General features: G+C 41.0%; 7 protein-coding genes across 19 annotated transcripts in view; 5 read left to right on the forward strand and 2 right to left on the reverse strand.

The window, feature by feature from the left end:
* Window positions 1-15525: 15525 nt before the first annotated feature.
* scn3b (sodium channel, voltage-gated, type III, beta) lies at window positions 15526-27576 on the reverse strand. Of its 3 annotated transcripts, none has more exons than XM_079677109.1 (6): window positions 26893-27574; window positions 25022-25203; window positions 24676-24904; window positions 21698-21836; window positions 16830-16913; window positions 15526-16290 (listed from the first exon to the last, which is right to left on the reverse strand). In XM_079677109.1, exons 2-5 carry the CDS (start codon window positions 25136-25138, stop codon window positions 16850-16852), a joined length of 549 nt encoding a protein of 182 aa, XP_079533235.1. In that variant the 5' UTR covers window positions 25139-25203; window positions 26893-27574; the 3' UTR covers window positions 15526-16290; window positions 16830-16849. The 3 variants fall into 3 exon arrangements, with proteins under 3 accessions (XP_079533235.1, XP_079533233.1, XP_079533234.1); XM_079677107.1 differs by having other exon boundaries at window positions 26841-27574; XM_079677108.1 differs by lacking the exon at window positions 16830-16913 and having other exon boundaries at window positions 26841-27576.
* A 3688-nt stretch (window positions 27577-31264) lies between these two features.
* On the reverse strand, window positions 31265-88387 carry LOC307035873 (uncharacterized protein). Of its 5 annotated transcripts, none has more exons than XM_079675707.1 (105): window positions 88309-88383; window positions 87668-87784; window positions 84090-84134; window positions 83872-83986; window positions 83550-83637; window positions 82971-83159; window positions 82702-82807; window positions 82372-82605; window positions 82181-82282; window positions 81811-82002; window positions 81609-81719; window positions 80911-81103; window positions 80573-80709; window positions 77275-77499; window positions 76948-77089; window positions 76697-76820; window positions 76107-76298; window positions 75866-76003; window positions 75477-75659; window positions 75163-75357; window positions 74762-74910; window positions 74467-74635; window positions 74214-74348; window positions 73978-74130; window positions 73049-73253; window positions 72581-72721; window positions 72284-72469; window positions 71919-71990; window positions 71641-71767; window positions 71094-71227; window positions 70472-70669; window positions 70156-70305; window positions 69386-69565; window positions 68743-68859; window positions 67761-67910; window positions 67442-67594; window positions 66848-67057; window positions 64717-64821; window positions 64008-64152; window positions 63705-63916; window positions 63367-63585; window positions 63103-63209; window positions 62316-62469; window positions 61812-61911; window positions 61410-61579; window positions 60878-61114; window positions 60535-60722; window positions 59969-60089; window positions 59486-59636; window positions 59149-59288; window positions 58811-58945; window positions 58342-58470; window positions 57748-57903; window positions 56360-56476; window positions 56110-56271; window positions 55735-55953; window positions 55305-55475; window positions 54828-54962; window positions 54019-54234; window positions 53185-53363; window positions 52786-52888; window positions 52512-52670; window positions 52181-52343; window positions 51785-51888; window positions 51510-51689; window positions 51185-51397; window positions 50577-50756; window positions 50298-50489; window positions 49620-49769; window positions 49356-49459; window positions 48469-48671; window positions 46978-47198; window positions 46687-46833; window positions 46431-46595; window positions 46089-46240; window positions 45623-45791; window positions 45346-45454; window positions 43920-44056; window positions 43326-43451; window positions 42578-42757; window positions 41769-41993; window positions 41508-41634; window positions 40673-40872; window positions 40337-40549; window positions 39993-40138; window positions 39571-39698; window positions 39236-39380; window positions 38263-38395; window positions 37996-38145; window positions 37764-37890; window positions 37456-37667; window positions 37196-37358; window positions 36935-37023; window positions 35959-36119; window positions 35724-35838; window positions 35034-35230; window positions 34921-34954; window positions 34701-34829; window positions 34266-34598; window positions 34012-34109; window positions 33823-33926; window positions 33654-33733; window positions 32793-32821; window positions 32563-32694; window positions 31265-32136 (listed from the first exon to the last, which is right to left on the reverse strand). In XM_079675707.1, exons 4-105 carry the CDS (start codon window positions 83937-83939, stop codon window positions 31597-31599), a joined length of 16083 nt encoding a protein of 5360 aa, XP_079531833.1. In that variant the 5' UTR covers window positions 83940-83986; window positions 84090-84134; window positions 87668-87784; window positions 88309-88383; the 3' UTR covers window positions 31265-31596. The 5 variants fall into 5 exon arrangements, 4 of the variants coding, with proteins under 4 accessions (XP_079531833.1, XP_079531832.1, XP_079531834.1 ...); XM_079675706.1 differs by having other exon boundaries at window positions 58799-58945; XR_013807230.1 differs by having other exon boundaries at window positions 31997-32136; window positions 32793-32849; window positions 58799-58945; window positions 88309-88387.
* LOC307035876 (uncharacterized protein) lies at window positions 84916-87932 on the forward strand. Of its 2 annotated transcripts, none has more exons than XM_079675715.1 (10): window positions 84916-85111; window positions 85221-85541; window positions 85656-85709; window positions 85812-85847; window positions 85974-86099; window positions 86206-86230; window positions 86356-86396; window positions 86481-86531; window positions 86633-86745; window positions 87641-87932. In XM_079675715.1, exons 1-10 carry the CDS (start codon window positions 85021-85023, stop codon window positions 87770-87772), a joined length of 990 nt encoding a protein of 329 aa, XP_079531841.1. In that variant the 5' UTR covers window positions 84916-85020; the 3' UTR covers window positions 87773-87932. The 2 variants fall into 2 exon arrangements, with proteins under 2 accessions (XP_079531841.1, XP_079531842.1); XM_079675716.1 differs by having other exon boundaries at window positions 84916-85069.
* nrgnb (neurogranin (protein kinase C substrate, RC3) b) lies at window positions 87975-98008 on the forward strand. Of its 3 annotated transcripts, none has more exons than XM_079675710.1 (7): window positions 87975-88108; window positions 88320-88522; window positions 88927-89006; window positions 89107-89150; window positions 89748-91470; window positions 95500-95701; window positions 97075-98008. In XM_079675710.1, exons 2-7 carry the CDS (start codon window positions 88369-88371, stop codon window positions 97128-97130), a joined length of 2259 nt encoding a protein of 752 aa, XP_079531836.1. In that variant the 5' UTR covers window positions 87975-88108; window positions 88320-88368; the 3' UTR covers window positions 97131-98008. The 3 variants fall into 3 exon arrangements, with proteins under 3 accessions (XP_079531836.1, XP_079531838.1, XP_079531837.1); XM_079675712.1 differs by having other exon boundaries at window positions 95500-95655; XM_079675711.1 differs by lacking the exon at window positions 87975-88108 and having other exon boundaries at window positions 88120-88522.
* A 3314-nt stretch (window positions 98009-101322) lies between these two features.
* Window positions 101323-108352, forward strand: hepacama (hepatic and glial cell adhesion molecule a). Of its 2 annotated transcripts, none has more exons than XM_079676873.1 (7): window positions 101323-101566; window positions 103916-104332; window positions 104513-104794; window positions 106147-106237; window positions 106750-106817; window positions 107198-107268; window positions 107534-108352. In XM_079676873.1, exons 1-7 carry the CDS (start codon window positions 101470-101472, stop codon window positions 107894-107896), a joined length of 1389 nt encoding a protein of 462 aa, XP_079532999.1. In that variant the 5' UTR covers window positions 101323-101469; the 3' UTR covers window positions 107897-108352. The 2 variants fall into 2 exon arrangements, with proteins under 2 accessions (XP_079532999.1, XP_079533000.1); XM_079676874.1 differs by having other exon boundaries at window positions 103916-104263.
* Window positions 108353-111239: 2887 nt separating this feature from the next.
* On the forward strand, window positions 111240-128273 carry pde9ac (phosphodiesterase 9ac). 3 transcript variants are annotated; one of them, XM_079679436.1, is made up of 20 exons: window positions 111240-111374; window positions 111768-111897; window positions 113726-113796; window positions 114300-114377; window positions 122304-122347; window positions 122505-122559; window positions 122822-122892; window positions 123022-123109; window positions 123205-123283; window positions 123392-123466; window positions 123569-123655; window positions 123749-123853; window positions 123995-124077; window positions 124315-124471; window positions 124618-124731; window positions 124963-125067; window positions 125315-125443; window positions 125533-125628; window positions 126866-126948; window positions 127750-128273. In XM_079679436.1, exons 2-19 carry the CDS (start codon window positions 111829-111831, stop codon window positions 126914-126916), a joined length of 1557 nt encoding a protein of 518 aa, XP_079535562.1. In that variant the 5' UTR covers window positions 111240-111374; window positions 111768-111828; the 3' UTR covers window positions 126917-126948; window positions 127750-128273. The 3 variants fall into 3 exon arrangements, with proteins under 3 accessions (XP_079535562.1, XP_079535563.1, XP_079535564.1); XM_079679437.1 differs by having other exon boundaries at window positions 126872-126948; XM_079679438.1 differs by lacking the exon at window positions 126866-126948.
* An 11270-nt stretch (window positions 128274-139543) lies between these two features.
* Window positions 139544-142740, forward strand: part of oafa (OAF homolog a) — a 13973-nt gene continuing 10776 nt past the window's right edge. The window contains exon 1 of the mRNA XM_079674346.1: window positions 139544-140299. Within this exon, the coding sequence (XP_079530472.1) occupies window positions 140000-140299 (300 nt within the window). The 5' untranslated portion in view covers window positions 139544-139999. The remainder of the gene's footprint in view (window positions 140300-142740) is intronic.

Consider the following 142740-nt stretch of genomic DNA (forward strand, 5'->3'; position numbering starts at 1 on the left):
ATTATGTTTCTTTCCCAACATGTCGAACTATTCATTTAACAGGTAAACATGCTAATGTAGTCAAATTGTGATGTAAAGATAATACACTCAAAGTATGCTCCTAGTTGCAACAAATAGTACATGCATGGACTGTTATGAGGTTAAAATAGGGTTTAAAAGATCATACTTTACATACATACTATTGACTAAACTAAACAATGTAGGTAATGTCGTTACAATCTGTAACGTGTTAGAGAATTGCCTGTTCTTACTTGTTCAGTTAGTATATAAAACAATGTGAATTTATGTGACTTTCTTTTCCTTTTAGTGCAAAGCAATTCATCTTGAACATCTGCGCTGGATTTACAGGATTTGCTGGATTTAACGCTCTCAGGGTTCTAGAGAAAAGGAATCTAACTTCGATACAACCAACGTTAATATCTAGGCCGTCTCCGATACCGAACTCCGGTGCTGATAAGGCTGCGGTGAACGGACGTCCAATCTTTTTTCTCCATTCTCCGTGTCTGGATGCGCCGATCCATGCGGGACGTCAGCTCAATCAGCCCATCCAGTGAGTTGGGCAGATCAAAAGACACCAGCTCGTCTTTAATTGTAAGCCGCCAAGCCACGCAGATAGGGCAAACTGGGCTGCAGAATTCCAGTTGCTGAGGCGGCCCCTGGTGCGAAACCCAATAGCATAATCCACCACAGATCCATTACCCTGGCTCAGGCTCAGTAGTCCTCCTGCAGCGTCTGGACCCACAGACACAGGTCCAAACACCTTGCGCAGCTCCGCTGAAAAAGCGGAGAAAGAAGAGTGATCAAAAACGTGGGTGTGGTTAACAGGTGAGACCGGTGAATGGAAAACTACTAGTGAATGATGGAGCAGACTGTGACAGGTAAGCTTCCACTGTACATATGGGCCAGATTTGCTCCAGTTTGTGACTCTTACAACCTCAGATCCAATGCCTGGATACGGTTCCAGGTACCTGCTGTGCGGACTGAGGCTGGAAAAAGGAGTCTTTTTCATTATGGTCCTTGGTCTTGGAATGACCTTGAATCAAGCCTCAAACTGAGGGCACCTGTCTCAATAGCATGTTTTAAATTGAAGTTGCCTGAAGTCCCACTATCAGCTGCTCTTGCATTAATAAGTAGTGCACCTTTCTTACTGTCCTAATGTGCACAATGTAGTGACTGCTTTTTTGTCTTTTGTTTTCATAGTTATGTTCTCTGTATTTTATATGTTTGTGTAATGTGTTATGTGTAACGTTGCTGCCTTCTTGGCCGGGTCAGCATTGTAAATGAGATTTTATCTCAATGCTTTTTTATCTGGTTAAATACAATTAAAAAAATGAGCAATTACTGACATGTTGCTGATTATTTGAATACATTCAAGTGAGTTGGTTCCTGTGCATGGCATCACTTAATGAAGATGCCAAGGTTTGGACTCTTCGACTTTTGGGAAAACTTTGGTCCATAAAAGAAAAGGAGAAACAAACAAAAAACAATAAAGGAAAGAAAGGAAAAGGCGAGCGGATGGATGAGAGCCTGATAGGGCGGAAAGACTGGAGGACGAACAGACAAACAGAGAGCCTCTGGTAATGAAGGCAGTTCAGGAGTTAAAGTACCCTCAGAAGCAGGATGAGAATATTTATTTTAAAGAAGCCAACTCTTGACTATAATTGGGAGATAGTGAGTGCAGAGAAGTGAGTCTCAGATGTGATCATTAGCCCAAGTGGGGAGGTTTCTTTCCTGAGTAAGAGAGAGGAGAGAGGAGGAGAAAGAACAATGAGCATAGATGGAAAGACAAGTATGGCCAGAAGGAGAGACTATTTTATCTCAACATGAAGTTACCAAAGTGCAAAATCATAAGTGGAGAGGTGGAGGAAGAAGGAAGATAACGGTCAGACTTGACAGAGATAGGAAATACCCAAGACTAATCGGATTCATCCAGGACACCTACTGACTCCATCCACTACACTGTGAGGAGAAAAGATAGAGTACCACCATTCATCTATGTCAGAAAGCGCTGTTGGGAGCATATGGTGCTCCTTCTGCAGGATTGTATGGCAAAATGAGAAATGGGGCCATCGTTGCTATACCTGCTGGCCGCAGATTGGTGAAGGCAGCGACTGGATACAGTTTGAGAGATGGATGCTCGAGTGTAGATCAAAGGGATGTGCTTTCACAGTGTGCCAACTTCATTTGTTGGATGAGTAGTATCGGCTTTGACACCAAAACAAAAGAACAAAACCACTGCCAATCGCTGTCTCAATTACCGCTTGTTGAATTAAATACCTTTTTCTCATGGGGAATCGGCATGCGGCACGGCACTCTCAAGCAGACGTCTGAAACAGTAATTACTTTCTGAAAATGTTTGTGTTACAGGTTTGCCTTGGTCCTTGATGGAACAGACATCAGCCTGGTAGTGGATACTGAGAAAGGCACTGTAGAAATTGAGACTTTTTAATTTGCTGGGAGTTTCTACTGTTCTTCTGTTGATGTTAGTAAAGACCTCTTAATGTAGACTCATTTTCTATTTCCACACTAAACACAGAAGATTTCACATGTAAGTATAGAGGCTTTGAGGTTATCTAAAAGCCCGTTTCACAGAGCAAGTACTGTAACATATGTATTTTTCTTTTGAGTAATTAAAAACGTTTTTCAATTGATTAATAAAAAGACTAGTCATCAATTCTTTAGATTTGATATGGTAAAAAGAAGGTACTTGCCCAACACTAAATATGTGATACCAAAGCACAACAGTCAGAAAAAAGTTTTACCATTTCTTCTCTTAATCTACTTGATTCGTTGCCATCTATCGCTAAAAGGAAAAGCCTTTGCCCTTAACTGCTGGGCAGAGTCTCAGACTGTCACATCTACCCCCTGACCACATGACCTTCTTTAATTAGCTACAAGTAGATCCAACGCTCCGGCTAAATATTTTATTCGGAAGTAAAGGTCACAGTCGAGCTTCGAATAGGATGTTATTTGAGAATATGTTTTTTATTTATGCCTGCAATTATCAAAGCCAGACACTGTGACCAAAATATATACAAGTCTGCATTACTCTAGGAAAACTAATGGAGAGAATTTCTGGGAGCGCAGACCTCTGTGAATGTGTAAGCAAACATCAAGCACATGAGAAATGTCTAAAACACAGCAGCCCATTCCACCTACATTACTGGCAGTGTAACTGAAGCATGCACAGTTGGTGTCAAAGGCAACACATTGATTTCCATGATAGGGTAATGGCTGCACATGCTGGTTTAGACTTACCTGCTTACATTACAATGTTGCTCTTCTCAGCCTCAGCCCTTTCATGTGCTGGCTTGAGACCGTTCATTTGCCGGCTTTCAGCAGCAAGAATGTACGGTGCAATCGCCCTCCTCATCTGCATTTTTTGTTTGAAATTCATCACCCTAAAATACTGAGAAGCTGTGAAATGCATTTACATAAGGAGTCTGAACCAGGCAAATGGTCTCCTTGCCGAGGGTGTGTTGGTGTTCCCAAGCACTGTCTCCTCAGACTCTACATACGCATCCTCAGGCAGCCTATGTACTGCTTGTTTTTGTCAATGGAGCCTGTCATCTTCAAAACTGTCACACCGTCTCTCTCTTTTCTTTTTTGATCTCTCTTTCCCCTCTCTCAAATCACCATGTGCTACCTCCACTGTCACTGTTTGGTGTATTTTTGTGTCTTATCATTATCTCCCTTGCACTCTTCTGTGTTCCTCTCTGTGCCATCTCTACAGCACTGCACTATCTTTTCATATTGAGTCTATAACAGTGTGTCTTCTCAGATACGCTGATACTGTTTGTGAAGTTTAACGTTGCACCATCGAGTAAACACAGCCATTGGGAGATTTCAGAGTAGTATCCTATCAAGAGCATGGTGTTAATGAGTCCTAAGTGTCTTGTTTGATTGCTGTACAAAGCATTGAACTATCACTGCCCTACCGCTGCCATATGAACGATGTGAGGCAGGAGAAGATGGGGAACGATGCAGAAAGGATTCAAAGAGATAGGAGGAGAAGAGAATGGAGAGATAAGGAGTTGGGATGGGCAAGGGGCCAAGGGAGGAATGAAAAGAACCACATAAGGAGGATGGGGGAAGCCATGAATAATATGATATGGCACCAGAAAGGAAAGATCTGAAGTACCCTGCTGTCTCATGAGCTACAGGGAATACAGTTTTCTTTTTAAATGGCTTTGGATTTAAACAAGCATTTTTTATTCAGTTGTAATCAAGCACCATGATACTCCACAGAGATTTTATACCACAAGCATTGCGGATCCAAAACATTATACCACGTTTGTTTTGTGTTTTTTGTGGCAGGTAAAATAAGTACATCTGAACAACCAGTACCTTTGAAATATTTAGTGATGCAGTCCAAAGGGAGTATGCATGCTGTATGTTGCAGCCCTGCAGGGCGCAACGGGATTTGAACTTTGTTTGTTGCATCGCCTGGTTTTCAAACTCTCTGTGATGCTGCCATTTGATCCGCACATATGTGTGCATGTGTGTGTCTGTGGCCATGTTTATACATGTATGAGAGTGAGCTGTATCTGTGCGTATGCAGGTCGACATCTGCTGAAAATGACTGGTGACAGCAGTCCTCTGCATTTAATGTGTTATTGACTGTCACTCAGTGGGACCTTCACACCCATCACAATCAATTAATGTCTTATCATATAGCCAAGAAGTGGACAGGGGAATGTGCATGTGTGTGTGTGTGTGTGTGTGTGTGTGTGTGTGTGTGTGTGTGTGTGTGTGTGTGTGTGTGTGTGTGTGTGTGGGGGGGGGGTGTTTGTGTGTGTGTGTGTGTGTGTGTGTGTGTGTGTGTGTGTGTGTGTGTGTGTGTGTGTGTGTGTGTGTGTGTTTGTGTGCGCGTGTATGAGCATAACCAGTTAACAGGTTTTTTGTGTGACTGATCAGAATAAAAAGCAGATATGAGAGACCCGAAGGTGGAAGTATAAATATTTTTGCAAAAATATAGTACAATCATAAAATCAAGTGCAACAGCCAACCTGAACAGCAGAAATAATCAGTTTCAGAGAGAAAGTAACAGGGACCTAATTCACAAACAGAATAAAAAAGCTTTAAGGACATTGAACAGTAGGACAGTAGTGTATACCTCGAAATACCTTCCATAATGAATGCTCATTAGAAATATATGTTTCTCTTCTCATGCCTCCAAGTTCTCCTACTAATGAGTTTAGATGTCATCAAGGTGCTGGCCAAATACAAAGTTTCACTGAATTAGATAAGAAGTGTTAGTGATAAATGTCTCTCTTTGTAGTTTTCTCTGCAAACATATTTTTAAAACTCTGTGCGAGGGGAAAATATTATAAAGGACTTTGAGGGACTTTCAGCAAAGAGCTGTACTGCATGTGTTTGACTGCAAAGTTAACTTTTAGATATGAGATGCTCTTCTGAAAATAATACTTATATATTTAAAATACTGGGCTACTGAATTGCTTTATTTTCTCTTACTGCAGTACCCTTTACATAGGTTTGATTTAAAGGTCCCATGTCATGGCCATTTCTACTGATCATAATTCTATTGTTGAGGTATACTAAAATAGATTTAAATTGTGCAATTTTCCAAAATCACATGGGTTTCTCATACAGCATCTCTGTATAGTATGTGTATTCACTCTCTGTCCTAAATGGCTTGTTGCAGCGCCTGCCCCCCCCTCCCTATGAGCCCATGGCCGTCTGCGAGACAGTGAGACACGGCGAAACCCAGCCCGAAACCAGCCAGAACACACACCCACCCGTAGCCTGGATGGGAGTTTGTGTGTGTGCTCACACACAGACTCAGCCTCGCCGCGTCCCGCCGTCTCAGGGTGGAAATCGGCGGAGCTGCAGCTGAGAAAAGATTGTGTGTGTGTGTGTGTGTGTTTGTTTGTGTGTGTGTGTGTGTGTGTGTGTGTGTGTGTGTGTGTGTGTGTGTGTGTGTGTGTGTGTGTGTGTGTGTGTGTGTGTGTGTGTGTGTGTGTGTGTGTGTGTGTGTGTGTGTGTGTGTGTGAGGAAGTCCGCAGATTGGTCCATTTGGACCAATCCACGGACTTAACCTAACGGCTCCACGGACGTAACGTAACGGCTCCACGGATTGGTCCATTTGGGTATGGGCACGTCACTGTACCCAGGAAGAAAACAATGGAAAAAGAGAAATCTCCAACAAAGAGTGCTTTAGATTAAATGGAAAAACGATGTAAATATTTACCTTTTAAAAAAGTACAACTTTACAAAAAATGAAACTGCATGGTGTAAATAGAGTTCAGTCTCTATTTGTATTATTTATTATATTAAGGCATAAAGTTAGGCATTATTTGGGGCATGTTCACTTTGAGTGAACATGCTGTTAGTCGTTTGAGGTCTGTTCTGCTGCATCTCCTCCACTTTCAAAGCACAACCAATGAGATGACAGCTGTACTGGACAAAGCCAGAAGCAACCTAAACAAACAGGGGAGGTAACCATTGAAACAAAACTGACCTTACTTCTGCAATGCTCTGCGCCTTATCTTTAGGCGGAACTAAAAAGTTGGTAACGGCTGGAGCCCAACACTTTGGGTGTAGTCACAGAGACTACATCCATATTTTATACAGTCTACTGATTCCATCCACATGGTTGAATGAATTTTTTGTAAGTCACTTTTGATAAAACTGTCAGTTTGCTAACATTCTTTAATGGGATGTTAAGAAAAACAACACGGTCCTGACTCAGACTGGCGTATCTGAATCATTAAAGCTTAAAGGCTTCTTTGAAGTGAAGTGTTTCATGACAGTTGACCGCAGGAGAAGAGAGCACTCCCACATGCACACGTTTTTTATTTGAATCAGAATAGGTAATGAACTGGAAGAATATAGAAATTGTATTTATTGGGATAAACCCCTTGAGATGCACCATCTCGTTTTCAAGGGGGTCCCGAGAACTGGAAGAATATACACTGTTAAGCTAGCAAAATCTTACTGCTAACATAACTATTTACTTCAAACTTGCTTTGCAATATCAGCAGTTCATGTTGAGTTATTTTATTCAGCTTTCTACAGGTGTGTCATTCATGACACATTCTGATCAATTATATCCAATTGATACCCTTCATTTGTTACAAGCCAAAACACTGACCTCAACAGAAGTTTCATTTAGCAAACAATGTAATTGACCAGCTGAAGGAAGTCTCTTTGAGCTAATAAACCAACACAGCTGGATTTAGCCTAGTGTGCAAACCCAGTTACGAGTGTGTAGATTGTGTTGTCTTATCAGGGAATTACAGTGCAGGTGAGATCTATCCTTAGCAGATTAAAGGAAAAAATAATAGACAGCACAACAATTGCAGGTGACATGTCTTTTTTCTGTGGGGAGGCAGGTTAAAGAAAACGTCTCTGCTGTGCCAAACTGCAGTTTGACTGATGAATGAGTCCAATTAAGCAGCTGGATTTGGATATGAGATGCTTTGCTCAAGGGCACATTGGTTGCTTGGCGACTGCAAACTGGTATGCATCACCTGACCCCTTCCCAACCCATTTCCTCTCAAGCATCAGTGATTTTGAACCCATGCACTGCTTCTCTGCTTCCTTTTCTAACGTTGAGGCTACCACCAACCCCCACAGTTGTTTCTACCGAGCTGTTAGCAATCAGACAGATCTATTAAGATCCCCCCCGATAGGCCTAGTGGTTTCTCACCAAGCTTTACCAGCTTTAAATCCAGCCGTTCCTGAAGGTTTATCTGAAAACATCAGGGCTACATACTGTCTGGACCCTGATAGTGATATATCAGACCATGATAGTGATATATCAGTGATATATTGGTATTTTTGCCATCTCATTTCAAGCACCCTACAATTTCCATACTGAACCTGCTTTTCAATTCAGCATTCGTATGAATTTGCACAAACTATTAGAAGATACATTTCCCTGGAAGCTGTTCATCTTCAAAACTGATTTAAACACCATATTTAGAAAATAAATGGTTCAGCAAATGTGAAAATGTTTCAAGTGTGAATGGAAAAATAGATATACACACTCACAGCAGGCCTCGTAAGGCTGTGTGAGATTTTAAAGAGCAGCCACACTCGTTGATTGATCCCCCCCCCTTCCTTTTGGAATATAAATAAGAGTGAAATGCCAAGTGATAAGCACACAGAACCGACACAGTTTTATTGGAAAGTGATTCTGTGGTGTCAATACCTTTACTCCTGATGAGCAAGAAATTGCTGGCACAACATTGTTTTGTTTCCAAATAGTTTGTTTTCTGAAAGGTATTTCCTTAAGATCAGTGACATCCATATCTACTTCTTCAGTTTTGCTTAGATTTTTTAAATGTATCCTGTTACTTCCCCAGTAAAAAGAGAAAAGAACACAGTGTAACTCATTATGTAGCTGAGACTAAAATATTTAGTATGCATGAAACGAGCAGGTTGAAACAAGAAAAGCTTCCACATAACTCATTTTTTTCCTCAGGAAGTGAATTGACTGTGTGTGTGTGTGTGTGTGTGTGTGTGTGTGTGTGTTTGTGTGTGTGTGTGTGTGTGTGTGTGTGTGCGTGTGTGCGTGTGTGCGTGTGTGTGTGTGTGTGTGCGTGTGTGCGTGTGTGTGTGTGCATGTGTGTGTGTGTGTGTGTGCATGTGTGTTAAATGTCTGTGTGCTTGCATGTTTCCATCAGCCTTAATCAAGACAGGCTTTTAAAAGGACCTGTTTTATTCTAAGAACATTTTACCAAGTAACCAAAGAAACAACGATAATACCTTGAACACGCATTTAAGTGCCTTGTCTATCTTCTACTTTCTTTATCCCTCTCTCTCTGTCTCTCTCTTCTGTACTGATATTTCCCAATCCAGGGTCAAGTGAAAAATCAGCTAAATCTATTTTATTTTCATAAACACCAAGCTGAATCAATATGAGCAATATTCTTTATTTGTTAAAAAAAACAACTTCAAGTCAAAAGAAGCAAGTGCTTCCATGTGATCCAATCTATCCCGACCGAAAGTCCTGATCCCAGATTTCACAATTGGCTATACAGTTAGTATTTACATTTCAAAAGATGTATTCTTGTTTGCCTTATGGGTAAATATGCACGCATTGCTTTCATGTAACCAATTTAAATAGTCAATTTTAGTGTAAAATTCATGCCTGAAGTGTCTACAGGTTAATTGGTTCTGAACAGCTGCCGAGAAGCAATTTGTCCACTATTATCGGAAAAGCCTCGGCTCAGTCAAGGTCTATTCTAGCACACAATCACATCTTTTCTTTGCTGGTTTCCACAGTTCCACAACACGTAACCCAATCCAATTCAACCTAGATCAAATTCACTTGGTTAAGGGATTTTATGGTACAGGGTAGGTCAAATTTAGGGTGAAGTACATTGGATCTACACTGCTGTAAAGTGCAACTGGAACGTCCTGCAAGGCAAACTGTTTGTTGTGATGAGGGTCCGTGGTAATGATGCTGTCTGTTGTCTCTTTTCCCCCAAAGTCTTTTATATTGAATCTGGCATGTTCTACTTTCTTTAAATTCTTACATTTAGTCTCGCTGTAATTTACTTTTGTTTTGAAGGAGAGGTCTTGAGCGATGGATTGTAAAGATATTTGGTACAGTTGTTAATGTTTCCCTCATTTTAATAACATTTGTAATCAAAATGAATGGCATTCCCTTCATGGTCATCTGTATTTTGTGCATAGTGCTAATTAGAAAAATGTTGGCTAAGGTGGTTAACATGGTAAACATTTTACCTGATAAAGGGTAGCATACTGTATAAGCAATTCTAGCATTAAGCCCATTCATGTTGTGACTTTAGGCGGTATAATTGTAGACAGACAAATACAATTCTGGTCATTTCATTGTACAACAGAATATGCCTATAATTAACACAATTACTTTCAGGATTTGACTGGGCACAAAACAAGGAAATACTGACTGGGAAAACTGGGAAACAGCTATCAAGATGTTCTTTTGCAATCAACTATAACACTGATGATCACAGCATCAGCAGAACTCAGAAAATGGGAGCCTTCTAAGGAGCCAGTGATTGCACCATTTGTCTACAGCAAAAATAAACAGAGAACTTACCTCATTAATAAACAAAAATCAAAAGTATGAAGAAAACTCAATTCCATTGCACCTCACACCAAAATAGTGTATTCTCACTTTGCAGCCCTGTGAGAATTTATTTTTGGATGTTATCTCAATGTAACAAAAAGGTGTTGGAACGTCGGTTTAAAATTCTCTATATGTGCCACGTCCCAGTATAGTTTTTTAAGTATTCAGGATTTTGACAAAGTCGTTTTATAAGTAAGTCAACTGCTGTGTGGAGGGGAAAGGAATGATCCAGTAATAGGCTATGCTATGTGGTTTTGCTATTGATCCTATGTGTTCATTAGTTTCTGCTCCAAATTATAAGTTAAGTCAAAGAGGATGCTCACATTCATCTCCGCCAGATACGCTTGAAGGCTTGATCAAAGTACAGAGCCATGCTGTGAATAAAGAGAGTCATTCTAAATCTCACAGAAAATAATGTGCCATTTAAAAGAGGTTATACTGTAGCTGTGGATAATTCGTCCCATGTAATGTGTACCCAGTGTTAATTGATCCCAGAGGATTTGTGGAAAGGGGCTTTAAGTATCTTCCTAGACCTGAGATTCATGTTGAAATAAGGGACTCCCACCTTACATAAGGAAGCAGCAAAAATTAGCAACTGTTATTTGCTCATCAATACAGTGTCTTGCATAGCCTGCAACTGATGCTGTGAGGGGGAATTGAATAGTTTAATTAATGGGTTTTCTCCAGGAATACTGATGAGTTAGGATTCGTAATGATTACCCAAGACTAAGACATGCATGTGAGCGTACTTGGGGGAAGAGAGTGCATTTCAAATCCTGTTTCTGGAGGAAACAAGGCATAGTGGGGATGTCTCTCACTAATGGTGTCAAGAAGCACAACAGTCAACTGCTGCTTGGCTACAGCACAAACGTATTAAACATCAAGCTAAGAGGCCTGGCAATGTTTTAAAGACTTTCATTCTCCTATTCCAAATGTTAGAGCACACAGCACAATTAAAACGTTTTTGTTAGACAATGTTTGGCAATGTCACATTTTCAGTGCTCCTTTTCCCTGGAGAAAATTAATATAGTAACAAGCAGTAAATGTTATGTTCTAATCCACCACACAGTTAATGTTATGCTCAAATTGATTGACTAGTTATTTATTGATTATATTAATATCTCAGGCACAGTTGCCTTTGAAACAAGCCAGCCTGCGTTGTAATGTTCTGCTTTGTGTAATTTTATGTCGAGCGCCTCAGGTGTTGCTGAACACACAGCCATGATTTAACACTTCTCTGGCAGCCAGGTGTTCATTTCACTAACAATAGAGCTGCGACGTCATTGTGCGACGGGCCAGCTCAATCCTCTCATCACAAATTAGAAAACAGGGCCCAGTTACTGCCTCGCTTCCGAGTCTGACTTGTAAATGGTGTTTTTATTTAAGGCACCCTCTTTGTCTCGCTAATCAAAGATGCCTCCTTTGTTTGAAATGCGGGTGAATGAAATGGAGGATGGGATGATGGATGGGAGAAATGGATGGGAGAGAGGAAAGGTGAAGGTATACTGTGAAAGGGGTCCTGTTTAATTCATGAATTCAGTTTTGATTAGGCGTATAAACAGCTGGGCGTTTGGATATGTTTTCTTTCTTTTGTTTCCATCTGAGTGTCAGACATAAGTGGTAAAAATAAAGACAAAGAAAGAGGCTTGAGTTCAGTCATTTGTTTGTAAACATGCACAACAGATGAAGGAAACATCCCATACTGTATGCACAGCGGGAGAGCCGAAATACTATCCTATGTTCAATTGTATATTATTTTTGATTCTATATTCATGATGCGGGTTCGCTGCATCTGTTGCTGAATCTAAGTTTGCATAGGATTCAAATCAAATAAACAAGCAGCCTTTCTGTCTATTTGAGGTAAAGAATAACCAGAATAAAAAGGTCATGGCAGGTTTGAGGAAATTGCACAACAAATATCCCTCATCTGTGTGTAATAGGAAGCTTATTTAAGTGAGACATGTCCACAATAAAAAGGTACTGCTGGAGACAGAAGATGAAGAAAGCGAAATACCCAATAGACCAATTCTGTTAAAAAGGAGCTTTGATGGATGGCATGACAGTAAATTAATATTCCAGATAACATATTCTCATTTAGTAGTCAGGGGATGTTTTGAATTTATCAAACACACCTACAGTACGTCTTTGCTCTTCTTGATGCCAATGACACCACAGGGGGATGATAACAGCTCTGTAACACGAAGGTTGATATAATTACGAAGACACTCAGGAATAACTCAAAGGGACTGTGCATTGTGCCCTGCCAGACTACATTTAAATGGAAATGTTCTCTAGAGGTTCCTTAAAGTTGTTTCGGATGCAATTTAACAGCTGACAAAGACACTACAAGCACTTGAGGGATGTGTAGTGGCAGCAGATTTCTAGTTCTATAATAAGCATTAACTTTGAAGAATATATGAGTCAGAGGGGAAAGGTAAATCTCTAATCAAATATTGACTTATTAATAGTGTGCTGTCGCCAATTAAAAACACAGCCTGGCCTCAGTCGAACTGGGCTGGGAATAAAAACGTGATCAGACGATTTACGTTTTGATTATTAAAGAGCAGTCTTAAGCTAGAGTCGTGTCCCTTCATGACCTTACAGAAGTTGTTGGGCAATTTAGTTATATATTCAAGGATTTCTTTAACATTTTGAGAAATACACTTTCTGCTGCTCATAGAGTTTAATGCAGCGAATACATTTCAATGTGTGTATAGCCTCATTTCCATTGTCTATTTGTATTCTCTACAAAGAAGGGGTTCCTCTCTAATGCTTTTCAAGGCATAAGAATGCTGGCAATTAACTTGTCTTGGAATAAAGACTGGAATCAGGCAAAAACAGATAGCTAGTGGTGACACTAAATGTGATAAGCCAATTATGAACATACAAAATAAGCCTGTTTACTGCCATGGCTAATCCAAGTTGGTGTGATGTAACTTAAAATGGCAGACTCCAGAGGCAGATGGGCCTAGCGGTTTAATTGAAGTTTACTAACTTCAATTAGCTAGCTGTTTTCCAATTAAATGTTTACTTATTGTGGATTTCTTTTGTTCAGAGAAAATATTTGTAGACTTTTCTTGGATAAACACTTATGCCTTTTTTATGTCTAAGTCAACAGCCCTGACAAGGTCCAGAAGTATTCAGCACAAAATGGTGGGAGACATATTAGAGAATTATGAGTGGCTATATGGTTATATCAGAAAAGCTGCCTTGGAAGAAATAATTCAATTTCGGTTCCTCTGTTTGAAATTTCTGCATTCGTCCTCAGCCACCAAAGGAAATGGAAATGTGCAGACAGGGGAATAACTCTGGAAACACCTTCTCATCTTCAGCGTGGTCTAGTACAATGCTTTGAATAATCCTTCAGAGAGTCTTGCCACAGTGGATCTGGGAGAGGGGAGGAGGGAAGTGGAGAGGAGAGGAGGGTAGTAGGGGAAGAAAAGGCTTAATGGTTAACAGGTTACATACTATTGTATCATAGCTGCAAAACCAAAGCATAATAATTACTCAATTATTGTATTTCATCGATATGTCCCTATCCATCATAACTCTTTAATTTCCACACAGATAGAACTCAGCTCTAGCATATAGTGACTTTTGATCAACACAAATCGATGACCTGTGTTTCTGGGTGACTGCCTTGTCTGGCAGCAAACTGCATATTGCATTATCACTGCTTTGGAAACAGCCAAGCGTCACTGATCAACCCCCCGATTCAACAGATGGCGTCCATAAATCAATAACGTAAATATCAGTCTCTTTTGTAAATTAATAGCATCATCAGTTTGTTGCAAGTCAGAAATTGCTCTCCTCATCGAATAAATGTACGACAGCATTTTTTTATTTTGGGTTTGAGTGACTTGCTTGACCAGGGGCTTGACATTTATGGTTGTCTTTGATTTCATGTCAACGTTTGATGACAGGAAATGCTTTACACTAGGGGGAGACAAAGACCCTTCATAGATGGACAAGCGCTGTGAATTGAAGATGACATGAGTGATGATTGAGTGTCATGTTTTATGATAGCAGAATGAAAAATGGCTGCAACTCTTGAACCTTTTTGTTTGACACCAGCCATTATAGATAATATGGCCATCTGAGTGTGTGTGGAACTGTTTGTGGTTTGTTTTTAACTGTGTAATAAAGTGAATTATTCAAAATGTTAGTTCCTTATTTTTTAAACTGAAACTTGCACTACTATTCAAAATACCGAACCCGTACCGAACCGTGACCCCCAAACCGAGGTACATACCGAACCGTGAATGCTGTGAACCGTTACACCCCTGAGAGCTTCTAAATCCCCTTCTGTCATTGGTGACACTAAATGTGATAAGCCAATTATGAGCATGACAAATAAGCATTAAATAAAGAGTGTTTGCAGTCATGTCTAATCCAAGCCTTTTGAGGGGTGATACTAAAAAAGGCTTACCAGAGCACAGAGGCAGTTGGGCCTGGTGGCTTAATTGAAACCTACATTAGTAGAATGTGGGCCATTTTACTGGGTTGTATCCTCTGGGAGACACATTGTAACAATAGAGAGAGAGAGGAAGGAAAGAGAGCGAGAGGAGGGGGAGGGTTACGGAATGGCTCTTCACAATGCATTTCAGATCAATAATGCCATATTGTTGGAGAGTTTATGGGATGTGTCTCACAATCAATAACAAATCTATGTGAAGTTGATGGATGGATAAAGGTTGCACTGTTACATTACTTATTTGCTAGTCAGACAAAATACCATTCGTCAGTGGGTTTGTGGAGGCATTTCTATGATATCCAGCCTGGTGTAGTAAAGCTAGCTGGGGGACTGGTAGCTACTTTATGTTTTGTCCATAGTAAGAAATAAAGCTGTACATTGTTTTATGGCTGTGAATAAATGAATGTGTCTGAACTATCACAACAGGCAAGCCTGGGTTGCTATAACAACAGCTGCTGCTATATCTGTCACTGCTGTGGGTCTCGGCTAGTTGGAACAGCAACATACATCACATCTCCCGATAACTGGCAGTCTTTTCCCCCTTTATCTCTTCTTGATTTCACTTTTGTCATCTTTGTTTGTCGTATACAGCCTTTCTGGCTTTGCTTATCAGGACCTGCTCTGCTCACACTGAATATAACTATCAGCTATACAATACTGGATCCCAGATCAGTAATACTGACTTTTACTTTCAATACAAACTAATCAAAGTATTTTTTCGTTAGCTGTGCTGTTAATGAGAGCTAAACAACAGTGATCCATACTGTGGTTAATTAAAGCCCACGCTTTCCTTTCAACAGTATGCCGCAGTCACAAACAATACAGAGCACGTATTACAGTAAAGTCAATACTGCATTTTCTTCTCAACATCAACATTTACTCATCCAGTTCTACAATTTCAAAAGGCATCGGCACATAAACAGAAGTACAGACTTGTCAATAAACATAAGGGATTGAACACAGGATGTGAAATGCATTGAATTTAATCGTTCAATAGCAGCTCATACACACATATCTGTAACGGACAAAGAACAGCGTGGTATGATTGAATCAAGCATTTTAAAACACTTCTTCAGTGTTTTACTATAAAAGTAGGCACACATTCAGTCTCAATAGCAATGATTTGTAGACCACCAGCAACAGTCAAAGCTTTTAGAGAAATTGCTTGCAATAACTTGTGCTGAACATGCATACAAGATTTATTCAGAGGAAGAAAACTACAGGAAAGATTTCCTGATTAATTCAAATGAACTGAAATAAGAGTCAATTCAACATCTTTCATTTTTCATTTTTTCCATTACACACACAGCAAAACAGGGAAGATGCACAGCCATACAGTATAAAAGCTATGCAAACCATTTTCCTTAAAAAAATATGAGAAATCACGGAGGCGCCACGAACTACTAAGAAAATATTCCCTAATTCTACACACTGGCTGATATTTATTTGATGATAAGTGCAGGACACTTACATTTTTGTTCCTTAACCTTTTGTTTTTGTGAAAGAACTTATTTTCAGAAACCTGGCACGAAGGTAAACCAAAAGAAAGTGGAACAGAAGGAGAAAATGAAGCACTTGGACATTATTCACTCTTAGCATAACACAGTCGATACACAGGGGCGGTCGGCTGGCAGCATTCCTGTCTGAGAAAGTCGTACTTTCATAGTGGCAAAGATGAGGTTGTGGTATATATTTTCAGTCACATGACACCGAAGCCCATCATGATTAATACCTGGAAAAGAGCAGAGATTCGGGTTCAATCTTATTCAACATAGAATGATTTATATGCTAAATAACCTGTCCTGTCTGAAATAATAAACAGTATGCAAACTTGCCATAATCAAATTCAAATCAACAACTAGGTCCATCCGGATTATTGTAATTCAGCAGTTCTATTTCATAAACATGCAAATGCAATACACTTTAGATGCTATAATTGACTATCTTCGCTATGCAGGTCAGTGCCCGAGGGGACTGTGTTTGAATTGCCTGCATTTGAAATGGTCATGCTCATATAGAATTGTTAAATGAAACACTGTACATTGAATGGAGATTGAATGTGAATGGAGGGCTTGTGATCAGGTGACATTTCTAAAAATGGCAAAAATGAAAGCCCTTTTGAATGGAACAAGCAAGAGGGGGTGTTAAAGCAACAGGACTCCACTACAGATCGGCACACTTATGAGGACTAAAGGCACAAACAATGGGTTGAAAGAGAGGGGGATGGTTTCACTGATCGGGATCAGGTTGAGAGAGCCACATGTAAAATACCGTGTTATTGACAACTGCTTTTATTTGGTAACAGGAGCGTCTGGGTTGTCTTTCTGCTCAGAGGGAATGGCTAGGTAGTTTGTCCTGCAGGCAAATTGGTAGAAAAACAGAGGAGTGTCTAAGACCTGGTGGTAGGCCCTTATGCAAAAATAATAGTGTGAATTTAGGTTTAAACAGCATTGACTGGGAACAACGTGACCCTTCACCCTTCGAGTGTTGGGCTTTTGTTCATTCATATTGTACCTTATTCATGATGCAATAACAATGTGCACTCCCAGAGGAAATTAATTGTAAAAGATAAAAACCATCAGTGTGATGTGAGCAGTGGGAGCTATTGTGCGGGTTGTGCATCAGGAAGACTGACGGCCTCATTTAGTATTAACAGCAACTTTCATATTGTTGAAAACCACAACACCGTCACCAAATATGCACCCTATTCAACAGAGCTGCACAGAAACTGTGTAGAAGCACAATTCATAAAAGTGAAATAATGCACATTTCAAACAGAGCCTCGTTTTATATCTTGTGTTCCATATGTCCCTTGTTAACATGACTTATATGATCTGAGTCCCTAATTTATCACAAATTGTAACCCTAAAAATGGTCTAGTACGTATCCATTAAGCAGGGACGGCTGAGATGCCAACAACAAACACTGTGGGATGTGCTGTGATGCAGGTCAATAACAGCTGTGAGCCGGACACATCCCATAAACCCTTTCAGTGCAGGAACTGAGGAATTATATAGATTTACGAACATTAGTTTATTTAATGTTTAAAATAATGTTCAATCCTGATCTGTTTTCGGATCAATAAATACTGAGGGCTGAATTATACTTCACAATACATTAGTCAGCAGCTCCTCATGGACTTGATCTGCCACAAAATGATTACCTTGCAGTCATTAAACCGCTCTTAAAAAAGCATAATCTAGATGCTTCAGTAATGAACAATTACAGGCCCATATCAAACCTCCCATTTCTAGGTAAAATCATTGAAAAAGTGGTTTTTCAACAGTTGAGTAATTTCTTGCATTTAAATAACTGTTTGGATGTGTTCCAGTCAGGCTTTCATCCAAACCACAGCACTGAGACTGCTCTTGTAAAGGTCTTCAATGACATCCACTTAAACACAGACAGTGGCAGAACTTCAGTGTTAGTATTATTAGATCTCAGTGCTGCATTTGACACTGTTGACCACAACATATTACTAGACCGACTGGAAAACCGGATGGGACTTTCATCAACAGTTCTAAATTGGTTTGAATCCTACTTAAAGGACAGAAAAAACGTTGTTTCTATCGGTAAATACAAATGTGAGTTGACAAATATGACATGTGGGGTTCCTCAAGGCTCCATCTTGGGGCCTCTTATCTTTAACATCTACATGCTACCACTGGCTCAGATAATGAAAAACAACAGAATAAGTTACCATATATATGCAGATGACACACAAATTTACATAGCCATTTCACCAGGAGACTATGCTCCAATTCAAACACTGAGTAAGTGCATTGAACAAATCAATGACTGGATGTGTCAAAACTTTCTCCAATTAAACAAAGACAAAACTGAGGTAATGGTCTTTGGAGCCAAGGCAGAACGTATAAAAGTAACCGCTGAGCTTCAACCTGCAATGTTCAAAACAACAGATAAAGAGAGAAATCTAGGTGTGGTCATGGACTCTGACCTGAGTTTCAACAGTCACATTAAAACAGTTACTAAATCAGCCTACTATCACCTAAAGAACATATCTAGAATTAAAAGACTAATGTCACAGCAGGATTTGGAAAAACTTGTCCATGCTTTTATCTTCAGTAGACTGGACTACTGTAATGGTGTCTTCACAGGTCTCACTAAAAAATCTATTAGAAAGCTTCAGCTGATTCAGAACGCCACTGCTTGAGTCCTCACTAACACTAAGAAAGTGGATCACATCACTCATCACATCACCTGTGTGTCAAATAATTGATTTTAAAATACTGCTGCCGGTTTATAAAGCACTGAATGGTTTAGGACCAAAATACATTTCTGACCTACTGCTAAATTATGAACCATCCAGAACTCTCAGGTCTTCAGGGACTGGTCAGCTTTCTGTCCCCAGAGTCAGAACTAAACATGGAGAAGCAGCGTTCAGTTATTATGCTCCAAATATCTGGAACAAACTCCCAGAAACCTGCAGGTCCGCTGCAACTCTTACTACTTTTAAAACCAGGCTCAAGACTTTTCTTTTTGTCGCTGCTTGTAATTGAAACTGCACGGAGCCCTGGAGGGTTCATAGAGAGAAAAATAAATAAAACGTGGCCACGTTTTGTGTGTGTGTGTGTGTGTGTGTGTGTGTGTGTGTGTGTGTGTGTGTGTGTGTGTGTGTGTGTGTGTGTGTGTGTGTGTGTGTGTGTGTGTGCGTGTGTTAGTGGGGGGGGCATTTGTTTATGATAGTATCGTTCGTTCCGGTGCACTCCGGCAGGACTATAGCACATCGAGATTAAGATTAAACGAATTTCTTTCACTTGGGAATACATATAACTATGGAGAACCAGATTTGTGTAAATTACTGTTCGTGGTAATTTGAAAACAAATGCCGGTGGTGTCGGACACACACAAACACACAGAGCGGAGCTGAGCGCGCACGCACGCACGCGCACACACGCACGCGCACGCACGCACGCACGCACGCACGCACGCACGTGGAACTTCTGTGTGAACTATTCATATCTTAAACTGCACTGTAACTTTTTATTCATGTACTTTTTATTCATGTACTTTGTATTCATGTATTTTTTCTTTTAATGTTTCTTTTATTAACTGATTTTAAATGCCTTTGTCTGAATGTCTTTCATTTTTTGTAAAGCACCTTGAATTGCCTTGTGTTGAAAGGTGCTATATAAATAAACTTGCCTTGCCTTCCAAGGCTTTTATTTATTATTTACAAACTTCACATTTATTTTTTCGGCTTAACTTCATTTCAACTTGCTCTATACAAACTTGTTTTTATAAACAAAATGCAAATATATTTTTGATGCTGCTCGAGGAATTATTACAATTATATTACGAATAATTCACAAAACTACTGTTATTTAACATAATATTGGGACAAATTAATCCATACCGCTTACACATTAATGAAAAATGCAGTAAGACCCAATCTACAAGAAAAGCTGGTTCAGTTAATTGTTCAGTTTCATTGATTCAGGTCTTAACTAGGGCTGCAACTTAGATATTATCACTGATACATTTATTGATTTTTCTTCAATGATCATTGGCTTGGTCTTAAAATGTCAAACATGACTGAAACATGTTCACCACAGAGCCGTGGGGAAAACACTTATTTTGACTGATGACAAAAAAGTTAAATATTTTCAATTATTATTATATTTCATTCAATCATCAAATATTGGACACGTGTTTTTTTTTTTTTATCAGTTACTCAAATATTCAAATAACTATTTTACCAAATAATAAATGCATAAATTAAGGTTTTCTTTCCAGGATAATCGATTTTCTTCCAAGAATTCTAACCAAAATCCAGTTGTTCCTGGAAATGTTGCATTATATTATGGAACAGTACAAATAAAGGACTATACACAAATATTTTCAATTGTGTTGTTTTTTGTCCTCGCCTGTATAATGGAATTGAATCAATCACTGCAGGACTCAGGATTATTTGTCTGCAAAACCATAATAACTGCGTCAGCACATGTGCTCTGTGTTATCCTTGATTGTTTTTTTTTTGGGACATAAATTGCCTGTTTAAAAGTTGTCAACGTGGATTGACTGCCCTCATCAGCCACAAGGCAGTCCAGTGGGAGATGACTTCACAGAGGCATTCAGGTCTTTCTCAGTTCATTCAAGGTGACACAGAAAGTGGCTTTCTGATGGAGCTGCAAATCCACCGCTGATGTAAAAAGGTTGTTAGAAACAGCAGTCAGCAGTTCTTACACTTCTTCACACTGACACAACTCAGATTACTCTACAGTAGGGTTATAAACTGATTTATTTTCCTGATTGTCTGACTTGTATCTTTCCTCTGTTCTACACTCTCTGCCTGGTAGTTGCCTCACAAATCACTCATTCAGATATTTTTATAAATTACGTAACGTTATGTAACAACCAGACACCCAGACACTTATTTGTCACACACTGTCTTGGTGACACATAATGTGAACTCACTGCCTAGCTGTGCTGAGCGTCATTGAAAACTTGGTATAGATATTTATTTGGAAATCTTTCAAATAGGTTTGCTTTTAACAATAGGTCTGCTTTTAAGGACATGCAGTCTTTCAATTAGCTGCTTTCAGTGGTACCCCGACTTACACTTTACTGACTGGCTGCATCACGGCCTGGTACGGCAGCTGCACCGCCCTCAATCGCAAGGCTTTACAGAGGGTGGTGAAAACTGCACAGAACATCACCAGGACGGAGCTGCAATCCATGGAGGACCTTTACTCCCAGCGGCTCAGGAAGAAAGCCCTCTGGATTATAAAAGACCACCATCACCCCAGCCAAAAACTGTTCTGTCTGCTGCCGCCTGGCAGGCGTTACCGCAGCATCAGGACAAAAGCCACCAGACTCAGGGACAGTTTCATCCCACAGGCGATAAGACTGCTAAACACCTGAACTTTGAAACAACATCCATAACATTCATCTGGCTGCAATTTAGAAATTATTTATCTAATACATCATATTCCAATCACTTGCATATTTTACTATTTTACTTTTTGTATTTATGTATTGTATTGTGTTATTGTGTTGCACTGTTGGAGGAGCCTGTGACCTAAGATTTTCCTCATCATAACTAAACAGTAGCTATGTACGTAATGACCAATAAAAGCCTTGAACCTTGAATGCTTTTGTGTCTGTGTGAGACTCACGCTGTGTCCTGTGCCTGCTCATCAGACTTGGAGATCTTCCTGTAACAGTAGACCATCTCTACCAGCAGCCAGCAGGTCAAGAAAACAAGCAGCAAATACATCATGATCTCAGAGTAGATCGCGGCGGAGTCTCCAAGGGCTGTGGGGAGCACAAACAATACGAGAAAGTAAGATGTATTATTCAGGGCGCATCATTCCTATGAATGTCTTTGTGTTAAAGGTAGCAGGGGAGATGATTATGCATTTACTGGTTTGGGAAAGTGCTAAGCTTGTTTGTGTATTTGCAACACTGCAGGCCCTCCACTGTCAATTATAAAAGAAAAGGCCATATTTATAACAGTCAAATTCCAACTCAATACGTGCAAAAGTTCCTACTTTGCATCTGACCTTTAAGCAAAGCAAGGTCAAGTTTTCTGGGGTGCATCCTGTTTGAAAAGAATCTATGTTGCACACAGAACATCATGACCATACCTGTACCACCATGATAATAGAGTCTGGAGGGGGATAAATCTGCCCTGTGGAGTTTTTTAGTAAACAACAAAATGTATGTTTACATTGTGTGTTTCTTATCGGAATACATTGTGTGCTTCCTTAAGTTGTACCAGATAGTTTTTTGTTTGTCTCCCTGTTAAAGAAACTTCGAGAGGCCAATTTATAAAAATGATTTTAAATCCTGCATTGTTTCCACCTTTGTCTGATTGTTAGCAGCTATTTACTGCTGTTGTTGCTGTATTTCTTACTATTGGTGTCACCAACTGTCAGCCAGTAGAATGGCGTGAAACCAACATCAGGATGCATTAGCATCATTATGCACATGCACAAGCAAAAAAGGGACCCACTCATAAAGGCATCGCCCCAAAGAGCAGCTGATAGTCAAAACTCCACAGGGCACCCTTACATATGAACTAAGATTGATATGTCAAGTCAGAATGGTTCTCAGTGCATTACACATTTTATATTAAAGCTCATCATTTGGTTTTATGCAAACAAATGTATGACTTATTAAAAAATATCTTTACATTGTATTCAATTAGTCCACATTATTTCAATTGTGTCTTCGAACAATGTTCATATCTCTTTATAAACATTGAAACAGTGCGGGGGAAAAAAAATCCACTTTTTGCCTGCCGAGTTACACTCTTTTTAGGACTAAATTAGTTTTTTGGTTCCACAAAGATGTAGTGAAAAAATAGAATAAGAGAGAATTAAAGACCAATTTTAGAAGAAGGCTTAAGCTTTCTTGCTTTGTAGAAACTTTTTAATGTTTTTTTGCAAAAGAAGGCTGTGGATTTTTTCGATCACTATTATTTTAAATGGCCCGTACGTGCAAGAGGAATGAAAACAGTAAGCCAAAAGAATGTTTCAATAAAACAATGTGAGCATGACTTTGAAAAAATGTAACCTATCCTTCAAAATCTTTAATTTCTCGATCATTATATTTCACTGTGAACCACTATGCCAGTGCATGCACCAAATTCCAGAAAGCCTTCTGACCCGACTGTTTACAGCTTTCACTGATTTGATTCTGCAGTCTCTGCAAATAGAGGCTATTAGTGTAATATAATCCTTTTAAGTGTAATGTAGATGGGAAAGCGCCGATACGTTTTCCATAAGCTAATCCATTCTACCACTATGGACATCATTATAGTAATATGATTCCCAAGCTTTAATGTACAGTACACTGGCTCAAGGCTTTGTGAAATGTGGTGCTACAGTTGTTTGAGATGTGAAGGAGAGGCTTTTTGATATGTATAAAAGACCACATATAAGTATATCTTTGAAAGTTGCACTTCAGAGGATAATCACACCAAATTCGCACCCATCTTTTTTTCCAGTTTAAAGCAAACACTGGGATAACTAGTCGGCCTATATTCCAATGCCTCTGATAGTGAACTATATACCACATGCAAGAAGGTATCATTTTTGAAAAGTAGTTCCAAATATACATGTTGTATTGTATATTTAATCAATGTGGTAAATGAAACATTCAGCAAGCCAAGCATTCGGGAAGCAGAATACATTACCCCTTATAATAGATAGCAAAGTAGTTGGCTTTGAATTAACCCCTTCACTGACAACAGAGGAAAGCTTTCATGATCAATGAAGGCAGACAAAACAAGACACACAATTATTCCTTTTTAACTACAGCGGCAACAAAGGGTAGAGAAGTGGTGTTGTTAGTTGCCTCACATTAATGCATCACTTAGTGAAAACAATGAGTTGCAAATATATAATGAAAAGTCAGAAAAACAACTATGTAACCTCGAAGCAGGGGCGTGTACATCCTAAAGAGAACACTCAGTACATTTGAGTTTCTCCCACAAGGGATTTTGAATCAACACGCTTAAGCCGAACCTCTCCAGCATACAGTATACTGGGTGAGGCTGTACTGCTGGGAAATAATTACTGAAACAGTCTTGCATCTGCAAAGAAAACTAATTTAAATGAAATGCATTAGAGAAAAAATCAGTTAAAATATCTATATTTTGTACACAGATTAATTACACATTTCCCAGTTCAACTACTGAAACACTGCTGGACCTCCTCTGGTTTGGGTTTATTTTAAGGCCAAATATGAATTATACATTTACTTGAAGGCTGTTAGTAAGTTTCTTGCATTTTTAATTTAAAAATGTTGAAATAAGACTCATTTGTTATGCAGTACAACGGGGAAAAAGCTTCCACAACTTGTGTGTCAGATTTATCTTGTACATCTCTTGGGACAAATGTGTATTTTTAGTATCACCACGGGGGCATGCCACTGACTGAGAATCACTAAACGGCAAACACAAGTCTGACGTCTGAAAAACATCACGTGCAGCTCTGAAATAACCCTGCTGAACTGATATGTCTCAACACAGAACCCCAGCTAGACCAAACACTCAGTTGTACTGAAATGGCAAACAAGCATAAGGCTAAACCTGAGCACAGAACAGGGCGGAAGAATGTGGGAAAAAGTAGGAAACTGTTAGCCGCACCTTCTTCTTTCACCGTCAGCTTGATTTCCTTGGTGATTGAGACCGAGGGATTGAAGGAGTCAAACACAAACTCTCGTATTACGTTGCACTCAAAGACGCCACTGTCATTAAAGGTGACGTTGATGATGGAAATGGAGAGATCTTGCAAGTCCTGGGTCCCATCCCATCTCAGACGGCCCTTATATGGTCCATCCAAATCTACTGGACTGTCAATATCAAACTTGTATATCTTAGGAGAGAGGAAAGACAAGCAGTCATGCAATAAATACATCGAAAATGAGATGACATACTAGTATAAACATATACATTACATCACATTATAAAAAATAATGTAGCAACAACTTACATGAGTCTTCTCGGGAGGGATGTCATTTTCTTCTTCATATGGCTTGTAGTACCAATTTACCCATGTCTTCGACTTTAGCTCGTCCCTCTTTAAACAGTAGATGCAAGTCAACTTCATGGATTTCCCCACGACTGCATTAGTCTCCGACGGGATGTCGACACATACTGGCTGGCTCAGATGGACTGATGGGGCATAAACATATCACACATGTTAAACTCAGTCGCGGCTCTGAGGAAAGCTCAGTCAAATATTTCAAGTGCCTCTTAGGTGTTTTGCTTATTGTTACTTTATGTTTCAGCTTTACTGTGCAGAAAGATGTATTCACAGTGTCTGACACTAGAGGATGTTTGCATATGTGTTTGCTGAAGGGAGAAGTGTATCTGTTCTCAACCTAAATGTGAGATAGGAGCCATCCTAATAAACTTGGAATCCTGGAGATAAAACAAATATTGACATATTCAAAGATGTTATATTTATCAGTGTGGGGAAAGCAATGCATGCCACCATTTTTAACAAGTTAACATAACGTTGTTGTAGATAAAACCTTATGAAAAGCGAGTCAGTGTATGTTTATGGGTCTCTGGAGGGAAGCTTTAAAAGGAAGGTTTAGTTTTTCAGTAAATACAAATGGAAAATAAAAAGTATAAACAACTTATTTAAGTAGTTTTCCTGTTGAGCTTTCATTACTCACTAAACCAAACAGGTCGCCTCAGAGTGGGCATTTTGTAAATACAAGAGCATTTCAAAGTGTGCTATAGATAAAGCTATAAGTCCCCATGTCCCTTCTTGGTCGGATTAAAACATGTTCTAATATATAACAAACTTCCAGTGAAATTGGCTTAATTTAATGACTGTGAAAATACAACCATGCACACTGACAGGCACATTTCTAACTGTATAGATTTGGCCTCTTTCTTCAGATTATCAGCACTTGAACTCTGTGCTTACAACAAATCCAACCTTTGGCAAGCTGCAAAACTCAGTAAGCGTTAAAAAAGTAACACATTTAATTATACAGCTCCCTGAGCACTGGAGAGACCTGAGTCACAATACTGATGGAAAATCCAAGATCATCCAGACCAGTAAGCACTAATGATGGCCTCTGCCCGTTAGTATTATCTAGCAGAAGGAGTACATGGAGGGAGGGAGTGTTGGATGAAGAACACTGGGCAGTGTAGAAGGAGGACAGTGTTGTGTGCAAGCAGGGATAAGGGAAATAAATGATTGATGAGTAAATGCATTACATGAGAAATAATAACTAGAGGGAGGCAGGAAGTGGATGATAAAAGGGAGGGACATAATTGAGAGGATAATAAACATAAACATTTGCTGTTAAGTGAAGTGAGGCAGTAATCTGAGTGATCTCGCCACATGGTTGTGTGACTGATGCCGTGCTGGGTCCCGTGCTCTTATATAACCTAAAGCCCCCCTGGGCGGACAGTGACAACATCAATTCCATCTCATCTTTTTTTTCAGTGAGGGCTCACACAAACACATGAAAAGAGGGCAAATAAACATCAAGACAGATGGGGAGGAGACTAGAGAGAGGAAAAAGACAAGGGAAAAAGGTTAACCCTTGTGTCTTCTGTTAAATGCATGTTTACTTCGCTTGTATGCTGACGTCTTGCACTGTGCAGACGGCAGTGGGACTGCTTTGGAAGTGGGTTTAGAGTTCAGGGTCAGTTGGAGAGTTCACAAACCATCGACCAGGCCCAGGATTATTATCCTACGCATCTGTGTAAGTGAAAATCTGATGCAACAGGGCATGCAATGTCACATTTCAAAAAGTTATTGGAACATTGGGGAGAGTTATACTTACCAACAAACAAAAAAAGTACCAACGTGTGCAGATGAACTTTGGTTTGAGTTACCATATTAAACTCTTTTTGATGCTGCTGGTGGACAGTGTCACCTTTAACTGTTCAGTTGTCGTCACACGAGCCAAGATAACAGGATTGTTGAAATGAATACAGGACCACGGACAGCGCCTCTCCTCGGCAGGCGAACGCGCAGGAAACTTCCCTCTTCGAGACGGAAAATCCAAATCCAACTGTCTGTTCAAAGGCGGGATTTAAAACGACAAAAGTTGTTGAAAAATGGCTCTGAAATCCCTACATGCTCATTCGAAAGAAAGGCTTCGTATAACCCCCTGACTCGCAATTCATCATCTATCTAGAAAGCACTAACTTCATTATTCACTCCACTGGGTGCAATAAACAAGTCCGTGATGCGAGACGGCTACTGGCGATACAACAGTCCCTTTGCCGCTGTCATTCAGTCCAGATCCATCGAGAAACACAGAAGAAAAAAGAAAACAAGCAACGAGGAGGAACCTGTGGATCCTGAAAAGCCGATGTAGTCACTTACTGTTGCGAGAGTCTTCAAAGAAACAGCAGGAGCAGTGATAACACTTCGCTTATTTCACCCTTCAAAGAACCACGCCATTGATTGTTTGAAGTCCATTTCCTCTTTTAAACATGACTGATGACATTTCGCAGCCTCGAGTCGCTGCCTTTGTTTTTCAGCAGTCACTTAGCGGTAGCTGAGCAGAGGCTATGATACGCATGCGTGAGTCACTCCCTCCTACACTACAATGTGCATGATGACCATGTTACAGTCATTAGCGATGGCCTAACCAACTCATTATGCAAGCCCGTTTGCATTTGCCTTTCTTTTGACTGCTGGAGCTAAACAAACACAGGTTTCATTATATAACATGTAAACCAAATTCAAATTAGTTTTATTAAATCTTTAGAAGAACACAGGACACTCGCTTGGCCCTGTGTAATATAATCGTGTTGAGCAGATAATAGCAGAGCTCTTTCAATCCATTCAGAATATTAATTCGCTAAGCATCATTAATCATACTGAATCAAGCGCAATATCTCATTAATTCAAAAAAAATAGGATTGGACAAGTGTTAGGCCTACAGCTCTATTGAAGTATTTAAGTCATTTATTGTAGCCAGAATAGTCTGGCTGCAGGTATACAAAGCATACATACTTTTCATTTACATGCATCAACACACACATGCAAATTAGAATAAGACATGCAAGGATTTCTACCCTGGATTACAGTCAATTGGTCCCCCTTTGTAAGTATGCATTTCTTAAGGTAGACTATCTTTATTTTATAGTACTGTACCGTCTTTTTAAAGCTTTTTTTATTCTTAATACACTTTGCTTTATTATGTACCTGCTCCCCTTTACCTCTGATTAGATCTAGCTCTACAAGTAGCAGCCCAACATCTTTGTTCCTGGCCAACTTGCCATCATCGAATCTACTGATTCTTGTAGCATGAAGGCTTGACCTTGAATACATCGATAAACCCTCCCTGCTGCTCGTTGTAAGCACTTGGATCCGAACCCTGTTGTCTTGTGGGACCAACCGTGACAGACCTTTGGCTCACTGCAGCTGATAAAATACTGTGCACAACCCACTAATCAAATAATCTTGTATCATCTGGGAGTTTAGCTTTGAAAGGGCCTTTTCTATGATATTTAATCTATTTCATTGAATATATCTCGGGTACAAACTCTTCCGTTCTACATGATGGAGCTCAAGCAAAAATGTCCCTTTCTTTTTCTTTAATCTTTTGAAGGATAAACCTAATTCCAAAAAAATATTACTTTTACAAATGTAGTTACAATGAGTCACAAGCTCATTTGAAAAAGGTTAATACATATTCCTGCCCATCACGCCAACACAGTGGAGGAGAGACGTGACTGCCGAACAGTTTAATTATATGCTATTTTTTGTGTCTTGCTGAAACTGCAGTGATTCGCCTCTCTTGTAAAGGCTAAACGATGTGATAAGGCTGCAATACAAATGGCAACAGATTGAAATGACGGGGTACATCTGGCTCTTTTTCCTGTTTCTCTCTGTTCTGTAGACCTGCAGAACATCTGAAGCAATATTGATCTACTTGCAGTTTATTATAGACACTATAACGATCTTCAACCATCTTTAATAAATATGCTTCTGTATGAAACACTAGAGAGAACTGCTTCTTTACAAAGAAAACCTCTCAAATGTCAATAATTATATGGACTTATATTTGGCGTTTGAATTTGAGTATCTCAAGTGTAAATGTATTATTATCATAATGTATAGAAACACATTTAACAATGATGTTTGCTTTTTTTAATTATATTTGCCCATTTCTTTGGCTTTGGTTTGCTTTTTATCACTGATCAAAACAACTGGATTACTGCATTGTTTAATGTTATTTGTCAACATGCCGAGATTAACCCTTGATATGTCATCCTCAAGCCTGAACGATCCACAATAATCTCACAGTTACATCACATGTGATCACATATTTAATCTCGGAGTCATTGTCTGTTATTATGAAAGGATTACTCTCACGAAGCATAGAAATGAATGGTTTGTGAATTTCAGGCACATGTTGGGGAAATACCCTGCACATTTCTGTTTGAATTAGTTTGTATCTATCTGTAAAACATCAACATGAAAAGGAGGACACGCTGTGTTGGAGCTGTACGATTCTGAGAACTGTGACCGAGTAAATCAACATGTTGTTTTAATGCTTAGAGGGAGCAGCTTTTAATGTAAAAAGAAAAGTAAAGAGGCATCTGAGTGCACTCTTGTGTTTCTGTCAGCATCAGCGGTAGGCCGGCACTTGGAGGAAAATACTAAATATGGTAGGCCTGGTTTAACCACATCCTGCAGATAAGGAAACCATAGCAACAGTAATGCAGTACCATGGTGACTAGAGGAGGCCTGCTTAGTGACAAGCCACAGACTCAGGACAACGGGAAGCCTCAAAGCCTTACAGGCATCCAATGTGTTTGACTTAATTTCTACAAAAAGAAAAGCATTTCAAAGAAATAGATGAATAATTAATGTATTTTGACTCTTCGATTGTTGCTGTGTGTTCAGCTGTAAGGGCTTTCACAGCAGGTCTTGAATACAGCACTTTCTGAGTACTTGAGGGTAAACTTTACCCCCTACAACGAAACCAACAGCATTTACCAGCATATAACATAAGGCAGTAAACAAATGCCTGTGTGTGTGTCTGTGTACTCCTCGAGGATGCACTGCATGGAGCAGATTTCTAGGGATTTGGAAGGATTTCAGATTAGAACATGATTACAGCTGACAGTCATGGATGAAACATGCTGGAAATTGGAGATGTAAATCTTCTGCAGCTTGCTATAAAAACCTCTTAATGCTATCTAAACATCCATCATCACTGGTATTCATACAGATCTAATTTGCCGATGTACATTGCTATATCGGGTGTTGCTATAATAAATGATTTGCATTGCTTGCAAACCCTGTGTGGTGATTTTCTCACGTATATACAATGATATGTTACAAAACAAAAAAGCAAGACGGAAAAAACATTGTTCCGTTTTCCCATGACAAAATTGCAATGAACAGATGCATGCAAGCATATAGCCTGCTGTGACAAACCACTTCCCCTCCCCTAAGCAGCTTATATTTTTATACAACTATTTCTTATCAGAGGAATACTTCTTGTCAGATATTTTGTCTTTAATTCATATACTTTATATGCGTATACATATCACACAAACATCACACAAAGGCAGTCTTCCTAAAAATAGCATTTGTGTGGATCTAAACAACTAGAGCAAGCATAATGTTGTACCACTGCATGTTCCCACACAAAGATACACACACGGCTCCGTAGAATCTCAGCTTGGAGTTTTATGATGGCATGTGCTACTGTGAGGCAGACACACACACAGGCCACGTCAGCGGCACATAGCAGCTAATCTAATTGATAAGGCAGATATTCTCAGGCAGCCACTGAACCACACCCCCCCCCCCCCCCCACACACACACACACACAGCTACAGGGCACTGCCAGATTCAACCCCGGGGACTTGGCAAAGAGCTCTGAGCTAACACTGATAGTAAGTGAAGACTTGTTCCCTCTGACCTTCTGAGTTGGCTCATGGCCCTGTTTAGGAATACTTACTTTCTATTATAAGACCCAGAACTTAGTGCGTCAGAAAAACCACCAAAGCAGAAGAAGTCAGTATTTGTGCAGCAAAGACTTCTCTTACAAGATTTTACGTCTAGTATCTGCTATTGAACCCGACTGCTTCGGGAAGAAAGGTTAGAGGACCTATATGTGCAACAGCGAAAAAATGAAAAAATTGTTCGAGTTAAATATTAAATATTCATGAGGACATGTGTATCTTCACCTCTACAAGAGGGGGAGGTTGTTGTGAACAAGAACCAACACAGAAGCACAAGTGTCACCTTGTGTTTATTAAGCTGAAGTTTATTGTCTTAATTATAATATGGTAATGAACAGAGCCTGTCGGAAGGGTTGGTATTAAATCCTGCCAGAGAAACAGTTTGGAGAAGATGACAGATTGTGTCACACCGCTTGTTGCCAGACATTATTTCTGTTCTGGATCACAGATAATTCAAAAGAACACAACAGAACAGCAGTTTTTCAGAGTAGAGGTCACTTGAGTCATCCTTCAAAAAACAAGACAGCATATTCAACTGTACATAGATAGTAAAGCTATTTAAAGAACAACAACAAGGCACAAAAAGCTAGAGAAACACATTCCTCAGGATTGATTTACATTCAGATCCAGTAACTGATCAGTGGGCTCCCACATGTCATCAATATCTGTGTGTCCCGTTATGTGGTCTTGTGTGATCATGCTTTCATTAAGATGCAGCTGATCTTGGCTCTCCAGCATCTGGCAGTCCAGTAATGTATCAGGGTTGTGTCTTTGAACAGAGTCGATGGTCTGCTGGTCGGAAATATGACTCTCCAGTTTAGACTTACCAAGACCTCTGCTCTTTTCTTTTTGTTGGCTGTGATCCTCGCTAGCCTGAATACTATCCTTCCGCTGGCCGCCAGCAGGACTGCATCCTTCTATGCCAGGGTAAAGATCCCCCTTCTCCTGCTGAGTGGTGATGCTGTCTGTTTGTGAGCTGCTTATTGTCACGTCTCTTGACTTGCTGTCATGCTGCTGGCTCTGTCTGATGTGGCCTAATGTGATTTGGAGCTCATTGAGGCGCTGTGATACATAGCGCCTCTTCAGTTCCAGCAGGATTGTTCCACTACGACTCAGGCTTGGCATGCTGGTTGGTGTTGTCTTCTGCATAGGGACATTATTAGAGAATGTATTAGAGATGGTGTGTGGTAAAAATATGTAAGGGAATCATACACTGTGTCAAGAAATAACACAAAAATGCAAATATGCAGACACTGAATTTATTAATACTGATTCACACATGCCCCTCTTTAGTCAGGGCTGAATGGGAGCACATGAATATCAGCATGAGGCTTGAATGATTGAAATCCACTAAAGGTTTTAATGTAATATATCATTCATATTTATGAAATGCTATAAAATATAGAGGAGTGAGAAAATAAAACAAGCATCAGGGTTAATTTGAGCATGTTGACATTTGTAGGCAATTCAATTCTAAAAGATACTTTCTAAAATGTTCCCAGCACAAATTACCACCCTGATTAATTATCTTGATTATGTAATAAAAATAGGAAATATTCGGCTAATTACCGCAGAATGGTTGCCAGCACTCCTCTCTCTCTCCTTCAGCCATGAGCTCATTTGAGCTCTCTTCTGCAGCTGCACACTCAGCTGCAGAAAAGACTCAGTCATGCGGTCGATTTCTTCCTCTATGCAGGACATCTGTGGAGGAGGAGGAGGAGATGATGACGTAACACGGAGGGGTATGAGGGTAGTGACTATACCCTAAATTAAGATTAGTTTTTCTAATTGATTGATACCTGCATTGGTGTCCCTTGTGGTGGTAAACCTACAGAAATCAAACAAGACTTTAGATTCTGAAAAATTAAGAGACACAATAAGTCAATCTTCCAATAATATATGATTATTGTGTACCTAGCAACATAACCCCTTAATGCTAGAACAACTTCATTGCTGATTGGCATGCTGTCATTGAAGTCCTGAACTGTGTGTATATTGGGATATTGGACATTTCTCTTAAATTGACGAAAAATCTGCTTCCCTCTTTTCCGCCACAGAACTGCCATTAACGGTTTAATGATTCCTAGATATTGTGAGGGAAAAACATCTGACTTTAATTTGAAATCACAATTAAAAGTCTTTATTGGTTTGTATGTGTGCCTTTTTGTGGGGAATAAAAGTATATTACATTTGGGAAATATAGGAACTTCATGCGTTTCACAAGATAGCCTGACAAATCCGTTATAGCTGCAGGATGGGAATAGCAGTGTGAAAGCATAAGAAATAAGTGGACTGCTAGTCAGACCTTCTTAGGTTTTTATATTGGTCAAGGTTCATGTGTTTGTTCTCCTGACATCAGGTTTTTAATGGCGCTATATTGACTATATGCTATATCAAGCTTGCATAAATTAACTAATTTAACAACCATAGAATCTATCTAGTACCATTGCCATATTAAAATACTTACTTTGCAGTGACAGATGCTTTTGTCAAATATAATGTTATTGCACAACTGCTAAGGTTTAGGAAAGTACTTTTTTATTATGTATACATATTTTGTCCATCCTGTGAATGGTTAGGTCAGAGAAATTATCATGTTATCATTTTGCATATTGTAAACTATTTTCTTTGTTCTTACAATAAATCAACAATTGTCTTACCTGTGTCCGTGCTGTCAGTTGAACTCCGTTTCAGGTTTGTGACGAGCTGCTCTAACTTGAAATATTTATATTTTTGAAGTCTAAATTGGAACAAAGGTAGCAAGTTTTTAAATCATTTATCTAATGGAATACTTCACTTTGCTGGAAGCTTTTAATGTTTCTTACCAACCTGCTAGCTAACCGGTGCTCAGTGAATAGCCCTTCAGTGGGAACTCTAATGTTAAGAAATTCCTCAACAAATGCACCGTGACTCTCTGAAGCATCAAATTCCGACTGTAAAAAGAAAGCATACAAAGTTACCTTCCCTTACCCATGCAGTAAGAGAATGATGTGTGCGACCTTAAAAGCTCATACTTACTTCTCCTGTGTTCCATTTGAAAGAAATGTTCAACAGCTGAAGGCTTACAGCTGAAATGGCCTCATGGAGAGCTTTCATAAAGCCCTGAGGTTTGGATCCTAGTTGTACAGACAACAAATACATATATTGTTTCCAAAGAGGCTTACATACTTTGTGATTTCAAATATATTTACCAAAGCTGTTGAACTGTATTACATGGCTATTGCCAAACAATGACTGTGTCTCAAGTCTATCTTCAATAACGATCTTATTACCTGATGCTATGTAGGCCATAGCCTGCAGAATAGTAGCGATGAAATGTCCCACATGCTGAAGCTTTGCCTCTGACAGATAAAGGATTTGATTGGTTGAATCAAAATGAAAGTCCCCTGAACAATGCGCCAGTAAAGCCTCATTAGAGGAAGATGAGGAAACAGGGATCGACTTGGCCAGTAGCAGGAGCGCGGAGGGAAACAGGGGGCAGTCTGCGAGCAACTGCATCACCTGGCAACCAAACAGGAAAACAGCCGAGTGTTGAGGGGAGAGGTTGTCCAGGGCAGTCGGGACTAGAGGCCTATCGTGGTTCTGGGCATCAACGACACAATGCTCTGTAGCGGATACAAATATATGAAAAAATGCTTCATTAGGCATTTGTAATTTGTTGTGTAATTCATTAAAAGTTACATTTTTCTTCGATGCTTATTTTGTACCATTATGAAGATGCTGATCCGAGCCAGTTGTTGTAAGGTTCTGTAAAGACTGTTGTATCTCCTGCAGGGTCTTGAATAGAGGAGATATGCTGACAAGCTTGGACAGGTCATGGTCACTTAGACAAGGAGCTGTGCAGAGGACAGAATCATGAGATTTGGGGGACATAACATCATGGTTCTCTTGGAAATTCAACACACCTTTGCATATTTGTTCCCTTACCTTGCTCTGCTTTGGTCATATTCATTGAAGAAAACTGTGGACATAATAAGATCATTGATATTATGATCCACTTTGATATTCCTGGATATGCTACAAACAAAACAACACCTTACCTGTGTATAACACATGTTGGCGTCACCAGGCTGTGTGTATCCAGCTTGCGGCTCACACTCCCTGGCATCATGAGGAGCAGTATGACAGTATGGAGGAGCAGGCAACTCCTGGTTCTGCCAAGCTTCTCCTGTGAGCCTGCATAAGAGGGCTTCCACTGACCTGAGAACAGCTCCCAGTAATGCCACAGATGCTTCAGCTAAAGTGATCAGGATGTTTAGTCCCATGCACAAAATAGTAGAGAAAACTTGAATTAACATTTGCCTTTAGCCAGATGTCTTCTGCCTCCTTTCCCCATCTTCTGACTTTAACACCCACACACACACCTGCTTCCACTTCCTTCATTCCCTCAGCCTGACTTTTCCACCCACATCCTCATCTGCATAACCCAACCACCCACTGTTTCCTATTCCCTAAGCATTCTTTGGACTCTGCCAACATTTCTCCCTCTTTTACAGTATGTATTTGAGTGCTATCCCCGTTTCAGTAATCACTGCACCATGACATATATTTATATTTTTCTCAGATAGTGTAGGTGGTATAAAATCTTCTCCTCTAACTTTGGACATGAAAGAAATTAAGTGTACTTCCCCAAATGCCAACCCAGTCCTTTAATTGTTTGTTTTTCTGCCCATTGCTCTTGAAAAAAGTATTCTTGGATGAAATCTGATATGACCATCATTCAGCTTTACCTTGTGTATCCCTCTCTCCTGCCATGCTGTTTGATGGTTTATCCCTCATTGCATTGTGGACTATAAGCTCCTTAAGAAGATTCAGTTTTTTATGATCCATATTGTCAAAGACATTCTGAAAGACAAAATGTAAAACAAAATCTGAAACCTGAGAAAACCAAAAGTCCTAAATATAACATATCTAACGGACAAGTGTTGAATTTAGTAAGTTATGCCTTTGCTATAAAAGACTCACCTTGAGTGTTTCAGTCTGTTGACAAATGTTTCTATAAAACTCCTGCGTGTCTTTGCGGTGCCGGGCCAGCTGTGAGGCTATGTGCAGGTTCTGATCCTCTAGTTTGTCGTACAGAGTCTTCACATTTAACTCCTCCAAATCGAAGAACCCTGACACACTTCCTAAATTGGAAGAGTAGATGTCAATAATATGCAAGTTAGAAATGGGCTGAAATATGGGGGAAAGTCTGATCAGCCCATCCCAAATAACTAATGAGATACTTATTCTGATTCTGATTATTTTGTAAATTATGTAACTTGCTGCTGATAAATACCATCAAACTATGTGCAATATGTGCTATATGTGCAATATATACATATGCCATTAATAAATGTGTAATATGTACCTGGCTGCTAAATCCTAAGAACTGTTACAGGATTTGTAAAAAATTAGCAAATTTCCCCTCTGTGGGACTAATAAAGGTATTCTGATTTTGATTCTGATTAATTGCTGCACCATGAAATCAAAAGCTTGTTTGACTGAGCTCAATAACAATTCAGAAGCGTCTGTAGCTTTACAGACCGTCCGGATGCAGCATGCTTCCATGTGATGGTTGATAAGTACTTCAGAGCCAGAGATAACAGCACAAGCAATTAGAGAATGATATTGGCCATTATTTTTTTTATCATCAATCAAATGGTGGAATAGGCTGTTAACTGCTACCTAGTCATGCGTGATGGTTTCATAATGACTCGGGCCAATAGATGTTTAAACGCCCTATCAAGCTGCATGAATAATGCAATAAGTGAGAAACATTAAAGCCAACTCTACTTATAGATTTCTAGACCTTTCTACAAATATTTTCCACAATCTGCACCTGAGCAAAAAAACTGATCACGAGAATTTGTATCACCACTTACTATTACTAATATCTAAACTTACCAATTACTTAATATATATTTGATTTGAAATCTGTACTGCAGTATAACAAGCTCACCTCCTTTTGAAACAGCCAGCTCCTCAGCCTCTGCTCCCACTCCTACACCCCTACTACCTAAGTAACCACCTTGGCTTGGGACTGCTATGCTGAAACACAAATAAAAAGGCCACATATTTATATTTGACTGCATTTTACATAATTGACATAACTACCGGTACATGTAAGTTGACGTGAAAAAAGAGAGAGTACATGGATAGTTATATACCCAGCACCGGTCTCCTGACACAAACCATCAGTATTGATTTAAAGCCAACCAACCTGTCTCCACTGCAAACACAATCCACCGGACAGAAGGGCTCCCCAAGGCTGCGCCACTTCGGCTTAGCCCTCCACTGGGAGACAAGTTTTGCTTTTCCAGGTCGCAGAACTAAAACTGTGGTGGTCAAAACCACAACTACAACCAGCAGCAGACTCAGGATCCCTACACACAGGTATTAGCATTGTGGCAGAATAAAATAGCTTGTTACAACCATGCACATGTATAAATAGACATTATAAGGGAACAGTATGATACACACCTGTTATCACTCCCCAGTCAGGTAGAAGGTTGAGTCTGTGTTGTTTTACAATCCCGTGCTTGACCAGCTGTGCCGGGGTCATGGGCTGGAAGACGGAGGCCCGGGGGTCACACTCTGTCCCCTCCTCACTGACCACCACCACCAAACTCCACTCTGGCACAGCGCTGTCAACAAACACATACTTCCCTGTTTCCAAAAACACATGGGCAAACCTGAGAAAAAGAGGGGAAAAGGAGAAGTTTTAGATAAAGGGGGGAGATGTCACAAAATGGGAACTCAAATAATCTATACTTCACGCTTCACACTACCTTGTAGAGTTGAAGTTTGTCTGCTTCATGAGAATCTGTAGATGCCTGAAAGCACCAAAGTCCCAGCTGGGGTTACTGTTAAATAAGTGGTCTTTCGGATATACTGGGAAGTGGCTGTGACGGCGGTCTTGGGGTAATAAAGACAGTGAGAGCAAGATTACTATGTTTAGAACTATAATAAATCAAACTGTCATAATAAAAAGAAAATGAAGGAAAAGAAAATATGCAGTACCAGTGTGGTTGATGGTGAGGTGGAATATGAGCATGTCACCAGAGGACAGACAGGTGATGGGGTTGGGGATACGAGGAAAGACGACAGCATCATAATCATCTTTTGTCTCCCTCCTTTGTCTGGGTCTTGTACTTAGGCCTTCTATTGGTTCTGAGTAAAGGTACATGCTCAGGGTTTAGACACTAAAGTTGCGTATTCAACTTTTTTCCTTTAAATATACATCGGAACAATAACATTAAATCATCATGACAAGTTAAGAGCAGTCACCCGACAGGAACTGATTGATGAGCTCTCTTTGTGTAGGAATCCAACCAAACACGCCTTCAGGGTCGAACTGGACCAAATGGATTTTACCAATATTGTTTGCGTGGAAATCTGGTCCTAAAACATTCATTACAGTCTGGAAGTAAACAAAAACAAGCTTAATCTTTCAGCTTATGTGACATACAGTGCAACAGGAAATAAACTGGGTCCCATAAACATTACAACTGTGACACTTTCTTCATATTTCTGATTATTAAATCTAGTCTAGAAAGTGGAGTAAGGGGCTCTTTATGCTTTGATATCTGTTTTAAATAATTGGGAATATTCATATTTAAAAGTTTTTTTTCCATTGTTAAACATGTAAATGATGGTAACATGGTTGTTACATCTAAAACAAAATGGTGTGGTGTGTATACAAGTGTAGTTAAATGTCCTGTACTAGAGAGAAATACTTTTGTTATGATATTGCACAGATAACGAGTTTGGGGGGTTAAATATCTCTAAACAGCCACTCAAGCCTGTGCACAAAAAATATGCAGATTCATGGAGGATGAAACTAGCTTCAATTTATGACCGCAAGTAGCAATTTTGTTGAACTGCTAAAAGCATTTTTCTGGATGGAGAAACACTTTCATTATTTATCACTTTTCCTATGCCATTATGCAATGTTATAGCCAAATGTGCAGCTGCAACACTTTTTCCAGGTCTCCTGCTGAGACCCTGATAAATGCTTTGCCAAGCTTTCTGCCAGTTTACCGTCCAACCAAGCCCCAACAGACTGAAAGGTTTTTTTGGATGCATCACGGCAATACTAATACTAGTTTTGTGCTCATTTTTACCCGGTGGTAGCAGATTCCGAAAATCCTCCCTATCCTTTCAAGAATCCTTTCAAGTATTACTTAAAAGGTAAATAGGAAATCCATCATCTTGAATTTGGGCCAATCAGTCTGTCAATGGCCCTGTCACACTTCCTTACCCTGGCCCAGACCATTTTGTCTCTTTCTTTGAGGCTGAACAGCAGGTGTCCATCTGGAGAGAACTGGGCAGAGAGCTGAGGTAGTCTGGAAAGGCAGGAAGTGTTGCAAAGCTCTTCAGCAGACACATATCGCTCACACTGGCAGCTGGGGCATCAGGATCAGGCAGACAAGACAAGAAACAGAGAAACAGACAGCATAAGAGGCTGTTTACTTAGAGATACAAATCTAATCATAAATCAATTTTCCTTATATCTATCCTTTTTTACATTGTATTTGACTTTGCGGTGTACTTTTATAAGACACATTTGAATTGAAAAGTGTAAGTGATATTCACATTCCCATCTCCACATCCAGATTTCCTCCATGTTGTCCACAGGTGATATTACACGAGTGGAGGGAAGGTGACACACACTCTCTGGAGTCTGCCAGACGTACCTCACCTGTGGCACAACGCTTGTTTGCCTGAAACACACACAAACACACAAAAACACACACACACAGACATAAGACATGAAAAACGACTTAAAACATACAGACCTTGTTGGAGTATTTCCCTATCTCGTCTTTTACTGATTTCACAATGTACAGAAAAAAACGAATTAAAAAGTAAAATCATCAAGCCAGTTAGGGGTTGCTCAAATGCTTCTTGTTAATCTCCATATTTATACTTCTCCATTTACAATTTATTGAATTTGTCCAAAGATGAACCACTGTGTACATTTGATACACTAATTAAGAGTAACTAAGGCTACTGACCTCAGGCTGGCAGTCCAACTCACTGTCAGACGTAGAGCTTTTGAAATCCAGTTCATTGTAGAAGATAAAACCAGTTCTGCACAAACATGAACCATCAGAGTGCTGGAAGGCTCGATTCTTAGCAATACAGGTACAAGAAGAAGAACCTGAGGAAACAAGTGTGACACAGCACTGCTATATTATCAAAAATAGATATGTTTAAGTAGAACACTTTTGAAACTGTAACTTACATTTAAAACATAAAATAAAACATCAAAATAAATAAATAAATAAACATAATATTTGTTCAGATACAAGCTTTTAATGTGTTCTGAGATATCTGGAAACATCTGATAGTATCCAACCTGCTAGTGAGGTGGAGGAGCTGCCACAGGGAAAGCAGGCCTTCTGAGCAGGCAGGTGATTGAAGGTGCCAGCAGGACATGGCTGACAGTTACCGATTGTTTTAGCAAGAGGGAGGTTGCAAAAGGAGCCAGCAGGGCAGGGTATTGGTTGTGTGGATCCGGTGGGACAGACATACCCAAAAGGGCAAGGGTTACTCTTGTAGTTGTCTGTACCTGTTGGATTTAGCCACACATTTATAAAAACAAAATCACAGTTTATTTGGAGTTAGGCATGAAATATCAAATGCTGTACATATAAATTGAGTTCTAGAGGATTTGTGGTGGTGAGTAAAGTACCCGAGGGACAAAAGTATCCTGCAGGACATGGAAGGCATTTTTGGATGGGGGAGAGGTACTGATGATAGGTGCCCTCGTCACACACAGTGCAGCAGCTGTTTTTGGATCCTCTGAGGCCGCTGGTGTTGACAGGCATGAAACCTCCATCGCAGGATTTCATGGAAGAGCTGTTGGCTGGGCAGTGGTAGGGAAATGGACAGCTGTGGGACATGGTAACAGGGTTATTCATAAAGCTTTAACTCACACCGTGTAAAATCAGTCCAAATCCATTAAGCTTTCACTGTTTTAAACGTTCAAGGACTAGTGTGTAAAACTTATTGGCATACATCATATATTATTATATATATATATATATATATATATATATATATTATTCACAACTATTCATAACATACTCTTTTTGCATAATCGCCTGAAACAAAAAAACATTGTGTTGTTGTTTAGCTTAGATGAGCCCCTTTCTATCTAAACGGGGAAAGTCTTCTTTTCCTTGGAGTCCACTATTTAGCATTTTGTGTTTCTACAGTAGCCCAGAAGGGACAAACCAAACATTGTCTCTAGAGAGTACCTCTCGCATTTATAACATTACCTGAAGGCCAATAAATGTTCTCTGCACAACATTTGGTGAGATATGTCCATAAACAATCCTTCTACTTCCAAAACTTTGTTTGATATATTCTAAGTAATGTATGATTCAAGATGATTCAAGATGCAATACTTTAGGAATTGGCCTCATCACAATAGCATTCACAGCTTTGTAGTAATAAGAAATACACAATGTACATCATGAGTTTGCAATCCAGGTATTGCAATATTAGACATTACATGCACTCACAGTTGCTTTGGGGTTTGGTAGGAATGAGATCCTTGAGGACACAAATACCCTTCAGGACAGACTTCAGGCTCAGCAGTCTGAGGTCCACAATATGAGCCAGCTCTGCACAGCCTCTCTGTTACTGCACCTAAATTATGAGCAGATACTCATTACTGCAAAACCTCATAAATGGCCTCAGGGAGGGAGGCATTAGACCCAGAGTTTTTTCATTCAGAATCCAATATACCAAGCTAACATTATAAACTGTATCGATAACCTTACCCATGGGACATTGATAAGCGGCTCTGCAGGGAATCCCCTCCACATTGGGCTTCCCTGTAGCCCGAGGGTCTGGGCAGAAGGTTCCCCCCGCACACAGTTCACACTGGCTGGGTGCAGTGGCTCCAGGAAGGGCCCTCTTAGTGCCCGCGGGGCAGAGGATGGGGGGTCCGGATCCACTGCACCAAAAACCAGGTGGGCAGGGACTGTTGGAGGAGTCTGTAAGCCCTGGAAAATAACAGCTTTCTGAAAACCCTATTCATCACTTTAGACACTCTAACAGAAATATAAATATATTAGCATACAAATGAACCAGAGGGAGAAGAGGTGGGGTCACCATGTCCGAGGAATCAACCACTACTGTAACAATATGACTTCACTTTTAAATATTTTCAATTATGTTTGAGGAAGAGATAAAGAGAAATTAGAAAAAGTGTTTCCTTTTATAAATCCAAAACTCAATGTAATTACCATAGCCTCAAGTTTTAAATCGACTGTTCACATTATACCTCCTCGCCTCTTATCTCAGGCACGGCTCATGCACTGGTATATTAATGTACGTACAAACTGAAATAAATACAACCTAAAAAAGGTCATTCTCTTTGATCTGGCCTTACAAATGTAAATTCAAACTCACTAGAGAAATTACTAGTGGAGAATATTTTACACCCAATCATACATCATCAGGCACAGGCTGTCGTTGAATAAAACGGGGGGAAATTAAGGAATCGGTTTCATTTGCATTTCAAAGGAATCTGTAACAGTTTAGTTTTAATTGGTGTTTGCTGTCAGATCAATGCAGTGTGTCAGACCTGTGCTGTTACAGTGTGAACCTGGCGGGCAGACCAGGCAGTCCCCCTTGCTGCCTGCCCCGGGGTGGGCTCGATATGTGTACAACGGACACAGCCTGGGCCCCGTCCCTCCATTGAAGTCACTGCCAGACAGACCATCACAGTAAAGACCAGCAGGACACGGATGAAGGACTGGGTCTCCTGCAACACAAACATATGAATGCTAAAATGTAAGAAAGAAATAGGTTTCAGATATTTTTATGGTTAAGAGTATTTTATTTATTACACTGTACTTATCAGTTGAGGAATATATTTCAATAGTTTATTGAATACTCACACATTTCCCCCTGGCTACATTCTATCCCTGTTAACCCTTCATGATCTCAAGCTCAGTAACAACTCTAAAGGCAGGGCTCTCTTAAGTCTTTCCAATTTGCATCCTTTGTATTTAATTCAGTCCCAGTGCCAAGATCATGCTGGTACCTACTTATTCTAGTTTACACATGAGACAAACAATGACTTCAATTAACCCCCCGACAGGAAAACAGGCAAGCAATAAGCTACTTATAAAGCATCAGGAAACTGCAAATAAAAAATATAGAAAACTAAAAATATTTTTTTAACTGTCTAAGCATCTTAAACCCTTCTTTAAGCCCCTTAATAATAATAAACAGCATCCTGCATTTTCCCTGAAAACATTACAACAGTATCTTTAAATAAAAAACACATTACCAACTATTTAAATATAAAGAACATTATCAACTCATACCAGGTTGACACCAATACTGAGGAGGGCAGGGTAAGCAGTCCTGTAGGCTGGCACCTCCTGGGGAGCTCCTGAAAGTGTTTGCAGGACACAACTCAGCCTGCTCTGTGCCTTCACGACAGAAGAAACCTGAAAGAAAGCATTACAATAAATAAGAATAACATTTGAACCTGTCCAAGGTGCAGGGATGAGAAAATTAATCTCACATTTCAGAGAATCTTAGAGTTAGTTATGTAAATCTGTGTACCGTAATTTTCGGACTATAAGCCGCACCTGAATATAAGCCGCAGCAGCGGCATACCACTCTCGGTTCCACTTTTACTTTTGCGCGCTACCTGTCTCACTCTTTTCCGGCCTCCAGCTTTTCCTGCTGGAACCCGCCGCTTAAAGGTGGGGGTCCGCGGACCGGCCATAGAGCCCATAGAGTTAAAGGTGTTGGCCGTTAGCTGTAAAAATCCATAGATTAGCCGCACCGTTATATAAGCCGCAGCGTCGAAAAATAGGGAAAAAGGCGCGGCTTATAGTCCGAAAATTACGGTATATAAATATACATTTCCATTGTTGGTTTGGGTTTTTTTCTTTCAAAAATTGCTGTACCTGCCGGACATGGACCAGCACACTGCATGCCCGACTGGCACTGGGTCATATTAGACACGGGTCCCTGAGGGGTGAAATCTGCACTCCCAGAAACACAAAGATAGCCAGCGGCACACACACCTTGGATCCTCCCAGCCCTGAAGAAAATATACACATGGTTAGTTTATTCACAAAACCACAGAGAAACACATACACACATTTAGAAAACTAAATGTATCAATCATTAATAATAATAATAATAATAATAGATTTAATTTGTTAGCGCTTTTACAGGTGCTCAAAGACACTTTACAGATAATAGTGAAGAAAAAAAGAAAAGAGAAGAAAGGAACAACAAATACATATATAGTTAAAGTCAAATAATACAAAAACAATCACACATAAAAAGCCAGATTGAAGAGGTGAGTTTTTGTGAGTTTTTAGAAGGTGGTGAGGTCGGTGCAGTCTCTGATGGGTTGTGGGAGTGAGTTCCAGAGGGAGGGGGCAGCGACGGAGAAGGCTCTGTCCCCCCAGGTCCGGTGATTGGTGCGGGTGGGGATGGATAGGAGGTTGGCTTCTGATGAGCGGAGGCAGCGGGAAGGGGTGTGGTGGTGCAGCAGGTCTGTGAGGTAGGGGGGGGCCTGGTTGTTGAGGACTTTGTAAGTTATGAGGAGGACTTTGAAGTGGATTCTTTGACGGACGGGGAGCCAGTGGAGGTTCTGGAGGATGGGAGTGATGTGGTCTCGGGAGCGGGTGTGGGTGAGGAGGCGGGCAGCAGAGTTCTGGATATGTTGGAGTTTATTGAGGAGGTTGGATGGTATGCCATAGAGGATGCTATTGCAGTAGTCGAGTCGTGAAGTGATGAATGCATGAATCAGGGTTTCAGCAGCAGAGGAGGAGAGTGATGGGCGGAGGCGGGCAATGTTTTTGAGGTGGAAAAAGGCGGTCCTGGTGATGTGATTTATGTGGTGGTTGAATTTGAGCTGACTGTCGAAAATGACTCCGAGGTTGCGGATGTGAGGGGGGGGAGATAGAGTGTGGCTGTCAATGGTGAAGATGAAATTCTGGATGTCTTTGATACGGGATGGGGGGCCGATGATGATGATGTCTGATTAGATAAATATAATTATAATTACATTGCTTCTACCATTTCCACCTCCCATATCTACGCTCATTATATTCATTCATGTTAAGGTGTTCATTTTGCTGTTCAGTGAACCGTGACAGCTGAACGTGATATAGCCCTGCATTCTACTAATTAGGAGCATAATCAAAGCGGAGATTCATGTTTGCCTCTGAGCATGTGTGTATCAAGCTATGTTCAGGATGTGCATGCGCCTAATAGTGTGTCTGTGTACAGTACTTGTGTTTCAGGATGGATGTGAATGTGAGGCAAATTTGAGAGCTTCTGCATGCAATCACATGGGCTGTGGAGCATTCAGTGTACCTGCAGAACCTCCCTGAAGGGCAGGGTAAACACTCTCTCTCTTCTTGCAGCCCTCCCTGGTTTGAATGAGTATAAGTGCCATTAGGACACGGTTGAGGCACCATTGTTCCTGAAAAAGAAAATGAAGTAGACAGTTGACTGAAAGCATGATTTACTACATGTTATTACTCAAAAGGATTGTGCTGTTTTTAGTCTGAGAAGCGTTTTTTGTGTTATTTGGGGATCAGGATGGTTTATAATTTGCTATCCACTCAGTCATAAAATGTCCGTAGAGTACCTGCAGGGCAGAACGAGTGTGGTGGGCAGGGCCATGGCTCTCCCACTATGGCCTCCTCACAGTAGAACCCAGGTCTGCATGGGATGCAGCCATCTGATCCCGGGTTTGGCTGGTACTCTCCTGTGGGACAAGGCAAGGCCAGGGCAGAGCCCTCTGGACAATAGTGGCCCTAGGAGAGAATGTAATTTACAAAGGGGTTGGTATTAAACTTCAACGTTTTTCATTTAAAATGTTCATAACTTATGACTCATTTTACTATTATAGATATTTGTAAAAAAAATCATCATAATTATGACAATAATTCTTAAATTATGGGCAAAACATTTTCCGTTAACGACTAAGTGGTTCATCCTTGAGTCCAAGTGCATGGTATCATAAGGAAAGACTGAAAACATAATGTTTTTGGCCAGGGCTAACGCCAGCAAGTGGAATGAGGTTTATCAAATACAATATGAAAAACCCTTACCTTAGGACAGAGGAAGGCATATGGAGTGGTTGAGGAGAAGTCAAAAGGGCAGAAGAAACCAGCAGCACAGGGGCCACTGGGGTTAGCCAGACCCTCCGTGGAGCAGTAGTGACCAACAGGACAGGCAGAGCAGCTCTCCATTGAAACCCCTCCTATGACAACAGTGATGCAGATCAGACGAGCAAAAAACATCAGAAACCCATTAGGACCTCTTTCAAATGCAAATGCGAGTTCCTAATTAAAAAGATGATACGGATATCAAATGATTCCATTAATTACACAATGGTGTGACTAACAGAAAAGGAACTGCCATTTTGTGAGTAGTGTAAACAGTAGGTCTACCGATGGTGTTGCGAATACTGCCAAGAGGGCATGGAACTGGGGAGAGGCACCCTGATGGACAGTAGTGGCCCAGGGGGCAAGGGCCATTCATGGGGAACTTGTCAGAACTCTGTGGGGTTGGCTCAATGGCTCCACCTTGGCAAAAATAACCCAGCAAACAAGAACCTAGACAAAACAAAATCCAAATTCCAAGGTTGAGTGTGTGTACATTGTATAAAAGGCTGAAATAATGTGATATATGTTTGCGTGTGGTCACCTTGTGGTGTTGAGGCTCCATGTGAGCCACAGTACAGTCCAGAGGGACATGGTGTGCAGACAGAGAGAGAAAATGCACCTGTCTGGTTGCTGAAAGTCCCTAAAGGGCAGCGCTGTGGCAGGGCTGTCCCCGCAGGACAAAAATGACCTAGGAAAAGAGCACTTATTAAATATTGCTTTTACTTAACTGCAGATTTGTACATTCTTCCAGTTGCCAAAATTGCTGCTTGATGTATAATGGTAAGATATCAGATTTACACTCTACATTCACAGTTTATTTCACCACCCTCACCAGCTGGGCAGATTGAGGTCTCTCGAGTGGCTGAGGAAGAACACATGGTCCCTTCGGGGCATATTATACAGTAGGCAGCTCCAGGGGCAGGACTGTAGGTGCCGGGCTCACAGGGCACCTCGACTGCAGAGCCAACAGGACAGCTATGGCCAGCAGGGCAGAGGTAGCCATGGGAATTGTCAGATGGCATGGGGCTGGAGCTGCCACCAAGGCAAACATACCTGTAGGCATAAACAAAATCAAAGGGAAAACTAACTTTACATAACAAATATTGCCACAGGCTACCATCCAAAAAGTTGAACAATCTGTCAGTGAGGAAATGTCATCCAAAAAATATGGATTTAAAGAATAAAATGTCTTTAAAATGCATTCAATTACATTTACACCAGGTCAATTTCTTCTCAGACATTTTATTAACAGCTTATAAACCAAACAGAAATAAACAGCAGCAGCAACACACTGAAGTGCTAAAGGTGCTCTAAAGCCGGTTTTATCTATTGCAGGGCCCCAATGCAATAAATATCAAAGTGTTTCAAGTGTGGATCTTATCCTGCTGAAGACACCTGCTCCCTCTCCATCTGAGGATCAACAGACTCACATTTAATAGCCCTCTGACATCCTCAATTATTTTTCAGATTTTACAATGTATGTGTACTGCCTTGCAATTGATTTTTGAAGACAAGATATCTTCCCGGCATATCGGATTGGCCCTTTCAGTCCATTTTTAAATCCTACAAATACATCCGACTACTTTCAAGGAATAAGGTGAAAGACCAATTTGCAGTAGAGAAGGACTGAAAGCAGAGGGAAAGACTGGGATATACTTTTTTAAAGAAAGAGGAGGTTAACTTAAAGGGGACCTATCATGCAAAATGCACTTTTATACATGAATGTGTCCCCGGTGTGTCAGGGAACTCACCATATGTCAGAAAACACAACCATCTCTCTTTTCCTCCATACCCAAATCTCTAAAAACGGGGCTGCAACGGATCTGATACAGACTGATCCAGATTTGAAATATCTCTGACGTCAGAAACAAGGAGCTCCGCCTATACGGGCAACTCTCCACCTATCAGGGGAATGAGAGGTTGCCGTGGCATGGTAACAGCATTGTAACATGACGCTCGTGCCTCGCCCCCCTCCTTTGCAGGGAGGGGTGGTCAGCTGCAGCTCATTTGCCACAGAATCAGCCCTAGCAAAAACAGGGCTGGAAAAGAGCAAATGGAGCGAAATGAGGCATGGCTAAAATTCATGATCTGTTTGGTATTTTGAAAAAATAACTTCACAGACATGTTTTATATAGGTATGGCCCTACAATATACTGTTCAAATATAGCATGATAGGTCCACCCTAAAGCAAAACAGGTCAGTTGAAAACATTTAAGTCAACTTCAAAATTATACATGTACCCATTGGACAACACCATCAAACTGGGTGACATCCTCGCCCCAAATATTTAAAAGTGAAAAAGCAGAAGAACAATCGTGTTTACCCAGCACTGCATGGACGAGCATTTGAGAGCCCTGCTATTGCGGGCCTGTCACAAAACAGTCCAGGGGGGCAGGGTGGGCATCCATCAACTGCCTTCAGTCCTCTGAAGATGGAAAGTGAGCCTGTGGGGCAGGGGAGCGGAAAACCAGTTCCAGAGGGGCAGTAGTGGCCAGAAGGACAGATGTGGGTTCTGGTAGAGTTCCCCTGAAATTAGGAAAACATCTAAATATTTGAACATCAACAACATGTGTGTACAAAAAATACTAACAATACATATTACTGTAAAGTAAGCATTCAGCTCGCATCCAAAGTCTACTACTTCCGTGAGGTCTCCCGAGGCTGATACTTAAAATACAGACCTTTAACGAACACAAGACCACAATAATTTTAGAGGAGCTAGATTAATTAGATGTATTTTCAACATGATATGAATACTGAAATAGTACAAACATCATAAATATCGTCAATGCATGTTGGTTTGAGTGACCAATATGGTGGCCGAAATGTTACATCTCTGTCAGTACATTTAAGTATATCATGCTTCCCGGTGGACCTTGAGGCTTTATTTTGTGTTAGAGAAAAGTGATTCATCACCAAGGCACCATCAATAAGTATAGCTAGTTAAATGTAAATGCAGCCATATTTTATATCTTCTGAAGTTGACATTTAGTTGATGGTGCTGTTAAAAGTGAGATAATGGGTACAAAATGAAAAAAAGGAAGCATGAATGTGCTCAGGCAATTTCCACTCAGATTTAGATTTTTTCATTATATAAAAAGGTCATTGGGTCAACAGTATCATTAAGAATCCATCTCTAAGAACAAGGACCTACTGACCAACAACTTCAGATTACAAACTAACTGAGGCCACAGGGGAAAAGAACAGCACCTGATACTCAGTGGAGTAAGGGCTGGTTGATTCCCCGGGACAGAAGTACCCTCCCTCACAGAGTCCTGTTGGCTGCGACAGTCCAGGTTGAGAGCAAAACATTCCTGCAGGAAGCACCAAAATAATAAAGTATTTGTCATTATTAATATTTCAAACACTGTAACCTCTCTGTGCACATGCAGTTTATGTATTTATTCATAATTATTAACAATTAAGGCTTGGGTTATGATGATGATGTATATCAAACACTCATTCTTTCCACACCAGCGGGGCAGGGCAGGCAGGCATCCGGGCTGGAGGTTCCGATCTGGCTCTGCACAGTCCCAGATGGGCACGGGAACTCCAGTCCTAGAGTCAGCCCCGGAGGACAGTAATATCCGACTGGACACAGAGCAGGCTGTACAGAACCTGCATCTGAGAAGAATTAAAGAGGAACATTAATTGAACACAATTCCACACCTTATGGTTGTCTAATGTTCTTGACTTTGAAAAGGTACAGCTGCATAATTAAATAAATGGATTATCTGAAATTGTCAAATCATTTGTCATTTAGATTAACTGAGATAAAGAAAGGTGTCCATTGCCTGTTCCTATTTTGTATTAAGTCTGCTTAAATTAGTGGGATAATAAGCTTCCGAGTGACTTCGGACAATGCCCATAGATAGGTGTATTTGTAGCTTTCATTAAAAAGGGAAAATATGGGCTTGTACATTTTCTGCACTAGCCAATCACTTGTGTCCTTTCAACATGTCTCTGATCATATCTGTGTCCCTTATTAAAACATGTCCTGTGGCTGCACTGCATGCTAATCTATTGTGACGAGTGAAAATTAATCACAATCTTTAATCCTCAGTGTATGGATCCCTCACTATATGACTGTTGAATAAAGAAAATCCTCTGCCTCTTGCAAAGGATAGCTCAAAGACAATCAATGTTTCCCACCTTGACAGTAATACCCAGGGGTACAGGGGGTGCAGTTGTTTTGATGCGTGTTGCCAATTTCAGAGCTGAAGGTCCCTGCAGGACAAGGTATAGGGACTGGTGTTCGACTGGGGCAGAAGAAACCAGCCGGGCAGAAAGCGTTATCTGCTCTGCTAGAGCCCCGGTCACAATAAAACCCTGGCCAGCAATCACCTAAAGCACAAAAGGGATAATTACCAATTAAAATGGAGGATATTATCTTCAAAATTAATCAAATCAGGAGAAATGTCTTCCATCTACCTGCTCTCAGCCCCTTTTGGCAGAAAGTCCCGGGTGGACAGAGAGATCCAGTTTTATTGTCAGTCGGGTTGGGCACGGTGGCGCCCATAAGGCAGAGGAACCCAGAAGCACACAATCCTGAAGGTTGAATCAAACCTTCTGATCCACAAAACTGACCCGCTGGACACACTAGGCATTCGCCTGCCAACACAGATTGACAGCTTTGACTTTGGGCCAAACAGCAAAACAAGCTACATGCCAGGTGTGATCAATCACAATGTCTCCAACACGGTTGCACACTGCTGGAGATGCCAATGTGTTCAATTCAACTTCATTAAGGCAATCATTCATTTCAAGAAGACCAATCATATTTTGCCAGCCTTGAAAAGGTTTTATTTTATTGTAGACAGTTCATTCACATTTCTTCCCCTTTGTTTTTTACGTAAAGGCTAATAGGAAAATACAATTTGACTGAAGCCCTCAGGAACACCAAAACACGTCTACCTTAGCAAGGCATTAACTCTCTGAATCAATGTAACCCTAGCCCTATTATTTAAAAAAAAAGAATAATGCCAGACAGTTGCGCAATTTAACTCCATTATTTGTGTTTTTCCACAAAGGGTTTTTACCTGTGGAAGTGAGACCGTGGCTGGGGCTGTAGGTGCCTTTTGGGCAGGGGACAGGCTGACTCTCCCTGGGGCAGATGTAGCCGGCTGGGCAGGGCAGAGGGCTGGAGACCCCAGTGGAGCTCCCCCTTGTGGCGCTGGGACTCGGGGACTGGCAGTGGAACCCAGGAGGACAGGGATTACACTCTTTCTGGCCGGCGAAATCCTGGAACGAGCCTGGCAAAGACATTCAAACTGTCATGAAATCTTTGGAGAGGACAAGGGACTTTGTACAGTATAAAGTTAGTTGGTAAGAGTTATATTTATATAATGTTTTCATCCTGCTTACCAAGCGGGCATGTTTTGCAGTAATCTTTGCCTTTTCCTCCGGTCTCATTTTGGTTAGAGCCAGCTGGGCAGGGTGAGGGCACAATGCTGCCCTCGGCACAATAGTGGCCTGCTGGACAAACACCACCAGATACACTTGACATTGGAGTGGCAGTATGGGACCCCTCGAGACAGTAGAAACCTGGGGAGAAAGATTTTCATAAAATGTTTGAAAAGCTAAACATTTATATCAAGTAAGATTATGCAATGCACTAGCATAACTAGTCAGATTTTGACCTGGCAGGCAGGCTCCAGAGACTGCAGAGAGGCCTGTCTCTGAACAGTAAAAGCCAGGACTGCAGCTACGACACTGAGACTCATCCACAAGCCCGCTCTGCTTACTGTCAAAAGAGGCATTTTAATGACAAACAACTTAATAGTCACTTCAAGTCTCTTGTTTTATAACTTGAATATGTATACATACAAATCATTATGTTCCAGAGGGATTGTCATCTATGTGAATTTGATGACATCTTCACATTTTCAAATATGACTACTATATTCATAGAGTAACCATGCACTGTAGTAGTGTAGAGTGTAGTGTAAGAGTTCATATCTTTTGTTTTGTAAAAAACAAATGGTTAGTTGTCATCACAGATAGATTATAGTATAGAGAAACTGCAGGAAAAGCACCTGAATGTTCCTTTGGGGCATGGTTTTGGTACTGAAGTCCTCACAAAGCAGAAGAAGCCAGGAGGGCATGGGAATCCAGTTAGATTGTCTCGTGGTGAAGGTTCAGAAGCTCCACCAACACAAACAAACCCTGCAGTGCACGGCCCACTGGGGAAAGTCCTCCCTTTAAATAAGAATAATTCAAGCCAGGTTTATCACCCTAACAACAGAGCAGCAATTCACCTCTAATTGTTTCTAAAATACATCACTAAATACCACAGCTCTTAGAAAGATAGATATTTATGAGAACAAATAACACAACACTAAAGAGTCAGGAGTGGAGGCATTGTACCTGTTCCTTTGCAGTACACCCCAGGGTCACAAAGTGAGCACTGCCATTCCTCAACCATTCCTGACTTGTTTCCATAGGTTCCTGCTGGACAGGGATGTTGATTGGCTGATCCACTGGGACAATAAAATCCTCTCTCACATGGCATTGGAATGGTCATTCCTGATGTACAGATGGGGCACAGAATGGAATTGACTTTTGAAGTGTCAATATTATTTGCATATGTATGTTCCCAGCTGCTTTGTAATCTAACAGTTTGTCCACCTGTCAGCTTCACCTTGATCTGGACAATGGGAACCAGCAGGACATGTCTCGCACGAGCCCTGGCCTTGTCTCAGCTGGTAGCTGCCTGGAAGGCAAGCAGTCGGTTTGACACTGCCCTGAAGCAAACATTAAATAAAACATCAGACTTAATATCTGCAGAATAACATACATGAAACATAACAATGGTGCAACAATGACAGTGGAGACGGAGACAGCCACAACACACGAAGAAGGCTGAGATGGTATGACAAAACAGGAAGAAAACATCAATTGACTTATTGTTTGCGGTAATGCACTTGTCACGACAGAAAAATAACTATAGCTAAGAAGGAAGACTCATGCAGACACATCACATGTAATATTCAGTAGTGATGACAGACAATAGCTGGCAGACCAATACTGGATGGCTGACCTTCTCACAATAATGTCCCACTGAGCAGACATTTTGTTGTGGTCTCTCAGCGTTCTGCCCCTCAGGACAGAAGTAGCCTTCTGCACACCAGCCACTTGGCTCAGTTTTTCCTCTCTGGTGGCAGTAGTGACCTTGAGGACACTGCTGGCAAGCCTCCACTGTAGACCCACCCAGGGAGCCTGATGGTTGGCACACAATTGAAAATGAACTCATAAATTGATAAAGAGTACTTAAGTCTTCAATTAAATATTGTTCTATATTTATCTCAATGTGCCATCAGTGTTTGTTGACTTGAAAACAAAATTGGCAAAATGAAAGCACATAAAATAGATAATGTTAATATGATGCAAAGCACATAATGTATTCCCTCGTCAGTTCCTAATTCATAACCATACAAAGAGCTACAGCCCATTTTAATATGATTCTAGTTGTCCGCCGCAAGACAAGAATACAATTACACGATTAAACTACTTTGTTACTGAAATTATTCATAGGCGCCCAAGGGAGATAAAAATGCTTCAATGGAAGCTTTAATTTTCTCCGCATCACTGAACTGCAATGACAGAGACCAGTTCATGTAAGGCCATGAGCGTGCAACACTGACAATGGATTCAAATGGATCCAAAGAGGATTAAATGTTGTATGTCTCTGTTTAGCAATGTGTCTTATTACTCATACATCATCTCCTCATGACCAAACAAGCCCAAGGGATTAATGACTTGCCTGTTTTTAAGAAAATATATATCAAACACAAAGTATTTTTATAACTAAATATATGATATTATGATATCAATAAAACAATTACAACAATATCAAAAAAGGGTTTGATCTCACTTTGTATGGTTCCAACAGGACAAGGCAGAGGAAGAAGAGTTCCAGGGGGGCAGTAGTGTCCCGGGGGACAAAGGGAGGCATGGGGGTTTAAAGAGCCTTTGGGACAGTAATATCCTGCCGCACAGGGCCCTGTCGGGACTTCCAGACCAGTCTTGTTACAGTAAGAGCCAGCCTCACAGGGTAGGGGGAATGCAGAGCCCAAAGGACAATAGAAGCCTGAAAAATAGCCACGGAAAGTATCACTGAAATATATCAACTTCAGCAAGATCCAAAGTCCAATCAGGAGGATTAATGTTCCTAAGCCCACAGTTCCTCTAGAGATGAAGGATTTGTTCAGACTTTAGCTTTTAATTCCCAGACTCTTATTTTTTTCGTGTAAAGCCGTTTCTTCCTTTTTTTGTGTTTCTCTTGTATGTGCACCATCACCAAACCATCTGCAGCTCCTCAAGGGAGAAGTCCATCTCTAGCTCTCTTTAGGCTTTCAGGTCTTTATAAATGGGAGTGTGAACCTTCAAAAAACACGGTTTTTGAGCAGGGTTATTCTTTTTGAATAACCATCCGCTTTTTTTAATGACAAAAAGTAACATTTAATGTTATTATTTGAGTGTTCGAATAAAACAAAGATGAAGAGGTATTAAATTGGGTTATCATGCACAGACTGTACAGATAAGATCAAATCAGTCTTATGTCACAGCATTTGAGTATATGGGACAAACATGTCATGAGCAAGAAAGATAAGATGTGCGCCTCAAGCAATAAACAAAGTATCACATCAAGCTAACACAAGTTCACTGTCAGGATTTACCCACCCCTAGGGCATATGTCTCCTCTGTAGGTGGAGCAGGCATAATGTGGACTCTTGAGACATGGCGGTGAGTCACTCAGAATGCTGTCTGAATCTGCCTGAGGTGGCGTTACCACTTCAATCCAGCCAGGTTTGCTTCCTATAATGGAACACAGTCAATAAAACATGAGAGATGTCCCAGTTAGTATATCTGTCTTGCAGAGAGGAAACCAAAAAGGAGTTTCTCTTGTCTCTGTAAATGCTGAATAAACAGTTCAAACTGCCAAAAGAACAAAAATAAATACAAAAATGTAACACTGAAAGGAGAAAGATTAATTGTAGACTTCTTGAGGGGAAGGTTAGGCTGAAAATGCTACTGCTTTTTGGGACATTTATCAAAACATGCAAGGCTTTGTGCTCTAGTTGAATAATTTAAAGAAAGTCATGCTCTTTTAAAAGGATGCATTTGCTGTGTTATTACATCAAGAGACACGTATTTTACCAGAGTTCCGGGAGTTATTGAAGCAAGACAGATTGTGAATCCAGAGGGCGGCGTCTGTCTTCGGTGTATAATCCTCCAGTATTTCACAAAGACAGCTCAATGTAGCGGAGTTTGCTCGAGGTGTGGGGCTCTTTGTATCTCCAGAGCAGAAAAAACCTGCAAAGCACAGACCTGAAACAAGGAGGTAAGAGAAAACATGGAAAGACTATCCATCACATATTATGTCCTCCTAGTTTATCAGTTCATTATATTATGTATTTAATCGCTAGAAAAAATTGTTTATGTGGACAGCAATTCAGGCATCTAGAACATGACCCTGCACTTAGTTGTGATTTACATCTAAAGCATGACACGTGGATTTCAAACAGTTGGCACTCGATGATAAGACTAACTCTCCTTGACTAACTGGAAACCTGGTGAAATTCCCCACCTGTGGGCTGTGAGCTTCCAGGAGTGACGCAGTATTTCCCTGGGGGGCAACGGCGGCACTGAGTGGGGGAGGAAGCTCCAGGGTCTGGGAGGAAGCTGCCCGCGGGACAGGGTATTGGTAATCCGCTACCTTGTGGACAGATGTGCCCGATGGGACAAACATCTCCATAAGACTGCGAGACAGGGGAAGGCTCAGTGGACCCCAGGGAACAAACATGTCCTGTGGTAGACAATGCTATTAGACATCTCACTTACAACCTGCAACATTCATGGGAAACTGTGGCTCAATTCAGGGAAGAAATGCAGGAGAGGAAAAGACACTTGTATAACTAAATTTTCTGAAACCATTTCCCATGGTCATGCTGGTCTGTCAAACCTGGGCTGCAGGGTCCAGACGGCTCTGTCAGGCCACTGCTGTTACAGAAGGAGCCAGAGGGGCAGGGGGAGCAGTCAGCCAGGGACGTCCTGCCAGCTGATGCACTCACACTGCCCATCGGACATGGAGATGGCACAACTGAACCCTCCATACAGTAGAATCCTGGGCATGGTAATGCATATTTGAATCATTATAGGCTTCAGTTCACTTTTTATATTTGTGTTCACGTCATAAAATGTGAGTTAATTACCTGGTGGGCAGCTGTTACAAGTGTGTTGTCCAGATACAGATTGAAATGTGCCAGGGCTACATATGTCCGGCTCAGCACTACCGAGTGGACACTCATGGCCAGGTGGGCAGCGATGGCCTGAAACACAATTAGATCAATTAAAAGTTTAAACTGTCCTCTCGTCCCTCCTTGTTTACATGGATAACAAAGAAATGTGAAGATAAAATATGCTTCTTATATAATGTATCATCTTAAAAAGGTATTTGTGTTGCACTTTCTGATGTAAGAAAGCCTTGCTGTTGCATTTTGCCATACTCTATTTAGTACCATGGAAAAAAGGACTGAATAAGAGAGTGACTGAGCTAAATGTGTCCTGTAAAAGAAGAGAAGAGAAAGCAGGCTCAGCTAGATGCGTGCCCTGACTCTGAGCTGGAGACTCTTTATGGATTCTGGGTCATTTCATGTTCAAATTAGTAAGACGCCTTCTTGTTGAGTGGAGAAAATAGGTCGAGGATGCCTTTAAAAGAATATCTAGGTGTGCATGTGGGAGGAGGAAATCACATCTGAGGCATATACGGTAATCACCTCCATGGTATAGCATTATGAATACTATGATTTGTTCTGCTACAAATCTATAGAACCAGTAACTCAACCAGGTACAGAAAAACGAGATTTGGAGAGAAGACATACGAAAGGCTAACACCTCATGAAAATACCTTAACATAATAAAGTTTACAAATATTCCTACAAAGGTGGGTCCTAAAGGATTGCATGCTGGTAATCAAACAGATGATCTAATATGTCAAGTTATATTTAAAATAACTCGACTAAATAGTAAAACAGTGCCACAAAACAACAAAAATAGATGGGACGTACTGTAGTTGCTCTCCGTAAAACCCATATATCTCCAACATTTATTTTCAGGAAAGCTTAAGGATTAGGTGTTTCTTCTCTACCTTCCTTCAACTTGATAAACAACAACCAACTGGAAATTAAGAAGAGGCAATGAGCTTGAGATTCTGAAGACACATGGTTTTCACAGACAAGACAAATGCCATATGGAGAATTTTGCAAACTGTTATGCAGTATGATACAATGTTTGTAAATGAAATACATTTTTCAAAGTACAGACATTTTTCCTTGTAGTACTTTCTTATCCACTTGATGTGCAATATCATTCACTTGTGAAGTTGCACAACAGTATGACCTTTACAGGGAGAGAATGAAGTTAAGCTTGGTCTTCTGAATCAACTTCATCATGTGAGCATTATTATTTGAAGCCAGACTTACAGTACATGATCAGACATTGTGCTAAGAAACAAAAGGTAAAAAAAAAAGTGCAAGGAAGTGCAAAGGAAGTGCGAAGACTCCCCTGAACTTGAGCTGACCCCTGGTGATGTGTAGTGTACCTGGCTGATGTCCGGACACTGATCCTGGCGGGCAGAACCACCCCGGGGGACAGAGGAGGTCGGCAGATGTCTGAGCCCATGAGGGGCAGTAAGACCCCGGGTAACAAGCTGCACAGTCGGCCTCAGACTCACCCGCAGACCTTCCCAAGAAAGTGCCTATGTTGGGCAGACAAATTATCATTAGAGCAAAGATTACTCCTTTTGTCTCTCTCTCATAGACATACACTATACATCCAGAGAAAAGGAAATATGACATAATTGTGTTAAACAGTATATACATGTATGCACCATGTATGGCTCAATTATTTCACTTAAGGTTAAGTAGCAAGCTGACCATTTTGAAAGTTTTATTGGGCTCCTATTAGCTTTTACAATCATCTGTAAAAATGCTGGATACATTAAGCCATTATATTGTACCTCTGGAGGTTTTATGGAACTGTACACTACCTTTAGAGGCAGTGTAATAAAAAGCAAGAGGTCAGACACAATAGTCATTAAGTGAAATGACAGGAGAATTATATACTTCTGTTTAGCTACATAAGAGAAATCATTTCCTCTTCTTTCAGAACTCTATTCAGATATTTTAGTTTTTACCTGGAGGACAGGGGCTTGGCTTTGCACTCCCTTTAGGACAGTAGTGGCCTGCAGGACACACACCACCATGGAACTGACCCATGGTTGAATTGCCAGAATGTGGGGATGTTGTTGTGGTTTCTCCTGTAACTGAGACAATAGACCTTTACTGCATGTCATTACCCATTAGGTTAGTGAGTGTACTAAAAGGCCAGGGCCATTTGCTGCATTCCCAAGGAGATATATACTACTAAGATAAATCAGTGGAAGTGGTGGTAGTGTTCTGTGGAGAAAGAATCAGCACTGTGGAGTCAAAGGTCTTGAAAATGTTAAATAAAAAAGAAGTGCTTTGATCGAAAATATTGCATAGAAGAACATTGTTCAAGCTTGTGTCGGATGCCTTGTTTTTCTATATTACAAACTAGTTGTTCATGGTTGCCAAACACTTCTTAAAGTGCAAGAACAATCAGTCTATTACCTGTATAGTTACCCCAAGGTGTGGCTGTTCTGGATCCCTCCCTGCAGTAAAAGCCTGGCTTGCACAGCCCAGATGGGGAGGAAAGGCCAACCTCAGCGCAGTAATGGCCAGGCAAACAGGGCTGACATACTTCTATAGAAACTGCCCCTGGAACAACAGAAACACAATTTGTATGTGTGATTTAAATGATTAAAATGTGATTAATAAGGGTCAAATGAAATAATTCCACTTGGAAAAATATTAGATCAATAACAAAAATTCCCAGTTACATTGCCGATAGCTCCAGTTAAGTCAGTCCATTATGTTCAAATGTCAGCAATAATGTATCTGTAATTATTCAGTGTTTTCACCGTCTACGGAGCTGAAGGTGCTTGCAGGGCAGGGAACCATCAAGTTGGTACCCTGGGGGCAATAGGACCCTGGAGAGCAGCGGCCTCCTGCTGGGCCCTCCTCCGGCTGGGCAGAAACAGAACCATGGATACAGAGGTAACTATGGGCAGCAACATAATGAAGACAGAGACGATAGGGAAGGGGATGTGGGAGGTAGGAAGTGATAGACGAAACAGAGGGAGACACAGCAAAAGTGAGGTTTAATTATAGAAAAGGGAGACAGAATTAAACAAAACAGGATATCTTGTAAAGTCTTTCTATTAGTATGAAGTATGTGTTCAGATTGCATGTGTTTACCCAGGAGAGCAGACCCCAGTGGGAGCAGCCAGTCCAGAGGAACTGCAATATCTCCCTGGAGGGCAGAGCGCACAGCCCGACTTATTGGACAAACCCATCTGCCTGCTGAAGGCACCAGCTGGGCATGGGAATGCTAAACCAGACTGTGTTCCTGCAGATAAATAGCGTATAATATCTACAGATGGTCCAGGACTTAACATCACAGAACACTTTGTGAAGGCCGTCCTTATCTTGATTATGCTCTATAATCGACATTTGCATAATTAGAAAGCCATTTACTGTTACAGCCACTTAATCTTGAGCACACACAAAACAAGAACAATATTCAACACTGTTTTGCATGCAGTACAACACGTTTTTATACCATTAATCAATCTCACTGAGCCTGAACCATTACTTGTGTCCCACATACATTATATTGATACCTGACAACATTATTCAATTGTCAATATGTGTGGGAATAGCTGAACTATTGTATCCTACCTGGTGGGCAATAGTGTCCTTTTGGGCACAACGTGGGAGAGTGAGTGCCAGAAACATGCACAGTGCCACTATCCACTGATCCAGCACAGTAAAATCCTGCCGGACATTGAAAACACTCTCCCTGTGGAGAAGTAAATAGTGCTCATTATTCTATATACACAGACTAATTACAAGAGTTTGACAACTAATGTCCACAAATGTAAACAGACATGAAACGTTTCGGTGCTTGTGTTGAAGAATCTAAAAGCTAAACTTGAAACTGTTTACAGTACACAGAGTGGTTGGAGATGCTTTCAGGAGGCCATTATTTTCTTTATAATGAGTAAATAAGTAAGAATCCCAATACACCCATCTTTTAAACAGTTAGTTAATAGCACTACTAGATCTAGTTTGAAAGTAAAACTTTATTTTCAGCCAAGTATATCAAGCCTTATACTGAATAATTGAGAATTGCTGCTACTATAGGTTATTCTATTTGCATTATATACTGTAGTGGATGCACTTTGCATTTGGGACTATAGGTCCAATCAGAATATGAGCATACTGTTCAGCTTCATCCTTCTCACCTGACCGGGTAAATCCTGGTAGGTTCCTGGTAAGCAAGGCACCTGTCTACCAGATCCAGGTGGGCACATATTTCCAGGTGAGCAGGGTATAGCGGCCTGCTGGCTGCTGTTAACTTTGCCTGGGCAGTAATAGCCCGCTGGACAGATATGAGAAGGGAAAGAGAGCCCTCTGGTGACACACAGGAAACCTACAAAACAAAATGAGCACTGTTGAGCAGCCGCACACGTCGTGTGAAGGGATTATGCCACAGATAAATCAAGTTATATAATGAATGCTTTATCTTCTGGCAGATAGAAGGCACATAATTAAACACTAATGTATGCAACATAAATTAGTTCCAACCTGGAGGACAAGTCAGACAGTCGGAGAGATAACGGTTTCTGGTTGTGTTGCTGTAGCGTCCTATAGGACAGGGCACTGGTGCTGAGGAGCCCTGGGGACAGTAATGACCTTCAGGACATCTGTCCCCTGTCGTTTCTCCATCCTCTGGTGTGGGTGACCAGGCCCCAGAGAGGCAGTAGTACCCTGCTTCGCATTGGCCTGTTGCAACACTCTTCCCAGGAGACAAACAGAAGGAGCCTGGTTCGATAGGAAAATGAGTGAAATTGAGTGGAAGGGAAAACTAACCTGAATTACCGTGCAAAGCGGAAAATGGGGGAAAAGGCACTGCATACCGTATTACTTCAAGTTTCGGTGCAGCATTTGTTTGATTTATGTTAAAAACAGTTATTAATAAAAGTTGCTTTTTAAAGTTTAAATGATTCTGGCAATACAGTGTTTAATTTCCATGGACCGTCAAGGTCGTCTTAAACTCTTAGTCAACAACAACAACTTTAAGGAAGCTCATAAACATTGGCAGTAAATGGTGTGTGACCTGGAGGGCAGGGCAAGCAGTCCTGGGGTTGTGCCATCCGAGTGTGGGGGTTAATGGAGCCAGCTGGACACGGGTACTGATGTTTGGACCAGGTCCCGGACAAGCAGTAATGACCCACTGGACACTCATAAGTCCTCGACAGAGAGCCGTTATTACCAGGACAGTAAAAACTATCCAGACAAAACAAAAAAGGATGGGATAATTTAGTTATTGGCTATTAAAAGTGGCATTGAAACATGAATATACTGTTGCTATATATATGTATGCAGTGCTCGGGGGAATTCATTAATGTATGTAAACATCTACTATTTAAAAGGTTTTATAGTTCATCATGTTTATATGTGACAATTTATCTATGTTTATGGTGCAGTGTGACTGCGTGTGGATAACAAGGGAGTTTACCCCTGGGGACAGGCACCACAGCCGGCTCTGCTGTCCTCCGTACTGATGGTTCCCAGCGGGCACTGCTGAGGAGCCACAGAGCCCTCAGAGCAGTAATATCCTGGATGTGTGAAGGCAAGAGTCATGAAAGTGCTGCACACTCAAGTGCACACACAGAGACACGCACAATCTACAGGGGATAGGCTTCAGTATCCACTGTCAACAGAGTAGCTGCTTATGTCAAGCCCTATTAAATTAAAAGGTTTTGTTTACCTGATCACTAAGCTTGTTCTGGGTTTATGTAAATGTGTAACCTAATTGTGTACCACACTTCTTTTGTATGTTATATACTGTAATGCTTAAGAAATGGCATCTTGCCTGTAAACAATGGAAACCTTATTACTCTATCCCAGTGTGTTCTGTATTGACTCTCTTTGTGCATTTTCTTTAGAAAGTTTGTTCTGTACGGTAATTTCTTTTTTTAATATTAAATACAAATGTCTTGATTTGAAGGGATCTGATTACCTTTTGGGCACGGTCCTCCCCGGCTGTCTATCAGAGGAGGGTCAGGGCGATCTGCACCCCCCAGACAGAAGAAACCTTCCCAGCATTCCCCTGAAGGGACCGAAATCCCTGCAGCATCGCAATAGTAACCAGGGAGACATGGCTGGCAATCCTCCTGAGAGGTGAAATGAAACAGACAGAGAGAGATGGGCAGTTAGAAAATGAAAGAAAGAGAGTGACTCATTGTAAAATTGATTTTGGATTAGATATTGATTGGCTGTCACACTTAAAGACAGAGGAAACATGTAAGTACTTCTCCTCTTAATTGTATACTGATTAGGGTGCATGTAATGTAGCAGGACCATACATTTGTTTTGAAAGTACAGTATTTAAGACATCCTCACAGTGTTTTATATTAAATATTAGGAAATAATGAAGAAGTAAAAATAAAATTAAGAAATTACTACATAATTAATAGATAATTAATATAAATAAATACATATTTTTAATGGATGATTTTGTTTTATAATGTTGCATCATTCATTCTTTGTCTGTCTTTTAATATAAACAGGGAAGAGCCAATTATGTGGCTGGCTGTTGCTATGAATACAATAAATATATACCTCATTTCTTTATGTATTCATGTGAGTATGAGTATTCATTTCATGTCCTATGAATCACTGATTATCCTCATTTGATGCAGGAAAAAAATTTATATTTAGTTGTTGAATATTTGTTTTCATTATTAACACAAAAAAAAGAAGAATATTGTAAAAGATACATGTAAGTGCGATATTGATTCAGTGACCTGGGACGCTAATTTGGTGAGATCAGAGAATGTTCCACGTGGACAGGGCAGAGGATTTATGGCGGCTTGGGGGCAGTAATGACCGGCAGGACATGGCCCTCCCTCTTCTGATGAGACACAGAAAACAAAACTGCCATTTTATCCACAATCTCCAAATAGGAACATTGATGGAGAACGACTTCCTCACATAATAACAAGGCTGACAATTCCATATTTCCTGAATGTGGGAACCCGCGGTAGATATCTGGTAAATATATTTATCACCTGCAGCCCGTGACAGGGGTTGTGGAGAGGTGTTTCCATGAGAGCAGTAATATCCTTCTTGACATTGTCCAGTGACAGCTGTGCCATTTCTGGAAGAGCAGTAATGGCCGCCGTCACACTGCCTGCACTGAGAAACGGACCAGTAACCGGGGTCAGGGCCATAAGTTCCCTCTGGACAGCCTCTTAAGTCAAATCCAGTTCTTTCAGGGCAGTAAAAGCCTGTAAGCCACATAACAGTCACAAAAAACATTTATAGATAAAAAGGATACGAAAACATTATCAACGCTGAAGTAATATATGAATGGTTTCAAGGACATACGATGCAACAAATGACAGACCTGGAGGACACGAGTACAGAGAGCCAGACACACAGTACCAGCCTGCCACACATGGCTCACACTCAGTAGCATGTGTAACAGCAACATAAGTCCCTGGTTTACAAGGCAGAGGTTGAACAGTGGCCTCTGGACAGTAGGAACCCTCAGGACATGGTCCCCCTGTAATTCCATCAGTAGGGTTGGGTGTCACGGCTCCCTTAACACAGTAAAATCTGCAAAAGAAACATGAAATGAGACTGTGAGCATGACAGAAAGAAATGCAATAACAAGGACAACATTTTTATTTTGTGACAAGCGGTATACCCCCCACTGCAAGGCCCACTAGGCTTAGTGAGACCAGCAGAGTCGCAGTAAAATCCCCCCAGACACAGTTTGCAGTCCTCCTGATTACGCAGTCCTGAGCTGTTTGACCAGCTGCCTTCAGGGCAGGCCATAGGAGCTGTTGTGCCTGTTAATATGAAACAAACATTAAGAGAACTATTAAAAGGCTATTAAAATATGTCACGAACAATGGAGTTATTGGGTTTGTCAATGCAATATAGTGTACATTTGTTGTACCAATTGTTATTAGATATAAAGTGTAACTAAATAAGTGAGACATACAAGAGCATGTTGCTGCGTGCAGAGTAGATAAAGTCAGAGTTTGCCCTACAGCAGTATTTCTAAAGCATAGGTCAGTGCCCCAAGTCTGATAGGACAACAAAGTGCACACATTAGTTTGAAGAAAACTGTATATCAAGTTTCAAGATAAATGTTGTCAGTACTTCCTGTAGGCCACCAAATGGAAATTAGCATGAATAAAACATTGTAGCCTGTGAATTTGACGGGGTAGAATGTTAATAGCCTAAAACAGTATATATTTGGTTACATTAACCTACGAATCAAGTGTTGGATTTAAAAACATTATTTTAAAAACTTGGGAAGTTTATAACATAACAATATAGCAGCAATAAAGCAGCTGATGGCTAATGTAATGAAATGTAATGTAGCATGGCTGATGCAAGCCAGTAACCTGAGGGGCAGTATTGACCAGGTGGACACAGGGAACCTGAGCGTCCATCAAGTGGGCTTGGAGAGGAAGCCCCCTCTCTGCACCAATAACCAGCATTGCATGGTCCTATAGGTAGTAGAATATAACAACACGTAATCATGATACAGTAATGTAGACAAAACCACAGCTCCACAGTACATGCTACCTAGTACAAATTTGGGGTTTAACGACTTGACCAACAAAATTAGCTTTTCAGCTTTTAGTCTCTGATATACTGTACAGATACTTGAATGGAATGGCTGACATGGAGGATTAAGAAAAATGTGCAGTGGTCTCTTAATTTTTTCCAGAGCTGTATCTCTAAACCAAGGAAAACAATCAAAATACCATTACTCGTCCCACAGAGGGGACATGAACATTGTAACAGCAAAAGTGAGGAAACTACTCAGCTGTGAGTATAGCTGCTGTAACAAGGCTGCTACTCAAGCAGCACCAGAATTTAATGACAAAAATACTGTAAATCCATAGCTTTTTGCGCTAGAGTTAGGTTAGAGGAATAGGTTTATTCACCGTTTATAAATATGTTGCTGAATATTTGTATGTACAGCAGTGTTTCCCCTAGGATGGAGTCATAGCAGCGGTGCTAAGGCACGTGGGCCCAGCATAATGTGAGCGCGGAGCGCGTGGAATTTTTTAGTGTGTGCGTGTGCGAAGTGCACCACGCCAATTTGTTTCTATGTGTCAGCACAAGAAAGGCTCTTGAGGCCTAGTACCAGGGCCGGTTCTAGACAATTTGCTGCCCTAGGTGAGATTTTAGGCGACATTTTATGTGTAAAGAATAAATGAAAAATCTCTACAAAAGACAAATACACTGCAAAAACAGAAACTTATTGACATAGGTAATAGAAGTCAAAATGACTTCAAATGTATTCAGTATTGTATGAACATGTTTGAATTGGGGGGCGGACGTCACATCCTCTAGGGGGGTCCGGGATTTTTTTTTTTTTGAACATTTTACAGTAAAATGCTTCAATCTGGAGCACATGAGCACACAATTACTAGAGACCTGATCTAGGGGGCACAACTCTAAAACACCCATATTCTAAAACATCCTCTTCTTATATCCGTTAGTGCAGCTAGCACCAGATTCTAATAACAACAGCGCCGGTACCGGTGCGCCCTCTCCCTTGCTCGCTCTCTCGCTACCACGCTCGCACTTTGGCTGTGAGCTGCGGGCGCCTGATAAGCCAACATCCCCCACTTTCATCACTTACAGCGCCCACCGTACAGGGCAAATTAAACGTGTAACCGGGGTGAAAAGGGTGTTACATTTACTTAATTATGAATGTTGTTACATCAAGGCCGAACATTTGGATGAGCGCCAATGGTCAAAAAAAAATGTTGCCCTCCAAGAGCTACCAGCGCAGCGCCCCCCAGATCTGGCGCCCTAGGCCAGAAATTGGCCCTGCCTAGTACTGTACATACAGTGGCAATGTCTCAAGATTTAGCAAAAATACACCTTTATTGAACATACAGTAACACAAATAGTACAAATCCACATAACAAACGATCACAAATGAAAAAGGGTCGCCACTTATTAATATTTGAAGAAAAATGAAAAAAAAGTAAAGAAAAAAATATTTATTTATATTTTGGTACCTGGCTGGCGCCCCCTAGCAGCGGCGCTCATATTCCAGCAGCGGAGATGCGCTGCCACTATTTGTATATAGGGGAAACACTGTACAGTACATATCTGCTATGTATGTGATGATAAAACGCCTTGCTTTTTTACAATGATTATGTCTAAAATCAGATACTCCCATGTGGGTCTTAACTTGACTTAAAACATTAGACTGTAATTCCAACAATCTTTCAATGTCTTCTCATGTTAAGCATTATGTGTTGTTTGATAAGCCATCTGGAGGGTTTATGTAAAGATCAGAACAGCTTTGGTTCTGTGTACACTGTTTGTATTGACTCGCTATTAACGCACTTGGGAAAATGTTGTTATTCATTTCCTCCTCAGCGATAATGATTTCAAAATTCTAGTTTGTTGCATAATCACATACATAGCAGTCCCTACTACCGCTTAAAGTAATGGTGTAAGAAAAAAGGAAAAGCGATTAAAAGAAGAGGTCACCCTCTTTCTCACCTGCCGGCTCTGACAGGCCCACAGAAGGACAGAAGTGTCCCGCAGCACAGGGGATGCAGGCTGTGAGGCTGGCAGTGTGCACTCTCGGGTTGAAGGAGCCTCTGGGGCAGGGGTGTTGGTCGGGCATGCTTGTACCTGCAGGGCAGTAGTGTCCTTTGGGGCAAGGCCGCAAAAAAGAGGCATTGGCCTGTCTCAAATCGCAGTAGTACCCTTGACAGAAGAAAAACACACATATTTTAATAAGCATTATAAAAAATACTTACAAAAACAATTACATTTATAGAAAATTCCTTAAAACAAACTTGTAAAGTGCTGTATACAGTGCAGTTCATTCTTTGCCAAGGTTTTTAAATGTTCTGTGTAAATTAAGTTTTTATACATTTTTATTCTTGTTATATAATAAATTGAACAGGTGCATGTGAGTGAGTCATCAACTTCAATAAATGAACACTTGCTGGGTTGCTGAGAGCTGTTTTCATTACACCGTCTTCAGTAAATCAGAAATGCCACAAGGTCAACAGCAGTGTTTAGAAAGAAAAATAAATACATCCTTCTGTAGAGAAGATAAAAAAGAAGAGTATAGCGCTCTTATACCTGCGCCACAAACGGTGCAGGCTGCCTGTTTCTCTCTGTCCTGGTAGGTTCCAGACGGGCAAGGCTCTGGAGTGGCACTTCCTTGTACACAGAAGTGACCTGGAGGACACGGCAGAGCTGTAGCCACTGTCTGACCAGGCGGACACCAATAGCCTAGGTGACAAAACACAAAATAGAGCAAAGTGTGCAAGGATGGAAAGGAGGTTGGAGCCGAACAAAGAATTAATCAAGAACATGTATCTTTATGAAACAGGCAACAGCCGAACACTTTTAAACAGTTTATGTTAAACGATGAGACATAATACAATGCATGGACTACCTTGGCTGCAGGGTCCAGTTGGAGCCCTGAGACCTGGTTCTCTGCAATAGACACCTGCAGTACACGGCTGACAGCTCGCCTCACTGGTTAGACCTGGCACTGGGGAGAAAGTACCTGCTGGACACAACTCTGGCTCTCCAGAGCCCTCAACTGCAGAGAGAAAAAGTCATTAATTCAGCCTTTCATTCCTTTCCTTTACATACCAATACTTATTCTAGACCGAAAGTCTATTCCAGGATACACTGAGTCAAAAGCATGAACAAACTCCACACAGGTCAACAGTAGACAGGCTAACAAAAGTTGACTCAAGATGACTCACTCTCATACCCATGGGTAATTAGGTTGACAGTTCTACTTGAGTCATAGCTATGACTATGCTATGACTTTGACAATGAAATGTAATACAGCTACTTAAGAGTCTTAGGTTCATGTCATTTGCATATCTTTGGACTGCAGAAAGACATTTGAAAATCAAAACAAAACCCCAGGGTTAAAGGCTGGGCCTTTCTTGCTATAAAAAACCCCATTCCAAGCAATATCAAAGAACTGCCCTTTGAATAATGACTACGATTTGATAAGACTTTGCAGACTGTCATTCTGCATTGTATTGGTATATGATGCAAAGTGCATACATATTACTTATTTCATGGTGTCAGTTTCTCTCAACCCAGTTTACTTTGGCTTAAGGCTATGTTGTCACACATTCCCTGCATGGGAACAAATATAGATCCTTAAAAACTTGGACATAGATTAATGGCAGACATCAAAAGCTAGGGAAAAGTGGTAATATTATGAATATGTAAATATTTTTCTTCCAATCAAACTCAATTATACATAAAAAAAAACATTAAGCCAAGTATAAGTGGTACTAATGCATTATGGACTTCACCAAGCAATTAACTTTTCTTTATTAATATATAAACAAAAACTTTGTTGGTAGTTTAGTAATACAACTGTTACAAAGAAGTAAAGCGGCGCTTACCACAGTATGCCCCAGGTGGACAGATGCTGCCTGTTCCTCCATCTGTTGGTTTGCCTTCAGTTGCTCCTCCAACACAGAAATACCCAGGGAAGCAGGGTCCCATTGGTAGAGCCAAACCTTTTTAACAACATGAGGACTTTTATGAGTTTCTTAAATACCCAGAGATATTATATCTGACTGAAATCCCCTTATGTAGAATAATGTGTGAGCCCCCCAAAAGACTTACAATCAAATTGGCCAAAATGTCATACGGTACATACACTTCCATATACACAGATCAAATAACCAATAACTTTACCAACCAAAAATAAATCCAAACTTATAAGGCTACATCAAAATAACACCTTTTATAACTGTCAATGTCACACAAATAGATACATTTTTACACAGACAGTTAAATGTAGCTTTTGCGGGTTGCCTTGGGGTTCAAACCTATGGTTCAAACACAACAATATAACTCTTAGATGTAATCGGTTACAAGTTCTGACTGAGAACATATTTGTTATTCTAGTTCCATGTGTGTGATTGAAAGAAAAATATGTTCACTTGCTGGGGTCCAATATGAAAAACCAGGCCATTACAATTCTGACTTTGGATTAGTGGCTAGTGTGAATGAGTAGGTCTTTAATTGGATTTCAAATACCTGAGATGTTACAGAATGTTCCAGGTGGACAAGGCACAGGCTCTGAGCTACCTAAGGGGCAGTAAAAGCCTGCCTGGCAGCGCCCCCCTGTAGATGTAGCTGGACAAAGACAGTTGGCATTTGTGTAGTTGTCCAGGTCAAAAGGCTGGGAGTTCCATGCAGCTGACACACAAAACCAACCTGAGAGGAATAGATGAAGCAAAAGACAGAGCAGGAGACAGGTGCTTAGGTTGTGACTGCTGTCTATATTTGTGATTTACATCATTTTGCCAACATAAATTCAAATCAGTTTAGATGTCACATCAGATGCTGACTTTCCGAACAGGGTAAGAAAACCACGCTCCACAGAGCATGAAACTCACAAGAGCGAGAAACATAAGAAACATGACAAACAAACCAGGAAGCCACTGTTGTATTATCTGCATGAGACTTGTGTGCATTTGGGTTGATGGCATATGGAGCCAGGCCATTTGTCGCCTTAATATAGAAATAAATAATACAGGGAATTATCTGAAAGCTGCTGATGTTGCTGAAATACCATAATAAAGCTGTAAAGAGAGGGGAAGTAAAATAATGACAGATGTGGCTCGTGTTGAGATGTGATTTTTCGTGCTTAAAACGTACTTTTAGAGCACTGACAGCAATTTTCCCTAACTGCTTTGGAATGGCTTGCAAGACATAAACTAGGCTGGCACAGAGTATAGAGTCCTGCCACTTTGTAAGCAGGCTGTATGGCTGAGATCGTGTCTTTTGTAGAAAATGACACTGACCGGCTTTGCATTTTCCAGACACTTTGGTCAGCCTCTCCTTCTCACAGTAGCGTCCTGGGGGACAAGGCAGGCAGCTGTCCAGACTCTGAGTCATTGGCTCAGGGTTGTAGTATCCACGAGGACAGGGAAACTGGGTGGCATGCGTTGTACCTACGCATAAAACACAATCTAATTTCAAGTGATACACACCATTTCAGCATTTTAAACACATTTATCCGTGAGAATCTTTAAGCACACCAAGAAGTTTCTTGATGCTACCCTCGATGAATTCATAAAGATACATAACCATGACTGATAGTGGTTTGGGAGAGTCTACCGTCGGGGCAGTAGAAACCAGGGGGACAGGGGGACTTGGAGAAGTTTCCAGTCTTCTCTGGACAATAGTAGCCAGCAGGACAGCGGGAACACACTGATTGGCCTGTGAGGATGGAGTAGGCTCCAGCTGGGCATGGCACCGAGCTTGCACTACCCTCAGGGCAGTAATGAGCTTGTGGGCAAAGACCTCCTTCTGAGCCTGGAGAGCATATAACAATTAGATGTGGTAAATTACTGAGATTAGGACTGCTTAGCCCTTAATGTGATGAATCATGCGATAAACACTGATTAATTCAGTAATCATGCGTTTAACAAAACACCCTCTTACATTTGCTTTTCCTGCATTTATCAGCATCTGTTTTTCTTCTAGCTGATGGTTATTCATAAGATCACTCTCCAAACATTATAATCGCAGCTCTCCACAATTTCATTTCATGTATAAACAACACCCATTGCTAATCAATGATTAATTAACTATGTGATCATTGTGTTCATATTTGAAAGTGGGCGAACTAGGTTTTATCTTGCAGAAGAGATGAAGCAAGGGAGTAAATCATTTTTGACATTATACTACAAGCACAACATAAATTAACTCAATAAAACTCAATATTTTGCAATTCTACCTGTAGCTTTTGTGTCTCCCCCTGGACAGTAAAATCCTGCCTGACACAGTCCAGATGGACGAGTGAGACCTGCAGTGCCACAGAAAACACCCGCTGGACATGGATTACAGCCAGAGACGTCTGTCAGATGAAGACTGCAACCATACATGTGTGACAGATGACAAAAGATTCACAGAATGCATACGTTTACATGGCAGAACCAAATGAGTGTCTGTTTACAAGTGTGCATGTGTCTACAATTACTTCATTTCCTTTACTGCTGATGCAAACTACATGTTATTGTATTTATTATGGGCTGTAGGTGAGCTGTGGGTATGTAGTGTATGTATATATGATGGGCAAGTATATTCATCTGCATCCATTATCGGAGGATGATATGTGGGTTCTTTATGGGGCTGTAATATTGTTGTTACACCTTACTGAACATTCCTTGTACATGTATGTTATTTGAGTAAATGCTGCATTGATGTTCAAATGTCCACATATTTTCTGTTACAATCGTTACAATTAAAAAATGATTACAAAAAATATATTTAGGTCCACCAACCTGTTAGAGTAGGTACCTGGTGGGCAGGGCAGGGGGAGACTGGTGCCCTCAGGACAGTACTTCCCCTTTGGACAGGTTCCTCCCACTCCTGTGCTGAAGTTACCATCTGGGTTCTGAAAGTTCACACCTAAGTGGCAAATTTAACATAAGTTTAGTCATCCAATTCACTTAAGCAGCACAGTGGTATATTATAAGGCCTTTAAATGAGGTAAAAGTGATAAATGGCAATAATGTCATTTTCACAATTGTGCAATAATTATACATGTACAGTATTGTACCTGCGATGCAGTAGTAACCAGCTTGACAGGGTCCAGTAGGTTCAAACAGACCCCAGTCCTCACAGTAAAACCCTGTAAGCAGAGCATGAAGAGTTAAAAAAACACTGCTGTAATAATAGGACACCGAAGTTCTCAAAGTCTTGATTATTAATTTCATCACATCACAAAATAATATCCCTCCTCTAGTCATTTAAATGTGATAAAGCATTCTACTATTGCCTTTTATCTAAATCAATTAGTTCCAGCACATCTAGCATATTAAGGAGTTGATACATTAAAACCGGATTCAGCTCGCTAAACATTTAATGAAGGACTTCCAAGTGTCTTTCAGAGCGATGAAGACAACCATGACACAACACTCTCACCTGCTGGACAGATGAGGCACTGCTCCACTTGGCTGAGGCCAAACTGAGGGCTGTATGTGCCAGGAGGGCAGGGCAGGATGCCCTCAACACTGCCACCAAAACAATAGTGTCCTGCTGGACAGGACTGGACGCCTTCCCCCGAGAGACAGTAAGTCCCTGAGAGGCAGTCATCACACTCTTCTGCACCTTCATCCAAAACAAGAAAGCAAGAACTTAATGATTTAAATATCTTATACTTCATATCTTTCGTAGATGAAAAATCGTACACGGCAGTTTCACAAAATGAGTTTCCTCTACCTGTACTGTTGAAGTATGTCCCATCAGGACAGAGGAGAGGGGAAGTTGAGCCCATGGGACAGTAGTGTCCAATTGGGCAAATGTCCCCTGTCAAACTGTCTGAGGGCATTGAAGACACAGCCCCTCCTGAACAGTAATACCCTATAAATCAGTAGATACAAAAAAGGTTAGGGACGCAAGTAATAATAAAAAAAGGACAGACATCTTCACCTACCTATTAATACTATAGTTTACAGTGGTCAGTAGATACTCACAAAAAGCATTTTAAATCTAAAAGCTAGCCATATCTCCTCTCCAGCAGTTTAGATAGTTATCAGATTATATTAATTTGGTAATAGCTTTAGGATTAAGGATTTGACCCTATAAACAGAGAGCTGTTTCAGTTACTGGGTAATTCGGGACTTAACAACTGTTTAACCGTTTAAAAACAGAATACAATGTTTTTAATCAGATAATTTATTCCTGTGCCTTTATCACAAAGTCCTGAAGGCTTGCTGAGTCCTGTATTGTTGCAGTAGAGTCCTGAAGGGCAGGGCCAGCAGGAGGACATGTTTTGGGCACCCACAGTGCTGCTCCAGGTCCCTGCAGGGCAGGGGTGCTGCTGCGAGTAAGAGGTCCCTCGTGGACAGATGTAGCCTGGAGAACAAACTCCTCCAGACAACAAAGCCACCCGCTGGAAAACGGAGTAATCATCAGAATATGACAAAGTTTGGTCATTTTGGCTCTCAGGAATAGTTAGAACTTAAAAGTTAAATCTGTGGGAAGTTTGTCTTGGAAGCTGTCATTCATTTCCCAGACACTGTTAGCAACTTACCCAAAAAACACTGCTGTAAAACATTATTTATTTGCCCAATTCCAACATGCTTCTAAATTCCTAATTATATTAAAATGACAGAAAACACTTAAGCCCGAACGCTCAAACTGAGTGGGAAATAAATAGCTGTAAGCAAGCCAGCGACAGTTTTAACTTGGAAGAAAAAAAATTCAACTTAAAGACATCTTTTCCTCTCTAATTACCCCATGTTTTCCATGTGAGTGCTCCCTCGCTCTGTCAAAGATCAACAAGGTAAAGTATATGAAAAGCTTTAGAGCATGGACTCTTGCTACATATGAATAATATCTATGACAAAAAACATTTTGGTAATATGACATTGTAATCATTGAAATTATTTTCATTATCTGTAGAAAGTAAATGTATGAATTCTTTATCCCCCCAATGTATATGGGAAGAGGCACCTAATATCTAGAAGAGAGTGTCATGAGAATATCTATATAGTGTTATAAAGTCCTCAATAGAACATACACTTTATGTATTTATTTGTTACTGAAACATCAGTTCTTTTTTGGATAACCTGCTTGAAGCCAAGCTATCAAAGTCATTTTATGTAACATCTTACAGGAGAGGCAGTGGAGGCTCCAGAGGTGCAGTAGTGTCCCGGGTCACAGAGACCCTGAGGCTCAGAGAGTCCGGCTCGGCTGCAGAACCATCCGGCCTTGCACGGCCGACAGTGGTGCACAGCATCACCACCAGGCTGGTCAGAGTAAGAGCCCTGAATATAAGATAGTATCATTTTACAACATCTGAATTTGAATGAAGCTTTAGCGCAAAAGTACACTCATTAAAACTACTGACTGGAGGACAGGGTCGAGCAGCAGAATACCCCGGAGGACAGAAGTGTCCTTTGGGACACATTGGTGGGCGTGACAAGGCTGTCTGGTTACACAGTCTGCCTCCCTGACACTCCATACATGAGTGTGCACCTCGACGCTGTGAAGGATTTATAGACAAGGGAATCACCTTGAATATGGCTTTATCTCATTATCTAGATTTGACAATACACTTTCAGTAGAACAGCACTTGGTATTCTGTGTGGATTATTTCCTACCGGCTGATATGTGCCAAGAGGACATGGCTGTTGCCTCGCTGCCCTCTCCAAGCTATAATACCCTTCCTCTGCTTCACTCTGAACAGGGGAGGCTGAGCCACCAGTACAGTAGAAACCAGGAAAACAAGGACCTGAAGGGGAGGTGTTGTTGGAACCTAAACAATAGAAACTGACAGGGAGAAAAAATAATTGACAAAAACAACACAGGATTACATTTTTACATGGTTCTCTTAAATAAATAAGCTGATCAATTAAAGTTTGAGGAGGTCCAGCAATGAAGTGTTGGTAGCATTACCCTGGCGGACAGCTGACACACTCCTCAGGTCTGCTGAGGCCAGTGCTGTTGCTAAAGGTGCCAGATGGACAGGGCAGTGGAGAGGACGAAGCCGAAGGACAGTAACCTCCTACTGGACACAAACCTCCTGTCGGCCCATCTGCAGGAGTCTGGAAATAGGGTATGTAAAGAAAAGCTAACATGAACTGTAGATAATTAATGTAATTCCTAAAAAGCCCATTCAAAATAATACATATAACACATAATGTTTCCTAATCCAAGTTTCATCACCTAACTGAGAACTAAGTGTAAAGTGTTTTAATGTGACATGAGTCACAGACCTATAATTTATCAAAACAAGAATAAAACATTAAAGACTAGCAGATTCTATTCAATAAATGTTTGAAATATTTTCTTCATACTGCAGACTTGGCTCCTTCTCTACAGTAGAAGCGCTCTTTGCAGCTTCCCGAGGGCTCTGAGAGTCCCACACTGGTGCAATACTGTCCTCCAGCACAAGAGGAGCACTCGGACCCATTACTGAGAGCTGAACGCGAGCTGTAGGTTCCTTCAGGACAAGGTTCGGCAGCAGAAGTGCCCTCCGGACAGTAAAAGCCCTGTTATAGAGTGACGGAAAGAGAGAAAGAGTTGGTTTCACATGCACAGTGCCAAGAATTATAAGGACAAGGTCTGTTTCTGAATGCTGCAAAGCAGTTTTACAAAATGCTGGATTTACCTGAGGGCAGACTGCAGGCATGTGAGTTCCCGGTCTGTCGCAATAATGCCTGGATGGACATAAAACACATGCCTCTCCTCTGTGACCAAGAGTGTTGTTCCTATATAGTCCAGCCTGACAGGGGTAAGTGAGGGGGTAACCAGTCCCTCTGGGGCAATAGTGCCCATCAGGACAAATGCCTGTCTGAAAAATACAGCAAAAAAAAACTATTTGTTTAATTTCCTTTGGTGTACAATCTTCACCTAAAACAAAGTTTGACTTTATGCAATGAACATTTATATACTATATAATATGGTCATGTATGATCTCTATCAAAATGGATTAAGCAGAAAAAAAAGAATGTAAAAGGATATGTGTTCTCACTAAGTACTGTATTTTAGGTATCTTACAGGCCAGGTTATAGGCTGCTCCTGAGGCTCCTGGGAATAACAGTATTCCCCCTCCGGACACTGAGAACATTCGCTAGCATCCCGAAGACCAGGAGACTCACCATAGGTACCATTGGTGCAGGGAATGGGGTTGGGATCCTGTGAGGGATTTGCAGGTATAGCGATTAAGACATTGTAAAAGAGGGCCATATTACTACAAAAAAAAAAGTGATTTCTCTGTATGCATCGTTCTTTGACTCACAACGCCTCCTCCTGGGCAGAAGAAGCCTCGAGGACAAAGTGTGGCTGAGCGCTGGGGGTCTCGGGCTAAACCCTGAGAGCAGAGAAAGCCTGGGGGGCACACCATGACGCTTAACATGGCTTCTTCACTAGTCGTCTCATCACTGCAGTAGTGGCCCTGCAGGCACGGAGAACACTCCACAGAGCCCTCATCCTACACACAAAAGAACGTGAAGGAAGATTCAGAGAGTTGAAGTTAAAGATATCAACCAGTATGGGGGAGGGACAGCACAAAATAAAGACTGAAAACACAAGGGAAGGAGGATAGAACTTGCAATACAATGGAATAACACACTTATACTTCTTCAAAAATGAAAGCAAAAGATTAACTATAACAAATGTAACTTTGACTACTCCTCTTGCTGACATTTACGGATGTACATACATGGTGAGTAATGTAAGCTGATGTCTGTGGGCGGAAAATGCTAATCTAAAAATAGGACAATCAGACTGGCTGATGGAAGGACAAGACTAATACAGCAGCTCTGGTTTCCACTGGTTCTGACAGTTGGCCAGTCAAAGTGAACTGTATTATGGATCATGGGGCCTTACAGAGTAGCTTCCAGCTCCACACACTCTGGGGTTGACAGTGGCAGAGTGGGGACAAAAATAGCCAGCAGGGCAAGCAGAGCAGTCGTCCTGCCTCCGACCCCCTTTCAGATGGCGAAATGTGGATCTGGTAAACATCAGGACAACGTATATAAATTAATATCACTCATTACATCAGATTTATCCTTGAGTTGATATTCTCATTTGTTTTATCATCATGCTCACATCTGATAGAATACACAATGACTGCTTACATGGGGCAGGGTGAAGGTTTGGAGGTGCCCTTTTGACAGAATGAGCCTTCAGGACATATCAGGCAATCTTCTCTGTATCTGTTTCCAATGTGGATGCTGTAGGTCCCCGCAGGGCAAGGAAACTGGGTGCCATATGCAGTCCCTAGTGATGCATCATCAAAATACTTATATCAGCATGAATGACTCATAACGGCAACAATTTTCATATAATAAGCTGTAGTCTTACTTTTATTAGATAACTTTTTGAACTACAGCAGTAAACACATGTATTAATGAATGTATATACCACCTATCCTATACTATCATTTATGCCACAACCAGGTGTACCTTCAGGACAGTAGTGTCCAGAGCTGCATCGCCCTGACGGAGCTGCAGATCCAGCCAAACAGTACCAGCCCTGTGGGCATGGCCGGCACTCACTTTCAGCTTCCAGTCCACTCTGACCGCTCCATGTCCCCACAGGACACTTGTGCTGGGTGGGGAACATAGTTCCAGGTGGACAATAATGCCCTGAAAAGCAGAAGAGTGGTGGTCTCTGGATACCACCAGTTCCTGATAAAGTGTAAAACAATGAGGCATTTAGATGGAATCACTTGCAAACACAAAACAAACTGCACTTACACAATCAATATAGCTGGGTCATTCCTAGCATTCTGTGTCATTTAGGTCCCCACTACATTATATCATATATTTTGTATTTAAAAGGTCTAATGCTTATTTTTTAAAAGCTTGGTTTTAAATGTTTATAACCTCTACCATAAAACAACAATGTTATTTAGCCAGGATATTAAAAATTCGAAATAATTACTCTGATTTTAGCACAAGTAGGCCAAATTGCTGTGTCCCCAATCATGTTTGCTCAACTTCTGTAACAGATATACAAAAAGAAATCAAAGAAATACAAACAAATTCTACATTTTTGTGAGTGTTGTATGACCCTTTTGCTAATATTCCTGACCAAATTGAAATTGTTGTTATTAATTCATTTGTATTGAAAATAAAGTGTGTTTCCCCTGTTTGAATGTCCCCCCTGTTACTCTGATTTGAATCCCTCCGGACACGCCCCTTTACTATTCTACTATTTGTATGACTCAAGAAGAAGAAGGATACATTTTGAGGGGGAAATAATCTTCAAGAAGCAGAGTGAATGCGTTTTTCCTTCAACATTTTTCTAATGTTTTAAAGAACTTAACTATTGCGGTAAAGCATAAAATGTCCACCCTGTTATGCTCATTTTTAGTGGAACTGATCATTTGTTTTACATTTAGAAAATATGGTGAATATATCTATCAAATATATGTTTCTGTTGTCACGAAGTGCTAGCTTGATTATCATCACACATGTAGCAATAGCCAGGTTTAGCATAAAATGTCCACCCTGTTGCCGTCCACCCTGTTACTATTTTTCACAGTAACGGGGTGCACACACAGTAACTGGGGATGGTAAAAAAAAAAAAAATGTAAGCATAATATCCTGAGCTTGACCAAAATATTTTTCATATACTTTAACAAGCCTTCATTCAGATTAAATTAAAAGAAAACATGGAAAATTATGTTTTTTATTTTTGAATATATAGCTGAAATGGCACCAAATGCTAGGAATGACCCAGCTATGTATAATGGACACATTGGGCTATATCTAAATGTTATAATAATAATGATGATGGGTTTTAATTTATAACACACTTCATATCTGAGTTCAGATCCCGAAGTGCTAAAAGCATTTAGCATGGAACAAAATAAAAACAGTACACAACACAGTAGAATGAATAAAAAGCAGTAAAAAAACAAACCAAAAAATAAATAAATAAAAGTGTAGTAATAAATAAGATAAAGGGCTAGGAAAAGGCTCTATAGAACAGATGGGTTTTGAGGCCTTTTTTAAAAGCCTCCACGGTCTGTGGTGCTCTCATGTGCTCAGGGAGAGCATTCCACAGTCTGGGAGCAGCCGAGCAGAAAGCCCAGTCTCCCTTAGTACGGAGCTTGGTCCTGGGGGGTTTGAGGAGGTTGGTATTGCTGGAGCGAGAGGTCCGCAAGGAGGTATGAGGGGTGAGGAGTTCCTTGAGGTAGGTGGGGGGGGGGCAGTTCCATGGATACACTGGTGGGTGAGGAGGGAGACCTTGTATTCAATCCTCAGTTCTATGGGGAGCCAGTGCATTGATTTAAGGATGGGGGTGATATGATTGTATTTGCGCACCCTCATCAGGATCCTAGCAGCGCTGTTTTGAATGTACTGCAGCTTCTGGATGCTTTTGTTAGGGATCCCGATGAGGAGTGCATTGCAATAGTCCAGCCTGGAGGAGACAAAGGCGTGGACTAGCTTTTCGGCGTCAGACAGAGTGAGTATGGGGCGGAGTTTGGCGATATTCCTGAGGTGATAGGAGTTCTTGCACAACTGTTTAATATGGGCCTCAAATGTCAGATGGTCGTCCATTTTCACACCCAGGTTGGTGACTGTTGAGGAGAGGCTAATGTCCTGGCCGTAGAAGGTGATCGTGGTGATGGTGGATGACCGAAGCTGGTGTGGGGTGCCAACTATAATGGCTTCGGTCTTGGAGCTGTTCCGTTTCAGGAAGTTTTGCTTCATCCACGCCTGTATCTCCTCCAGGCAGGCAGCAAGTGTGGGTGAAGGCAGGGCTGCAGAGGAGGTAGGGTTGATCATGAGGTACAGTTGGGTGTCATCAGCGTAACAATGGAATGATACTCCATGTCGGCTGATGATAGAGCCAAGGGGGAGCATGTAGAGCAGGGGTGTCAAACTAAATGTAATCGCGGGCCACATCAGCATTATGGCTGCACTCAAAGGGCCGGTTGTAACTTTAAGACTATAGGAAAATACATATATAAAAATATAAAATAATGTATTATATTACATGATAGCCTCTGCATTTGATTATTATCAGATAGGGTAATAACTTCAGACTTCTGCTTTCAGACGTAGTTAATTTTGGGGCAAATAATTGCAAGTCAGTGAGAATGTCACAATATAATTTAAAAAGAAAAGCCAAATTCAGAAAAAAAAAAGAGTCACATTCTGAGAAAAGGGCCCATTCTAAGAAAAAAGGGATATTTAGAAGAAAAAAGTTCAAATTCTGAGAGAAAAAGTCTAATTTGAGATGCATTGTGAGACATGTAGTTTATGGGGCAACGTGCTTCTGTAAATCATCATGTAACTGTATAATAAACATATAATATTCTTTGCCAGCTCTTGTGGGGACACAGAAAAGGAAGTCACGGGGCGGATTTGGCCCCAGGGCCTTGAGTTTGTCACCCATGATGTAGAGTGTTAATAGAGTGGGGCCGCGAACTGATCCTTGAGGGACACCACAGGTGACATCATGGATACCCGACTCTGCCTCCCCCAAGGAGACGTACTCTGTTCTCCTGGTGAGGTAAGATCTGAACCAGTCAAGGGGAGAGTCAGAGAATCCGATGGTGGAGTGGAGACGGTGGAGGAGGATGCCGTGATCGACGGTGTTGAAAGCTGCAGTGTTGACCCATTTCAAAAATTAAAGTATAGTAAAGAGGCAACTTAAACATATCTTCTGATACTACAAATACAAAAATATTAAACACTACTTCTAAAAACAAACTGAACATGTAAATGTGTGAAAAATAAACGGCACCTCTAAGACAGGCATATCGAGCTAGGCACTGCTGACACTGTGAGCGGTCAGTGAGGTCAGTGCGATCGCTCAGTGTCCCTGGTGGGCAGGCATTGGTTGGTGCGTTGGGTTGAGAAGACCCAGGGGGACACACAAACCTTTAAACATTCAGGCAAAGTCAGCTTAAAAATAGGGTAACAAATGTAGAATAATATAACAGGCAATATAACAGAAAACAATATATTATAAGACAATGTTTTACTCCTAATAGACATGCTGTATCAAAATGTTATCTTATCAGTGAAGAATAAAATGGTTCAGAAATAAAACCTTTACTTGAAAATGAAGAGGTGACTTACCCTTGCATGCAGTCCACATCTGGGGCTTTCAGGGCTACCTGTGTGCAGGCCTTCCCTGCGTAGCACTCCCTGCAATCACCCAACTCATCCTGACCCTCTAAGGGGTTAAAGGAGCCTGGTGGACAGGGCACAGGGTTGCTTTTCCCCTCAGGACAGTAAAAACCCGCCGGGCATTTGAGACAGTCCTTCACACCTGGAGGCAATAGTTACAAGATGCCTACTTTATTAGGATGCCAGTAAGATTATTTTGAATCTATTATTTGTACTGCTCATTTCCTTTCATATCCTCCATTCGTTTCCGTACTGGTCTCACAGCTCCAGCTTGTCAGACAGTTGTTTTTTATTTTTTTTATGCTATATAAGACGCTTTCTCTTTTAACCCTTGGCATCCATCTGTTGAAATTTCTCATCCATATATTCCTGTTCATCATGGGGACTAAACAACACTTATATCGTTATGTAATCCCTGAGTTTTCTATGATAGATAGCTATAGCAGCATATTAGTTTAAGCTGAGCTGCTGATAGACTGTAGGGCAGTTCCCATAAAATAATTCACTTACAAATAAATTGCAAGCCAGGGCCTTAAGCCAAAAAGAAATAACCAATTGCTGTGAATAGGAAAATGTACTTACAAGATTATTAAAGAGATAAAGTATAATACAAAATAAAACAGTAATAATACATTATATAAATGTACTTATGGCTCCTTGATGAGGGGTGAAGGTGCCTCGAGGACAAAACACTTCTTCCAAGGTGCCAGCAGGACAGTATCTCCCCCGAGCACAGGGCAAGCCAGGACCTGACGAGCCTGCGACACACACGCACGCACACAGACACTTTTTTTTTGTATGACTTCATTGTTTGTTGCCCGCTTGAAATCTAACAGGGCTAAGACTTACCTGCAGGACAGAAGCGTCCTTCTCTACATCTCTTGCAGGCTGCCCTACTTGTCTGACCCATTTGTTCTCCCGCTGTACCAGCAGGGCAAGGTGACCCATTAGGGGTGAGGGTGCCCTCCTCACAGTAATATCCCTGTGTGCATAGGAACTGGGAGGTGGGTCTCCATGAACTGCCTTCCAGACAGTAAAACCCTAGAGATAAGTATTCATAGACACGTTCATGAGAATGTTTTTGTTTTAACTGGATCGTTATCCTATCATAACAATGTACATACCAATACTAATATCTTTGCTCGTAATATAGTCTTTGCACATGAAACATAAAAGTATAATAATTTACAAGGTTTGCCACCATGAATCAAAACTCTACCTGCAGGACAGATTGTGCAGTCTCTCAGCCTCTGCAGGCCTTCATTAGGGCCATAAGTCCCAGCAGGACAGGGTACAGCAACGCCTCCCACACAATAATGTCCTTGAATGAAACACATGTACGTATACATATAGGGCATCTTCCAGAAGGAGGTGAAACGCAAATATCAGTGTGCAGTGACAACCACTAACCTACTGGACAGATCACACATGCTAACTCTTCCCTCTGATCTTTGTATGTTCCTGGTCGACAGCTGATCGTTTGACTGGACCTTTGGACTGGCTGGTTCCAGCGGGGGGCCACAGCTCCCCCACACAGCAAAGACGTATCATTACAGCTATGGCATTCAGTCTGCCCGTGTGTGGAAGACCAAGTAGGAGGACAGGGGAGCGGCTGTGTCATCCCACTATCTGGACAGTAACTTCCTATGCCGGGTAGAGGTCAGAAGATAAGATTGTTCATCTTAAATAAAACACTTTATTGAAAGCAGATTAGATAATGTTAATGTGTTAATGTACTACCTGCTGGACACTGAATGCACTGGATAGTGCATATAGTGGAATAAAGGCCCGGGGGACAGTCATTACATACAGTGTGATCTACATTCGGCTCCTTGCCAGGCCAACACTATGGGCACATATAGGAAGTGAATAGGAAGGAAGGAGAAAAACAGACGACTTAGATCAATTCAAATTTCTAGGCAAACTACCAACTATGTATTATGACAACTAAGCGTCCACACATTTTAGGACGAGAATTTGTTATTGAGATGGTCTGCTTTATTAGTTACCCTAATTGGAAATCCAGAGGTGCAGACTGAATCTACAGGGCACGTCAGACACTGTAGGACCCCTTCAGGAGAATGTTGTCCCGGGGGGCATAAAGAGAGTGTCCCATTGATTGGATCACATGAGAAACCTGCAGGACACAGCCTACAGTCCACTCGGTCCTCTGAACTGATCAGACCTGGAAAACACGGCTGCAAACATACAGAAATTATTAAAGTAAATACAATGAGGACAATTCTCCCTGTCAGACAGCATCAAAGCCAATAGTCAAGATATTTAAGGTATAAACTTACAAAAAGAGGGGAAAGATGTGTAACTTAATTAGAATAAATATTTTTCAGACATTGTGACCAGTTGCAGTTCATCATCAATATATTAGTTTCACCTGCTTTTTCTTGATATGACAAGTCAAAATGACTTTGGGGGAAAAGGTCTATGAATCTGCATCATTTTATAAAGACTATAAAATGAAATGTGCAATACCAATGGCTTTCAAAAGAGGGCATGGCAGAAAGACAGCTTGTTGTATGATGATGATGATGATGATGATGATGAGTTTGTTTTCCAAAGCTGTCTCTCACCTTACAGTCACTGATACGACTTTTGCCCATGTAGAGGTTGAACGTTCCTGCTGGACATCTTTGAGGTGCAGATACATTGCCAGGACAACTATACAACAAAAACATTTGAATTGATATATATTTACAAAAAGTAGTATTAGTATTGATTTGATGAACACATTTATTTATTTTTTATCTTATTTCAAATTCTTACATGTGACTCATCAAAAGCAGCAAAAATAATGTGTCTTTATATTGAGCTATTATCGACTATTTATGTATTATTTTCATAGTTTACACATTAAGAATATACCATTAATATCAAAGATGGTTGATGACTTACAAATGACCAGAGGGACACTCCAAACAGAGGTGGTTGGAGAAGTATTTTCCCTCTGGACACCTATCCATGTCTGTCGCTTCACCGAGGGGGAGGTCTGCACTCCCTTCAGATGATTCTTGAATACATAAATTAATGTCAGCAAGGATGTTAAAGTTTGTCTTTGTCCATATGTTTGACTATCTACAAAAAAAACTACTTTAAACAGTCATTGCTCTTACCTGAGGCGAGTCCAGATTGTGTCACTTCCAGAAAAACAAATGAAACTGAAAAACAAAACATTACTTTCCATGAATACATCATCATGGTATCTCTAATCAAGTCCACACTGCTTCATTTTTGTATTTTCATTCAAGGCTGTTTGGTCTGAGCTTTCATGACTGACTGTTTAAAGGCATGAAAGTGAGAGGCCCTCAGTCGCTGAAAGTGAAACAAGAGCACGAAATGTGAGTCCCAGTTGCCCTAGCTGATAATGGTTTGCAATGATGTTCAGTAACTGTATCTTCCCATTTCATAATGCATGAGTATGTGCAAACGCTAACCTAGATATGTTTCTGTTTGGGGAACACTTCAATTATGGATGTTACTTCAGTAATTAATTGAAAGGTTTTAACGAGAAGAAAATATGAAACAGACATGACAAATCTAATGGATCTACACGCAACAATGAAAGCTTTATCCAAGAAGACCCCCTTTTGCTTCGATGTGTGAGAGTTGGAAAATAAATTATTCAATGAAATGAGTGCCAGGCACATCCTTTGTTTGAGCACAGAGTGAGCTGCAATGGTGCATCTGCAGATTACCACAAACAATATCTGTGTTTTTTCAAACCAGGTGCAAATATTATGCTTTGCACTATGAATACAAAAGCTAAATGTTGTTATTTAAAATGCTAGTGGTTAAAATGTATGTAATATGTTTGAGAACAATATTTAGTTTTCTTTGCAGGAAGTCAGGTGCAATAGATGGAAAAATATAGATTATTTTTACACAACTCTGAATTCTGTTGTTTACCACTTCCTCTTTCTTTAAACAAGGGTTGGAAAACATGTGCGGTTATTTCAGCAGTTTCTGCAGATGCTGGCATAACCAAACTACGGGCACACAAGATATTTGATTGTATGTTTTGAGGCAGCAGGAATCCGAACAACAATGACGATCTCATTCCACTTCGCTTTGCTCGTTTTTTTGGTGACAAAAGGTATTTATAGGCCTACTTTTGTTCATTGGACTACACTTTCATGTGTGTTAAATGCAACACAAAAATTATAGATTGTTGGTATGGTATTAATATAATGTTAATATGTTGTTTGTGTTGAGTGTAACAGTGATCAAATGTTCTTTTTCTGCAGATTTTACAAGCTGTATTAATCTGACGTCAATTTTGAAATATGTGGATGTAGCGTTAGGAGACCCTCTAACATTAAACTGCACATACAATTGCTCCATTGGATTTGTTCGTGGCTGTTGGACTAAAGCAAAAGAAATAAAAACCGGTGCCTTTGTCGACTGTTTTGGAAATTCCAGCAAAAGCAGTTTGTGCACAACGTCCCTTCATCTGTCAATTTTGTCTACTAAAGATCACAATAAGAAGTACATTTGCTACACACGGCATACAGATGACCCTCAAGTTCCACAAAACATAGCAGGCATCGTTGTTCTGCAAATTAAAGGTTATTTATGAAAATCAACATAAGATATATCTTGTTGTTGAATATATTTTTTTTTAAAACAACTATTTACAACAAGAAAAAAAACTGGGTTTTTTAAGAGTTTTTCTTTTTCAGCTACAACAAGTGTCCAAAACGGGATAGTTACCCCAAAGACTGCAACTACAAATGGTGAGGATTTTCTTTTAATTAAAATGTATTCTTAAATATTTTTACAATATTGTTATACCTTTCATTCATTTATGTATACCATTTTTTTACATTTGCCATTAGCCTCTAATCCTGCTGAGCATAATGATTCAAGTGGAGGTAAGAAGGCACTTTAGATGGCGGTTTATTGATAGAAATTCTGTATTTTATGTAAATAAGTACATCTGCGTGTGAAACTTAAAAGCAACATTCACTCATTCCAAGATAATTCAATTATTTTTCAAGGTGTGCTGGGGGAATTTGCTGGAATTAAGGTGTTAGCTATAGTAACCGTTGCTGTGGCCACGGTGCTTGCAGCTTTGGCCATTTTCCTGTGTCTGAACCGGAACAGACAGTGCTGGACTGATAAAGGTGATTGAAAATGATTAAACTATCAACATACATGTTTTATAAAAAGTTAAAATGTCCAAATAATGATCTATGTCTATATCATCGTTTTCATAATGTCACATTCCAGGGGAGCCTGTTGGGTCGAGGTCAGGGTGAGTAACATTTTAGAATGACTATTCGGATTGTGTTTCAATAAATAAAATAAATATATAAGAAAATATCTTTATAGGATATTGCTCAATTCTTTAAGTTAATTTTGTATTTGTTTCTGTTAAAGCTCACCACTTCCTCTTCAGGCTTTCCCTTCGCCAGTGAAGGGTAACCTTTTATATCTAAAAATTAAATACAAAGATTTTAATGTCTCAACGCATTCCTGCCATTCATACCTTTCACATTTCACAGGGACAGTGTCAACAAAAAGTGAAAGAGTGACTTTAAGGATTCCCACACCAGGTAAGAGGATTTCTGGATCATTATTAGCACCACTCATGTGACAACATCAATGTCTGCATTACAAATACTGACTGATATATTTCATTATTTCTTTGGCCAAGATAATGAGAGTGACACCGAGGTCCCATATGCTGACATAACGATCGCTGTCCGAGGTGTCAGTACACCAGAGCTCACTCAGGTCGGCTACTTGACCCCTGGCGATCAACAAGAGGTGAGGAACGAGACTTCATGAGACATATTATGCTTGTCATTTTCTATCTTACTGAAAAGTTCATTTTTAAGACAGCTTATTCTCCTCTGATTTATTAGCAAGTCCAACTCTGCACCGGTAAATCTTGTACATGAATCTAAAGCCTAAAAATGCTTATCTGATGGTTCTCTTTTATAGTTTATTGCTGTTTGTTTTCACAAAAACGCACAATGAATAAATGTAGTACATCACCTTAAATGTATGAGCAGTTACTGGCTATGCTTTATAGACAAAATTATAAGGGAAAATAAGGATTTACTGTGCGTAGTAGGCATCAATCACATTGGGTTGCCAAAAAAACAAAGAAATGTAGAGTCTGCTCATTTATCTCACTTCATCTACTCTGATCACAATTTAAAAAGTCTTAAGTGTATCTTGATTGTTTAAATACTGAACGGTATTAATAAAGCTACAGTCTGTTCCTGTTTATTAGGTATTTATGTCAACTTGCATTGACTGAATATCTTAGTATAACCCAATGAAAGGAACATAAACTAATAAACAGCTCTCCAAAAACTGATTACAACGTGCATAAAAAAGGTGTAATTTATTGCAAAGGTGTTTAGTATTATTTTAGTTAGCTTGGTGTTACTTATAATCAGGCCACTGAATGTTTGTATTATTAAAATTGTACCAAGTTAGTTACCTTTATTTATATTATTGATGTGTGCAGATTCCAATACACATTGTTTGCAGTAAAGCAAGTGGGTTTGCAATGACTAAATGTGTTACTTTCACTTGTGCATACAACACAACCAGTTGTATCGATTTGTATCAATGATATTGTTAGAGCCTACTTGGGAAGGTTTGCTATTCCCAACAACATGCTAAATCAATCTCTCTGCTCGATCTACAGTGGTGGGGAGATGAACCAAGGTCTCACCTACAGGCCTCGCGTTCAGCCGACAGACTGCATGTCCCTCAGCCAAGGGAGGTCAGCCGCAAGATGAGCACCAACTCTGAATATGCAGTCATCACATATGCCTGACTGGGGTCGCTTCTGCAGAAATAAGAGCGCTTCATATGCAATGCTTCTCAATTTGTTCTTATTATATAGTTTTTTTCACGTGTTAAATGTCTGTAAAAAATGCTTTAAGTCCAATAAATCTTTTCAATCAAATCAACTGTATTAAACATGAGTTTAACGAAAACAACATGTGCGTGCGTGGTCTGTGTTTTTGGTCATTTGAGCCTCGTCAGTGTCCGTAGGAACAACAGTTGCCTAGAAACAACTATAAACAAAACACACCAGTAGCTAACTGTTTTTAAACAAAACATTGATAAGTAAAGGTGGATACGTAGTGCATGTCGTTTCAGTTAACAGGTGAACCTTTGACTAACGCTTTGACATTTTGCAACTCAGGTGGTGTGAGTGACGATATGGTGACGAATATCTAGCACTATTTAGCTTACTTTGAACGTTAGCTTGTAATGTGGGGAAAGTTGCCAGTGTTAGCTAGCTTCTCTTGTCTTCTACGCTGAGCACCAGGAAGGAAGACGAATTACTGACAACAACTAACTTACTTCTCTTGTAGGTCTTCCCAAGCTGATATAGGAGTTATTTTCCCCTCTGAATGCTAAAACATGTCAGTACCTTTCTCCAACACGCACCTGCGGGTCCCGCGAGGATTCAGCACCATCTTGGAGGGGCTGGCCAGAGAAGTCCTGCGAGATCAGCCCGAAGACATCCCTAAATATGCTGCACAGTACTTCGATACTCTACTCACACAAAGAGAAGGTAACTGCAACTTTACAATTGGTACTACTGTAATCCACAAAATATACATCATAGTTTAGCTGTGTCATTTTGTGTTTGTTATTTTAAAGGCCAAATATAGAGGCAAACATTAGATTCAAGATGTAAAGACTTTAATGCCATATACACAGCTACAGTGTAGAATAGAATACACTTGGGTAACAGGTTACTAAAAAATTAAACAATACATAAAACAAATAAAACAAATGAAAAAAACAATACAATTAGTGCGAGTTCACATAGGCAGTGACTATAAATGTTGAGATAAAGTGCATTGGATAATTGATATGCAATTTTCTATGTATATTATATTTATTTTCTATCAAATGAACATCACATTAATGAATGAATATAAAAGGAATAATTGATAATGTGTTTGCTTGTAGATAGTGGCATCGACCCAGCTGAGTGGGCTGCTAAACTGGAAGATAGGTTCTACAACAACCATGCATTCAAGGCTACTGGGGTACTAACTCAAAGTCACTGCCATACCATCCCTCTATTTCCTCTGTTGTCTCATTTTATTCATCCTGACACCTTTGTTTTGTTTTTCGTTTTCCCAACAGCCTAGTCCTGAAAAAGAGCCTTCAGCAAAGATGACCATTTCCAAGTGAGTCTCTGCTTATACGCTATAACTGGCAGGCGGATCAACAGGAGAGGGAGAGGATGGACATGAGGGAAAGAATAGAAAGTGACAGCGGAGAAACAAATAATATATTTTTCATTTTTAATCGTTACATCTTGAGTTTTTGTGTGAGTTTTTTTTTCTGAATATGGTAGCTAGTTTGTTGTCCTTATTATAAAATTAGGAAATAGAATTAAATCAAATCAATACTGCAAAAAGGGAAATTGTGGAATGGAAAACGCAAAGCAACAACCTGCTTTGTCCAACCTAATGAACGTTTTTAAATGTTTGAAATCATAATCCTACATTTGGATTTGTTTATGAAAATAGATTAGTTTATGATAATTCCTTGAGAATTAATTGAACCACCACGAAATGTCAGCTCAAGTTCTTCCAGGTTTAAAATGTCGAGGGTGAGAAGAAAGGTCAGGACTGGAAGATAAGCGGCCACCCGCTGCAGGAAGACAGTCAATCAGGCATTTAGATTTTTGTTTTGAGGAAGGATTACCTAGGCCACATCACTATTTTCCAGTTTTTCCAATATTTCACCTTCAGTCTTTCATTTTGATTGATACTTTTTAGAGAAAAATCCTATGAACCCCAAACTGAAGATGAATCAAGCCATGCAGAAGAAGTCTCTAATGTTTCCACAACACATCCTACTGTCTCTGAAGAGGTTGATTCAAGTGAAAGTATGGAAGGAAAACTGGATATTACAGAGAAAAATGTTATTTCAAAGGCAGAAGGACTCTCAGAGGAGGAATCAGTAAACATGCTCCCAGCTACAGACCTACAGCCGGATGATCTGAGTGGGACAGAGGAGGAGAAAGACCAAACAATAACTACATTTGATCAAGTTGGCAGGGCAGCTAATGGAAAAGATAGCATCTCTGTTCCAGACCAAGATAATACTCAGTCTGAGTTAGAGCCCACCGACTTGTTGTCATTGAAAGCTATTTCAAATGTGTGTACCCAGGAGTTAGAACCGGAAAAAGAACGTGGAGATAATGAACAAAATAATTCAGTTGTAGATATGGAGATTATAGATAGGGAAGAAGATCTTAATACTGACGCAGAAGAACCAGTGGAAGTATTTTCATATTCTGGGCTAGCTGATGTTGATGTGTGTGCTACAGAGCTTGGAGGAAGCTCAAGACCCCAACCTGAGGAGAATACTGTATCATTATTGTCTCACTCTAAACACAATGAGCAAGGAGGAGAGGACCAAGTAGAACCAACAGAAGAGGTAGCTTCACCATCTGAGTCTTCGTCTGGCATTATACATGAAAGCTTAACTCATATAGAGGGAGTTTCTGTCAGTAATGCTATAACAAATGAGGATTCTTTGGTTGAGGTTAACTTTGAAGATGTCCCAGAGGGTCAGCAGATTAAAGAGGTTGAGGAGAAACAGCCAGGAGACAGCTCAGTAGATGTCTTACAGACTACGTTTTTAGAAATGCAACTGGAGGAAGAGTGCAAAGAGGTAACTGCAGTGGATATATCTCAAACACAAGACCACAATGAACCTGCAATGATGGGAGCTGTAGAGGAAATAAAGTGTGGAGGGGAGGAAATGGAAAGACAGCACATGGAATCTGATATAATGAGCAAGAAGGTAGACACAAATGATTCTGATTTAAATAATAGTGGTGTTGATGGTAAGCACGAAGGTGTTAAAACTATCAGCTCATCACATCAGCCCACCATCGATGAAGAGAACCCAGAGAATGAAATGGATCATGAAAGTGAAGATATTAATGAGAAAGCAGGAGGGATAAGTGAATGTGAATTTCACCAGAATGAGGGTTGTGAAAAAGATGAAAATTCAAACGACGCTGAGGACGAGACAACAGACACGGATGGAGGCAAAAAAGAGGACGGACTTGCAGAAGGTTATGGAGACGTGGAGATTCAAGAAACAAATGCTGGTGGAGTGGGAAATCACTCATCACAAGTTACACGGGAAAATATATTAACTGCCAGAATAGAGGCCGAGAGGGGAACTTTAGAGACAAGTACACATCTACCAGAGGAGAAAGAGGAGAGTCGGAGAACACCTGTAGACTCACAGCTACAGGATAGTGTGGGGGAAACAGAGGTCACATCAACGGAGAAAGGTCCAGATGTAATGGGACTTTTAGAAGAAGAAGAAGTTGATTCTGAAATCGTGGGGAAGAGGGACACATTGTGTGAAGAGGGCAGCAGCAGCCCCACTCCAAGTGCAGATCTGCCAGCTGCAGAAGACGAAGTGCCACTTGCTTCTGAAAAGGACTCCACAGAGCTTGAAGGCAAGAGCAGTGAAAAGGTAAAGCTTCTTCTTAATACAGAATATATACATGAGTGATGCCTCATATCTTTATGTGCTTTAACATTATAGATAAACATGTTTTGCAATGAGAAAATGGCCCTGATTTTTAGGCCCATAACTCGTACGATTAGAATTTTGAAAGTGGCATCTGCAACTCATCACATCTCCTCCAATTGTATCAGCAGGATGAGGATAAATGTTCGCACCGTTTCAGATTGAGGTGCCTTTAGTCTGCTCTGCTCCCATTCCTGTCTCAGGTAGCCTATATATAAATAAACCCTTCAAGGACGGGTCTGATCTACAGTGGCCCTCGTTTTTTCCCCCCTTGGACTCTCCAGGGTTGGGTGATTGAACATACCCCTAAAATAGTTCCTTTTCTAGATGGTGGTTGTTCTAACAAACTTTAAAGTGGACCTATCATGCTATATTTGAATAATATAGTGTAGGACCATACCTATATAAGGCATATTTATACTTTTTATTTTTCAAAATACCAAACAGATCATGCATTTTAGCCATTCCTCATTTCGCTCAATTTAACACTGTCTTTGCATGGGCTGATTCTGTGAGAACAGCACCATCTACAGGCCTGGCATATGTACTACAGCGTCTCCAGCGCTTTCCAACGGCAATGCCCGTGGCTGTCTCCTCCTGATTGGTGGAGTTGGCCCAATAGCCGTAGCGCCACTTCTGTGACGTCATAGAAGTGTTCAAATCTGGATCAGTTTGTATCAGATCCGTTGCAGCCCCTTTTTAAGAGATTTGGGTATGGAGGAAAATAGAGAGGGTTGTGTTTTCTGACACTTGGTGAGTTCCCTGGAACACCGGGGACACATATTCATGTATAAAAGATGTACAAGAGTGCATTTTGCATGATAGGTCACCTTTCATTTGAATCTCAAGCGTCACAATGAAAATCATGTTAATTGAATTATGCAGAAAGGGTAGCTTTGGTTTTGGCCAAAACTCGGTGTCTTTGTTTATGTGAGTGCGTTTTACAGAAGCTGTTCTGGGCCATTGCTTTGCTGCATGCTCATAAAACTGTAATGTGGCGTTGTTAGTGCCAGATCCACTCTACTCTCGGGAGCTACCACAGCTCCCACAGATTGAATCTTGATTTAGTGATCCGTCATCATTAAAGAGCGACTGGACAATTTGTCTTGTGAATTAAGGCCCCTTTTTTACTGCTGTCACAGTTGTTGGCCCTGTCTGATTTGTCTGGACCAACGAGGCTCCAAATGCACAGCGAAGGGAGTGTAGGAAGGTCTACTAAGAGTGTTACCATGGTAACCCCTCACCATCCTGCACTCTGTTAGTGTCGTCATGGTTTTAATAGGAGATGGTGATGCTGGTAGTTGCTAGGCACCATCTGTATCAGTAATCTACCTTTAATAGCAGTCTTTGATTAAACAGTAAAAACAGCAGTTTCTGTTTTTCTACAAACAGAACAATGCTATTCTGTATGATCCTGTTTAGTGGCAGAATTAATTCCAGTTAATCTACCACAAAATTGTACATTATATACAGTGATATCATCTCAGTTGAATATATAGTCCTTTTACTTCAATTTATGTGCATTTAGGTCACTGTTTACAACTCCCAACATCCTATACTTTTATCATTTTAGGAGAATAAATACTGTGGTTTTTCTTTTAATACGAGTAGATTAATGATGATTTATTGCAGTGAACAAAATTACACATTGGTGATTGTTCCTTCAAATTAACAGTGAATTGATGAATAAACAAGACAGCTTTGTGAAATGAGGCGTGAGGAGAACATATTGTTTGAATGGTTACAAAACCAGCAGGAGAGCATTAATGTCAGAGATATAACTCCGATAAATGGATGTGTTCTGTTCCTCTCCCTCTCCGTCTTGTCTCTGAGGCTAGCAGAGGAGCGTGGGCGGCCGTACCAGCTGGGATCAGAGGGATGGAGAGGGTTGTTAGCTCACTCTGCCTCTAATAAATGTATAACACCTAGTGCAAAACAGTCCAAGATGCTTACACGTTGTTTTTTTTCACGCTATTAGTAAAATTTCGAAAGTCAGCGATTATTGTTTAATGACCATCTGGCTTTTACATAGTATTTCTAAGTTGGTCATCTGTTTTTATTTGTGGAGTTTAATGTTGTAACACTGCAACTTGTGAATTTGCATGACGCTCAGTTTATGTGGTAGTTATTTTGTCGTATCCAGGCTGCAACAGCTCTTCACTTTTTTCCAAATTGTTTAACTGTAAATCGCTTAATTAGTCCGCTTATTAACCTGTATCATTTACTGTTCTTCCTAAGTATTTAGGCTGTGCTCAGTAATGTGAACACTGTAGGTCAGCAGCCTTAATGGGACTAAAGGATGGAACACATGCTGTCATGTTTGTAGGAGGTCTCTCTTTTCCCTCCCTCCCGTCTTCCCTCTTTCTCTCTTCCCTCTCTCTGACTGTATGTCCCTCTCTCACTCTGTGCATGAGCTGGAGTTACTGAACATACAGTGATTGTTACTAAGAGCCAGTGAGGCATCTGTATTATACCGGAGACTCATTTCAAAAGAGCTTTGCTTGGTCCACATAGAAAAATCAAGGCATATTAGGTCAGCTCACCTGAAGACTGAAGTCGTCTCTGAGAGTCAAACATGGACTGTCACAATGTAAGTAAAAGCTTCACATTAACTTTTTAATAGATTTTTTTTTTTCATTTGTAAAATCTCATCGGTTTGGTTATTTGGGTAATACAGTTCGTTACAGATGGTACTTACAGGTCCTTAAACTGCATACTGCCATGTGTGTTTTTTTCTTTCTTCAATTAGAGTTAAAGGCAGTATATGATCAATTAAAAGCAGTATATTATGTTAACCATTTCACAAACAGGATATATTTTTTTAAGAAAATTGACCACATAATATATTGTACACAGCTTTAAACCTTTATTTTATGTGGATAATATAACATGAGATTTGTGTCAGGATATTTAAAATCAATTTGTGTCAGATCTAAGGAGGTGTTTATCTAGCGAATTGCGGTGCACCAGCACTGCAAAAAAAACAAACAACTGTATTCTGGCAGCTCAGTGAGCAGTCAGACAGAGAGGCTAATGAATGCTGGCTGAACAGGTGGGTGGTCACACTCCTACACTGGAGGGGTTTCACTGGAGACATGATGCATTGCTTTACCAAGGCAGTGGGATGACAGTGGGCTTGTTTTGTGTGAAATGTCAATCTGTTTCTATACCTCAAAGCAAGGGGTGTAGCATTTATGTGTTCTCTACACATTTTCAATTGGTGTTTACATAACTTGTTGACAGCCTTGGTGCTGCTCCACTGACACTTTATGACAAACCAGAGTTTCTCTTCCACCTACCCCATGTTTCCTTCGGGACAGTGGATGCTGTATTTCCAGTCACTGAATATGCTGCTGGTGTTAACAGCTGCATTTTTAGATGGGTTGTCCGTTTTCCGCCTTGGTTGCAGAAAACTAGGTGTTTTTCTCTTGATTAAAACGCCATTTAACCATACCTATGATCTAATTGAAATTAGAACAATAAGTTATAAGTCAATCATCAAACAGAATGCAATCTTTCACATCATAATTGTTCCTTAACAAAAAAAAGCCGTTTTTTCGTGTAATGATCAATTGTTTTATAAACAAGAACTGTTTCTCAATTTGGGAGTCCATATGCCTGCTTTTTCTGCCGGCGTATGTACAAAGAATACAAAATAGGTTGACTACTACATCAGTGTATTACATCACAAGCGCAGAAGGGTTATGAAAAATGGAAGGAAAGTTGTTTAGCGACCTCCTAAGAGCCCTGTCAAAGTAATGTAATAAGGATGAGCCACTCGGCAACAAGCACACTTCACTTGCTGTCTAAAAGATAGCATCGTGGCGTGTACTGTTAACAAAATATGGTATTGCAATCTGTTGAGTGTTAGATTCTTCCACCAATATTCTAGGAAAAAACAACATGTTTTTACGATCATTTAATATGGCCCCCCTTCTGTGATACCCTACTTCTTTCTCTCCCTCTCTGCAGGAGGATTGCAGCCGGCCCCAGGAGGAGGAGGACATCATGGACATCCCCCTGGATGACCCTGAAGCCAACAGGGCTGCTGCCAAGATCCAGGCTGGCTTCCGTGGGCACATGACCCGTAAGAAGATGAAGCCGGAGGACAAAGCGGAAGGGGAGGAGGTGAGCAGCACTGGGGATGTGCTGAACTGCAGCCAGGGGGACACAGGTCAGTGGTGTAGAACCAAGGGGTAAGAGTAGGACACATAATGCCATTAAAGAGGGCATTATGTCTAGTGACTGTAAGGATGGTAACGGAGGCTCCCATCAGGAGTTGTAACTAAAGTAAGTGAAGAAAGGTAAGCGAAACAGAGCATACGTTGCTTGTTTGACCATAGACTTAAAGTTCAAATATTATACATAAGATGGATAAGTTCACACAATTTGATGTTGTGCATGTTATAGTTAAGCATTTGACCTGAGATGCATTTTAAGAATTTTCGGGAATCCAGCTTTTTCAATAGATAATGCTGGAGCACGAACTGATAAACTATTATTCCCTCTTGGAGAAGAAACCTTTTAAAAGCTATAAATGATTAAGCCCCTTATGGGTTTCCCCAAGTGTGATTAATGAAGTACATAACAGAGCGACTCGTTTAATTACCCATATAGTCTCCAGCAATGGATGATTGAATCTCTCAATGAAAGATTCTGTTAAAGAGGGTTATAAATGAACCGGCTTGAAGGTGAGCTGTTAGATCACTACAGAGAAAAGATGTTTGTCAGAGTTTGGTTCACGTGAAATATAACAAGTTACATCCTCACAATGGTAAACAGGTTTTCCTAGTTATAGATGACATTAAAATGCTTTCAGAATTCAGTTGATGATGTGTTGCTGTCCTCGCCTGAGTGTATTAACTGTTTCAACACCAGCAAAGATTGCACTAAGATAAGATTTTAGGCTTTCTTTGTATCTCTAAAAAAATCATCATCATAGTATCATTTCAATCAGAACACACTTTCTTCAGATATCCACTAAAGTAACATGTTTACCAGATCTTTTGAGAAGTAAGACGACGTTTTAGACTCCCAGCTCTAAAAATGCCCCCTTTGCCTATAAGACAAAGCAGCATTTTCTTTCAGGACGTGGCTGACACAAGAGATTCTCGAAAAAATGATTCTCCCTAACCCAGTTAGAGATGTATTTATAGCGCCAGGTGCTCTAGGTACACTATATGATTCATAGGGCCAGGCAGAATTAATGGACCTGTCGGACCGAAACCATGCATTGCCTCCCATTGGGGAAGACCCCCTTCACAACAGAACTGGGCCTTGAGCTTTTCAAATATGTCGGTCAAGTTATCAGCATTGCAAATTACTCAAAACTTAGAAAACAATTCTATAAATAGATTTGTCATTTTGAAAAACCTCCAAGCAACTTGAACTTTTCTTTAAGTGTGCTTTTAAAATATATCCACCCACAAGTAACCTTACAGTCTGTGGTTATGCATTAGAGCCTTTAAACAACAGAGCGCATATAAAAGCTTTTTTTCCCCCAGCTCTGCAGTGTTTTAACTAGGCCTTGCCTGTTTCTGTTTTTAGAGACAGGAGGATCGGGGGCAGTAGAAAGAGACGACACATCTGTGCCAGAGCAGTGACGCCCCTGTCCTGACCTGGATGAAGAGGAAGAGAGATGGCTGGCATACGCTGGCTGGTACATCTTTTTACCCCAGGAGTCATTTTATTTTTCAACACAAATTAGCAGTAGAAAATGAACCCGCAGTTTGTAGGGTGTGATATGTTAATTTCGTGAACTTTAACACTCCTTCTCTGCTTCTTCAGCAGTATCATCAGTACGGATGTCTTTGACCCAGAATTTGCAACTCACTGCATGTACTTGTGAAACTTCTGGTAGTGTGCTAGTTTTTAGATTGACGATCTGTGAATGTGAAAATGAATGTCCTCTAAATGCTAAACACGGCTTATATCGGATGGATCAGTTCATACCATCTGTGTGAAGACTTTGTGTGCATCAGCTTTAGACATTGTAGTGGCTTAAATTATTTGCTTGTTTGCTTTGTTTATGTTGTGCTTGTATCTTGACTATTATTCACCTATTTGACTTGCTTACAAAAATGATTAAAATATCTAAAGAGAAGTAGCTATGTATGATCTATTTATTTAATGTCACTTTATTCACATTGCATCTCAATTTATTTATTTTTTATATCACATTAAAATTGATTTTCTTTTCACTTTTTAAAGCATATTCTAAAAATCTGATCTTCCGGAACATTAAGCATGCATTAAAACAAAACAAAAATATTCCCAGGTGTATTTGGTACAGCTTTAAGTTATCAGAAATTGCTTCAATATCCTCCATTGTTGTGTGAGTAGATTAGCTGTTTGACGTATCAGGTGTGTGACTTTCACTATCAAAGTTTTCCGCCATGCTTTAAAACTAGTGAAATAGTACCTTGATGAAATTGCTGTAGAGTCATGTCATTACACTAATAAATCGACCATAAATATTCAATGCAATGTCTGTTTTGAACTTCATAAGCAGAGGTTAACTATTTCTTCCTTTCAAACACTATTTTTATGTCGTCTGTCACCTCAATTTAAATTTTTACACGGTCAAGTTAAATTTCTTTGTACATTACCCCAGACAATGCCGCTACATTTTCATTTGTCACAGGAGCTTATGGTAAGCAAGGCTAATTTGATACAGCAGTTTCCATCCAGCTAAAACAATGTCTGTTCTCCCGTGTGGCTCTCTTGTGCATGAAATCTCATGAATAATTAATATCATACATTTGTTCATTTCTCATTTCACAACTGCCAATTACCCTAAACATTAATTGGGATTTTACTCATAATAATAGCTATAAGGGGCCATTCAAATAATTAGATTGTACACAGTTGCATAGCCTTGAAAGCATTCATTTCTAAAATGTGTCTTATCAACAAGTGCATTGTTATAGACAGTAACCACACTGGGTGATGTTTGCACCTAATATTGTTGCAATACTTCTGTGGTTTAACTTTATTGCAATATGGCTGAAACAAGAAAAATGTTGCTTCATATGCCCAGGCAATCTTGCCCACTTTATGAGAAACAGACTTGAGCATCTTCAGTCTCCCAGTGCTCCCACACAGCCCACCTACACACATCTGAGCCGCACAACACTCTGCACAAACTCAAACTGCGAATGTATCCTCACAACCCGCACTTTAGTATGCAGATCCCACTCAAGTCACTCATTCTCTCTCTTTTGCACACACAGACACGCACACACACATACACCGACACACACAGGCCTTGTGTCACCAGCTGTAGAGATAGGACAACCAACATGACACTTGCTCTCAGTGGTTTTGCAAAACATTTCCATCTCAGGCTGACATTCCTCCTCCGCTGCGCTCTCATGAACATCCTCTATGGGTTTTATATGGACTGCTTTTCTCTTTTATCCTACTCAGTCTCAGAGGTGCCATGGCCACGTTCTGCTGTCTCTTTAATGACTGTGGGTGAACAATCAATATTCTGCACACCTCCAAACATAGCACAGCGCCCACTTGATTGATTTCTGCAAGTCAGGAGAACGACCATATACAACAAAAGCCTGGAATCGTGTTGGTTAGTGACTTAATTCATGGTCATGTGGGTCATCTGACCAAGTCTGAGTTTGAAGAGTGCAGCCTTAGACAGAAAAGAAAAGAATACTCCCTGAGACAAATTGTCAAGCTGATCGTGAACTGTTTTAGGAGTAGATAATGTGAAGGATCAGCTTGGATATGTTGGGTTCCTTCTCAGACATCTTGTCAGAGGAAAGATCTTTCTCGTCTCCCGGGTGATAATTAGAGATGAATAAGCTAGGACAAACAGCAGGAGGCACAATTATATCAGCCTCACCGTCTTAGAAGAAACAGTATCTTTAATGCCAAGTAGGTTACACAACTTAGCGGTAATGAGGCGACTTTAATGCCACAGCTGAATGAACAACACCTACACATTCGTCACCATCTGTTACTCACAAAAAAGGAATCACAAGGCATGGTATCAGCAACACGGTGTATCACATTGTTAAGATGTATTTAGTCAAACCTTTATGTCTGAGTCACACAGGATGACATCATTTTTGTTGTGGCCTGAATGGTTTCTGTCATAACCCAAGCACCCAAACTGACTGAGACACACAGGCCCTGTGTCTGCGCCTGCTATTTTTCTGTATTGAGTGGAAAGAGACCCCTTGATTTAGAGTGTGTTAGAAGATGAGAGGAAAAGGGTGGTGCTGCTTTTATGAAGGGCAAAGGTGGAGGGGAGAGGTTCAGCTTTGATGGCCTACTACACAGCAGTCTGAGCCCTGGGAGAGGGGTAGTGAACAGCAGCTGTTCCCACATTCCTGCAGCTTTCTGTCAAACATGTTTCCTCCTCTGCATAAAACCTCCCTTTGTGGGCAAACAAAATGCTCTAAAAAAAAAACTAAACAAAAGACTGCTTTCCTAAAGTGGGAAAGATGTATTGTAATGCAATTGACTCATCAGTGCACACTTTTTCATACATGAAATCCTAAAAAGCCAACACAAAGTGACATATTGGGATTTTATACACAGCATCATGTTTGATAGTTATTTACACAAAATGAAACGGTATGTTGTCTTTCAGCAGATCAAGGCAATGAATGAATGTATAATTCAAATTATTGCACAGTTTATCTTTTCGTAGGCATTGTTTTAAATTGAGCGTCTTCTCCTATTGAGGATATTCTGATACTTTTTACTTTTGCAAATTTTTTTTGACAAATGTGCTTGACCTTGTTTTCAGTTTTCCACATGCATGTTGGATGTTAATGTCAGGGGGAAAATAATAAAAATACTGTTGCGGAAAAGCCCCAACCTTGATGTCAAAACATGTGATGGGAGGTGTGTGGCGCAGTGGATAGAGCCTTGGTTTTGGGGTCAGCATGTTGTTGTGTCCCTGGGCAAGACACTTCACCCCAAAGTGCTCCTGTGGGGATTGTCCACAGTATTGAGTATGGAAGTCACTTTGGTTAAAAGCGTCTAACAAGTAACATGTAATGTGATGGCTGTTTTCTTTAAGCATTGCCTTCTTCAGTTCACAACCTTATACACCACCTAGAGGACAAATAAGGTATTACAATGGTTTAGAATTTGTATTGGTTGCTCTTATTATTATGTAGCGTTCAGCTCCAGGTATAGTACCATACATTGATCATGAACCTGACAGGTACTCTGCATCTAGCAGCAAAACGCTTCAAGGTTGCATGTGCTTGGGTGGTTAAACAAGGGTTGGTTGCCAAGTGACAAATTGTGCGTTTATTGTGAGACTCCGGTCCACAGAGGAGTTTGCACAATGTGACAAAAGTGGGTCAAAGAGGGGGGAAGTGAGTTGTTATTCAGACTCAGACATTGCAGAGCTTTAAGTGGGCTCCTCTCAGAGCTGAAGTGTAATAGTTTTTTCCAGCAGAAATTCTTGCTAAATTACTCAATATTATTAGTATTGAAAAACTGTTTTAAAAAGATCGTTCCTAGCCTTAAGCTGCTTTGAGAAACTTTAAAAAACAATCACTTTAATGTGTACATAATTGCCCCCAAAAAAGCAAACAGTATATTCTTTGAGCTCCTTTCTGAAAGGGCAACATGGAGTGGAAGAGAGGAGCTCATCTACACTATGTCTCTGTCTCACTCTGACACACACACACACACACACACACACACACACACACACACACACACACACACACACACACACACACACACACACACACACACACACACACACACACACACACACACACACAGTTGGCTGTTGTTGGCTGTGACTGGGGTGCTGTGAGGAGAGTGGGGCTCAGTGCGACCAGGCAGAGGCCAGAGTGGCAGGCAGGCAGTGAAGAGAGTGGAGCCGCAAAGACGTGCCCAGAGTGGATAAACCATGCACACTGAGTGGGAGAAAGACTCTGCCCAGGACACAAGATGAAGGTAGAGAGGAAGACCTCCTCTCACGGCGACAGTTTAACTGACATTCCTCCGCTACTGACCCTCTTTGGCCTCCTCCTCCTCCTATTCACAGGTAAGCTCAAACATTTGTTAGCTATCTAGAGTTAAGAGGATAAGAAATCTTTACTGAGACTTTGCTATCTTTCTGACAGCAACAAAACAAGTGAAATTTGATTTAAAATATTCTCGCTGTGTATTTACAAGCAAACAAAACCCTAACTGGGTCCTTTCAATTAATCTTTTTCGTGTGTCTCTTCAAAAACTAATCAAAACTCAAAGCAAAGTTAATCCAGGTTAAATTAGTCGCTGAAGTTTTTTCTTGTCCTTGTGTTCCAAGGGCAGGTGGCACAATTGATTCTTTAATGGGTTGGGCTCTCTATTGGGCCCCCATCTCCAGCTCAAAGGAGCCTGGAGGGTCCATTGTAGGTGTGTAAGAAGTGGGCATGTAGGTTAAGTGTGATGATATCAAGTTTTGTTCAGGACTGGTGAATAGGGCAGGGCTTGTTTTTGTCTTCAGTGTGGAAGTTTTGGATTAGTTCATTTCAGGGATAAAGGGATGTTAACATTTTTATTAAGTGTGATTTTAATTAAATCATTTTATGATCGTACCATGGAGCCAGTTTACCCGACAAGGCCAGCTTTGGTAGAATAACTGGATCCTGTGTCTATCTCCAACTTCACCAGTGACAAAGACTTACTCACTCTTTATCTTTCTCTCTCTCTCTCTCTCTCTCTCTCTCTCTCTCTCTCTCTCTCTCACTCCCTCTTTAACACTCTCGCTCTTTTCAAGGGAGGAAGCTAGTTCCAACAATCATGCCCTTTGTCTTATTGCCTTGGCAACCCCTGTCAGGCGGACCAAATGGTTACTACGGCAATGAGGCGATGCCCCGCTAACTGCCTCGCTGCAAAGAATAGTGAACAGTGCAGACCCTCTCTCTCCTCCCTCTCCTCTCGGTTGATCTTTCCATCACTGAGGCCCTAACAGTAGGATGCCCCTCAAAGGCCTGCAGCCAATGATTAGACCTCCATGTGTCCGGCCACGGCTGAGTTATAGGAACCTCCGCTGTGAACATAATAGCTTTGCTGTGTTTGGTTTCCAAGACAGGTCACTTCTATAAAGGATGAAATGTGACTTACACTATAATACCTTATCCCTGTGTCCCTGTGGGAGGCGGAGCATAATTGGGTAACACAAATCAGAATTAGAGTATTGCTAGCTCACAACGAGGGGCCCTGGGAAATTCCTGGGGGAAGTTTTTCTGGGAAACAAAGCAATTATTAGTGAAAAGCAACATGCGTGCTTATGAGTTTGTTAGCATGCGTAGCATACAGCAAGCTGACTAATGGCTGTCATTCTTCAAGCCTGCAGCCAGGAAAAAACGAGGCGTGAAAATGTAAAGCACTCAGTGAAAGATTAACTTTAATTGGTTCTTCGAACTAATTCATCTGTTTACCCAAATAGTTTGATAAAAATACATTTAATTTGTATCCAAACTATTTAAAGTCAGTTAGATGGAATGTACAATTTGGTAAATAAAAGTGGATTTTGGATGAAAAGGAGATTTTACTATGTTTTATAAAGCTGTGCAAAGTCTCAGCAGTGGTTGAAAAACTACTGGCTAAGCAGTGTTGGCAAAATGGAAAAAAAAAATCATAATTTTTCCAATTATAATGACTTATAAAGTGAGGACAAAGGTAACCCCCTTTAATGCCTGTATTAAATCAAAATTAGATGTAAAAACTGCATGACTGCTTTGGGCTTTGGTGTGCAGTCTTTTTTCCACATTTGATAATTTAGACCATCTTGTGTGTGTGTGTGTGCGTGTGTGTGTGCGTGTGTGTGTGTGTGTGTGTGTGTGTGTGTGTGTGTGTGTGTGTGTGTGTGTGTGTGTGTGTGTGTGTGTGTGTGTGTGTGTGTGTGTGTGTGTGTGAGTGAGTGATTGTGTTCGGCAATCAATCAGCAAACAGCAATTAGCAATAGAACAAGCTTGATTTGATCAATTATGGGTACCTCAACGTGTAAAATGTACTTCATTGTTTTACGTGGTTTGACTGTTTAAAAAGTTAAACCAACTTATTGATGGGAAATGTTGGGCTTTTGTATATGTTTTGTTAGTATACCTAAATATTGTATGAGCAGTGCATGAATGTACTTTGTTATTGTACAATGTCATTGTACCGAAGACCCTCTGCTTTTTGTCCTCGCAGTAATAGTAGTAATTAGTGTAGCTGTAATTATTGTGCTTTTAAATAAGTCCTCTTTTGTTTCACTATGTGAGAATGTTTGATTTGTTTAATCTCTGCTTGCTGGCAGAGCATATAATGGTGCAAGATTACTCTGTGTCCCCCCAACAACCCTTCAGTTTCTGTGTATTCTCCTCAATTCAAAAAAACCCTGTCGTCTCTTTGCCTTTGTTTCCAGGTGAGGTGTCAGGTGTGAATGTGACCAGCCAAACCCAGGTGGTGAGGGGCACGGTGGGGAAAGTGGCCCTCTTGTCAGTCAGCTACTCTAGCAGCAGTTCTGATAAACCTGTGATTAAATGGCAGCTTAAGAGGGAGAAAGAGAAACCTATCACTGTTGTGCAGTCCATAGGAACAGACATCATAGGGAACCTGAGGCCGGAGTACCGCAATCGTATCCTGGTGTTTGAAAATGGTTCACTGCTGCTTCACAACCTGCAGCTGTCAGACGAAGGGGCGTACGAAGTTGAGATCTCTATCACAGATGACACCTTCACTGGAGAGCGCTTCGTTGAGCTCACTGTGGATGGTATGAAATACGACCTTCCTTTTAAAGAGCTGGTTCTTCCATGTTTCAAAATATATGAGCACGATACTGGTGAGGAGCTAACATAATATCAATACAAACTGAAAATACACAATCTTGAGTGTACTGGAGTTAAGTTTTAAGACACTCCACTTATTATGTTCTTATATAACCACTGGTCCACCACGCTCTCATATCAGCAACTATTTCACTTCAAGAAACCTTTATCTTTGCCCTGTCCTCCCTCCTCAGTGCCCGTGTCCAAACCTTACATCCAGATGATGTCCTCGTCCGTCCTGGAGTACAGCGAGCACTTCAACCTGCACTGTACCCATGATAATGGCACAAAGGCCATCTACAGTTGGCTGAAGGGAGGCAAGGTGCTGACTAATGACACACGCCTGGTGCTTTCACATGACCAAAAGACGCTGACCATCTCTCGCGTTGGGATGTCAGATGATGACATTTACGCCTGCACAGTGGACAACCCCATCAGCAACATGAAGAGCATGCCTGTCAAGCTCACTGTCTACAGTAGGTGGCATGTAATGATGGTGTCTTGAGTTCTCCAAGTTCACATATATATATATATATAACCCATTTATATAGTAAATGGGTTACTCGAGGAAAATTACTTTGGGAAAAATGGGTCAAATAACATGAAGAATGACCACTAGGTCACACTGTCATAAATTGTTATAATGCATTATTTTCACTGAATTAATAATGTGTAAGCAGTATTTTAATGTTACAGCCGCTAAAGGTGGACTAAATGTCCACTATAACATATACTTTAGTGAATTTTTATTTAAAATGTAAATCATGTTTAATGACATGATGATGTGATTTGCATGAAAATATTTATTCTACAAAATAACTAGCAATTGAAGTTGTCAAATGCATGTAGTGGAATAACAAGTACACAAAAACCTTGTAGTGCAGTAGTAGAAATATTCCATAATGTTCCACGTAAAAAGCACAGAGTGAATGTACTTGGGTACATTCCACCATTCCTACAATGGCTCCAATAAATACCAACCCATATGAAAATGATTATGTTTTAGCTCATTGTTAAGCAATTATCCATTTCAGTAGCTCACAAAAGTAATTATCATCTCTTGCTGACTCGTACGCATGAATGCCTATCCCTCTAACAATGTTGTTTACAACCAGTGCAAATCCAGGCTGGGAGTGCAGCAGAGTTGGCCCAGAGCGGCTGTTACAGGGCGCCAGGACCACATGTCAGGCAGAGAGGGAGAGGCCGTCTAATCCAATGAATGTGCAATTATTTATGATGAGCGAGCAGATAAAGAAGGCAGGTGGGGAGGACGCTCTGCCTCAGTGGACCTCAGTAATCCTGACTTCATTATTGTTGTACCATGATGTGTTGCATGATGAGACAGCTACAGGCCCACAAACTGCTCTCTATTCCCTCTGCATGCAATACTCAAAGTGACTACCCTAATGTACTACTTCGCTGCACATTATTCATGCCAGTACACTCCAAAGCTCTGGCATGCAATGTAAAAGATTAATACAAAATTAATGTTCTGCATGTTCCAGTTTTATTCTAAGACTAAGAAATACCATGTTAAAAAAGTCTGAAGATAACTTTACTTTACTTTACTTACTGACACTGACAAAGACAAAAATAGGAATAGTTTTAAACACATGTTTTACGTACAAATAATACTGTTAAGCAAATCAAGGAGTTATACACGAGTCAAAGATAGTAAGTAAGTAAGCTGTTCATTGAGGGGAAAACTGCACTGCCCTGCTGTTATTGAAACAAACCTTTCCTTTTTTTCTTCTGTCTTTCTTTCATTCTCTCTTTCTTTCTTTCTTCATTGTGTCCTTGTCTACCTCTATGTATCACTCTGGTTTAGGACGGAGCTCGCTATACATCATCCTGTCCACCGGGGGCATATTCCTCCTAATCACCCTGGTGACGGTGTGTGCCTGTTGGAAACCATCCAAGTGAGAGCTATACTCTTTCTTCTCCCTGCTCTTTTCCCTCCTCTCGTTCTCCCCCTCTATTTCTTCCTCTCTCTCTCATTGCCTTTGATATTGCACTTGAGGATGTGACTAGAATCTTAAATAGCTCAAAGTCCATAACAGTCATCTGCTACTTAGTAATTAGTTTTTTATTTATCTAATATATCATTCCAATAGCTTGCATATAGACTCTTATTTCACAATTTTATTTTGTTTTAAACTATTTTTATTTTTGTTTTTACTTTTTAATATTTACTTGCACTATATTTTCTGTTTATCTGTTTCATTGTGTTGCACTGTTGGAGAAGCCTGTGACCTAAGATTTTCATCAACATAACTACTCTGTAGCTATGTTCGTATGACAAATAAATAACCTTGAAACTTCAGAACCTTTGGCGAACAACTAATAAACACAGCGACCTGTAGCTCGTAAAAATTACGATTTAGTAGCAGGTTTTAAATGTTTTTTCTAAATGTGTTTTTTTCTGCTGTAGAAAGAAACATCAACCCATCCCCCAAAGAGCTCCGATCTATTTGGAGCAGAGTGATATTGGCCATGATGGTGAGCACAATTACAGTTAATCATCTTTAAAGTATACACCTTTAAAGAACACATTTATATTTGGTTTTTGTATGACAAAACAAAGACAACATGAAAGAATGATTAGGTTATATAGTTTATTTTACCTATATTTTCAGTACAGCTACAGCATGGTTATAAAAAATATATTGTACATCTTTTTTACTGTTAATGTGTAATAAAGAAGAAGGCAGCAGGTTGATCTGCAAAGTACTGCGTTTCTTATGGTTTCTTACTATATTATAGAATGACAGTGTATATCTAGAAATAGGATTGTGATTCATGAATTTATAATAGTAACTTTTCAAAAAAGTAACGTTCCCCAGTCTTAAACAAATAACATAAATGTATTTGTTTTGCAGTTGATGTTGTTCCAAAACCAACTACACTTGGTCGAAGGAGTCCCATGCCTCTTTATGTCCTTAATGAAGATGTAAGTAACTCTTTTATTATCTATATTTTCATTTAGAGTCTATATAAGCCATTGACTGCTCTCATTGTTCAATTAATTGTTGAGATATTTGGGTCTGAACCAAAGTGGTTGACTAACTGACAGACCAACATTGCCATCCTCAGTTCATGTGTTTTTTGTCATTTGATTGTTGTTTTTTAGATATCATTGCTTCACTCAAATGAGAAGCACATATTACACCACAGCTGAGGATGTTTTTTTACATCTGCCTCCTCATTTGTTTCAGGAGACTCTGGAGCGTTTGGAAGAGAGTTCTGGTGATGTCGCCATCCATTCAGAAATGAACATCCCTGCTACCTATGCTCCGCTTCTTCCTCCCTCCTCCAACAGATCTGAGCGGCCTGTATGGTCTGCCCCCCGCAGATATCCCCGAAGCCCCTCTCCCCTGGCACAGCCTCTCCCACAACCCCTCCCCTGTCCTCCCCTACGTCCTGTCCGGTCCCCTGCTCACTCCCCTGGTTCATCTCCACGCAGTTTCAGCCCAATAAGAAAGGTCCGTCCACCAATAGGCATCCCAACCAGCCACCTGCCTGTAGAGTCAGAGAGTGCAGACCCTGTTGATCAGACTCGCTGTCCATCACCACATTGACAAGTGCCTGATGTTCTCAATCTGTGATATGTAAAGTACACTTGTAGTTTGTCGGTCTTCTGTTGCACACACAAGGATAATGGATTTGGTGCACTAGGATAAGAGATATGTACACTTTCAGCTAACTCTATGTCTTCATATGCCATTATTTATCATGTATTTCTCTATGGCTATGCACAATATTTCCTTAGTCTTTTGATGATATCCTGTCAAGTGAAATAAATATATTCTGTCCATGTAGTTCATCATGTATTTTAAGCTGAACAGTAAAGGTTTCTCAACTCTGGTATATCATTTTCTTCTTGGTTAATTATGTATTTTCCTTTTGATAAGTACCTGTAAGTAAGTTAATGGTTTTGGGTTGGGTTTTTGTTCAAAAATTAAACCACAAGGTGTATTCTTATTCAATACTAGGTCACTGTATAACCTGAGGTAATAAAAGCAGTTTAAATAGTTTGTAGTTTGTCATCTATTTTGTAAAATTCTGCACCACAACTCTGCTTTTCTTGAGTTGAAGCGTGTAATTCCTTTTTAGTCCATTAGAGGTCGCCCACATATTATACTGGATTTTAGAGAGCAGTTGTCAGTAAGATAATTACTTGTATTGATCCACACTTTGTTACGAGTTATTTAGCAAGTTATGTTTTATGTTTTGATTGTCTAACCACCGTTTTATCCTTTTGTGTAACCTAATGAGGTCAGTAATGAGTTACTGTGTCTCTTACTCTGACACATGACATTATTTGACACAAGGTCAATGACGATCAAGCTGTGGTTGAACCTATAATTCTATCAGAATCACAAATAAAAAAATATTTAGAATACGTGAGCCAATTACATTTAAGAGGAGTCATGAATATAATGTATTTGTGAAGCATCCATTTCATTTTCTTTTAACAGACTCTTCTTCTTGATTGTGGACAAACTTGAAACAAATAAATGGCTCTTCAGTATATGGCAACTCAAAATATATAAAGAGAGGAATTCTGAATAGCATGGTTTGAAATTGTTGTACCGGTTTTAAAATGTATACCCACACATTTTAAAACTATTTCTCTGCTGCCTGCAAATGATGCTATTTTCCAGAAATGTTTCCCTTTTTGTGACTTTTTGTCAGTGCTTATTGTTGCTTTCTAAATAAGGTGTGTATTACTTTTAAATGTGTCTGGTGTCTCTACTTTGTTACAGATTTTGACTTCTGCTGTGACACAAAAATACTTATTTATTTCCTCACACAAGGCAGATAACAAAATGTCCAACAGTGTTTCTGTGAAAGAGTGTATTAATGCACACAAACACAGAGACATTAATTGGCCTGGTCCATCACTATTATCAGGATAATGTGTTCCTTTCAGAGGTCCAGCTGGACATCTTTTGTCATGAAGATCTGCATGATTGTATTTATTGCTTTTATCCTAAAATGTATCTTCCATTACTGAAGGTGTGATGAGTCTATATAAGCTAATCAGATCCGCCTGTTTTGATCTGTGCTTTGCTGCCTTTGTTTCCGTTTGAAACACAATTTATTCCTTGGCACACAGACTCATGAATACACATACAGCGTCACAGGCACACACACGTAGAGACGTTAGCACACAAACATATGCATAATCACTCATGGTTTACAGAAAGTGAAAAATGTCCTCAAATTACTTTTAATCTGTTTTCATGTTAAAAATATGTATTTACACAGTCGATCCCATCATGTTACACCTGCAGCATGGTTAAGGAGCAGAGAGAGGCAGTAATTAGCCTCTGGAGAGCAGGATTAAATACGTGTGTATAGTGCATGCATGCATATTATGTGTCTGTGTATGTGCAAACCTTTGGGAGTAGGTGCCTTATGAGTTACACACACATGATGTATGATGCTCTCCATCCCTAATTAATTATATCCTGCTACTGCCTGGTCGAATTGTGTCCTTGTTCACATCAGCCTGTTGATGTATTTGCACACTAAAGGAGGTTGACTTATTGTTGGAAAGCTGGACCTGCAGTAGTCCATGACTGGTAGTCCCATTGTAAAGCACGGGCTCTGATCTTTATGTGGATCAATGAACAAAATAAATAAAGAGGATCCCTCCAGTTCTTCTCAGCCCCCTAGTCTTCATTCACTTGTATTTTTCCTAACTAATAACACTTAATATTGACTTAATATAACATGCTATGTATGTCTACTCAAGTATTGTCATGCTGGTTTTCCACATTAGAACTCTACAATTGTTATCTCTGACTACACTAAACATATCACACGTATTGTCTGTTAGTAATGCAGTGATGATAAATAGATAACACACTTTAATAAAAGTTTAAGGTCTTTGTATTTTACCTGAGTATATCAATGTTAAACTAGACAAAGTGCACTTTTTACTCAATTATTGAAGGATCTTTCCTCTATTGCTCTTCTTGAGGTGTATTTCTACTTTTCCTTGAAGAATGTTTCCTTCTCAATAAAGAGGGTCTAAGGAAAGACACTGTATGTGTTCAGCCCCACAAATTGAGGAAGAGATTTTGGTTAATAAAAATAAAATTACCATGAAAAGAAACTCATCAAGATAGCCCATTGTCTCCACCACTTGAACAATTATAAATTGTTGCTAAAAATAAAATGGGAAATCTTCTCAAGCAGAACAGCTGAACTTGTCTGACAGAACCATCTGCCCAACCTGTCCTCAAGAATGAAGTGGATAAGTGGTCTGGGGATGGTAACACACACACACACACACACACACACACACACACACACACACACACACACACACACACACACACACACACACACACACACACACACACACACACACACACACACACACGCGCACACACACACACACACACACACACACACACACACACACACACACACACACAAATGTAACATGAAATCCTATTTGGCACTTGGCTTTCGGCATTTCAGCGACTAAAAGAAAGAATGGGCCCCTTGTTTGGACGAGTCCCTCTGATATGATATAATCGTCCATTTACCATTGAGTCCTCTAATCAGTGTTTTGTTTGTGCACTACGTGCCTTATGGGCCAGATAAATTGCTGTTTTCAACAGAACACTGGCGTAATATAATTCTCTAGCTGAGTTTCAATCAGATAAACAATTTATGTTCAGTATTTGATAAAGCCATAATGCTTTTAGGTTTTCCTTATGAGATAGAGAGAATCAGGCCTGTGTGACCAGCACAGGTAAAAGCCCTAAACCACTTAAGAAATAAGGGTTGTCTCTTTTTTCACCATAGTAACTGTCCCCTGGCAACCATTCAGAGTGCTGGTTATATTCATATTAGTCCATACCCCCTCTGTCTCCCTCACACATACCCAGCTTCTCCATCATTCGCGCACTCTCTCCTCTCCTGTGCAGCTCTTCCTCTGCTTGTGTGTGTTTGTGTGTCTTCATGTAAGTGAGCTGCATCCTTAGCACCTGGGACTTTACCTCCGCTCTCCACAGGGGAAGCTCCGACGCTGACATTGTGAGTGATGTTGCTGTATGTCAATTCATTTGACTGTGATTTTTTTAAGTGCTAATACTCTATTACGCTTTTTTGTTTTACTGAAAGAATATGTGTTCTATTTGATTTAATCTGATAATTGCCAGTTACTTATGATGTTTTGTATATATTCTTTGGTATGATATTCCTATATTTATGTTTTGTTCTGTCTTTAAAACCATAGATTGGCAAAAGCAAAACCTGGAGATTTATGTTGTTTTAAATTAGTTGAAAACTGAGAGCAATACTCACATGGTGCTGATGCTTTTGTTATCTTATTGTGTCATGATTTGTAGTATTTATCAGACATTAAACTCACTAGTACATGCATGAACATACTGGAAATCCGTGTATTTGTTTTTCTTGTTCCTCAAGTTCGCCGATCAGGGAATCCAGCCGAAATCTTTGAAGAGAGGCAGGGGAGAGGGAGGTCAACATGGGCTCCAGCTCCTCTTCCTATGCCCCTAAAACCATTTACCTGGATGTTGATGGGAAAGTGCAAAAGGTCAGTCCAATGAGAGCAGGAATGCACTATTTCGGGATTATTTTTTAAATGTGTACATTGTAAAAGTGCTTTCAGTACATATACATATTGCTGTGTTATTTCTTCCACAAATGATATACAAAAGAAAAAACACTCTTACGAGATGACGAAAAAAAATGCCAAAAAGATACAACAAAAAATCGCTCACAACGTGAGGACTTAAACTTGCAATGCGTTTCAGAAGCATAAAGTAGGCTTGAATAAAGAAGCAATCGATGACAAGCATACTGGCATGAGGACAGCACAAGACGAACTGACAAAGAACACATGGAAGACAGGGGAATTTAAACACAGGATAACAAGACACAGAACAATCAGGGGCGGGGCTGACGCTGATGAGGGTGAGGCGGGAGACACACACCAGGATAGGAGGTGGGAGACAAAACAGAAAATGGTTAAACAAAACATGAAACATGACTTGACTTAACATTTCTGTCGGTGCACAACAGTATTAATATCTTACATTTCAAATAAAATGGGGAATACAAGAAAACATAGATTGAATATGACTCGTGTTTATTATTTAATAAAGGAGCACATCATGCTAATGTTCACATTCATATGTATTTTGGGGCTCTACTAGAACATGCTTAAAGTTTAAAAAAGCACAATATTTTTCATACTTTCAGTTTACGCCTCCCTTCCAAAAGCCCTGTGTGCTCTGACTGGCTCGCGAGATTAATAAAGTGCACCTCTGCAAAAGTTCTAAAGCCATTTAAGCGCTGTGTAGACAACACATATTTTAATGAGCCTGCATGTGAGTTTGAAATAGTTTGTTGAATCCCATGTTTTTTGGCAGGCCACAAAAAGTTGTGATTTTCATAGTTGTGGATTTTTAGGTATTTTAGGTAGTTTCTTCATAATATGCCTGTTTTGAACAATAGACCAAAAAAGTTTTTTCCTCAAATATATCTATATCAACATTTTAAGACATTAAGAAATAGAAACTGTATTTAATGGTTTAATCAACTTCAATTGAAATGTAATTATGGCAATTGATTGTCTACGCCTTATGATCCATGTCCTCCCATTGGACTAACCTCACCTGGGGAGCAGACGGATGCAGAGTTAGCGTTACAGGTGTTACTGACAGAATAGACACCTGTTGCTATCCGCCTACATCAACCAGATCTGGAGATGTAGAGTGCTTCAAGTAGAGAGCTGGCGATGACACATGTCTGTTCAACAGCCCCAAGCCCACAGCCTGACTTTGAATGTTTGTCAGCTACACCTGCTGCATTCAAGATGTAAGATCACATGTTTAGCGCAGACTTTACATACTCACACTTTGCTTTCGACAGAAACACACTTTGTAATATCTACATGTACTATAGTAAATCTTGTAAACTGGGCTGGTTGCATGACAGGCGTGGATAATGTTACTAAACGCTCCGTGAACACTCACCACAGCTGTCCATTTCGTTCTCTCACTGGACTTGACCTCATTCAACCATTAAACGAGCCGACCCTTACTTTACTTTCCCATGTGACTGGGTTGTCAAAAAAACACATTAAATGTGATAACCTTTCCCCCCTGTCAGAACACTGAGGCTTTATATCATTAACACAGCAGCTGTTTGTGTGCAGGTGTGCCTTTTGAAACGATATAGAAACAGATTGCACACTGTTTGATTTATTGGCCATAGATGAGATTTTATCATACACATATTACATGTTAATAAATAATACTCCATTTATCCAATGTGAAAGCATTTTGTCTATTGCAACTTCTTTGTCTAACACTTCTATTTGTTGAAATACACTTACTACGTATAAATCTGTTTCTCAGGTGGTGTTCAGTCGGCACTGCAGTCCATGTGACATCAAGGAGCTCCTGTGTACCTCATCTAACATTCCCAGGTATTTCGTTTTGTTTCTAAATTTGTTCATTTATTTCTTTACATACAGATGACCGCACTCCCTAACTGATTCTAGGCATACTTAAAAATATCCTTTAAAATCTTAGAACCATAAAATAAAGCCACATAAAAATCCTTACATCATTACAGTGCTACTACTTTATTGGGCAGTAAAGCAGTCACTCACATTCAACAAGCCCTTGTATGCAATTTTCTGACAGACATGCTGCATTAGCTATGCACATCAAAGTAGACAATGATAAAGGATAAAAGCAAGATGGAGCCGTCATCCGCCTTTAGTTCTGTTTTGCTTTTATTGGGAAACATAAACTTTGTATACACTATTCTTCCAGTTGGCACTCATTCCTCTTTCGTTCAATTAACTGATTCTCTTTTGTGAAATAGGAGTTACTTTCCAGGAACGCTGCAGATGTAGCTTTGTTGAATATTAAAGACAATAAAGAAAATGTATTGTATTTGTTTTTATGTTTCCTCTCACTGCAGGACCACTGCCATCATGATGGTTGACCCGGAAGGAGCCCTAGTCTCTATGGATCCCACCATGCCCACCAACTCTCCAAAGTAACAGTACATTACCATGTTGGGTTTCTTTAAAAAGAAATCCCATATTAACATTCACTCGAGTCATCTTATTTATTTATTTTATCTCCACCCCATTTAAGAAGTGGTTTTGTTGTGTTTTTTACCATGGAAACAGTAATCAACAGAACAATCTTACCACAAGGTGAATTAAATAGCTGTTACAGATCAGCGTTCTTAATTAATCTTGAGGTTGTCAGGAGTGGGGAAGAATAGGACCCAAATGCAGTAAGAGGACTAAAAGGTTAGGTAACAAAAAACAAGGAGCAACTTAACATTAGCAAAACCGGGGGAGTACGAGGAAGGAAACCAGGGGGCACGAGGAAGGATCAGGACAAAAACTTGCATAACTAGGGCCAAAAGGGTGGGTGGAGGGGCTCTGGAGGAGATGTTGGGCTGACGTCACGGGGGCACGGCAAAAGCAGAGAAGGGGGACTCGGGCGGATGGCCCGGGGGTAAAGCAGAGGCCGAGAAGGGGAACTCGGTCGGACGGCCCCGGGGGCAAGGCAGAGTTTGAGGAGGGGCGAAGGCCGCAGCGGGCGAACTCAGGAGGCCGGGCACGAGGGTGACGGCAGCGGCTGGGAAAGTCAGGGGGTCGGGCTCGAGGATGAAAGCCGCTGGGGAACTCAGGAGGCCGGGCACAAGGTCGGGCAAGAAGATGACGGGCAGGACGGAGGCGGGACAGCTCCGGTGGACGGGCAGGACCCGATGTCGGCCGGACAAGGAAACCGAGCCGGCGGGATAGGCGTAGACGGGACCCTGGACAGAATGTGGGCTGGTGTCAGTGCGACCCCCGACGGAAAAGGACATGGTATCGGCGGGACCACCAACAGGACAGGACACAGAGTTTGCAGGACCCCCAACAGGGCAGGACATGGTGTTGGCAGGACCCCCGGCAGGACTACAGCCGGTGGTGGGACCCCCAACGGGACAGGGACTTGAGAAGGGACTAGAGAAGGGACTCGAGACGGGGCTCGAGAAGGGGCTTGAGAAGGGACTTGAGAAGGGACTTCAGAAGGGACTTGAGAAGGGACTTCAGAAGGGACTTGAGAAGGGACTTGAGAAGGGGCTAGAGACGGGGTGTTACGACTGATTAAACGGGTATGAACTCAAATGCACAACTCACAGAATTTAACAAAAAAAAGGTTTTATTCAAACCAAAGCTCAACGATAGTGGTACAAAAACAAAATCACTCTTAAAGAGGAAAAACACTAGGAGCATGAACAACAAAAATACTTAAACAAGACGTGGCTCAAAGCTCTGCTTGGGGTTAATCCTGGATTGCTAATGCTGGTGGTAGTCACAAGGAACGAAACGAACTGGCACAGGACAAAGGGAGACGAGGACAATAAATACACCAGGTAATGGAGAACAGGTGGAAACAATCAGGGGCGGGGTCGACAATCACAGGAGTGGGAGACACACAAGGAAGGGAGGTCAGAGTATCTGAAACGAGAGGGAAGGTTACTATTCAAAAATAAAGGGGAAAATCACTAGACCCAGACAAAAACTAACTAACATAATTTGCGAGACATGACAGTACTCCCCCCTCTAGGGACGACTCCTGACGGCCCAGGAACCTGAGGGTGCTGGCGAAAAAAGTCATTCATGAGAGTTTGATCCTCAACAAATCTTGATGGGATCCAGGAGCGTTCCTCTGGTCCATAACCCTCCCAGTCAACCAGGAACTGTCTCCCTTTGCCTCTGTTCCGGACCGCCAACAGGCGCTTGACCGTATAGACCAGGCCGCCGTCGAGCATTCGGGGGGGTGGAGGGGGTTTGGCCGCGGGAACCATGGGGCTTTCCTTTACCGGCTTCAGTCGTCCCACATGGAAGGTGGGATGAACCCTCAGAGACCTGGGGAGACGAAGGCGAACAGAGACAGGGTTAATTACTTTGGCCACTGGGAATGGGCCTACGAACCTAGGTGCCAATTTTCGTGACACCACATGAAGGGGAAGGTCCCTGGTAGAGAGCCAGACCCTCTGGCCGGGCCTGTACTCCGGAGCTGGCCGACGCTTCCGATCTGCCGCCACCTTCATGCGTTCCCCACTCCTTAGAAGAGCCCTGCGGGTGGCGGACCAGATCCGGTGACAACGCCGAACCAGGGCATGGGCGGACGGGACTGTGACTTCCTTCTCGAGGTCCGGGAAGGTAGGAGGTTGATACCCATAGGCAGCCTGGAAGGGAGTCAACCCAGTAGGGGCCGTGGGGAGCGTGTTGTGGGCGTACTCTACCCATGTGAGATGCCTGCTCCAGGAGGAAGGGTTCTGGAAGCTGAGGCAGCGGAGCCCAGTTTCTAATTCCCGATTAAGGCGTTCGGTCTGGCCATTGGACTCCGGATGGTACCCGGATGACAGGCTCACCAACGCCCCGATGAGGTTGCAGAACTCCCTCCAGAAGCGTGAGATGAACTGCGGACCCCGGTCTGAGACAATATCTTTGGGGAAACCATGGATACGGAACACATGAGTCATCATGATCTCTGCCGTCTCTTTGGCAGATGGCAGCTTGGGTAAGGCAATATAATGAACCATCTTAAAAAAACGGTCCACCACCGTGAGTACGGTGGTGTTACCTTCTGACATTGGGAGCCCAGTGACGAAATCCACGGAAATCTCAGACCAGGGCCGGCTGGGAACCGGAAGCGGCTGGAGCAGCCCCATCTGTGCCCTGGAGGATGTCTTGTTGCGGGCGCAGACAGGACAGGCCTCCACATACTCCCAGACCTCACGCTCCATGGATCTCCACCAAAAACGTTGCTTGATAAAGAATATGGTCCTCTTGACGCCAGGATGGCAGGTGAGCAGCGATGAGTGAGCCCAATGGACGACCTGTGGACGTACAGTAACAGGCACAAACAGACGGTTTGGCGGACAACCACTAGGTGCTGGGCTTTCACCGTTAGCTTGCTTCACCACAGATTCTATTTGCCAAGTGACCGCCCCTACCACACGGTTCAGTGGCAGGATGGATTCAGGCTTCTTGGCAACCGGCTCGGGGTCAAACAAACGGGACAGGGCATCCGGCTTGGCGTTCTGGGACCCCGGCCTGTAAGACAGAGTGAAGTTAAAACGGTTAAAAAACAGAGACCATCTTGATTGGCGAGAATTTAGTCTTTTAGCCTTCCTAATGTACTCGAGATTCTTGTGGTCGGTCCACACTATAAAAGGGAGCTGAGCCCCCTCCAACCAATGTCTCCATTCCTCCAGAGCAATCTTTACCGCCAACAACTCACGGTTCCCCACGTCGTAGTTCCGCTCTGCAGAGGAGAGTTTCTTGGAGAGAAAGGCACAGGGATGAAGTTTGTTGTCTTCCTTGGACCGCTGCGACAGGACAGCCCCGACCCCTTCATTTGAGGCGTCAACCTCTACAACGAAATGACGAGTTGGGTCGGGGATGATGAGGATGGGGGCTGAGGTGAACCTCTCCTTGAGACGGCGGAAAGCCTCCTCGGCCTGAGGAGACCATACAAAAGGCACCTGAGGGGACATGAGAACATGAAGGGGAGAAGCAATGGCGCTGAAACTTCTGATGAAGCGCCTGTAAAAGTTAGCAAAGCCTAGAAAACGTTGCACCCCCTTGCGGTTGTCTGGCGTAGGCCACTTAGCCACCGCACTGATTTTGGCCGGGTCCATCTGGATCAGACCAGGAGCTATGATAAAGCCTAGGAAGGATACAGTCTTAGCATGAAACTCACATTTCTCTGCCTTCACATACAGTTTGTTCTCCAGGAGTTTTTGGAGGACCTGACGTACATGGTGAACATGAGAGTCTTTGTCAGGTGAGTATATTAAAATATCGTCAAGATATACAAACACAAAACGGTTTAAAAACTCCCTTAAAACATCGTTAATGAGTGCTTGAAAAACTCCTGGAGCATTGGTGAGACCAAATGGCATGACGAGATACTCATAGTGCCCTGTGGGTGTGTTAAAACCAGTCTTCCACTCATCCCCCTCACGAATTCTCACCAGATGGTAGGCATTACGCAAGTCTAACTTGGTAAAAATGTTAGAGTCTTGAAGTTGTTCAAAAGCAGTAGCCATGAGGGGGAGAGGATACCTGTTCTTTACCGTAATGTCATTTAAAGGAGAATAATCAATGCATGGCCTAAGGGACCCGTCCTTTTTTCCCACAAAGAAAAAACCCGCCCCAGCCGGGGAGGAAGACGGGCGGATCAGACCTGCACGAAGAGAGGTGTCAATGTACTCCTTCATAACCTCCTTCTCCGGACCCGAGATGGAGTATAACCTACCCTTCGGAATTGGAGCCCCAGGTAACAGATTGATGGCACAATCATACGGCCTATGAGGAGGAAGGGAGGTGGCGCTCACTTTACAAAATACCTTGACCAGGTCATCGTAACAGGGGGGAACAGAAGTTAAATCTGGGGTTTGATTCTTGCGGTCCAGGCTATGTTGAGTATTAGTAACCCGATCGGTACTACATTCCCCAGAAACCCCTCCTACTGCCATGTTTCCCACACACTTAAAACAATCCTGTGAACACTCCTGCCCCCACCCCTTAATTTTACCTGACCGCCAATCAACATAGGGGTTATGCTTGGTTAGCCAGGGAAAACCTAGGATGAGAGGATGTTGAGCAGAATTAAACAGGTGAAACGACATGAGTTGACAATGATCATCAATCATGATAGTGACGGGTTCGGTCTTCTGTGTGACATGAAATAGAAGTTTGCCATCCAGAGCACTGGCTTTCAAAGGGGACGACAAAAGTTCAGTATTAAGTCTCAGTTCATGAGCTAATCCCCAATCCATCAGGCTTTCGTCAGCCCCAGAGTCAATTAACACTTTTTGAGAGTTACTTCTTTCATGGCAGATTACCTTTATGTTGGTCAACTTGCGGAGAGGAAAGTCTGCCGTGGAAAGACGGCTCACCAGTGCCCTCCCTTTCACTGGTGAGCCCCGTCTTTTACCGGGCATCCAGAGAGAAGATGACCTTGTTGACCGCAGTAAAAACATCTTCCCTCCAGCAGGCGGCGCCGCCGCTCCTCCGTGGACAGCTTGGCACGTCCCAGCTGCATTGGCTCCTCGGCCTTGTTGGGGGACGCTGATCTCTGGGATGGAAGGAAAGAGGAACGTGGCATGGCAGTCTCCTGAGAGTGAGAAGAGTAGGAGTGCCCTCTAGGGTGGAAATAGGGTAGTGCAGCCCTGTCCTTCTCCCGTTTCCTCTCAGCAAGTCTGTTATCAATCCTTATGGACATGGCAATGACAGAGTCTAGTTCCACTTGCAGATCCAAGGGTGCCAGCTGATTCTTAATAGGGTCAGAAAGCCCATTAATAAAGGCATCGAACAAAGCAGAAGAATTCCAGCCACTATCGGCCGCAATGGTGCGAAATTCCACTGCGTAGTCTGACACACTGCGTCTTCCTTGACTTAACTTGTAAAGAGCCCGAGCTGCTTCCCTGCCTGGGGACGTGTGGTCAAAAATGTTCGTCAGGGAGTCCGTAAACTGTCCCAAAGACTCGCATATCGGCGAGTCACGTGACCATTCAGCCGTAGCCCACGCCGCCGCTCGTCCGGTGAGATGGGAAATCATAAAAGCCACCTTGGATCTCTCCGTGGGAAAGGCTGTCGGTAGTTGGCTATAATGTAAGCTGCAATTCACCAGGAATGGACGGCAGTCATGGGATTCCCCGGAAAACTTCTCAGGCGGAGCCAGGCAGATTGACACGGTGTGGGAAGCGGGCGCCGGGTCCGCATTCGCTTCGGGTCCGGCCGGAGGTGGGTGTGAGGGCTCAGTCTTGAGGTGAGCGAGCAGGTGGTGGATCTGCCCCGCCAGGTGGTTCATCTGGTTTGTAACAGATGACTCGAACTCCCTCTGGCTGTCTGTGACGTGTGATACTCCCTGCTGGATGGCCGTTAACTGATCCTCCTGTTGAGCGAGGCGGCCTCCCTGAGAGCGAAGCGCTGCTCTCAGCTGTTCAGAGTCGGCTGGGTTCATGTTTAGGCCAGTTCGTACTGTTACGACTGATTAAACGGGTATGAACTCAAATGCACATGGCTCAAAGCTCTGCTTGGGGTTAATCCTGGATTGCTAATGCTGGTGGTAGTCACAAGGAACGAAACGAACTGGCACAGGACAAAGGGAGATGAGGACAATAAATACACCAGGTAATGGAGAACAGGTGGAAACAATCAGGGGCGGGGTCGACAATCACAGGAGTGGGAGACACACAAGGAAGGGAGGTCAGAGTATCTGAAACGAGAGGGAAGGTTACTATTCAAAAATAAAGGGGAAAATCACTAGACCCAGACAAAAACTAACTAACATAATTTGCGAGACATGACACGGGGCTTGAGAAGGGGCTTGAGAAGGGACTTGAGTAGGGACTAGAGGAGGGACTAGAGACGGGGCTTGAGAAGGGACTTGAGAAGGGACTTCAGAAGGGACTTGAGTAGGGACTAGAGAAGGGACTAGAGACGGGGCTTGAGAAGGGACTTGAGAAGGGACTTCAGAAGGGACTTCAGAAGGGACTTCAGAAGGGACTTGAGAAGGGACTTCAGAAGGGACTTGAGAAGGGACTTGAGAAGGGACTAGAGAAGGGACTAGAGAAGGGACTTGAGAAGGGACTTGAGTAGGGACTAGAGTAGGGACTTCAGAAGGGACTTCAGAAGGGACTTGAGAAGGGACTTGAGAAGGGACTAGAGAAGGGACTAGAGAAGGGACTTGAGAAGGGGCTGGAGAAGGGACTAGAGTAGGGACTTGAGTAGGGACTTGAGTAGGGACTTGAGAAGGGACTTGAGAGGAGACTTGAAAAGGGACTTGGAGTCGGCCGGACCGCCAGCAGGACACGGTGGGGCTGGCGTCGGTCAAAACGCCGACAGGACACGGGGGGCTGGCGTCGGTCAGAGAGCCAGTTCTGGAGCCGAAACTGGACCCGGGTCCATGGCTGCGTGGGCCGGAACAGGAGCCGGAACCATGGCTGCTGGGGCCAAAACTGGGGCCGGAACCAAGGCTGCTTGAGCTCGGGCCGGTCGCTTGGGTACTGGGGCCGTAGTCGATAGCTTGGCTGCTGGGGCACTGGGTTTGAGGCAGGCATGCAGACTGTCTGGGGAAGTCACAAATGTCTTCAACATTTCTGGCAGTGAGTTTACCAGCCAGGGCTTATCTGCCACCTCCCGGTGTGCAAGGGAAAAAGCAGTAACCTTAGTCTCTTTACAAGGAGCCCTCCTCCACACTCCAAAAATGCATAACATCTTTTAAGAAAGATCATCAAGAGCATCCTCAAAGAATTACTGCTGGGTCCATACTGGTCTGTTTGTACTGTCAGGGGTGGGGAAAAATAGGACCCAAATGCAGTAAGAGGACTAAAAGGTTAGGTAACAAAAAGCGAGCTTTATATCCCAAAGCTGATGACAACAGAAAACAAGGAACAACTTAACATTACCAAAACCAGGGGAGTACGAGGAAGAAAACCAGGGAGCACGAAGAAGGATCAGGACAAAAAATCTCAGGAACAAGCATGGAGCGCGACAGGTAACATGGACAAGAGCATGGACATCAAGAGACGGGCAGGTAACATAGACTAGGAGAGACGACGAACAGACATGGAGCAGAGGGGAAGACAAGGCTAAATACACAGAAGGTTAATCACAGGACAGACACAGCTGGCAAGGGAGGCAGAAACACAAGGGCAATAGGTGAACACAATCAGACATACCAGGGAAACTAAGGACAGGAAGGCAAACACAGAAAGTAGGATCAGACAAGACACAAGGAGGAAAACATTTCAAAATGAAAGGTGGAAAATAAAAACATAAATCCAAAACCTCGACAGAGGTGAGATTGCTCTGTGTATATTAGCAAAATAAAGCAATGTAAATAAGTTGTACTTAAACTGATGTTTTGAATCATAACGACTCATCTGTTTTCCTCACAGCTCTCTGTACAAAATTGTGCCTCTTTCGACTGGTCAGCTTGGAGGTAAGCTTATTTTCCTTTCACTCTAACAAGCTCACAAATACACACATTCATTCATCAACAACACTTCTACTGTGAAAGTAATGAGCTCAAAAATACCAAACCTCACAACGTGATTGCTGTTCATGATGATTTATCAGGGGTGCATTTGTGTCTGCAGAAAAGGAAGACATGTTTCAGAACGTGTTGTCCCAGGTGGCTGAACAGTTCAGCAGGTAACGCCCCAGTTGTTTATGTTATGATGTGGCTGAAGCCTGCCCTTTCCCACCTTCACACATACCTCACACACATACCTGACACCAGGGACTTACAATTATAATACAAGCCTTAACCCATAAAGGCAAGTTCAATCACACAACTTATTTTACCTTTGTCATTGATTTGTTGTGGCCCTATCCAAGTTATATTTAGTTTTGATGACCAATTAACCATGTGAAATATGATTCATATATCATTTTCTATTACTTCCTCTCACAGAGCCTTCCGGATCAACGAGTTGAAGACGGAGGTCACGAACAGGCTAGCAATGCTGGAGAAGAGAGTGGAATGTAAGTGTTACATTTTATAGCAGATGGTTTACACACAAAAGAAATCCCCCTGACATGTAAATTAAAAATGAAATACAGCTGACCTGGGAGGAAGCCAAACTGTGATATTTCTTCTTGTCATCTTGACAGTGGAGGGCCTGAAGGTGGTGGAGATTGAGAAGTGTAAAAATGATCTGAAAAAGCTACGAGAAGAGATGGCTTCAAGAGGTGGTGCCAGGTAAAATTGATAAATTGGACATTTTACATCTTACTCACAGATATCAACAGATAGCAGATCGGGTCAAATCAACTTTTCTTGCTTCGCAAAATCAGAGTTAACTGTCCATGCAAATACAACTTTGACGATGGGAAGAAGGTCACTCCCAGACGAGATGTCCCCAATTACCCAAAGGTATGTCCGCTGGGACTTTTATTTCATTACTAACCGATGAAGCTGACTAAATTAATGACAACAGCTTCCTTTTAAAGTTCTAATGGTATGTTTGTTCGTTTTTTACAGTACACACTGTCTCAGGAGACTGTTGAGGCGCTCAAGAAGCCGACATTCGATGTCTGGCACTGGGAACATAACGAGGTTTGTTGACAGTGCAGCTCCATAACTCAATCAGCCATTTCCATTCCATGTTATCCAAGTGACTGATGTCTGGATCTCCTATTTTTTCCTTTGTGAATTTAGATGCTAAGTTGTTTGGAGTACATGTACCATGACTTGGGACTGGTGAAGGAATTCAACATGAACCCCATCACACTCAAACGTTGGCTGGTAAAAGTTCGAACAGTAAAAAATAACACATTGTGTAGATTTCAAAAAGGTTTTTACTTAAAATGCTGTCTTAATAATTGTGTTGTTTGCTAGTTGGCGATTCAGGAGAACTACCGTAACAACCCTTTCCACAACTTTCGACATTGCTTCTGCGTCAGTCAGATGATGTATGGCATGATTAACCTCTGCAACCTACAGGTATGGTGCATGTCTATGTCTGTTCATGATGAAGTTAACTTCTGAAGTCCTATTTAGATCTATACTGACTTTCCAGATCGGACCTTTTGATGTTCACTTGGACGATTTGTAATTACGCCTTTCTTTCACACTGCTGTCCAGGAGAAGCTGACTCTCACAGATATGGGCATTTTGATGACAGCAGCAGTATGCCATGACCTGGACCACCCTGGCTACAACAACACGTAAGACCCCCTATTTTGTCTGCCTACTGCCTCCAGTATGTTTTGACATCCTCTGCACAACATCGTGTCAATGAACTGTGAAACTGGTTCAGCATGGAGAGAGTTCAGGTATGAAAACACGCCGATTCAGATCATCTTCTTGTTTTTGGTCGAAGTTTTCTGCAGGCCGAGACCTCTCTCATCAGGGAAGCTTCATGGGAATATATTATCAATTCACACGTGTCATCCATCCACCAGGTACCAGATCAATGCACGCACAGAGCTGGCAGTGCGCTACAATGACATATCTCCGCTGGAGAACCACCACTGTGCTGTGGCCTTCCAGATCCTGTCTCTTCCTGAGTGCAACATTTTTGCCAATGTGGATCCTGAGGCCTTCAAACAGATCCGACAGGTGAGATACACAAGTGGAATTCTGACTGTGACAAGCATGATGAGTTTTATCTATATCCTATTCAGCATTGTCACTTACAAATATATTAATCTTAACAATATTTTAGCAAATGTCGAGCAAAGTGACTTATCTTTTTATATTTCCAGGCAATTATCACCCTCATCCTGGCCACCGACATGGCCAGACATGGCGAGATACTAGAGTCCTTTAAGCAGAAAGTGGACAACTTTGATTTCACCAATGAGGAGCATGTGACATGTGTATGTATACAAGATCACGTTGCATTATCAGCTGTTTATTGCACGGCACATGCAAGCCATGATCTCAACACAAGCAGGCCTTTATCTGCGGGTTGTGCTGTGATCATCAGAGGCTAAATAGACTGTATAAGTATAATTTGGAAAGTAGTCAAAGAAAATCGGTAGATGCTGTATGTTTGTTAAGATAAATAGGCTTCTTTATCCTACACATGTATGTGTGTGTGTTTTCAGCTGAAGATGGTTATGATCAAGTGTTGTGACATTTCCAACGAAGTGAGGCCAACTGAGGTAGCTGAGCCATGGGTGGACTGCCTATTGGAGGAGTACTTCATGCAGGTGACCGAATTCTTTCAAGTCCATTATCTGAATCCATCATGTCAACTTTGTCCTAGTTGTGGTAGAATATGGTCATAGAGTAAAAGGCATTAATAAGTGTTTTAGATTGACTTATCCAGGGCCATATGCTACTTATATGCATGCTAATAGGCAACTAGTAAATGGTTTATATTAATACCAAATGATACCAAATGTGTACAATGAGAGCCAAGGCTAAATGGCAATGTTTCCACTCATGTGCTTTCAGAGTGACAGGGAGAAGTCTGAGGGTCTCCCTGTGGCTCCCTTCATGGACAGAGACAAAGTCACCAAGCCCACTGCTCAGATTGGATTCATCAAGTTTGTCCTCATCCCAATGTTTGAGACGGTCATGAAGGTAGGACGATGTGTGTACAGATGTTTTCCTTTACAAATACACGCACTGATTACACACACAATTAATGACCTTACTGTGGTGTCCAACAGCTTTTCCCTCAGATTGAGGAGATCATGGTTCAACCTCTGAGAGACTCTCGTGACCATTACGAGGAGCTGAAACAGATCGATGATGCCATGACTGAGGTAGGACTTGTATTCAAGTTTATTTATGTATTAGTCTATCAGCACAGCCATGCTTCGTTCAAGCTCTCACACCTCTCTATGTTAAACTAATTTCAATAGATCACAAACATGCCAAACTTCATCACTTGTTGCCAGTAACATGACACTCTTTAACATGGAGTGAGAAAGTTGTAGGGAGAGTTGAAATATTAGAGTTTCTCTTATAGATGTTTCACAATAAGAAAACTTTGAAGGAACATTTATAATTTAGCGTTTCTTTTTTTGGGAAACATTTACCTTAATACTGAGACTTAGATGATAAGATAAATGCCCCTCTCACATCTTTCCATTAGATATAAGGCTACAGCAAGCAGCAGCTTAACTTAGTTTCGCACAAATAAACTACTGCTAGCCTTGCTTGATAAGGTAACCAAAACCTCTAAAGATCAATAACTAATAGCAAAATAAAAAATCACATGTAAAAGCGGCAACTGGGCTTTGTGCCAGACTTTGTTTTTGGCTCTGACCAGTTGCAAGCAAGCAAAATCAAGTCAATTTTACTTGAATACAAATTTGCCTCAAACGCTTTTCAATCTGTAAAACTAATAAAATAAATAAAAACTAATAAAAACTTTATATAATCCTAACTCATGTGTGAGCATCAAAATAACCTATCCTGTGAGCAAGGAAGACCCTTTTGAAACCTTGAAGCTTCCACTCAAGGAACTTACTGTTCCAAACCAAGAAACAACCCTTTTATTTCTATCTCTATTAAATCTCCATCATAAGCAATGTTCCACAAATAAACGGTTTCTGCACAAAAACAAACACTTATTTAAACAATACCCTTACCCTTTGGTCAAGGAAAACATTACAACAGTAAGATGTATATTGTTAATTGCACTGTTACTATGATATTTTTTGTGGCAGCAAACACAGTGTTGTAAAATGGACTCAGGGGTTGTAGTACAAAGACTGTAAATAAGGCATGCAGTGATCAGAGGTTAAAGTGACAGTTCTGCATGCTCTCCAACATGTTGCTTAGCCTGTGTGGTAAACCAGATTAAATTAAAGGGTTAAAACAATGGCAGTTATCCAGGTTTCCTGGTGTGACGAACAGGCATTTTGAGGCTTTTCACCTGGAGCTACCAAACACTATAATTGTGCAATTTGTGTCACATGGGTGGGGTCACACATTCATACACTCACACAAATCAAACCGCTTGCTAACATAAAGGTGTGTCTTTTGTTCAATGAGGCACAGAAGAAAAAAACTGAAAGTATATCATTAGGCGGGAAGAAGAAGTAAGCTCTGCAGTGAGTGAGTGCAGTGGTTTCTGTGTAAGTAAAAGCAACTGACTCCTTGGTTGTGCTTTAGTGTTTAGTGTTAGTGTCCTGAGTGCACTCTGTCTCTGCCTCTCTCTCTCTGGCCTCTCTGCACATCTGCACAGCAACTCTCCTCCACTCTGAACTCTTTCTACAAAAGCCACACCTTTAGGAATGTGCAGCACTTTCATCACTTTGGATTTGCCTTTTTATTTAGGACCAAGGAGTTCATATCAATTTACTTACAAAAAGGAAAACCAAGGGGGTAATCCCGTTTCGTCGGCTCAAGCTAAATTGGTTCAGCGTGAGAAATTATTGGCAAGTGCAGGGGTCTTGGCTGTGTAGAAGATAAGGGGCTTGCAAGAAAAAAGAAAGAAAGTTCAACAGCCTAGAAGAAAGACACATTAGCATGTTTTTGATTACTTTTGGTATCAGTAGAATCAGGCCAGACTTCCTTCATTTTGCTTTAGTCACAGCTGAAAACAAAGTGATGAAATTGACGCATGTTTGTTTTCCTTTTAAACACCATGTTACCTTGATGAACTCATGAATTGAACACACAACCTCTTTCCGACATTGAACTTCTCAACATAAAGTTGCCACTAGACTCTGAGTTAAGATTTGACTTTCCACATGGGGAGGTCAATTCTCACTCACAGCTCTCAAGCCAGCTCAGTCCAATAGCCTGTATTTTTTATCTGTGGAGGCGATAACCACTTTGGTACATGTTATTGTTTTTATAAACCTAGTTTGAGTTTTCCTCCTAAGAATCCTGCTGTTTTCCCCCACATAATCCAAGCTCCTGTTTTATTGCAGGGATCCTCCTTTGTGATTAAACTAAGGAAAGACTTGTGAGGGAGGCCTCGGTAAAGGCGGTCCCAGCTGCGTTGTGAAGAGGACAGATGGGTCTGGATCAGAAGGAGGAGAAAAGAGACTGCTTGGCTGCATACTGAACTAAATGTAGACGTCAAGGTGGCATGTCTTGAACTTTGACTTAGACTTTTGCACTGGATGTAACAGAGAGGGACCTGCTGACCTCTCTGCATGTGTATGCTGTTTGTACTGTTCTTTTTAGTTTCCTTAATTTATAGTATTTCATGTGTTCTACCCTTTTGTAGAAGGATAATAAAACTAAAATGGGTTGTTTTCAGCAGTCCATGTTTGATTGTTATGGCTCATCAGAAGTCTGTGTGTTTTCTCTTACCTTCAACACTTTTCAATACAATAAAACCACATAGGGGCATATCTTTTCCAAGGTGCAACATATTGTGTCTTGTACTATTGTTTATCATCTCACAATAGATGTCAAACTTTGTTTTATAGGCCAGTTCATTACCTGTGAGTCTAATGGGTTTCAGAGTCTCCGGGAGGTTATCCATAGTGAGATAGTTACTTTAGGTGATAAAAAAGATTAAAAAACAACTATATAATGTATAACAACAATTATACAATGTATAACTTAAACAAGTCTGAGAAATACGAGTCCAAGCGTTAAAATAAAAGCTGACCTGCTGACTTTAATGAATGAAAATATTTGATCAAATGCATTGATTTTATTACATCTAATGTACACAATGATCCCTCATGTGTGCGTTGTATACCGCCCCCCCCCCCCCCCGATGTGAAACATGTTCAATATTCCTTCCTGGCCTTGGAAGTTGTAGTTTAACAAAAACAATCCGGACCTTCTCTTGAGATTTCAGCCATAAAACATGATCTTCATCCGCAGATAAAGATTGCTCAGTTGTCATGGGGATGAATCTCAGCAGCTGTTATGATTTCATCCATTGCACTTTTCATCCATTTTAAACGCTCAATGCCAGCTTGTCAACGGATCCATCACCATTACAACAGAGCCTACTGCAGTTGCTGATGAGGACCGTGTGATAAAAAGATCTGGAAAAAGCTTGCAGATGAACCTTGAGTTAAGACTGATGTTTGTATATGTTGATGACTGAAACACGTGTTATTGCACAGAAGCTATAAAAGAACAAACCAAGAGCCCATTTAGACAGAAGTGGTAACATTTCACTTTCGATTTTTCCATTTAGTTAATGAGTAATAACGTCTGTGTAGCATTCCAGTTTCTTTTTCTACCCTATCATCATGATTGGAATATATATTTTTGATTGCCACATTTAAGACTTGAGGGCAAGAAACGTGTTGAAATATGACTAATTATCCAGGTCTGTAACAACCACAGGTGCCACTTATCTCAACCTGCCCCACGTTCCCCTCTCTTTGCAGCTTCCCTTTGAGCAATAACAGATCTGGGTGGTTTTCCTCCAGCTACTCCTCAGTGATTTTATTACTTTTCTTTGGCAACATGTTGCCAATAACTCGTGAGCAGTTATTACCTCACCTGTTGGTCACACATACACATACAGTACACTGAATACCACCCAAAACGCTCTGATTAAATTATGATAAATAATCTGTTTGTTATCCTTCACTTTTCTAGTCTGTAGCTTAATTTGATACATCTCACTAGGTATTCACATGTTGGTGGTCTGATTGGTTCTTTTTAAATTAGCATGATTGTTTGGTTTGTGTGCATACTGCTGCAATACTTGTGAGTTGATGATGATCTCAAAGCAATAAAAAAAAACAGTAGACCACATGTTTGTGTTGCTAAGATGAAAGAATTAGTAGAGAGTGATTGTTGTTTTGATTAATGCATTACTGATTTCTTTCCACATATAGCGTGACAGAGTGTATTGACATTCACCTGCAGGAATGCTCTGATTAAAATGGACATGCCAATGATTAAAGCCAATAATAATTCAAAGAGTTTCCAAGTGAAAATGTAAGATAACGTTTTTTTTATTAATAAAACACTTAATTTGATCTTCTCTATAAATTAGTGACAACATGGTTCACTGCAGATTCTCTTTTGAGTGCCCCCAACCCGTATGATCTCCTCAAATTTCAGTTTATCAAAAGATGAATTGCTCAGAGTTAACATCCAGCCAGGCTTTAATCTTTAGTAGACTATTAGATGTGCCATGATTTATACTAATATTTCAACCCTTTTGTAATTTGTGTTGCCTTAAGGCTTTCTCAACATGTTGAAGTGCCACAATACTTCAATGGGTCTGATTGTTAAAGTGAGAGTGGATATTTGATCTATTACAAAAGCCCCTTGATGGCAGTTTAATGAGCAAGGGTTACAGTTTTCTTTGTTCTTGCACGATATTGAACCCTAACATGCAAAGGAAGGTGTGTGTAATGATCCATTCAAACTGAGTCAAATTATTCACAGTTTTATTATGCTATTATAGTACACAAATTGAAAAAAATGAAGATACATTTTTTACAGCCAAGAAAGGGATTTTTTTTTACAATTAAAACAAAATGTTAGGGTATTTTTTTACATTTCCACTTGAGGGCGACAAAGTTGAAAGTGTTCAAATACTTCAGATTAATTTGCCAAAGATTGAATTCAAAAAGTCATTATGTGTGTTTCTTTAAACCAATTTTTAACAATAAACAATGATATGCAATTCATTATGCTTGTATACACATTTTCAAAGTCAATTGTCATTTGAATTGATGCACTATCAATTAGCCACAGCTTTAACTAATCTCTAAACCACAGATCACAGATCTGCACTGGTGGTCTAATAAATCCTGATTCTAAGACAGGAGAACTTAGGAAATACTTTGATTTGAGTTTATCAAACTTTAGTCTTTCAATCTAGTTTAATCAAACCCTATCAAATGAAAGCAGGTGAGAAACACATATACAGGAATATTCAGTGTTGCAAAGCAGTGAAAAACATCCACATATGTTGTGCCTGCAGTGTTATTCCTCTGTAAATGTTTGTGCTGTACAATGGGCCTGCTATGACTCGGTCTCTGAAGGCAGTCATATGTTACATTAATGAAAACAGAAATGGTTAGTGCTTACAGTCCTTCAAAATGTCGCTTGGAAAAGCTTCATCGATGAATGTGTCTTCTGCAAATGTCTCATCTAAAGAGATAGATTAAACAGAGTAATTAAGACTGGCCATAACTAGCCAAAAATGTCATTCTCTATTTCCGCCTTTGCTCTTATTTTTTCTTATTTTAAACTAGCTACTGTCCCCAGTCATAACGCAGCGGGAATTCTTCCCAGCATGTGGTCTTTCAGGGGTCAAGATGAAAGAACACAGGCTCATGAGAGTGTGTCTCGGTGTGCGTGTCTGTTGGTGTGTGTGTGTGTGTGTGCGTGTGTGTGTGTGTGTGTGTGTGTGTGTGTGTGTGTGTGTGTGTGTGTGTGTGTGTGTACACACGTGGCTTTTCAAAATTGAAGTCTTCAAGCAGGAAATGATCCATGGCCTAGTTTCATGTGAAACTGGGTTAAATACGAAACACATGGTGTGGAATAAACCCTGACTGTGCTACTACCTAGTTGTTTTACTACCTCACATGCCATTTATCTGTTCTTTATTATGTTCTCGCAGCTTTTTAGAGGAATCTGAATGAACTGAATGTGTAAGCAGTAGGATTCCCTCCCAAGTCTTTGTAAACTCATGCAACTTTGCTTTTATCTTTTGTCGGGCCGCAGATTAGACTGTGGCGTTGGTCAGGGGAATGAGTCAGCCACAGTGTGTTCTCTGCTGACGAGGCAACAGCAAAGCCTAGGCCTGTTTCATGTGAGCCAACACGCATGCAGACAATGTCATGCTTGTGGGAGAGAAACAGTTAAATCCTCAGGGATGTCCCATTCCCCTGACTCCCACATTCAAAAGAATGTCCAGCTTCTTGTTTGGACTCTGAAGACACAAGGATATAAGCTAGATTGACTGAAGACAGTAACATCCCTGACAAGAATGGCAAGAAGTCAAAGGTCAGAAGGGAGAGTTAACCCTAAATCGTGGTTGTGCATTTTTGTGTCAGCAACTGCTGTGTAGTGGCAGTGGGAAACAAAGAGCTGTGCCACATGCTGTAAATCTGTAAACAAGCTTTTATCTTTTTTTGTCTCTTAGAAAACACATTCACTGTGGCAGTGACTTTGCAAATGATTGTCCCTTTTTAGAAGAAACATATATTTGATGTAGTTATCAGAGTAACTTGATCCAAAAAGTTACAAGTCTTTTTAACAGCTAACCTTTTTACAACATAGGAAGACCTCACACACTCAGCCACAGGGCTCGGAGACATCTGCACTACATTCTGATAAAACAGCTCTTAAATTAAATGCTTCCATGAAGAGTCATCAGCATAATATGAATCATTTAAGTGAGAAGTCGAAGCCGACCATGGCTTTTTTTTCAGGTTTTTATGTTTGGAAACATGTTTTTTACATTGGTTTTCATACTTCATCTACACTTTCATCCGAATATTGCTTTCATTACAACATGTAATCAATGTTTAATCAATCAATGTTTATTTATATAGCCCAATATCACAAATGTTACATTTGTCTCAGTGGTCTTCACAGTTTGTACAGAATATCAATATGACAATACGACACTCTCTGTCCTTAGACCCTCACATCCTAAAAGGAAAAACGTCCAGAGAAAACCCCACAGTTTAAAGGGGAACATGGGAGAAACCTCAGGGGAGCAACAGAGGAGGGATCCCTCTCCCAGAACGGACAGACGTGCAATAGATGCCGTGTGTAAATCGAAAATATAATACATTTACAACATAGGTAGACCAAATGTTTGGAAATGCATGTGTGTATAATAAGAAGATGAATCCACGAGGATGTCAGCAATCTTGTGGGAGCCATCAGGGAAGTAGTATGGTGATGAGAGTCAGGCAGGACCGCAGAGACAGGTTCAGCCACGACTCGAAGTCCAGGACTCAGATCCAGAACTCAGGATCCAGGACACACGACCACAGCAACAGGATTAGCCTCGACTCAGGATCCCGGCGTATATATGGACACAAAAAAGAGATTTGGGGGAAACTGGGTTAATCGGAACATGAGAATACACAGGTACAGACAGCCAGACAGACAGACAGAAAGACGGAGTAAGGTGCCCCCCCCCCCCAACAGTCCAAGCCTATAGCAGCTAAACTAACGTGTCTACATACATGCACTCCCTTAGGATAGGTTGAGGGAAAAGGGTAGCAAGTAAGAAGTAGGAAAAAGAGGTGGAGAGGCACACGCAGGGAGAGAGGTCCCCACTGGAACCTGAATTGGTTAGAGGTAAGGAGTAGGTCTGTGACTACGTTCCACACTCCCCGGCCGGGATAGGCCTTCTCTGCAAGCTGTTCTAAGTTTTTAGGATTTAAGTGAAAGAGTAAGAACTAAAATGTATAGGTGAAGAGGCACAACGTATCTACGTCAATGCACTCTTATTAGATTATTTTATTTTATCACTAAAAGCTTTATCAAAAAGAAAGGTCTTAAGCATACTCTTAAAAACGGATAGGCTGTCTGCCGCCCGAACACAAAGCTGGAAGCTGATTCCACAAATGTGGAGCTTGATAAGAAAAGGCAACTATGATCAGTGCACGTGCAATAACGCCCTCTTTATACATCACAAAGTCCAAATACAAACAATATGGGGAAATCAATACAATGCTGTACAGCAACCACCACATCCCACATCAACACAGCTTCACATTGTTTTCTTTTAGGTAACTGCAGGGTATGACTATCAAAGGCTTCAGTAAATATTGAAAGATCTGATTTCCAAAGAGCTGTGCACATAGTGGCTAAACAAACTCAAGTATATACAAGTATTCATTTCCTGCATACCAGCATCATTTAGTATCCATCAATGCTTGACCCTGATGTTAGTTTCTTCTGCTCTGTGGTACGTCAGCGGATGGTTTCAGCCCACATATTTTGGTTGTCTGCATTCGTCCTAAAATGAATTATTTTCAGTCAGTATTATGGAAGAAGCTGAACTTTATAGCAGATTTCTTATAATTCTCTTTTTTGGGAGAAAGTCTAGAGACAATTGGGCAAATAATAGAAACGCAAACAAGAGACGGATAGTTGCTTTCCACAAGATGCCATGGCTGTTGTGAAACGTGTGGAACATATTTATCCAATTTAACTTTTCACAACAAAATATTGCAGTCTCAGTCCCTGTAGTAATGTCTTCATACTGTAACTGTTTGTATGTGTTGAAACAGAAGCAATTATCTTATTTTACAGAGTTTCTTTAGTTTAATTAAACTCTGCATAAAAAAAACGCCCTAATGGTTGCCCTCATTTATGGTTTACAGTGTTCCAAATAGACATTTTACTGGTATGCTGTCTTTCTTTGGAGAAGCAGTTAAATTAACAGTTCCCCCAGTCAAATAGAGCAAGAAAGAACAAAAGTGAATGATGTGGATTCAACAACACAATCAGATCAAAGAGGTAATCATATAGCATTGATTGGCTAGCATTTGTATATTTGTTTATCTGATTCTTTTTTTCCAGACATTCACTCAGTATGTCAAGAGAGAAGCAGTGAGCCCAGTCTGGCAGCTGACAGTTGGAAATGCTAATCCCAGCACATGAAAGAAGTCTGACAGTTCACTGAGGGATAGGCTGCACCAGTTTGTTTACAGCGTGATAATCTGAAGCAGGCATCTTGATTGTGTGCTGGCAGAACATCAGCGGCCGTGCCGTGACTGCTGGGCTGCACGGCAATTACACGGGCCTCTTATCTGTATGAATAGCAGGCCTAATGACGGATGGACATATGGAGGGCAATTACAGAAAAAAGGCAACAAGCACAAAGTACCTAAAAGTCTTCCCTCAGTAATCTCATGGGTAAGAACATAGTATAAAGTTGTGTTTCTGTTTTGGTCTCCAACGACAAGGATTATAAGACTCTTTAACTGCTTTATTATGTGCCTATCGCCATAGATCCCTTCACCGGGAAGCTGCAATAAACAGAAGACCTACCACAAATTAATCCTGAAGGTATGAGGCAAAATAACTTACTAGGGGATTTTTTACCTATTACCTGTAGGCTATGCTTAAAAGGAGGTGTAATCCTAATTAACTGGTTTTCACGATTCACCTCCAAATGACTCCCAACAACCTTATTAAATGCCCCCTACAGAGCATCTGCAGTAATTTCCACTTTAACTGCAGCAGGCCAAGAGTTTGATTAATGAAATACCGAGGAGATCTTCCCTTTAACCTAAACAGATGTTTTCTGAGTCATGTGATTCTTCAGGATCAAGGCTTTAATCAATGCCATCTGAAGAAGTGAGATTTGCGGGAGTTCCTGCCAAAGTAATACCTTGAAACTCCACATTTTCCCACCGATAATATACTCAGGTTAAAGCTTACATTCCCATTAAGGGCCCTTAAGATGAATGCATTCATGTTTGTAAAAGGGACATTAAGGTTTGCCAGATGTGAACAACAGGCAGTATGCCACAGGCTTCTTGTGTTCTATAATTAAGTGTAGAGTTACTCGACATATCTTTATTTGAAATTTCTAGAAAGTAGAGTAAGGTAGCCTCACCTCAGCTATTAGATCATAACAGCTTTGACCTCCCATAATGGGGAAAGATAAATGATACGTTCCTACGCCAGTGTTTATAGTGGGATTGCCTTTCATCTCGTGCTGGGAGTCTGCCAGGAAAGATTCTCACTGTGGGGTTTAATGCTCCCAGCTATAAGCCCAAACATGTTTATTTATTTTTACAACTCAAAAGAACCTGTTTTTCCCCTTCTCTATCTCCCACTCTTGTTCCCCCCCCCCCTCTCTCTCTCTGTCATTAACTGTATGGGAATTCCCGTGGAATTCTATTGTATGAGTGATTGTATGGGATGCTTTTCTTAGAGAGGCAGAGTTTAATCCTTCCACTGTTATTTCACCTTGTATTTCCTTTGAAATGTGCAGCTAGTGAGGGAACCGGAACATCTGGATGCCACTCTGGCAGTGAGTAAGGCACTGAGTAATGTGGAATCATTGAGCTGTAGTCAAATAGTTGTGGATTTGAGATTATGTAAATCAAAGAAATAAAACAAACTTTCTGGAAAACTATTCTAATTTTGAGGAACTATTGGGATCCTTTACTGAAAGTGTCAACTTTAAAACTCCATCAAGTCCTGCATTGAAAATGTCAGTTACCGAGTCTTTTAGAATAGTCAACAAATTGCATTGAAAGTATGTTTAAAAAAAAGTACTCATTCTGCATCAATGCTTCGTGAGTGAGTGTGATAAAAGAAAGGCTGATAATGAATACAATTGTAATATTTAAACTGATGCCGTAAGGAATATAAGCATTGGGTTTGTCAGGGTTTAACAGTTTTAAACGCCTTTGCTCTACCCACCATCATACAGCTTTTCTCTCTCCTTCTATCTTTTCCTCCATGCGAGCCTGCGCTCCAAAGGGGTTGCTGTGACCCCAGAGCCCCACATGTGTAAGGGGATATCTCAGGCAGCGTTCAGCAGGAAGCTCACTGAGCAACTGGCTGCTGCCCCAGCACACTGTAAGGCAAAGCAGTTAGAGGAAAGGAAATAAGGGAGCAAAGATATGAAAATATCATCAGAGGACTGGAAAGCAGCTTAATTTCAGCTCCTGCAATCCCTATGTAAATACTGCACAGTGCACACCCCCCCCCCCCCCCCACACACACACACACACACACACACACACACACACACACACACACACACACACACACACACACACACACACACACACACACACACACACACACACACACACACACACACACACACACACACACACACACACACACACACACACACACACACACACACACACACACACACACATACATTCAGCCTCTATCTGGAGGTGAGATCAACTGGCTCCACCACAGAGCTTGTCGCTGCCCGGCTGTTCTCACTCGGCAGCGCTGCAGAGGTGAAACATCATCAGCTTGTTGGTTTTGGAGGCTTGCTGATTCCCTCTGAATACTTTCTTCAAGCAAACTATTATGGAGGGAAAATATTAGCCCTTTTCACAGAGTATTAGGGGTATTACTGTTCAGCTGCATGTGAAGGCGGTCAACCAACAATGCAAATATTGTCTTTTACTATCTGGAGTTTACAGTCCCTGTGAAAGCAAAGAAATCCAGTTTGGGAATATGCTGTTAATCTGTGCTACTGCATTTTTGGAAAACATGACAAACCTGATGTTCAGTTCAACGGCAACAATTGAAAAGCTGTAGCTGGGTGGCACGACGAGTCCCGTGTCAAACGCAACCACTTTAAACTAACTTTGTGCAATACAATGCACATGTGCACATAAAAACACACACAACTGGAATGCATAGCACCCTGGCTTTTCTCAAAGCCGAGTATCTCACAAACAGGCACAAATATCCCTAAATCTCGTGTGTGTGTGTGTGTGTGTGTGTGTGTGTGTGTGTGTGTGTGTGTGTGTGTGTGTGTGTGTGTGTGTGTGTGTGTGTGTGTGTGTGTGTGTGTGTGTGTGTGTGTGTGTGTGTGTGTGTGTGTGTGTGTGTGTGTGTGTGTGTGTGTGTGTGTGTGTGTGTGTGTGTGTGTGTGTGTGTGTGTGTGTGTGTGTGTGTGTGTGTGTGTGTGTGTGTGTGTGTGTGTGTGTGTGTGTGTGTGTGTGCATATAAGGATTGATAGGAATCAAGTACTGGATTGTTTTTAAATACATTCTTATTTGATGCTGCTTTCAAGATTAATAAGAATGGTGTATTCTAGTGATAGATTATCTGATGTTGGTATTCTTTACTATATTTATTTTTGATTAATTTGTGATTTTTACTAAGACTAATGTTGTAAAACAATGGAGCCACAATCAATGTCCTGATAAAAGAAATAAATGATGTCAAAACAGACGTTAAACCTCTTACCTTTTACCTACAGTCGTGTATGGAACCAAAGCAGTCCTTTAAAAATACTAAAAGGTACACATCGGTTTCAATATTTCACAACTTCAGGAGGATGTGTTCAATGTAGACATGTCTGCAGCTGTGTGAGAGTGAAAAAGCAAAAACACAAGAGTCTGACCAGACAGGACTGTGGTGTCTATTTCACAGGTTTTGCCTTTAGGAATGCAAACGGCTTCTCTGCATTTCACCTGGAACCTCATGAGAATATTCCAGGGCATTGTGAAATTGAGGAAATCATGTATAAAGTGAAAGTGAAATTATGACTTTCAAATTCTATTGAATCAACACTTAATAATAGATGTCATACAGATATAAGGCATAGCTGTTTGTTTGATTTTAATTTCCGCTTCCTCTTAACAAAACAACAAAACAGATTGTTCTCATCTCTCGCCGGCTGTTTAATAAAAGTCCAGTGAGGAAATGCACTGACGTGGTTTACTGTACACTGCTCATTGTGTTCGTCATTAAAGTGGGACAACACTATTGCTAGTTAATCATAAACAGTCTCTGTACACTTGCCTCACAGAGCTGCTGCACTTTGGACTCCTGTGTGGGAGGATACAGCATAAATATCCAGAGTGAAGCAAGCACATCAAGCAGACACTTGGTTTTTAAATGAATCCTCCGAATCTTTGTTCCCCATGATCATAACAAAGAAGTCATTGTACATTTACAAAATATGATGACAGTGATGGATGACGACGTGCATCACAGCACCCAAAACAGCAGCTATTTAAATTATTTAACTAAGATGTAGCCTGACACTAAACTCTATCACAATGGGGTGTGTTTGCCTGACATCCTTCAGTCTATCAGGGCCCCCGTTTGGTTTGCCAGGCCTGGCTAACAATGTTTGTTCGGCTTTACAGCCTCTCTGTTTGCTTTCCCCTTCACTGGAGCGACCACCTCTTGGTCTGAGCAGCACTCAAGTCCTGCCACATTTGGGGTCACCCGCCCAGGGCTCGGCCCACCCAGAATGCAGTGCGTCAGAGATAACACAACTGTTCAGGTGGTTTATTGCAGGGATGTCGCCTTACCTTTTTGCAACACAAACACATTGGTAATCAACCATTTGATGTGGCTCTGAGATTTACCTTCAGATAGGCAGCTTTTCTCTGTTTGCCAACTCACACCTCAGGTTTGTTAAACTTTCCCTTGCAGATACCATAAAACTGAATGAAATTTGAGGAGAATTAAGGCTTGACTGTTTCTTTCTTAAGGCTGTAACCTGTGAATCAATCTTATGTTGTCATGAAAGGGGATAATTATTACTTGATAGATTTATTTCACAGGGTGTCGCAACCAAAGTCATAAACAAAAACACTTTCAGAGAGATTGAGGTCAAAGACAATTTCTTTATTTATATTCAACTTTTGTTCTCAAACTTGTTATTATTCTATTGAAATTAAGATAATCAATCCTGAAGATGGTAAACTGTAGTACCGCCTCAAATTCACACATATGTGATGCAAATAACCACAATATATGATATGCAAAAAATATGTGTTTAATCAAAGTTTTCCTCCGTAAAACGAACTATTTATATTTATATGAAAGGGTTTGTGAACTTAAAAAATTGTATACCCAATATTTGTATAAAAATGTTTAAGTTACTATTGTTTGTTTACAATGAGCAGCAGGTAGTTTTCCCAGCCTTTTATTTATCCCTACATGACAAGAACAACATCCACAGAGCTATGATTTACAAATCCCAACAACACCTTTGTTATAATTGTTGGGGGTGTTATTAGTTAAGCCTGCTTGCTGGAGAGCAGGGGGATCACATGAGGCCTTAGGGGGATGGGCAACGTTTTCAGAGGGTGGTATGGCTTTAAGAGTTTACTACCATCCCTGCGCTCACTCTCTCACAAAACAGAAAGTTTGGAGGCCAAGCGAGCAGTGGGATACCGACGGATAGGAAGTGACGGGACTGCATGAATTGCAGAAGTAGGAAAAAGCGGTGACGGGAATATCAACACAAAGCCGAAAGAGAAGCAACGTGTGCGATCATCGGCTGTAGTACGGAGAGCAAACTGAAATGCGCATGATCTTATAAACAACGCTGGAGCGAGACACTTTCAATGGAAGTGACCTGGGATCCCAGAAGTGAGAAGCAGAGATTTTAGTTAAGAACCTATCTATTTTCATGAGCGTACTTGTGATACTGGAAACAACTTGCACACAGCGGACCATATGGAAGTGCGACATGCGATCTATAGTTTGAAAATGAAAGAAACGACTTTAAATAAAAATCAAAGAAAATAGTTAGTGGATATGAACGCAGATCTTTGGATTTCGTCGCGGTTTTTTCATCTGTCGTGTTCAGTTTTGCGCATTTTGGGTATGTTTGCGAGTTGCGTCTCTGTGGCTTCAGTTCGGATACTGACCCGGATCTGCGCCCTGGTGCTGCTGGTGGCGGTGGGACTGTGCTCCGAGCTGAGGGTCCGGGTCCGACTCGCTGACGGGCTGGTGACCGAGGAGGTTTTGGAGGCGGACATTGAGAGAGATTTGATATCAGTCGAATTCAAGCAGGGAGACGGGGCACTCATCACTTTTGTGGCGGACTTCAAACAGGTGAGAGGTGGTCCTGTTTACAACTCAAAATACACGCTGTTGTGCCTTGATGGGACGTGTTCTATATTAGTTGTGAGACCCCCGGTGAACTGTCCTTTTTAGATAGACCCAGAACTTATTCAAACTGAGCCCAATTCTTATTAACCCAAATGAAGTATGGGACACATTAGTGCTTCTTGTGCTTTACATTTTCTATCAAAAAACGAAATAGGGAAGTTATACTTCTAAGTCACTTATAGGAAGTTCATTGTTAGAGCCATTCTTGATCATCCTTAAAATAAGGCAAACTCCAAGATGACATGACCCGTTTTTTGGGGACTTGGGGAACTCCTCAAGACCTCAAGAATGGTTTGTGGTCATTCACTTTGGTAAGCACTGTTTTAATTTGATTCATGAAACAATTTCACCTAATTGAGACTCGAAAATCTGAATGGTGTATGAACGTTTCACATCACCAAATTCCCCAAGCCTAAGTCATGTCCATAAGGGTGAGGTCTATAGCCCCCCAAAAAGTGTGATAGGTAGGAGTATATGAGCTTTTCCTTGACACCTTATGATTTCTTTATTTTGGTTATCTAAGAAATCAGCAATAAATCTATATCCCATCAAGGCTGACAAATAAGGTAACGACAATGGCCTCTTGGGTCAAGCTAAATTGTTGCCTCTAGGGAAGAATTTGTGTCCAAATCTGAAGCTTGAAGAAAAACATCCTGAGATCCTAACCTGCCTGGAGCATACACTGTCACTTGTACACAAACTTAAGTAGAACTTAGTAAATTCATATTTTTCCACCTCAGCTTGAGTTTCACAGAGGTCAAGACAGCTGCTGCTCCTCAGATGTAGATGTCCAAACTCCCAAGTGACCTTAAAACCCCTGCTGCTGACGAGTCCAGCCGCGAGCTGATAATCAGTGGCTGTATTTAGCATTCTTAAAAGTAGACGATCAGATCAAGTGTCTCTCCCTGACCAGCACTACATCCACGATTTTTGGAAAGATGACACTGTTTCACTGTGTTGACAATGACTACTCTGGGACACATAAATGTCAGTCCTGAAAGAAAAACTACAACTGCTGTGAGCGAGGGTGGGGAAGATTCACGGAGGCGCACAGAGCAAAGGCATGTGTCTGTGATGGTTGCTGTCACACAGAAGCTGACAGGCTGGCGAGATGTGAAGGGGGAGATTTACCAGGATTAAATGGGCATGTCTGACCTTTTTGATCTGCAAGTCTGGTTCACTAACCAAAACAGCTAATTTAGAGTTGAAAGAGAAGAGGCCGTCGCCCCCAATCATTGGTGACACACCAATATAAAGAGACATACACTGATCTGTGAGGAGAGAGCGTTTTCTCGGTGGTGGAGGCACCCTGTGATGCTGAGTCCCTTCACGCATGCACACACACAGTCCCACATACATCTGCACATGTGGTTTTGTTTATTGTATTAAACCTCTTAGATCACTTTACTTTTCCGCTGTCTGATTTATCTGTTCCAGTTGTAGGTTGGCCGCCCCCCCCCCCCTCTCTCTCTCTCTTTCTGTCTCTTGGTCCCCCTGTTCCCCTCTCTGTCTCTTGCTCACTTCTTCCTGCTCTCTCCTCAAATTCGTATTCATATGGTTTTCATTCAGCTCTTGTGCAGTATCTCCAAGATTTATGGAAAGTTGGATGAGCTGTCACTTCCAGCTGCCATGAATATATAGTCCAGATGAGCACATATGGCAAGAAGAGCATTTTAACAGGGATGTTAAACACTGGAGATTCATAATGAACTTTACAGTCAATGGCGGATAGTTACTGTACAGGTTTATGAATTATTTCTGTTACTTTTTATTTACCTTCTTAAACTGAGATGCAATGAGGTCATTTGTATCATCCAGGATTTAATTAAATAATGATCAGACAGCAGCCGTCTTCCTCCTTTCTGCTTTTTGAATAATCAATATAGGATGGGATGGTAAATGCTAGAGTCATTAGACACTGCTGGACTTTTTCTCCTGGATGTGAGAAGGAGGTTTAGTCAACCTTATCCAAGCAATGAATCACAATGAGAATCAGCCGCACTGTGATTTTACTAGGGTTACATTTGCTCTGAAGGCATGCAGACATATGGAAAAGATGATGTGGTGTAGCGGTTTGTGCTCATCCCACCTCCTTCATGTTGAGAAATTACAACATGTAGATAACGTTGTCTGTTAAATTCAAACCACTAAAGGACAGTGATTTTCTAATTGATTTGCAAGAGAAAGCATCATGGGAAGGAGTTTATCATTCTATATGTATTCTGCATGTGTAGGTTGCTAAACTTGTTTAAATCTTTAGGGACTTGTTAGTGATTTCTGTATTTCATCCCTATCTGGTATCACAGTGAAGTTTTTACAGCCAACTTAAATGATTTAAATTGCAGCAAGATGTTTGCAGTTCAGTGATATCCTGATGACATGCT

Source organism: Notothenia rossii, assembly GCF_949606895.1.
Source record: "Notothenia rossii genome assembly, chromosome: 4".
Lineage (NCBI taxonomy): Eukaryota > Metazoa > Chordata > Actinopteri > Perciformes > Nototheniidae > Notothenia > Notothenia rossii.

Excerpts from the sequence above, each read along its gene's own strand:
- scn3b (XM_079677107.1), bottom strand. The coding sequence starts at position 26,895 with ATGGTAACTCAAACCAAAGTTCATCTGCACACGTTGGTACTTTTTTTG. Across the intron at positions 25,204-26,840 it reads GGTACTTTTTTTGTTTGTTG|TCCATCTGAGCCAGCCAGTA; the intron begins GTAAGTATAACT and ends ATGCCCCATCAG. Across the intron at positions 16,914-21,697 it reads GAGCAGGCACAGGACACAGC|GACAAACTACCTAGCCATTC; the intron begins GTGAGTCTCACA and ends ATTTGCCTGCAG.
- LOC307035873 (XM_079675706.1), bottom strand. The coding sequence starts at position 83,939 with ATGGATAGGTGTCCAGAGGGAAAATACTTCTCCAACCACCTCTGTTTG. Across the intron at positions 74,911-75,162 it reads GAGAAGGAGCCAAGTCTGCA|ACTCCTGCAGATGGGCCGAC; the intron begins GTATGAAGAAAA and ends CCCTATTTCCAG. Across the intron at positions 59,289-59,485 it reads ACTGGGGTCTGCTCTCCTGG|TTACCTCTGTATCCATGGTT; the intron begins GTAAACACATGC and ends TGCTGCCCATAG.
- LOC307035876 (XM_079675715.1), top strand. The coding sequence starts at position 85,021 with ATGACGATCTCATTCCACTTCGCTTTGCTCGTTTTTTTGGTGACAAAA. Across the intron at positions 85,542-85,655 it reads CGTTGTTCTGCAAATTAAAG|CTACAACAAGTGTCCAAAAC; the intron begins GTTATTTATGAA and ends TTTCTTTTTCAG. Across the intron at positions 86,397-86,480 it reads TTTCCCTTCGCCAGTGAAGG|GGACAGTGTCAACAAAAAGT; the intron begins GTAACCTTTTAT and ends CACATTTCACAG.
- nrgnb (XM_079675710.1), top strand. The coding sequence starts at position 88,369 with ATGTCAGTACCTTTCTCCAACACGCACCTGCGGGTCCCGCGAGGATTC. Across the intron at positions 88,523-88,926 it reads TCTACTCACACAAAGAGAAG|ATAGTGGCATCGACCCAGCT; the intron begins GTAACTGCAACT and ends GTTTGCTTGTAG. Across the intron at positions 91,471-95,499 it reads AAGGCAAGAGCAGTGAAAAG|GAGGATTGCAGCCGGCCCCA; the intron begins GTAAAGCTTCTT and ends CCCTCTCTGCAG.
- hepacama (XM_079676873.1), top strand. The coding sequence starts at position 101,470 with ATGAAGGTAGAGAGGAAGACCTCCTCTCACGGCGACAGTTTAACTGAC. Across the intron at positions 104,795-106,146 it reads TGTCAAGCTCACTGTCTACA|GACGGAGCTCGCTATACATC; the intron begins GTAGGTGGCATG and ends ACTCTGGTTTAG. Across the intron at positions 107,269-107,533 it reads TTTATGTCCTTAATGAAGAT|GAGACTCTGGAGCGTTTGGA; the intron begins GTAAGTAACTCT and ends CATTTGTTTCAG.
- pde9ac (XM_079679436.1), top strand. The coding sequence starts at position 111,829 with ATGGGCTCCAGCTCCTCTTCCTATGCCCCTAAAACCATTTACCTGGAT. Across the intron at positions 124,732-124,962 it reads ATGAGGAGCATGTGACATGT|CTGAAGATGGTTATGATCAA; the intron begins GTATGTATACAA and ends GTGTGTTTTCAG. Across the intron at positions 125,629-126,865 it reads TCGATGATGCCATGACTGAG|GCACAGAAGAAAAAAACTGA; the intron begins GTAGGACTTGTA and ends TTGTTCAATGAG.